Source organism: Microcaecilia unicolor, chromosome 4 (genome assembly GCF_901765095.1).
Source record: "Microcaecilia unicolor chromosome 4, aMicUni1.1, whole genome shotgun sequence".
NCBI classification, from domain to species: domain Eukaryota; kingdom Metazoa; phylum Chordata; class Amphibia; order Gymnophiona; family Siphonopidae; genus Microcaecilia; species Microcaecilia unicolor.
In genome coordinates, this window is record NC_044034.1 from 342,287,307 (window position 1) to 342,408,694 (window position 121,388).

Genomic DNA, 121,388 nt, shown 5'->3' on the forward strand with positions numbered 1-121,388 from the left:
CCACAGTGGGTACAAGGCTTTTTTTATTTAGGAGACGGTAGCAGCGCCTGCGCTAACCTGGCCGTAACCAGGCAGCGCACGTGGCTGCCCGATTACCACCGGGTAAGCCCCTGTGCTAAACAAAAATACAAATGCTTTTTTAGCGCTAGAAATGGCACTTGGTGGGGGAAGTACTACTGCCAGGCTCCCGCGGTATTCCGTTAGGAGTGACAAATTGGCACACGGCAAGTCCAAGGCTCTCCTAATTTTCTTCCCTGAGTTAACCGGACACCGGTCTGAATATTGGCCTGTACCCTGTTAACTTCTGGGTAAGTACATATACCACTACCACTCTCCAGGCCGCATACTGCTGTTTCTTCTGCGCTTCGTCTGCGCTTACTGGGTATTGCTACAGTTCCCAATTGTGGATCGCCTTGCTGAGAACTGTTCGTACCACTCTGGTCCATCTCAGCATCTGGATTACCACGGTCCATCTTGGTCTCTCTTCCCTTTCACTTTTCCTTCTTACCCTGTTCCTTCTCCTCTATCTAATGCAATTGTAATTGATTCACCTGTGCATTGTAAGACACTTTGAGTCTGCTTCATGTGGAAAAAAGTGGGGTAAAAATGTTCATAAATAAATAAATGACTCTCGGATATTCAATGCCGAGAGTCATCGCAGACTGAGTTTTACCCCCTTTGTGTTTGCTTTTATGTAACACTGCCTTGTTATGGTTAGTGAAAGATTAGTTAAGCAAATATCGAAAACTAAACCTTTGAAAGTTGAAGACACTCTTGGAATATATCCTTAGGAACCTCTGCTTATCTGACCTTCTTCCTGTTCCATGCTTGGCTTTGTTGAGTTTCCTGGTTTCTGGATTCATGCCTGGATGTCATTGCATGCCCAGTCCGCTTTTCCCAGCTCATTAGCTTCTCCAGGTAGACCATCTGCCACTAACTGGACATGCCATAACTAGGGCTGTACCGAATATTCATATTTGATTTGATTGTGCCCCAAATACATTATTAATTGTATTTGGCCAAAAAGTGATTTGAATTCGAATAAAAATAATCCGGGTCTCTACTGAAATAAACACTTGATCTCTGATTTCACATTGCTTCTTTTACTATTTGTTATATTAAAGCTTAATGGGAGATGGGAGTAACTAGTGAGGTAATTAAATTTGCTGATGACACAAAGTTATTCAAAGTCGTTAAATCGCGAGAGGATTGTGAAAAATTACAAGAGGACCTTACGAGACTGGGAGACTGGGCGTCTACATGGCAGATGACATTTAATGTGAGCAAGTGCAAAGTGATGGAACCGGAATTATAGCTACATCATGCAAGGTTCCACGTTAGGAGTCACGGACCAAGAAAGGGATCTAGGTGTCGTCGTTGATGATACGTTGAAACCTTCTGCTCAGTGTGTTGCTGCGGCTAAGAAAGCAAATAGAATGTTAAGTTTTATTAGGAAAGGAATGGAAAACAAACGTGAGCATGTTATAATGCCTTTGTATCGCTCCATGGTGCAACCGCACCGCGAATATTGTGCTCAATTCTGGTCGCCGCATCTCAAAAAAGATATAGTGGAATTAGAAAAGGTGCAGAGAAGGGCGACAAAAATTATAAAGGGGATGGGACGACTTCCCTATGAGGAAAGGCTAAAGCGGCTAGGGCTCTTCAGCTTGGAGAAAAGGCGGCTGAGGGGAGATATGATAGAGGTCTATAAAATAATGAGTGGAGTGAATGGGTAGATGTGAAGCATCTGTTCACGCTTTCCAAAAATACTAGGACTAGGGGGCATGCGATGAAGCTACAATGTAGTAAATTTAAAACGAATCAGAGAAAATGTTTCTTCACTCAACGTGTCATTAAACTCTGGAATTCGTTGCCAGAGAATGTGGTAAAGGCGGTTAGCTTAGTGGAGTTTAAAAAAAGGTTTGGAAGGGGGGGGGAAGGGGCTCACCTGGGCTATCAGAGCACGTCTAGTTGGGAGAGGGAGGGTAAGGGGCGGGTGGGGAAGGGGGGGAAGGGGTTGGGGGGGTGGCAGTAATTGTTAAAAAGTTAGATGACTGTTTGTATTGTTACAGTTCCTGATGCTTGTTTTAACATTGGAATTTTGGTCTTTTTGTTGCTGGATTTGTATTCATTGATTTGTCATCAATAAAAATTGTTGAAACATAAAAAAAGGTTTGGACGGCTTCCTAAAGGAAAAGTCTATAGACCGTTATTAAATGGACTTAGGGAAAATCCACTATTTCTCAGATAAGCAGTATAAAATGTTTTGTACATTTTGGGGATCTTGCCGGGTATTTGTGACCTGGATTGGCCACTGTTGGAAACAGGATGCTGGGCTCGATGGACCTTTGGTCTGTCCCAGTATGGCAACACTTATGTACTTGGGATTCTGAATGGAATGTTACTACTCTTTGGGGTTCTACATGGAATGTTGCTATACTTTGACATTCTGCATGGAATCTTGTTATTCTTTAGACTTCTAGAATCTTGCTACTCTTTGGGGTTCTACATAGAATGTTGCTACTATTTAGGTTTCTGCCAGGTATTTGTGACCTGGATTGGCCACTGTTGGAAACAGGATGCTGGGCTTGATGGGCCTTTGGTCTTTCCCAGTATGGCAATACTTATGTACTTATGTACCATTATTCGTATTCAGCCAAATAATATTTTTAATTATTTCTATTCACTCAAATAGTAAAATATGCTACTCGGTACAGCTCTAGTCTTAACTCATGGCAAACAGCCTGTCAACCAAGTTAAATTCGACCTTTTGAAAGGAAATAGGAAAAATTAAAATAAATTATGGTTAATTCTAGCAACCACTGAGATGACTCAGACATTATCCTTCACTAGGGAACAATGAAGGTTTGCAAAGTAGAAATATGGACACTCATATGTATCATCTGGGATCCACATATCTCCAAATTTCTTTATGTTGAAATTTAGTTAATTAATCTATCAAATTGTGGTTAAATTGTGTTGCAGAATTTCGGGCTTATCAAAGTTCTTTTGCATATTCCAGCCAGGGCTGGCCCAAGGGTATCAGATGCCCTAGGCAAACCTTCAGCAGTGTGCCTTCTCCACAGAGGTTACCTAAAGTCTTCCACTCTCCCTTCATATTTCTCCATCTCCCTTTCCCCTCTTAACCCCCATCATCTGTTGATTAGTATCTCCCTTGCCCCCTAACCCCCCTAGTTGTCTAGCATCTCCCCATCCCCTCTATCCCCCCCCTAGTTGGCCAGCACAGCATCTCCCCTTTCCCTCTAATTCCCCCTCCCAGTTGGCCAGCATCTCCTCCTTCCAACTCCCTCCACCCCCCAGTGGCTCAGTGGACCAGCATCTCCCGTTTCTCTCTAAGCCCCTCCCCACACAGTTAGCCAGTATCTTCTCCCTTCCAGGCTACTGCCACCCCTACCTTCTCCTGTACCGGCCCTGAGATAAAAAAAAAAAGTGCAGGCCTCATTAGTCTGCCTCAGAAGGGGGTAGGACAAGGCAGTGCTACAGTGCTTAAGCATGCACCTGGGCTTACAGGGCCCACACAGTACTATACCTTCCATGGGCTAGTGTGGGAACAGGTGGGGATTCAGCGATGGCAATCCATGCTAGGAAAAAGCTCTCGCATGTAGCAGAGCTGCACCACTGCCCCCCAAATACTGCCAGCTGAAGCAGGTCCAGCCCCGAGTTCAGATGATTTCTGTAATGGCATTGTGTTTAAGGATTCCTTCTGACAACTCTCCTATGCAAATCATTGTTGTGTAAGCCATGCTGTACTGTGGACAACTAAACTTTTCTATAAGTCATTTAGTGATCTGAGGATGTTTTGCAGTTCCAGGCAGTTCTATCAGAGATTTTTCTTAGTTTTTAGATCTTGCCTCATTTTCAACAGTTCCATGTAACTTCCATTTATTAATGATTCTGGCAGTTTACATTATAGCTAAATTCACTCTTAGAACGCAAAAAAAAAAAAGATGTAAAAAAAAATCTTATAATTTACAGTGGAACTCTGAAGGTCCTGGTACTTCACTCCCCCCCCCCCCCCCCCCCCCCCCCCCAGCACAACTCCAGCCATACCCCTTCCCCCTCCCAGTACAGCCCTAGTTCCTATTCTCCCTTTCATGTAATGAATGCTACAGAATTGGTCTCCCTTCCCATGCTGCCAGGATGATGTAATCCTTGCCTCCTCTCCTCCTTCCCCCTCAATTAACAATACTAACACATATTATTTTGTATTAGTGTAGGCTAAACAGAATAGCATGTGCTGAAATTAAACCAAAATGCACATTATTCTATGAAACACGAAGGTGTTACTTCTCATGATAACATTTCTGTAAAGCAAATAGCAATATATTTTGGCTCACAGCTCTCTCATGATCTCGTACTGCAATTCTGGGAGAAAAAAAAGTTTGTGATAAAAGATTCTAGCCAGAGAAATCCCATTAGCAATCTGTACACGCTATCACAGATCTGAGAGAAGTTCCCTCCCCCTTTCCCCCAGCCTCTAGTGTAGGCCTTACCTTGGAAGGATGTGGACCAAGGAAGTTAGATTGAGACAGTCCAGAGAACGGGCTACTAACATGGCACTCTGTCTCCACGCTTCCCTGAAGAGACTGTTCAGTGCTGACCCAGAAGCTTTGCTTTCAGCACACTAGGAAGTTGCATCGGGGGGGGGGGGGGGGGTCAGGAGTTGGCACGTCTTCTAGGTTGGCAGTGTGGCAATCAATGACTGAAGGAGGAGATGAGGTAAATGCTGGGTGGGGGTGAGGGGCAGGGCAGTGTTAAACATGCCGGCCATTTAAACAAATTTCCTGCGTTAAAATATTAACACGTTAATTGCATTATTAACGCGCTAATTGCCACCCCTACTTCTCAGTATCTTTTTTTTTTTTTTTTTACTGGATTGAAGCCTAGATATGACTATTTTGAGAGAATTTTCTTCTTCTTTTTTTCACTCCTTGATGTGGACTATAGTACCTATTTTATTCTTTGTTTCTTGCTTGTAATATTGCATACTTTTCTTTAATTATAAAGTGGAAGAAATGGAAAATGACTGGTCAAACTTAACATTCTTTAAGAATTTTTTTAGGTAGAATTAATGATGCCTGAACCCTTAGGGTGGTGGACTTTGGTCCTGGGGAACTCACTGAGTTCAATTCCCACTTCAGGCACAGGCAGCTCCTTGTGACTCTGGGCAAAGTCACTTAACCCTCCATTGCCCCATGTAAGCCGCATTGAGCCTGCCATTAATGGGAAAGTGCAGGGGAAAGTGCAGAGTACAAAGGTAACAAAAATAGATACTATTGGAGATTCTACATGGAATGTTGCTACTATTGGAGATTCTACATGGAATGTTGCTAGTGGAATAGCAACATTCCATGTAGAATCACAAATAGTAGCAACAGTGGAGGAGTGGCCTAGTGGTTAGGGTGGTGGACTTTGGTCCTGGGGAACTGAGGAACTGAGTTTGATTCCCACTTCAGGCACAGGCAGCACCTTGTGACTCTGGGCAAGTCACTTAACCCTCCATTGCCCCATGTAAGCCGCATTGAGCCTGCCATGAGTGGGAAAGCGCAGGGTACAAATGTAACAAAAATAAAATAGATACAATAAGGCCTCCAGACTATTAGCCCACAAGTTGAAAAAATGGGCAATGAGTACTCATATTCCTTCTATTATAGATACAGCGGATAATGTTGGCACAATGGTAGAGAGCATACAGTCATCTTTTTTAGATTTTTATAAGACCCTGTATCAAGCAGAGGGGGACGTAGATCCACAAGAAACCCAAGCTTATCTTGAGCAGACGGCGCTTCCTAAACTATCAGACCTAGAAGCTGAAGCCCTATCAGCACCAATCACTTCAAAGGAGGTGGCGTGGGCTATAGGAGACCTGCCTACTGGCAAGGCCCCAGGACCAGATGGGTTCACAAATAAGTTTTATCAATGCTATAGTAAATTGTTGGTGCCCCTACTGGTACGAGCCTTTAATGAAATTGAACATCAGTCTGAGTTACCCTACACGTGGAGGCTGGCAGAGGTGGTAGTATTACACAAACCTGGGAAAAGATTCGCAACGGTGTGGCTCTTATCGTCCGATCTTGCTTTTGGGATCCGATTATAAGATATTTACTAAAATACTAGCGAAAAGATTGCAAAAATTTCTGCCAAGATTGGTACATGGGGACCAGGTGGGCTTCATCACGGGACGGCAAACGTTTGACAATATCAGAAGGGCGCTCCACTTGATCCGTGAAGCAGGTAGCACTCGGCAGCCCACATTATTTTTGTCTTTAGACGTATTCTCGGCATGCCTAGTACTGGATTTGGGGGGGGGGGTGGGGTGTTAAAAAATGACCGGCCCCGGGTGTCAACTACCCTAGGTACGCCACGGCATACCCCCAATCCTCCCACTCTGTCAGACTGTCAAAGTAATGCTTTGATGTTTCTCTCATATATACTATCTGCTACCACATTTGCTTATTTCCGATCTGAGGAAGAAGGGCAACCTTCGAAAGCTAATCAAGAAATGTATTAAGTTATGTCCAATAAAAAAGGTATCATCTTATTTTCTTTTCCATGTTTTATTTTGTTTGATTTCTATTGATAACCTTTAAGAGTGGACTAACACGGCTACCACACCTCTCTACTCATGATAGGCACAAAACTGTAGAAAACCCTTTAGGGCATGATCTGACTCTGTCTAGGCGTTCATCATGGGTCGCCCAAGGCGCAAGTGAAAGGGGGGGGGGAGGAGAGGGAGGAAGGTTGCAACTCCTACGCGTCTTACACCTCGGCTTGTGTTCTGTGAAAAGCTTTGAATTCCTGAAGAAAGAGCGGAAGTCACCTACACACACTTAGCAAACAAGCAGGGATTGGTCAGGTGATGGTGGCTGTGTTTCCCTGCCCTAAGGCCCCGCCCACCTGTGCAGAGCTCGGCTTTTCCTGTAAGTCTTTTGACTACTTCTTGACTTCAGAAATCTCATCTTACAGAGGTGGAGAGCAGAGGGCGAGAGTCAAGTCTCTCTGATGATGTCTTACTGCTTCTGGAGTCTGCTTTCCGCCTGCCTTGTATTGCCAGGTGAGTGGGAGCGATGATTTCTGACCTTTCAGAGCTCTTTTTGGTAGATAGTGGGTTTTGCCAGATTCTAAGTTCTGCCTTTTATTTCCGCGCGGGGGGGGGGGGGGGGGGGGGGAGTAAAGACATGCTTAACTCGTTTCATATTCTCACGTGGAAAGAAGGGGAACGTCAAGACTTTCCTAAACTATTTCACCGGCCGAATTAATGATTCTCTAAGGAATGGGTTTATCATTACAGTTCAGTAGTACATATTATATAGTGTGACTTGATCTTGTATAATTTGAGTCTAACTTGTGCAACTAAATGAAAGAACTTTGCCTCATCTGAACAACCTAAATTGCAATGCGTTTTCCAAGCTTGACGATCGAGTTTTAAAACAAAGGTGATTGTTTTATTCAGCAGAAAGAGAAGGTCGCCTTGTTCCTTTTTTTTCTTAATCATCATTGTGTATGTGTATAATACACTTCTCAGTTCGGACTGCATGGTATTTTTGTGAGACAAGGGAATGAGATTTCTTCTTCTCTGTTATCAATAGAAATCAAACAAAATAAAACATGGAAAAGAAAATAAGACGATACCTTTTTTATTGGACATAACTTAATACATTTATTGATTAGCTTTCGAAGGTTGCCCTTCTTCCTCAGATCTCTGGAACACCTTCTCAGTGTTTTGCTGACGGCTCTCTGGTGAACAGGTGGGAAAAAAGCCAAGGGCCAGGCTTTTAGACTTTATACTGCTTCATATTGCAATAAACACACTGGTGCTGTTTGTCATTCTTGAAAATGGGATGCCAGCCATAAAGTGATATTTAATTCTTGCAATCAGTGAATGGCGGGAGCTTTCGGAAGGTAGTATAGCGTAGGGAAATCTTTGTGAGAAAGATAGTGATACCGGCGCATTTGCAGGCGCCTGTGCTTTTGTCACCACGGATTTTGAAGTAAGTGGAAGAGCAAGGATCGCGTGCTTAGGGCCCTTCTGCAACTTTGCTGTCAGCGCCTACTCTTCCCTGCCTCTGTGGCCTCTCCTGCCCATATGGTTTCACTGTTAGGTTAGCTGTAATGGATGCTCTGTAGATGTTTGCAGCACAGAGCTACTATGAATTGTGTAGGAGAGGTGCCAGTTGCAGAATGAGAATGTTAGAGAAGCTTTGGGCACAAACCACCCAGTCAGCTGTCCTGCTGCTGTCAGTGGGGATTAAACCATAGAATGTGAAGAGGCAAAAGGGGAAGTGGGAGAGAGTGTACAGGTTATACCTATGAGGTGCCAGTAAATGCAGTGCAAAGACTTAAGGATCAGGCCCATAAACTCATCACCCAAGATTTGAGTAACTGATCACAATCTGCTTCCCCCAAAGAAAGATACTGTAAAAAAAAAAAACAACAACAACAAATGGACAGCCTGATCTCAAATATTAAACACTAGTAAAAAAAAGGCCCATTTCTGGAGCCAATGAAACGGGCGCTAGCAAGGCTTTCCTGTGGCCCCCCTCCCCACCCGTCGTTGATGTGGGTGAATTGCTCCGCCTCCGCCCTCAACGTCATAACGTTTGACGCGAGGGCGGTGAATTGCTCCGCCTCCGCCCTCAACGTCATAACGTTTGACGCGAGGGCGGGGCCCAAAGACTGTGATTTTCGAGGCTTCGGAGCTTCGAACATATGAACCTTGGCTTCAGTGACGTCAGCAGCCAATAGAACGTTGAGGGTGAGTTTTATATATATAGATCTGGTATTACCTCAGTAACTTAAAACACTAAAAACTCCAGTAATATACCAGAAACCTTACTTTTTATTATTACAGCACTTTGTTTTTACAAATCAGTTGACATAAGTCAACATTATGTCAGATGAGTCAACATGATGTCAGACTAGTAAAAAAGGCCCGTTTCGTAAACAAATGAAACGGGCGCTAGCAAGGCTATAGAGAGAGTGAGAGTGTGTATATGTATGTGTGTCTCTGTGTGTGTGACACAGAGAAAGTGTGTGTGTGTGTCTCTGTGTGAAAGAGTGTGTGCACAGGTAGGGTGAAAATGAAGAGAGAGCAGTGAAATTTTACATAGGACAGCTGAACCATTTGAGGCGTGTTTGTGTGTCTGTGTGAGAGAGTGTGTATATGTGCGTGGGTGTGTGAGATAGAGACAGTGTAAGTGTGTGTGTGTGCGTCTGTGTGAAAGAGAGTGTGAAAGGGTAGGGTCAAAATGAAGAGACAGCATTATAATTGTACATAGCACAGCACAAACATTTGAGGCAGTTCTTGCCTTATCTCCCCTGTCGCCCCCTCCATACCCAACGATTTGTTCCTTGTCTTCCATCCCCTCTGTGTCCCGTCTGTATGTGTGTGAGAGAGACAGAGAGGTGCTAGCAGTGCCTGTGATAGTGGCAGGTCAGTTGCTCATTATAGCCAGTTAAGAGTGAGAGTGTGTGTGTATGTGCTGGTTTTTTTCCTTCCCTCCTATGCCCACCGTGTCCGTTGTTTGTATGGAGAGCAGAGATCTATATGGTCCTTTTAGCGTTGCTGTTGATGTCGCATAGCAACTGTGTGCTGCTGGTTTTCATTGTTCTGCGATGTGTCTTATGTCACGTTCCGTCGCTTAGTAACGGGTTCGCGATGCGATTGGTTGAGTGTCATTGGTCCGCCCTCGACGTCATGACGTCTGATGCGGGGGGTGGGGCCAACACTCATGGGTGAATTCCTGGTTTCACCACCATGCATTTAGAATGTTGGGACTTGTGGAGGCTTCAGAATGTTGGAGGTGCGTTTTATTTAGAGAGATGACTTATGTCAACTGATTTGTAAAAACAAAGTGTTGTAATAAGTAAGGTTTTTGGTATATTACTGGAGTTTTTAGTGTGTTAAGATATTAGAACAACTCCGGTATAAATTTGTTATCCCCTATCAGTAGAATTGGTGTCATTACCTCAGTAACACCAACATAGTTTCACTTCACTGACAGGCACATGATGAAGTAATACAAAAACGTAAGAAAAAAAAAAAAAAGAGGAAGTAAATCTAGGACCCTGTGGTAAATTTCCCATAACATAATGGCATTGACAAGACTCAAATAGTCATCACCCTAGCTCTAAAAAAGGAGCACTTCAAATATCACAATGAATCTTAGAAGAAAATGTGATAGAAAGATACAGAAATATTTTTCATCTGTTTGGGTGCCACAGGCATGATCTAAAAGAATTTCCAAACACAGCTGGATAAGTTGCCTATACGTGTGGAGTGGAGGAGTGGCCTAGTGTTTAGAGCACTGGTCTTGCAATCCAGAGGTGGCCGGTTCAAATCCCACTGCTGCTCCTTGTGATCTTGGGCAAGTCACTTAACCCTCCATTGCCTCAGGTACAAACTTAGATTGTGAGTCCTCCTGGGACAGAGAAATATCCAGAGTACCTGAATGTAACTCACCTTGAGCTACTACTGAAAAAGGTGTGAGCAAAATCCAAATAAATTATTTGAAATTCTGTTGCTATTATTTGAGATTCTACATGGAATGTTAATGTTGCTTTTCCTGTAGCAACATTCCATGTAGAAGCCTGCCCTTGCAGGCTTGCAGGACGTCAGACTCACAGAAACAGAAGCCTGCGCGGCCGCATTGCTGATCTGCAAGGGCAGGCTTCTACATGGAATGTTGCTAGTGGAGGAGTAGCCTAGTAGTTAGTGCAGTGCAACATCGAACGTTGCTACTATTTGAGATTCTACATAGAATGTTGCTATTATTGGTGATTCTACATGGAATGTTGCTGAGTGGCCTAGTGGTTAGAGCACCGGTCTTGCAATCCAGAGGTGGCTGGTTCAAATCCCACTGCTGCTCCTTGTGATCTTGGGCAAGTCACTTAACCCTCCATTGCCTCAGGTACAAACTTAGATTGTGAGCCCTCCTGGGACAGACACATATCCAGAGTACCTGAATGTAACTCACCTTGAGCTACTACTGAAAAAGGTGTGAGCAAAATCTAAATAATATAAATAAATGTTACATCTTATGAACTCCAGAAAGAAGCTGTCTTTTGACACAAGGAAAGTACTGTGGTGAGCGTTAGCAGTAAGTTTGAGAGAATGAGATAAGACTCCATATACATGGCTTAAGTGTGAGGTTCATTACTGTCATGGTAGGTGCAAAACTAATTAATTTGGACATATTGCTCCTGAAAGAATCACGGAACACCAGGTCACTGCCTACTGGTAATATAGAACCCGCTGAAATGTTCCAGATCTCTATATAGAAACTACACAACAACAAAATACTACACTTTCAAATGTGTATGTTGCGTGTGTGATAAAACAGAAATATGCAGATATAGGTTGAACTGGAAATCTCAATATGCTAGACAGTATATAAAAGTGTTACATTGGAGAAATAAAAACATATATTTCTTTCTTGTACTCTTCTGAAATTTTTTGCCCTATGGTCTCTCTCTCCTCCCTTCTCAGACACTGACCTTACCCTCAACTCTTTCTTTCATTTTATTTTTTGTGCCATCTCTCTGCATTCAGATTTAACCCTCCAGTCCTCAATCTCTTGTTTCTTTTGTTATTTTCATTTTTGTTTTTCTACCAGCCAGCCCATCTCCTCCTTTCATCCCTTTACCAGCTCATACTCCCATTCTTAATTTCTCCCTAGCCCTTCTGTGCCATTGTCTGATGCTCCTTCCTAGGCTTTTATTCCCCCCGTCTTTTTTTACCCACTTTCTAGTACACAATTTCTACCGTTTATACTTACTCCCTCCCCAGCCCTCATCTACTTTTCTTTGTCATCTCTTCACTAGCCCCAGTTCCTTCCATATTGCTCATTCTCCTTCCCTAACTCCAATCCCCACTTTCTTTCTTATCTCCTACTTGGTGGTTGGGAGGCGGGGCTGGTGGTTGGGAGGCGGGGATAGTGCTGGACAGACTTGTACGGTCTGTGCCAGAGCCGGTGGTTGGGAGGCAGGGCTGGTGGTTGGGAGGTGAGGATAGTGCTGGGCACACTTATAAGGTCTGTGCCAGAGCTGGTAGTGGGAGGCGGGGCTTGTGGTTGGGAGGCGGGGATAGTGCTGGGCAGACTTATACGGTCTGTGCCCTGAAGAGCACAGGTACAAATCAAAGTAGGGTATACACAAAAAGCAGCAAATATGAGTTATCTTGTTGGGCAGACTGGATGGACCGTGCAGGTCTTTTTCTGCCGTCATCTACTATGTTACTATGTTATGTTACTTAGCTGCCTATAATCCCCTCAGTGCCTCCCCAGCTCAATTTCTACTCTGTCACAGATCTCTTTCCTGTTTCTTATCCTCTCCAAAGATTCCCCCTTCCCTTTCCATTGCCTTTCAAACTCTCCCTTCTTTTTACAGTTGACCTCTCCATGTCTGCTTCTGTATTATCAAACTGTTTCTTCACATCGTTCTCCTTCCTATTTCCCCTGCTCCACGTTTTTCCTTAATACTGCTCTCCTGTCTAACGCTCCCCTTCTTAGTTTTCCTATTTTTCTCTTCCCCTATTCCTCCCCTCCTCCATTTGCTGTAATTTTTCTCTCTTTCCAAGTCTGTCTTTACATAGCCACCAAAACTTCCTGGCTCCCAGTGGTAAGGCATATGCAAACAAACTAAAAGATGGATGCCGATAATAAATATGTACTAGTAGTAAAAATACATACTCATATTTTGGTAATGAGAAATGTATATTAATATCTAGTATACATTTCCAGGGTAGGCATCCCAAGAGACGGGAATAGCAGTGCTCCATGCTGCCTGCTCTCTGGTTCTCTTAAGCAGTGACAAGGGAACAATTACTATATCGTGGGGAATTTTTGCAATTAATTTACATAATTTTCAAAATGTTAAATTCAGAGAAAAATAAAGAAAAAATACATTGTAAAAAAAAAACAGTATTTCTCTCAATGCATTGCACAGGCTGCCAGTTCAACCAAGCAGTTGTTCAGAATAGTAAACAGCCTACTGCAACCCCCACAACAGAACCAGCTTGCCCAGTCTAAACTGAACTGCAATGATTTTGCTGCATACTTTGCCAACAAAATGAAAAGTCTCCGCCAGGATTTACAGGCAGTCCCACCCAGTCCTCAACCAGTCAACCAGGGTTGCACAAACTCACCCCCCCCCCCCCCACCCGACAGAGATAGATGGGACAGTTTTTTAACCCAAAGACAAAGGAGAGCCTTGACAAAATCCTAAGAGACCTTCGACCAACTACCTGCTCCCTCGACCCCTGCCCATCAAAGATAGTGCAGCAGGCAAGTATGGGCCTTATAGAGGGTGCCACAAAAGTTGTGAATGCCTCTCTTTCTAATGGGCAACTACCAACAGCATTAAAAAGGGCAGTGGTTCGCCCTCTGCTAAAGAAAAACAACCTTGACTAGGACAAACTTGAAAGTTACAGGCCAGTATCCAACATCCCATTTCTAGGGAAACTCATAGAACAAACAGTCTGTGTTCAACTTAATGATTGGCTAGAAGAGAGAAACTGGCTAGATCCATGTCAATCTGGATTTAGACCCGGTTATGGAACAGAAACGGTCCTCATATCCCTACTAGAAGATCTTTACAGAAACCAAGACAAGGGATTTGCCTCGATGTTAGTACTGCTAGATTTCTCAGCAGCTTTTGACACTGTGGATCATGATATCATGCTAGCACGACTGACAGAAACAGGTATCAGTGGAACAGTACTTGCCTGGTTCAGATCCTATCTATCACACAGGCAACAATCCATAATGTTTGGCAGCAACTCATCACCACCATGGACACTGACCTGCGGGGTACCACAAGGATCGATACTGTCACCTATTCTGTTCAATATCTACCTCAAGCCACTAGCTGAGCTGATTCGGTCAATGGACACTCAGTTCTACATCTATGCAGATGATGTGCAGCTACTCATACCCATTGAACATGACTTACCTACAGCCTTGAATACATTGATTACCTGTCTAACATCAATTCAAGATTGGGCTAAACACAACAAACTTTGCCTGAACCCAAGTAAAACCAAGCTTTTCTGGGTCCCTAACACAAGTGGATAAATACCTGACATCAAAATCCCTTTTGGGAAGTACAAACTCCCCCTCAAATGACAACTCAGGAACCTTGGAATACAGTTAGAGTCAACACTTACTCTGATTCCCCAAATCCAAGCAACCTTCGCTGCTTCTACTATTTGTGACTGCTACGCTGCCTCTCTTCTTACATGAAGAAGGTAAATCTTACCTCAGTTGTGCATGCCATGATAACATAAAGACTGGATTACTACAATGCTCTATGCAATGGTCTGATTACAAAGGGCCTGCTCCAGTTGATTCAGAATGCAGCAGCAAGACTCGTAGAAGGTTGCAAGCGACGTGACCACATCACACCATTTTTGCAAAAACTTAATTGGCTACCAGTACAATACAGGGCTAAATTTAAAACTCTATGTCTGATCTTCAAGACCCTGAAAAGGAATGGCCCTGAGTACCTGAAGAATAGGATGATCCTTCGCACACCGCTAAGGATACTAAGGTCCTCCCAAGGACTATCACTAATTACACCCTCTTCAAAAGACATTACACGATGTGATACCCACAAGCGAGCCTTCTCCGGAGTAGCTCCCACACTCTGGAATGCACTGCCTGAAAGGCTCTGCTTAACAGAAGACTCTCTCTACTTTAGGAAGCAGGTGAAAGCTTGGCTCTTCAACCAAGCCTTTAATGGAAGAAGTAACTAACTTGCTAGTCTCACTCACACACACAAGGTGTGATACAGGCTGCACATACTGCAGCAGGAAATGTTTATCTAGTCCTACCCTAGCTGAGATAATATTTAACCATCTCTCTGACCTCATATGCAACTTTCTTTAAATCAGTCACCTTACTTTCTAACTCTTTTCTCTTACCTGTCTATATGTTCCATCTTTGCTTTACCCTTCACTATCAATTAAAATGATAGTGAGGTTGCAAAAGAGACTGTAGTAGATCAGGTGTCCTTAAATAAAAATAAAAATCAGACAAAAGATTGCAAATTAATACTGTCAAGCACTAAGCATGATGTAAATAGGAACAACAAACATAGTTTGAAATGTCTATATGCGAATGCCAGGAGCCTAAGAAATAAGATGGGAGAGTTAGAATATATTGCACTAAATGAAAAATTAGATATAATAGGCATTTCTGAGACCGGTGAAAGGAGGATAACCAGTGGGACACTGTCATACCGGGGTACAAATTATATCGTAGTGATAGGATGGTAAAGTACTGAGTTTTAAGTACCTATCAAGGTGCAGTAAAGATAACACACAATTTCACCTAGTCCTGAATTATTAGGACACCTAACAGCCTAGGCACTATAAAGCAAAAGAGAGACGTGCAACCCTACCAATGGAAAAGGCTCCCCCACACAAACTTATGTCCCGATGATCAGAAGCCCTGCGCTGTTCCAAGCAGTGCTCTAAAATTAGTGCCGTAACAGTGCAGGGCAGTAACGCCCCTATGATCAGAGCTAATAGCATGAAAATTTAGGCACGCTATTACCGCTGATCATAGGGTAAAAGTGCGGGAGGATAGTGCCTGTGCATTTGTGTTCAGGTGCAATCCTCCCATACTTGTTTGACAGGTCTAGGCTATCAAAAGCCCGGAACTGTCAAACGCAGGAGATGGAGCTCTGTAGGACCCCCGGACCACCCTATCGCTGAGGCCCTGGTGGTCTAATGCCACCTGCAGAAAGCGACAAGGGGGGGGGGGGTTGGAGGTCCGGTGAACCTCCAGGCCTCCCTGCCCCAAGGGCATGGGGGTCTGGAGATCTGGTGGACCTCCAGCACCCCTACCCCCACCCAAAAAAAATCCCTTATGGCCCAGCGGGCTACAAATCCAATCCCCCGCCCTGGTGGTGTAGCAGGCCTGCCCGCCCTCGTACCTTAGCGATGGAGGAGGGAGTAGCACTCTGTGGTCCTCCAGGGCTCCCTCCAAAATGGTGGCATGATGCACTGGGCGGGGCTTCCCTACCATATAAGGGAGTTCCTTATATGGTAAGGAAGCACCGTGCAGCGCATCCCAGGATGCACTGGCAGGGCGCTGCCATTTTGGAGGCAGCCCTGGAAAAGGAGGGAGTGCTACTTTCTCCTCCATTGTGGAGGTATAGGGGTGGGTGGGCTCACTAGACCACCAAGGTGGGTGGGGGATGGCCACTGGGCCATCAGGGATTTTTTTGGGGGGTGTTAGGGGGGTTCCTTGTGCCCTTGTGTTGGGGGGTCAGGGGGCTGGAGTTCCCGTATTCTCTGATCATAAGGGTCGAATACCACAGAGCTCATTTACATCTAATTTAAATGAGCTCTGTGCTATTGCCTGGTGCAGGCGCCATTAGTTGCACCAGACTCCTCTGATCATAGGTGCGAAGGTAAACGTGGGTGCTGTTCAGGTGCTAGTGGCCTCTAGCGCCCACATTTACCGGGGGTCATCAGGTCATGAGGAACTGAAGTCAGTCAGGGAGTTGATGAAAGAAGCAGGCAGCAAAGCTGGTCTGGCAGACACTCGCTTTCTCTAGATGGTCGATCAACAGCAGGTAGTCCCAGTCAGTCAGCAAGTAAGTTCTCCACAGCCAGGCAAAAACATGTAAACAGGTGATGCCACAGATTAACGAGCCTTCATCATGTGGCTGACTCAGGCCAACTGCTAGCAGCTCTCGCATGAATTGCCCCAGATAACAGCCCTTTCCTCTGGTGTGTTGCCATGCTGACTAGAATAAGAAAGTCTGACGTTTTCCAGTGTTGTGTTTTTGGAGGACCAAACAACTGATTTCTTCTGACCATGAAGTCCCCCAGCTTTATTTATTTATTGCACTTGTATCCCACATTTTCCCACCTATTTGCAGGCTCAATGTGGCTTACAAAGACCTGTTATGGCATCGCCATACCAGGGTAAAGGGTACAATTGGTGTTACAAAGAAATCAAGACAAACACGAGGGTCTGGTCAAGCAGTTATCGAAAGAGACATTCTGAGTAAAGGTGTGTAGGTGTTGTGTTACGGTTAGTTAAGGGTTATCGTGGTAGGCCTTGTTGACGAGAGAGGTTTTCAGAGATTTGCGGAAATTTATTACTTCGTTGATCATTTTCAGGTGAGTTGACGTATCAGCAGTGTGCCTGAGGTCTGCGAACAGACCTCTGCATAGGAACTGACACTGGTCTAAGTCTGTTACAAGAAAGTCAGTCAGGTTCATAGTGCTACATAGCCAAATCCCAATGCAAACTAGACACCTGCCCAAACAACCTCATGAAATCAGCCCCTCAACAATTCATAATAGACCTAACTAACCACATGAATTTCATGCTACAAAACGGACTTTTCCCAAAAGAAAAAGGAAATATTCTACTCACCCCAATACCCAAAGACACAAAGAAAAACACAAGCGAAATAACAAACTACAGACCAGTAGCATCTATACCATTAATAACTAAAATAACCGAAGGGATGGTTACCAAACAACTCACAAACTACCTCAACAAGTTCTCCATACTACATGACTCCCAATCAGGATTCCGGTCAAATCATAGCACAGAAACAGTGTTAATTACCCTAATGACCAAATTCAAACAAATGATTGCAACCGGCACCAATATACTCCTGCTACAATTTGACATGTCAAGTGCCTTTGACATGGTAGACCACGAAATCCTATTACACATTCTCGAATACTTTGGCATCGGAGGTAATGTTCTAAACTGGTTCAAGGGGTTCTTAACCTCACGTTCATATCAAGTCACATCAAACTCAACTACGTCAGCTGCATGGACACCTGATTGTGGAGTACCGCAAGGATCCCCCCTCTCACCAACTATTTTCAATCTAATGATGACCCCCCTGGCAAAACTTTTATCTAACCATAACCTTAATCCACATATATATGCCGATGATGTAACGATATATATTCCATTCAAAAAAGACATCAATGAAATCTCTAACGAAATCAGCCAAAGTCTACATGTCATGAACACCTGGGCAGATGCATTCCAACTGAAACTGAATACAGAAAAAACTAAATGCCTCATACTTACCTCCCAATACAACACAAATAAATTTACCACCATCAACACACCTAAACTAATTCTGCCAATCTCAGAAACTTTAAAAATCCTTGGAGTCACTATCGACCGCCACCTAACTCTTGAGACTCATGCGAACAACACAACAAAAAAAATGTTCTACTCCATGTGGAAACTGAAAAGAATTAAACCATTCTTTCCAAGATCTGTCTTCCGCAGTCTAGTGCAATCACTCGTACTCAGTCACCTGGACTATTGCAACTCATTATACGCAGGATGCAAGGAACAAATACTGAAGAAACTTCAAACAGCCCAGAATACAGCAGCCAGACTAATCTTCGGAAAACCGAAATACGAAAGTGCAAAACCCTTACGGGAGAAACTACACTGGCTACCACTCAAGGAACGCATCACTTTTAAAGTATGCACCTTAGTCCACAAAATCATTCACGGTGAAGCCCCTGCATACATGTCCGACCTAATTGACCTGCCACCCAGAAACACTAAAAGATCGTCCCAAACCTTCCTCAATCTCCATTTCCCTAAGTGCAAAGGCATAAAATACAAAGTACTGCACGGATCGACTTTCGCATACATGAGCACACAATTCTGGAATACACTACACGCAGCCTGAAAACGATCTACGAACTGACCGACTTCCGCAAACTACTAAAGACTTATCTGTTTGAGAAAATCTACGGCAAGGATCAAAACACATGAAGCCCATACAATCTCATAGACACGCACCAATACACTCTCTGAAATCTCTTCTCCCGCGCTCTCACCACTCTTAAACCCTACCCACAGATAAAATTGTCAGACCTCCCTGTTCCCTCGATACTGTTTTGTCCCCCTCTCAACTCACCACTGTTATATTCCACTGTTCTATCCCTTAATAATATCCTGAATTTACTCTGTCTTATATAACTCTTCACAATGTAACTCATAACTGTACTGCAACCAATTGCACTTCCATCATTTACAATGTATTGTAAGCCACACTGAGCCCGCAAATAGGTGGGAAAATGTGGGATACAAATGCAAATAAATAAATAGTGCCTTATGCAGGGCCTATTTTGTCCCTACAATACCAATTGATTATTAGCGTCCAATTATCTGCACTAATCAACTTGTTTCTCAATTAAACTGCATGTGCACGTTGGGTCTGTGCCCAAATTTGCGCACGCAATTCTGAGCGCCATATATAGAATTGGGACAAAAATAGGCAGAAGGGATCGCAATGGAGCATGCATTTGGCTTTGCCCCCCCCTCCATCCAACAATTCCAGATGAGGGTGGTGCAGTACTTAATACAGGTAGCAGGAAACGGGCAGTGATGGTGGCAAAAAAGACCATTCTTGTGGATTGGTTAGAAGCAAAGGGGCCGCGGATCCAAACATGGCGGGCCCAGATGATTTTCCTTCTAAGAATGGAGAGATTAAACTGCAAAGACCGACCAAGTCAAGAACTCGATCAATTTTTGACAAGATGGACCCCATTTTTGAGGACTCTATCCCCGGCTGCACGAAGCCAACTGTTGAATATGTAGCCAAATTCATAACTAATGGTTAACTCTGTATGTATAAGATAGTTTGAAGGGAGAAGAGGGGGGAAGAGGGGAGGGTGGGGGGGAGGAGAGGGTGGGAAGGGAATAAAAATGGAACTGATGATGGAATCAATACGGAATTGTATATGTTCTGATTGTCATCAATAAAAATGATTTAAACATAATACAGGTAGCAGGGATGCAGATGTCAATGAAACCTAAGATGCGTTTGTTAGGTGATTTGCTCTCAATAAATCACCTGCCAATAAATGGGTACATTGTTTGTTAGGATGGAAGGCACACTTGCCAGCTAGGAAGTGTATTTTGATGTGCTGGAGAGCAGCCTCTCCACCTTTCTTGATGCAGTTGTTTATTAGATTCTTGGTATTTCGCCTTTGTGATGCAACCAAAGCGGTTTACATATTACATACAGGTACTTTCTCTGTCCCTAGTGGGCTCACAATCTTGATACATATTTTCAAAGCACTTAGCCTTCCAAAGTTCCATAGAAACCTATGAAACTTTGGAAGGCTAAGTGCTTTGAAAATATGCTATGTGATTCAATGGTGATGAAAAAGCAAGGATTGAGGCTATGTACACCAAAATGCTGGGATTCTCCTGAAAGTATGGGGCAGTTATCTTGACGCCTTACCCCTCTGGGCATATAGTACTGCAGTCAGCATATGAGAAACTGCATGATGGATAGATTTCCTGAGTGTGAAGAGCACATGGAACTTGCCGGAGTACTGTGCATGCATAGGCGCCCGGTATAAGAGGCTTGGAGAGGCTAAGCCTCCCCCCTGCTGCAGCAGAATGGATCAGCTGTGGAGTCCAACTGCTCTGAGGGGATTAAATTGTTGATTTACCTCCATCCTCACAGCAGGAGCTGCAGTGAAAGCCCTCTAACAGTTGTAGAAATTGGTTTATGATTTGTTTACCTTACTGCTGGGAAAGCAGGGGGGGGGGGGGGGTTGGCTGGAGGTGTCCTGGGTTGCCAGGGAGATATTTAACGAGGATGACTTCCTGACCTGCACTGAGGACAGATAGCAGCAGAACGGATACTGGGCCAGCATGATCAGAAAAAGTCACCAGACAACAAAGGTAGAAAAGATCATTTTATTTTCATTATAGTGTTTGGAATATGTCCACTTTGAGAATCAGGTGCTCAACATTAAAAGTTTATATTTATTTACTTATTTATGGCATTTTATCCCACATTAAACATGAATTAGGGTGTTTTGTGGCTCTACATGAGAATTGTGATGATATGATCCCTTGTTTCATATTGTTGACGGTCTGCATTTTCCGTATGGGTGGTATATTGGTGTATTAGGTTCTGCCCAGTGTAATATTTATGGTACAGTAAGGTTCTGAGTGTGTTTTTTGGACAAAGTTGTGCATAGTGTTTTGCAGTTGAGCGATTGTGGTTAGAATATGCTTTGAGCAACCACTTTATTCTTTGACATATGATACATATCTAATATCTAAGTTTAATAAAAGGTATTAATTGTGACTTATTTTTATTTATTTTTTCTGCGTGTTATCACAATTATGGATTTAAGCCCCACCAAACAGTTGGGCCACCGACCGCCTATGTGTGCATGTACTAGAGTGGGGAGGGGTGCGGGGAGCGAGAGAAGAGTTGATAGCAACCAGAGGACTTACAATTGAAGTCTATACCTGAGAAATATTGAGGGTTAAGTGACTTGTCCAAGGCCACAAGGTGCCACAGTGGGATTTGAACCTGACTTCCCTAGTTCTCACTGCTATATAGTTGAATTCAGTATGGTATATAAAAGAATTATAGGTATGTCCTTAGGACTAGGGATTTAACTGAATACAAGATCCTGTTAACGTCTTGCCTCTTATTTATTTATTTAATACATTTATATCCCACATTTTCCCACCAATTGCAGGCTCAATGTGGCTTACAAGTATCTGTAGAAAAGGCTACAGTGCATTTGGTACATTTTTACAGTTTAAAAATAAGATATTTAGCAACATTTGAAACAAACGATATGTGAAAGATAATAATATAATTAGTGTCCATTAAATCTTTGATTAGACTAGAAGTTAATTTGGATTATGTTGAGCCTAGAGAATAAGCCTTTTTGAACAGTACAGTTTTCAATAGTTTTCTGAATTTTTAAGTAGGTCTGGGTACATTTGGCTGATTTGGGTAGAGCATTCCACAATTGCGTGCCTATAAATGTGAAGTTGGAAGCGTGAATGGATTTGTACTTGAGGCCATTACAGTCTGGGTAACGTAGATTCAAGTAGGATCGTGAGAGATTGGATCTATTTCTAGGTGGTAAGTCAACCAGTTCAACCATATATTCTGGAACTTCCCCTTAAATTATCCTGTGAATTAAGGTGCAGATCTTAAAGGCAACTCGTTCTTTAATGGGAAGCCAGTGTAAGTTCTTCGCGAAGGGGCTTGGCTGATTCAAATTTAGATTTTCCAAAGATCAGTCTTGCCGCAGTGTTCTGAGCAGTCTGTAATTTATTGAGTAGGTGTTCCTTGCAGCCTGCATATATAGCGTTGCAGCAGGGGCGTATCTGCGTGGGGCCACAGGGGTCTGGGCCCCCGCAGATTTCGCCCTGGACCTCCCTACCGCCGTCAACCCTCCCCCGCCTACCGCCGTCACCTACCCCCGCCGAGGTCCGCTTCCTGCTGCCGGTGCCTTTAAAAATAAGTGTGACGTCAGACTCCGTCCGAAACTGGAAGGGATGCAGCTTTAAACAGTACGAGGAAGAAGAACTTAAAACAAGACCTCGGCTGGGCTGACGGGGGTTGGGGTCCCCCGCCAGCTGAAGTAATATTTTTAAAGGTACCGACAGCAGGAAGCGGACGGCGGTAGGGGGGGAGGGTTGACGGTGGTAGGGGGGTGGCAGCGGCCGGGGGGGGGCTATAATGTGCCCCCTCTAGCCCCTGCCCCCCCTACCACCGAACCTCAGATATGCCCCTGCGTTGCAGTAGTCCATCTGGCTTAAAACCATAGATTGTATCAAATTGCGGAAGACATCACGGGAAAAAAAAGGTTTAATTCACTTAAGTCTCCACATTGAATAAAACATTTTCTTCGTGGTGTGAGTTATTTGGGACTCCAGTGTTAAGTGTCAGTCAATTGTAATCCCTAATAATTTCAGACTGTCCGAGATAGGTAGAGAAACGTTGGGGTATTTAAAGTAGTAGGCTTGTATTTGTTTATGTTGAGACGATAATATAAGACAGTGAGTCTTACTGTTATTACTCAGTAATATTACCATGGTGGCAATGTTTTTGAATGAAAAAGTTAAGTCTCTTGAGTTCCATACTTTGTGGAGTATTCCAGATACCTGTACCAAAGGTTGAGTACCAAATATTAAGTCTGTCATTTGGAAAATATTTACTGAACTTTTTTATTCCTTACAGTATCTGGGAAAGTGCCCAATCCACGCAATGTAAGAATGGAGTCGATAAATTTGAAGAATATCCTGAAATGGGATCCACCCATATCACACTTAGAGAATATAACATATACAGTAGAATACACAAAGTAAGTTTGGGATTTACAGTATAAGAGATTGAAAGTGTTTATCTTATAATATCCTTCATCTCACTTATCCATGTCCTCTCTTATTTCCCAATATATTGGCTTGCTTTTTCCTACAACTCCCTCTTAACTCTCTGTCTTATTCAGCCGTCCAAATTCACAATAAATTATCCTTTTTCAGCTGCAACCTATTTGATCTAGAACAGTGTTTCTCAAGTCTCTTCCTGGAGCATAGAAGCTGCCTCAGTGGGTGCTTGAGCACCCTTAATATTGAATAAATTCCTTGACTCCATTGGGCTCCTATGTCCTGGAAGTTGGCTCCTATGTCTTTGAGTACCCCTTTCCAGTCAGGTTTTCAGGATATCCACAATAAAGAAGCATGAAAGAAATTTGCATATAATGGAGGCAGTGTATGCAAATCAAGTTCATGCATATTCATTGTGGATATCCTGAATACCTGACCGGGAAGGGGTACTCAAAGACATAGGAGCCAACTTCCAGAAGATCTTTTCGGGCTGCATTTTGATTAAACATTTAATTGCTATTAATGCAATTAAAGGTATGAGGTCACCCCCCCCCCCCCAACTGCAGCTTCTTGTGACTCTGGGCAAGTCACTTAACCCTCCGTTGCCCAAAGTCACAAGGACCTGCAGGTGGTAAAAAAAAAACAAAAACAAACCTTTAATCATGCGATTAATCACAATTACAAATTTTAATCGAAATGCAGCCCAAAAAAGATTAAAGAATAAAAAGTAATGAACAGATGAGAAATACAAACTGAAAAATTACTAATTAAAGAATCGAAACCAGCATGCAGAATAGGTATAAACAGCCTTATAGTTTTCACAGCCTACTTCAGAAAAACAAGCTTACTTATCATCTCTCCTAATGGTTGTAAGTATTAACAAAAGTGAGGATGATTACGGGCCGAAATCTTTGGTAGCAGAGTAAGCAGGTAGAAATCAGATCACATGGTCCAGCCAGTGAGCTCATTCGCTAATGTCTGGTTCCAGTTTTCTTGAGTATTACATGTGGAAACTATGAGAGTGAGTCTCCATTTATAGACTACTACTACTACTACTTAACATTTCTAAAGCGCTACTAGGGTTACGCAGCGCCGTACAGTTTAACAAAGAAGGACAGTCCCTGCTCAAAGGAGCTTACAATCTAAAGTACGAAATGTCAAGCTGGGTAGTCTAGATTTCCTGAGTAGAGGTAAAAGGTTAGGTGCTGAAGGCGACATTGAAGAGGTGGGCTTTGAGCAAGGATTTGAAGATGGGCAGGGAGGGGGCTTGGCGTATGGGCTCAGGGAGCTTATTCCAAGCATAGGGTGAGGCGAGGCAGAAAGGGTGGAGCCTGGAGTTGGCGGTGGTGGAGAAGGGTGCTGAAAGGAGGGATTTGTCCTTTGAGCGGAGGTTTCGGGTAGGAACGTAAGGGGAGATGAGGGTAGAGAGGTAATGAGGGGCTGCAGATCAAGTGCATTTGTAGGTTAGTAGTAGAAGCTTGAAGTGTATGCGGTACCTGATCGGAAGCCAGTGAAGTGACTTGAGGAGAGGGGTGATATGAGCATATCGGTCCAGACGGAAGATAAGACGCGCAGCAGAGTTCTGAACGGATTGAAGGGGGGATTGATGGCTAAGTGGGAGGCCAGTGAGGAGTAGGTTGCAGTAGTCAAGGCGAGAGGTAATGAGAGAGTGGACGAGAGTTCGGGTGGTGTGCTCAGAGAGGAAAGGGCGAATTTTGCTGATGTTATAGAGAAAAAAGTGACAGGTCTTGGCTATCTGCTGGATATGCGCAGAGAAGGAGAGGGAGGAGTCGAAGATGACTCCGAGGTTGCGGGCAGATGAGACGGGGAGGATGAGGGTGTTATCAACTGAGATAGAGAGTGGCGGGAGAATCAGTATGTATGTGTTAAATTGGTTATCTTGAGAAGAAAAATGTAATGTGTGTTTCTTTTTCTGTTTCCTTTTTCATTTTTTCAGTCATTTTGATTCAGTACCCCCATACAGATCAACTTGCCTGAATATTAACAAGCTTGAGTGTGATTTTTCATCGCTGTCTTTTTTCGGTTCCTATTTTGTGCGTGTGAGGGCTGAGGTCCAGAACAGTACCTCAGACTGGGTGGAAATCCACTTCACTCCTGCTTCACAAAGTAAGCTTTTATGTTTTCTTGCTAAAAGAAATTCTCCGTGATAAAAACATATAAAAAGGTTAACAAAGAAAACATTTTTAAAAATGAGCTGATGCCTCTGTTGCACTAACTCAGTACATTTCTTGACTAGCTTTAGAGAGCAGGTCAGAAGAGAAGGTGTTTCCTGCAAGGTAGTCAAGAAATATATTGAATTAGTTCAATAAAAAGGCATCAGATTATGTTTTCTTGATTTTTGTTAGCCTTCATTTATGTTCATGCAAGTGGCCTAACATGGCAACTATGGGCCTGATATTCAAAGGATTTATGTTTCTAACTGAGATCTGTGCTTATAAATTGGCCTTTGAAAATTGATGAAGGCTGAGTGCATAACTTTATACTCCCAATTTCACTAAACTCCTAAATTTAAGAGCATAAAAGAAGCTGTGGCAGCCATTTTGAATAGGTTGCCACACTGGGCAGAAGTGAGTGCCCCATTAGACCACCAGAGACGATTGGGGTGGCCTATAGGGGTGGGTGGCTTTGGCCTGCATTAATTTTTCTTCAGGGGGGATTGGGATGGGTGGGAGGAAAGATTGGAAGTGGGGTTGGGGGTGGGATCGGAATCTGGCCAGAAATTCTTATGGTAGTCCCTGCCTATATTCAGCCAGGACATGAAGGTCTTCTGAAGAAGTGTCTTATATGGGTCATGGCTGAATGTTGGCTGGGACCTGCATAAGCTCCAGCAGCTTCCATAGCAGGAATTAACCCAGATATTCAGTGCCGGTTGCCCAGACATGGTCTGGCGTTGAATATCCAGGGCTAATTCTGCTCACAGCAATCAGCTGAATATCGAAATATGAATTAGGGGTTCTTGCACCACAGATTCAATTTATTGTGTACCTTTTTCAGTGGATAAAATATCTCTGTCATTTAGGAGTTGTCACAGAAGAGACAAAAACAGAGTAGAGGGGAATGTAAGAACATAAGTGTTGCTCTTCTGGGACATACCAAGGTCCATCAAGCCCAGTATCCTGTTTCCAGCAGTGGCCAATCCAGGTCACAAGTACTAGCAAGAGCCCAGAACAGTAAAATAGATTATCCTAGAATAAGCTGTGGATTTTCCCAAGTCCATCTTAATAATGGCTTATGGACTTTTCTTTTAGGAAGTTATCAAAACTTTTTTTTAAAACCCTGCTAAGCTAACTGCTTTTACCACATTCTCTGGCAACAAATTTCTAGAATGCAATTACACGTTGAGTGAGGAAATGTTTTTTTTTTTTCTGGTTTGTTTTAAATTTACTACTTAGTAGCTTCATTACGTGTCCCCTAGTCCTAGTATTTTTGGAAAGAGTAAACAAACGATTCATGTCTACCCATCCACTCTACTCATTATTTTATAGACCTCTTTCATATCTCCCCTCAGCTGTCTCTTCTCCAAGCTGAAAAGCCCTATCCACTTTAGCCTTTCCTCATTAGGATGTCATCTGTATAATTATACTACAGCAAGATGCCCACCGGAAGGGTGGAAGGCCAGATTTTAGGACTCAGGCTGTAAAATACCAGCTAGGTTTAAAAATCTATGACTGGCTGAGCAAGGACTTGCTCTTCCTGCAAGTTCATAGAATCTGAAAAAAAAAAGCAGATGGAAAAAAATGAGACAGAGGTATACAAAGTTCATGAGAAAGGTATGAGAGGTATTGCAGCCGGAAGATGTGAAACTGTTATCTCAACGTTTCCCAAAACATGTTGATAATTAGCAGTAGCTGAGAACGGAAGGAGGTGGGCACATCAGATAGCAGATCGCATGGGAAAGTATGATCTCAGGAAGTTGAGACATATAAGGAGCTAGGTTCCTCACCATTCACTTCTATGGAGAGGATAGAGTATAAAAGGTGTGAGATTTTGACTTAGTTTGAGAGTCCTCTCCAGACGGCGAAGCCCTGTGCGGTTGAAAGCAGAATTTGATGTCTGTATTTGTACCAACTTGAAGACTTGTCTTTGGGTAAGAAATAAAATGTATTTATTTATTTAAACCTATCTCTGTCTTTATTTCTCTTGATTCTATCTTCTCTGTACCTTACATCTAGCCTACAAGGCAGATCACATACAAGTGACACTCAGTCTTTGGAGAAACTTAGACAGATTTTTAATAGGCTTTATGTGGGAGCACAAATGGCCCAGAATATACCTAGATCCAGAGAAACAGAAAGCAGTAGTTATGGGAATTAGTTTTCAATTACAGCTCCTAATGCCACCCCAGAACAGACCCCCTTATGATTGGGTGACAATGGAGGTTAGAGAAACTATACAGAACCTGATATATGAAATAAGTACCTTTAGTCCCCCGTGTGAAGGAGTCAGAAAGAGGTCTATAAGGAGGGGCGATTAAAAACAGTGGTGACCCCGACGTGATTCGAACACGCAGCCTTCTGTACAGTTTCTTTGACGTTCCTGTATCGGGGGAATTTCCTTTACTTTAGGAGAACAGCACGCTTTAAGATTGCTCTCCCTTAAAATCCTTCTGGTTTCTCTGTTCTTATAATCACTCTTCCAAATTGACAGACAGCCCCCACCTTTTCACATCTGCTATGGCCTTCACTCTGTGTGTGCGACACATACTTTTGACCTTGTGCTGAAACAGTTATCCACGAGATTTTTTTTTAATGTCTCCGGACTGTCCCTTTTACTCTATTCCTTTTCATTCTTTCCGTTGGACTTCCTACAACTTTCTTTCCTTTTCAGCTGAAAACAGTAATTACGGTGTTCAGCTTTGTAGCTGTTTACCGTCGTCCAACTGCTGTTTTCCTCTTATCTAATCAGTTCCTTCAGTCTTCTGAACTATGCTTTCTCTCTAACCACTCAGCCCACACCCCCCCTTCTTGTCCACACTTTTTCTTTCCTTAAGTCCAATCTGAATCCCTTCCTCCACAACATTTTGTTCTTGTCCCCCTTTTTCTGCCACAATAATCCTCCCTGCCCTCCTCTCTGATGCCCTACCGACTCCTACACTATATGTCTGTGGTCCGTGTAAAATTTATAAGGCTGTGGCCCGCACGGTACCAATTGGGGTAACTTAATACCTTACATACACCTTTTTGGCTTCTTGTGCAAACCAGAAATCATTTTTTTTGATTTCCTATAAAGCTATTTTTTTTCCTTCTCAGTCCGGAACAAAGCTTATTATATTAATATCCTTATCCAGGCTTCTGAAACTGCCATTTCTTTCTGTGGCTTTTAAAGGTTTTCCCTAACAAGTGCTGTAGTTCACTATCTCAAGGACATGAGAATCTGGGAAGCTTGCCCACTTTAGCTGCCTTATCAGTCCAGCACTGCTTTGGCAGAACAGGCTAGGCAGTTCAGTTTTAAAAGCTAAGAAAGTGATTTTTTTTTTTCTCCCCTCCTTTTCCGTTCGTTTTTGTCCCTGTTCTATGCTGAAGTGGTACAACAGTCATTTACACACATCCCATCCCCTTTATCATTTTTGTTGCCCTTCTCTGTACCTTTTCTAATTCCACTATATCTTTTTTGAGATGTTGTGACGAGAATTGCAAACAGTATTCAAGGTGTGGTCACACCATGTAGCAATACAAAGGCATTATAAAATTCTCATTTTTGTTTTCCATTCCTTTCCTAATAAAAGATACCAAGAAAAAAACAAATGAAATCACTGACTACCGTCCAGTTGCATCTATCCCGTTGGTAGTCAAACTGATGGAAAGCATGGTAACCAAACAACTTACAGATTATATAAACAAATTCTCAATATTACATGAATTGCAGTCAGGTTTTCTCCCCTTCCACAACACTGAAACAGTACTACTCACTCTCCTAACCAAATTCAAGCAGGACATAGCAATGGGCAAAAACATCCTTCTCCTCCAATTCGACATGTCTGGTGCATTCGACATGGTAAACCACAATATATTAATAAGATTACTAGACAAGTTCAGGATTGTTGGAAACATAATTAGCTGGATCAAGGGCTTCCTAACCACAAGAAGATATCAAGTAAAATCAAACTCAAACATATCATCACCGTGGAAAGCAGATGGTGAAGTACCACAAGGATCACCACTATCACCAATTCTCTTCAACCTAATGATGACCCCACTAGCCAAGTCCCTATCCAGCCAAGGCCTCAACCCTTTCATCTACACAGACGATGTCACAATATATATTCCTTACAAAAACAGAAATCACCAACGAAATCAAGCTCAGCTTGAACATCATGGACTCATTGGCAAATGCATTTCAACTAAAACTCAATAAAGAAAAAACACACTGTCTTATCCTCTTATCCCAACACAGCGCGGACAACCCCACAAGTATCGACACCCCAGATTACACCCTCCCAATCTCAGACAGCCTGAAAATCCTCGGCGTTACATTGGACCGCAACTTAACACTAGAGAGTCAAGTGACATCCACAACAAAGAAAATGTTCTACTCAATGTGGAACCTCAAACGCGTGAAACAATTCTTCCCAAGGGAAACTTTTTGCAACCTGATACAATCAATGGTACTGAGCCACCTAGACTACTGCAATGGAATTAATGCGGGATGCAAAGAACAAACCTTAAAGAAACTTCAGACCGCTCAAAACACGGCAGCCAGGATTATATTTGGTAAAATGCAATTTGAAAGCACAAACCCCTCCACGAAAAACTACACTGGCTCCCAATCAAAGAAGGCATTGCTTTCAAAATCTGCACCCTAGTCCACAAAATTATCTACTGTGAAGCACCGGGATACATGATAGACTTGATCGACTTACCGCATCCGAATTAGCATGAACCTATCTAAATCTGCACTACTCAAGCTGTAAAGGTCTTAAATACAAATCAACTTACGCATCCAGTTTCTCCTACTTAAGCACACAACTGTGGAACGCACTACCAAAAGCCTTGAAAACGACGTATGACCATCTAAACTTCCATAAAACACTAAAAACCAACCTGTTTAAAAAGGCATACCCTACTGATCCAACTTAAATGCCTGATCTCCGCAACACAACAAAACTAAAGAACGTAATGGACGTGACACAACTCTTCCACTTTACGATTCCCTAATGTGGCTGTGCCACATGAACTTTATCTTACCACAACATCATTGTGTATTTGTTCACACCGGAGTCTGCAGACGCCTCTCCGGTACTATGTAAGCCACATTGAACCTACAAATAGGTGGGAAAATGTGGGATAGAAATGTAACAAATAAATAAATAATTCCTAACATTCTGTTTGCTTTTCTAGCCGCCGCTGCACACTGAGCAAAGGGTTTCAGCGTATCATCAACGATGACACCTAAATCCTTTTCCTGGGTGGTGACTCCTAATGTGGAACCTTGCATCACATAGCTATAGTTTGGGTTCCTCTTTCCCACATGTATCACTTTGCACTTGCACACATTAAATGTTATCTGCCATTTGGTTGCCCAGTCTCCCAGTCTCGTAAGGTCCTCTTGCAATTTTTCACAATCCTCTTGCGATTTAACAACTTTGAATAACTTTGTGTCATCAGCAAATTTAATTACCTCGCTAGTTATTCCAATCTCTAGATCATTTATAAATATGTTAAAAAACAGCAATCCCAGCAGAGATTTATCCTGCTCCATTGAGAATATTGACCATTTAACCCTACTTTCTGCTTTCTATGTTTTAACCAGTTTTTAATCCATAATATAATACTATCTTCTATTCCATAACTCTCTGATTTCCTCTAGAGTCTTTCATGAGGTACTTCGTCAAATGCTTTTTGAAAATCCAGATACACAATATCGACTGACTCACCTTTATCCATATGTTTATTTATTCCTTCAAAGAAATGGAGTAGATTGGTGAGACAAGATTTCCCTTCACTAAATCCATATTGATTAACCCTTTGGATCTTTGTAAGTCTATGTGCTTTGAAATGAGCTGGTCTGCTGTCAGGATGCCCTGTCTCCCTTGTTTTAGTGATATCTTTTAAAGATACCTTGTTCCAAACCATGTATTTTTGAGCGACTGTTGTCCTTCCTCTAGTTCTTAGTTTAAAAGCTGTTGTATCTCTTTTTTTTTAATGTTGATGCCAGCATCCTGGTTGTACTCTGCTTAAGGCAAAGCCCATCTTTCCGGAATAGGCTCGCCCTTCCCCAGAATGTTGCCCAGTTCCTAACAAATCTAAAACTGAACTCCCTGCACATCGCCTCATCCACGCATTGAGACTCTGGAGCTCTGCCTGTATCTTGGCTCCTGCATATGGAACAGGGAGCACTTCTGAAGAATGCTACCCTGGAGGATATTGGATTTGAACTTTCTACCTGAGAGCCTAAATTTGGCTTCCAGAACCTCTCTCCCACATTTTCCTATGTCATTGGTACCCACATGTACCAAGACAGCAGGCTCCTCCCCAGCACTGTCTAAAATCTTATCTAGATGCTGTGTGAGGTTTGCCACCATCACACCAGGCAGGTAAGTGATCAAGTGATCCTCACGTCCACCAGCCGTCCAACTATCTGCATGCCTAATGATCAAATCTCCAACTACAACGGACATCCTAATCTTTCCCTCCTGGGCAGAAGCCCCGGGAGACACATCCTCAGTGTGAGAGGATATTGCATCCCCTGGAGGGCAGGTCTTGGCTACAGGATCACTTTCTGCCTCTCCACAATGATGCTTTCCCTTCAGAATACCTTTCCAGAGGCTGCCAGACTAGAGGTGAGACTTCTTTGCTATATCCCTGTACGTCTCCTCTATAAACCTCTCTGTCTGCCTCAGCTCCTCCGCTAGTCTAGCCTCCAGAGATTGGACTCATTCCCTGAATTTGAGGAGCTCTTTGCATCAAGTACACACATATGACTTCTTACCAACTGGGAGATAATCAATCATATGACACTCAGTGCAAAAGACTAGATAGTCCCCATCTCTCTGCTGGCTGCTGCCTGCATTTTATTATTGATGATTTCTTAATTAAGTTGCTAATGGAGTGGGAATATGTAAACTACAGTCCCATAAGATTGCTAGTTATATGCTAGGCTATGCTAATATTTATATATTATTATTATGTTATTAGAAGGTTCCCCCTTCTATGGATTTAATTACATGTTTTTTTTTTTTTTATTATTTGTTTATTAATTTCAGTATAATTAACAAGCATAACTTGTTTATGAAATACAGCCAAAGAGATTATGCCATATAATTAGTTAAACAAAGGGGAAAAAAATAATTAGCTTCCTCAGACCACAATTCAAAAATGGAGGAACAAAAGAATAGAGAAGATTACAAGTAGAAATAGATATTAAGGAAATATTCGCTGCATACTCCCAATCAAAATTACTTATTAGATGTTATTTAAGTTGCTTTAAATCCAAAAAAGATTTTAACTGATCTGGTGAATAGAAAACATACTTATTTAAACCCAACTTAACATTACATTTGCATGGATAGGCAAGAAAAAAAGAAACCCCCTATCTCCAATGTCCTTTTTCTCATTGCCAGGAAAAGTTTTCTTTTTTGCTGGGTTTGCTTTGTAACGTCCGGGTATATCCATATCCTTTCTCCTCCAAAAGGGGCAATGGAATTTTTGAAGTAGTTTCTCATAATGGCATTCAAGTCCTGCTCAAATACCAGAGAAACTATGAGGGTCGCCCTATCAGTACATTTATCTAAAGTTTGTTCTAATAGAGCAGATATGTCCAAATTGCCATTTGTTTGCGGCAAGTTCTGTTTTTCCCCAGTCTTCTCCATAGGATTCCCAATATAGTAAATTTTATTTACTGGCGGCAAACTTTCAAGGGGAAACTTTAAAATCTCATTTAGATATCTTCTAAAGAGATCAGAAGGAGAATTTCCTAGGAGTTTTGGGAAATTAAGCAATCGTAGATTCAGTCTTCTATTGTAGTTCTCAATCTGTTCAATTCTGCGCCGAACATCTCCACTATCTCTTATTACTGCATTCTTAAATTCGTGTAGCAAATCTATTACATGTTTTAATTAATTAAATTACATGTTACAACACAGACTCTTCCCCAAGAACAAAGGAAATATATTACTTACACCGATACCCAAAGACTTAAAGAAAAAAACTAAATGACACATCCAACTATCGACCAGTAGCATCCATCCCCATGATAGTTAAAATAATGGAAAGCATGGTAACCAACCAACTTACTAACTACCTAAACAAATTCACAATACTGCACGAATCACAGTCAGGATTTCGATCCAACCATAGTACTGAAACAGTGCTAACCACCCTCATAACCAAATTCAAACAATTGATTGCAACCGGGAACAATGTACTGCTCCTACAATTTGACATGTCCAGTGCATTCGACATGGTTAACCACCAAATACTCTCGAACATCCTAGACTACTTCGGGATTGGAGGAAACGTACTAAGTTTGTTTCAAGGCTTCTTAACAACAAGAACATATCAAGTAATTTCAAACTCAAAAACGTCGACACCATGGAAACCGGAATGCGGAGTACCACAAGGATCACCGCTCTCACCAACCCTCTTCAACTTAATGATGACACCTTTAGCCAAATCGCTATCCAATCAAGGACTCAACCCATACATCTATGCAGACGATGTCACGATATACATCCCGTTCAAACACAATATAACCGAAATCACAAATGAAATCAAACACAGCCTCCAAATAATGAACTCATGGACGGATGCATTCCAACTAAAGCTAAACGCAGAAAAGACACAATGTCTCATCCTATCCTCACAATATAACACAAACAAACCCATTACTATAAATACCCCAGACTACACTCTTCCGGTCTCAGGCAGTCTGAAAATTCTGGGAGTCACAATTGACCGAAATCTCACGCTCAAAGACCATGCGAAAAATACTGCAAAGAAAATGTTCTACGCAATGTGGAAACTTAAAAGGATCAAACCTTTCTTCCCAAGGGAAGTATTCCGCAGCCTGGTACAATCAATGGTACTAAGCCATCTAGACTACTGCAATGCTATCTATGCCGGATGCAAAGAACAAATCATTAAGAAGCTTCAAACTGCACAAAACACAGCAGCCAGACTCATATTTGGGAAAGCGAAATACAAAAGCGCCAAACCCCTAAGAGAAAAACTGCACTAGCTCCCATTAAAAGAACGAATTGCGTTCAAAGTTTGCACCCTGGTCCACAAAATCATTCACGGGGAAGCCCCAGCCTACATGTCAGACCTTATAGACTTGCCTACTAGGAACACAAAAACATCAGCACACTCATTCCTCAATCTCCACTATCCCAACTGTAAAGGACTAAAATATAAAACCACATACTTAACCAGTTTCTCCTACATTTGCATGCAACTATGGAACGCACTACCGAAGGCCATAAAAACAATGCAAGACCTCACTATCTTCCGAAGGCTACTGAAAACGGAACTGTTCAAGAAGGCATACCAATTACACCTATCCTCAAAACTAAATAATAAGATAGCACATGAACTAGAATAATCAAACTTTTTACCACTTGAATAAGTAACCTCTCCGTTAATAATGATCAAACACTATCACTTTAATCCTTATGTCAAATAAGGTCTATCTATAGTCGATGACCTAATGTATGTTACAATTCTATCTATCACTCAGGAACTTATATGCTATACCATAACGTATTCTTCTTTACCATGTATGTATGCACCTTAATGCAATGCCTTTGTAACTCTGCTACCCGGAAATGGCAACTGCCATTACGGCAAATGTAAGCCACATTGAGCCTGCAAATCGGTGGGAAAATGTGGGATACAAATGCTACAAATAAATAAAATAATTAGACTGTGTTTCTAAGATCTAATTCCTGGCTGATAGAGATGCCCTAATTACATTTTTAGCCTCCTAATTGGAAAACAAACTCAGGAAAGGGGGTGGGAAAGTACTAGGGAAAGATGTTGCTTTCCCAGTGTTTATCCAATAAACATTCTAAATTCTTTCATTGGGGATGGTTTGATTTTAGGTTTTAATTGATAAATCCCATTCATTCTATGGAAAAATAGTGACTCTTTTATTCATGGGATCTCCCTTTCATTCCTAAAAGAACTGAGATAGGTACAGGAGTAGAGGAAATGCAGATTTTTGTTTTGATAAATGTTGGTGCTGTACACTGTCGTCCCCTCATACCACTACACCAAACCAATCCCAGTTTCATTATGCACTTAAGGAAGATGCCTGTCTATTGAGAAGAAAATATTTGCCACACTTTGGTAGTCTCAACTCTGATGGAGTGGAGGAGTGGCCTAGTGGTTAGGGTGGTGGACTTTGGTCCTGAGGAACTGAGTTCGATTCCCACTTCAGGCACAGGCAGCTCCTTGTGACTCTGGGCAAGTCACTTAACCCTCCATTGCCCCTGGTACAAATAAGTACCTGTATATACTATGTAAACCCCGCAGAAAGGCAGCATATCAAGTCCCAGTTCCCTTTCCCTATTTCAGATTCTACATGGAATGTTGCTACTATTTGAGATTCTACATGGAATGTTAATGTTGCTATTCCACTAGCAACATTCCATGTAGAAGCCCGCCCTTGCAGCCGCGCAGGCTTCTGTTTCTGTGAGTCTGACGTCCTGCACATACGTGCAGGACGTCAGACTCACAGAAACAGAAGCCTGCGCGGCTGCAAGGGCAGGCTTCTACACGGAATGTTGCTAGTGGAGGAGTGGCCTAGTGGTTAGTGTGGTGGACTTTGGTCCTGGGGAACTGGGTTCAATTCCCACTTCAGGCACAGGCAGCTCCTTGTGACTCTGGGCAAGTCACTTAACCCTCCATTGCCCCAGGTACAAATAAGTACCTGTATATAATATGTAAGCTGCATTGAGCCTGCTGTGAGTGGGAAAGTGCTGGGTACAAATGTAAGAAAAATAAATAAAATAAAAATGTAGGGGAAGGTGACTTACTCTTACAAAGGTCATCCAAGAAATCTCTATTCGAGTTGTACTTGCTTCTGTCCCTGACTCCTGCATAATATGCTTCACAGCTTTACATATGTGCCATTTTCGAAAGGTTCCTATTTCATTTTCCTGACAGCATTGCCACCCAGATTTCTTCTCAAAAGATTCCACAATTCTTTTTCCTTACCATGGCAGGCCATGCTGCCATTAGAAAAAGTAAAAATTGAACATCAGAGGAACAAGGGAGAAATCTGCATTCCCTTAACCTAGGGTGCCCTGGAAAGGGTGGGAGGTATATTGTTAACTGAGACTCAAAATCGGGCCTTCTCATGTGTGGGACCAGATCTGTGGAACTGGGTATTGGGAGAGGTCTGGTATCGTAAAGATCTTAGAAGCTTGTGAAATAACTGCAAAAACTATTTGAAACTTAGTTTGAAGTTGGGGGGGGGGGGTTGTGAGTGGGGGAGGTCCTATGTATTGGGGTTTCTGGATAGAGGTATTCCTTCTGTATGACTTGATTGATTTTATACTTTACTTTGTAAAGCTTTTTGAGGTTCATTGACTTAACGGTGTACAAAATGCCCAAAGAAACTAAAATCATCTTCTCCAATCCCTCCCCACTCAAAGAGGAAAATCATGGATACTAACATATGAATTATGCTTTTATGACCTAACTTTCTCTTTACTGAAGTCCCTAACAGCATAAGTAAGGAGGAGTGGCCTAGTGGTTAGGGTGGTGGACTTTGGTCCTGGGGAACTGAGGAACTGAGTTCGATTCCCGGCACAGGCAGCTCCTTGTGACTCTGGGCAAGTCACTTAACCCTCCATTGCCCCATGTAAGCCGCATTGAGCCTGCCATGAGTGGGAAAGTGCGGGGTACAAATGTAACAAAAATAAAATGGATACTATTGGAGATTCCACATGGAATGTTGCTACTATTGGAGATTCTACATGGAATGTTGCTACTATTGGAGATTCTACATGGAATGAATGTTGCTACTATTGGAGATTCTACATGGAATGTTGCTATTCCACTAGCAACATTCCATGTAGAAGGCTGCGTAGGCTTCTGTTTCTGTGAGTCTGACGTCCTGCACGTAAGTGCAGGACGTCAGACTCACAGAAGCAGAAGCCTGCGCGGCCACATTGGTGAAATAGCAACATTCCATGTAGAATCTCCAATAGAAGCAACAGTGGAGGAGTGGCCTAGTGGTTAGGGTGGTGGACTTTGGTCCTGGGGAACTGAGGAACTGAGTTCGATTCCTGGCACAGGCAGCTCCTTGTGACTCTGGGCAAGTCACTTAACCCTCCATTGCCCCATGTAAGCTGCATTGAGCCTGCCATGAGTGGGAAAGCGCAGGGTAAAAATGTAACAAAAAAAAAAGTAAGGTAGATCCACCTTACCCCATCAAATAATGACAAAAGTACTAGCAGAAAGTACATAAATAGTATACACAGATTAGTCTTCTTTGGTTCCAGTAATGCTAAAGAGAATCTTTTTGCATTATAGCAGATCATGTTTATTTTAACATCTGGATTAGAAAGTTAGAGCCTCACATGCTAATGTGTTTTAACCATTTAATATACATTAATTCAAGTTAAGTGCATAGTTAGTAAATAGGTTCCACTGAGAACAGTAGGGCTTTGCCTTATTTAATATGTGTTATAGTGCATTAACACTTGTTAACTGGTTAATGCACCTTAGTGAATGAAGTGCTTGACTTTCAAAGTGCACTAAAGATGTTGAAAGTGGAAAGGGCAGGTAGTGACTAGGATAGCTACAAATTCATGAATTTCATTTTTGTTCCTTTTTTTTCCACGTTCAGCCATCATTGGACCACCTCGTGTGACTGTGACATCTCGAAAAGGCTTTCTTGATGTGAACTTTAGCGGTCCCACGCAGGAGTATGAACAGATGTCCTTGCAGGAACGTTATAGTCCCAGCTGGGCTTACAAAGTGCTGTACTGGAGAAAAGATGAGCACATCCCACAGGTAATGTCTGCTGAAATGATCCTTACTCCGTATTTTAGGCTTTTCTATCTTTCAGAATTCTTTCACTATTTAGGGCAGAAATCTTCACTATTTTTCCAGTGAATCAAGATCATTGTTTGACAAAGTGAACAGCACGCTAGGCGTGGGGGGATTCCCCTTCCAACGACACTCCCCATCTAACGTGATACGTAGCTAAAACAAAGTCAATCTCTTTTTTTCCTATGCCCCCCCCCCCACACACATTCTCTAACTTGACCCCTAACCCATCTCCCCTTCCCAAAATGTTCTCCCCCAGCTCCTGTCCATTACACACTCTTCTACAACTGAATCCAAACCCCTCTCGATTCCACCCACGTCAGATTTCTCCATTCTGTCTGTACCCTCTTGCAGACCCTTACTCTAGTTTAATTCCCCCCTCCCCCAAATATGTTCTGCAGAAATTTGTTGGCCTCTGGAACAGCTATTCTGTTTTCTTCCTGCATCACATAAATCTTTAGTGACTTTTGAACTGCACGGTACCCTGATTCCTTCACTACTCTTTCAGTCTCCTGAGAAAAGTGTGGAAATTTGGAGAGTACACGATTCAAACTTAGAGCTATATGGCACAGGGAGAAAAACAGAACAGCTGTTATGGATGTAGTGCCTCCATCAAGTCTTGGGACAGAAGACGTAGACAAACATGGTTTAATAGGACAGAGTCGGCATGGGTTCAGCCAAGGGTTGTCTCACCAATTTGCTTCGTTTCTTTGAAGGTGTGAATAAACATGTGGATAAAGGTGAGTCGGTTGATGTAGTGTAATTTAGATTTTCAGAAAGCTTTTGATAAAGTTCCTCACAAGAGACTCATGAGTCATGGGATAGGAGGCAAGGTTCTGGTGTGGATTAGGATTTGGTTATTGGATAGAAAACAGAGATAGTGTTAAATGGTCATTTCTCTCAATGGAGGAGGGTGAACAGTGGAGTGCCGCAGGGATATGTACTGGGACCGGTGCTATTTAACATATTTATAAATGATACGGAAATTGGAATGAGTTAGTGAGATGATTACATTTGAAGATGATACAAAACTATTCAAGGTTGTTACTCGTGCGGTCTATAAAATCATTAACTTCTCATTATTGAATTCAATTCAAACTATCTTTGGAGCAGACTGGTTGGAAACTCCCGCTTAGAATTTGTCTTTCCAGATTCCCCATGCTGCTCTGAAAGTAGTTTGAATTGAATTCAATAATGAGACGTTAATGATTGATCTTCTTAGATGTCAGTGGCGAAATATTGGAAGGTGCAAATCTGATCTCCTGAAAACGCTAATGGCAAAACACTGGACCGTGTAGAGATCATCTGAGAACCGGGATCAATGTTTTGGCTTGTTTCAAGGTTGAGATTTTCTTTATTGAAGATGGGGTTTGGATTGTGAGTGTCTGCAGCAGTGTTTTGGATATAGCAGTGATTTTAGTCACAGTGAATTTTTCATGGCATGGTGGATTGCTGCTTGAATTTAGTTTTATCTTGAACATATCCAATCCTAATATTAGATTGATAGAAGAGACTCTTTAGTTCAAGTAGGAATTTTCATTTTGAGGATTCTTCAAGCAGTGGTATTTTTGATATAACTTTGTGGCTGCAGCCTCATGATTTTTAATGGATTAAGTGGGGACATTTATTTCTAGACATGTTTTTTTTTCAAGCACTTTTTTTGCTTTATGGATAATTTTTGATTATTTGGTGGTCTCTTCATAACATCTATGCAACAGCTGAAGCATTTAAGAGCTCCTCAGTCAGATAAGTGGCATTTACTTGCGTATATATAAATTTAAACCATGGTTGGTGCAATGATTGAATGAGGGGTCATCAGCTTCTCAAGCGCTTATGAGCTATATCAGCTGAGACCACTATTGAAAACTGAGCACCTATATTTTACATTATTTTTAAGTATTAATACTTTGTGAGATATTTAGGACATGCTTTATATTATACATATATATATATATATATTTGTTTTTGTTTTTGTTTTTTAATGATTTAGTCTCTTGATTAGATATCACCAGCCTTGCTAATAGGAAGAGATAATAATACTTATATTCCTCATTTATAAGATTATAATTTTGGTTTATTCCCGCAGTTACACCAGCCATAGACTTGGCATAAATGCAGCTGGGACATGTTAACTACAGTATTCTATAAGTTACATGTGTCAGTGGTGTAGCCACAGGGAGGGCCTAGGTGGCCTGGGCCCCCAAATTGGATTCGGGCCCCACCCATGATCTGCTGGTTTGGCTGGCGGGGGTCCACAAGCCCCTCCAGCAGAAGCCTTCCTCCAGTGCTGTTCGTTGCCGTGCTGCCTGCCCTGCTTCCCCCTCCCCCACGCACATGCTCGGTTTTAGTGAAATTGAGCCATGCACAAGGGTTCATGCATGCTCAATTTCATTTAAAACTGAGCATGTGCCGGTGTCATATCTGCTGGGGTAACTTTTGCAAAAATTTGACGACTTGGGGGTGGGAGGGGAGGGGTGGATAATTAGAGATGAACGGGATAAAGGGTCAGAATCCAAGTACGTATGTCCAAGGCTTATAATGAAAAGGTTGGATATGTAGGGAAAGGATTAGGTAGGGATGGAAGAAGGACAAGTGTAAGTGGGATGGTGGAAGAGGGAGGGAGGGGGGAAAAGTAGTAGGGAAAATATAAGGTTGAACATTACTAGTTTTAATATGTACATAGTTGGGCACTACTGATTTGTGAATGGTACGATACAGAAGGTGAAATATTTGTTCAATAAAAACTGTTTAAAGTAAATACACTGGTGGGAAGTAAAATGTTAAAATGTTAAAAAGTCTCCATATCCTCCCCGAGCCAAGATGGCTGAAAGGGGCATGCATGAGCAGTGGCAGGTTAAGCTGGTGTTAAGGTGCAGGCCCGCTGTAGCGGTAATGCAGTGAGAGTAAATCTTGCATAAAGTTATAATATGGTTAAATGTTATGGAGTTAATATGGATCTGTATGTTTGCAGATATGTTGATTTGAAATATATTAATATAACTTTGTCTCAGCTAGGCTGAAAGATTGTAAAGAGGAAGGGGATGGGGGAGGGGGGCCCCCCATCATCAGTTGACCGGAGCTCTCCTAGTAGAAGTTGCGAAGGGAGAGGTCAAAGACGATAAAGGGGGGAGGAATAAAGGGTAGGGGGGGAAGTTTGGGAGGAGGGAGGGGGGAGGAGAAGGGGGAAAAGGGAATTAAAGAAAGAAGGGGATTGGATGTACGGGGAAAGTTCCAGAGATATTTGGGGTTAAAACGGGGAGGCTCGGGTGGAGCTGGGCACTGGAGTCTCCCAATTTATCAAAGCAGTTTGATAACACTAGGAATAACTTTACACTGGAAAAGGGGGTGCTCGAACTAGATTTATAACATGGAATGTAGGGGGCATCACTTCCCCAATTAAGAGTTCAAAGATTCTACAGGCCTTAAAGAGGCATCATGCAGATGTGGCTTGTATTCAGGAGACGAGACTATCTCAAGAGGAATTGCAAAAGCTGAAGAGAACCTGGGTGGGTGAGGTACACGGAGCAGCGGCTGAGGGAAGGAAAGGAGGGGTTGCAATCTTAATCCGAAAGGGGGTAGTGGCAAGAACTCATTTGGTGAGCAGCGACCCAGGGGGGAGATACGTGATAGTGCGCCTTTGGTTACAGCATGTGGAGTACTTAGTAATGGCGCTATATGGCCCAAATCTGTATGATAGATCTTTTTATGATCACCTTGTTCAGCTGTGCCTCCCACATGGGTCTCTGCCACTGCTAGTGATGGGTGATTTCAATTTAGTGGCTGACCCTGGTTTGGACTGCTCATCTCCTAGGAGGGCGATCAAAGGAGGCCCAGAGGTGAGGGCATTGTCACAGTTTATTCAGTCGCTTGGAGTGGTAGATTCTTGGCGCACATTACATCCAGAAGTGCGAGAGTATACTCACCTGTCTAGGGCTCATGGGACTCTCTCACGTCTGGATTACATGTTGGTGGACCGCAGGGTGTTCCCCTCTGTGATAAAGGTAGAGATAGGTCCGGAGGAGATTTCGGATCATTCCTTGGTATGGCTAGATCTAGAGGATAAGGACCTGGGGGATGGGGGAAGAAGGTGGAGATTTCCTTCGTATTTAGCAACAGACCAAAAATTTAAACTATATTTGCAGAAGAGTTGGGAGGAATATTCACAATTTAATAAAGAACATAGGGATAATCCCCAATTGTTCTGGCAAGCAGCGAAGGCGGTCCTGAGGGGGGCGGTGATTGCGTTTACTGCAAAGCGGGAAAAGAAAATTAATGGGGCAATTATACATCTAGAACGCAGACTGGGGAAAGCCAGACGGCGATTTGTGGCGGTTCCATCGAGTTATAACAAGGAGCAGATGAGAGTAACTCAAGTAACTTTAAATTCATTATTACATGAGAGAGCGTTGAGAGCCCTGACGGTTGGGAAATTCCGTTTCCAGAGATATGGGAATAAATCAGGTGCCATGTTAGCAAGAGTAGTTAAAGCCTGGGGTGGGCCTAGAGCGATAGTGGCTGTGAAAGATAAATTTGGGAATATTCAGAATGGGAGGGAAGGAGTAAAAAAGGTATTCCAACAATTCTATAGTGACCAATATAAAAATATGTCCCCGTGGTCACGTGATGCACGGCTAGAGGGTGGCTGTCGTCGTGCTGAGCTCCCCCCCTGCCTGAGATAGAACAGCGATAAAACGCATCGGCGAAATTGGTGATTCACCTGAAATTCAAGCGAAGTCCTGAGCTAATATCAGTGCAAATAAAACGCGACTCAGAAAAAGCGGATGGCAGCGAAATCGGGGAAAAAAGAGGGGACGAGAAGCCGGATCGTTGAATCCAAGATGGCGGACGCAAGGAGCGGGAGTCCTCCGACGGTGAGCTCCGCGTGGGCTGCAGAGGTAGCGGCAGAAGTATCTTTAATGCTGGAGGCTTCTGTAGATTTAAAACTGCAAAGAATCACAGAACAACTACAGGGAATAGACGACAAGTTGGGTGGAATTCAGACGGAGTTTGCCCAGTACAAACAGAGACTATCAGATGTGGAAGATTATGTGCAGAGACAGGAACAAGCAGATAAGACCCTGAAACAAAAAGTGGAACGCTTGGAGGCTAAATTAGAGGACCTCGAAAACAGGGCACGGAGGAGCAATATTAGAATGATAGGTTTGCCAGAAAATATCAAAGAAGCAGACCTGAGATCTGTATTGGAATCCTGGCTTCCTGCTGCACTTAATTTAACATTGGTAACAGGCCCGCTACGCGTGGAACGCGCCCACAGGCTAGGCCCTCTGCGAAGAGAGGATCAGAGACCCAGAGTGGTGATCTTTAAAGTGCTCAATTTTGCGCATAAGCAGGAGATATTTCGAGCGCTCAGGAAAGTAGAGCAGCTGAAATACGAAAATTGTGTGGTGCGCTGTTTCCAGGATTATTCCATGGCGGTTTCTCAGCAGAGGAGGGCATATCGAGACGTGTGCCAACTTTTGTTCACGAAAAAGATTCAATTTGCTTTACTTTATCCTGCCAGGCTGAAGGTTTGGTACAGAGGATCCCAACAGTTTTTCAACACGGTGGAGGAGGCGCTGAAATTTGCGCAGCAGGCTGTGAGAGCGGAGGGACCGGCATGAGTGATCCAGCCTGGTAGACCAAAACTTTCGAAACTTAACGAGAGTGCAGGATCTTGCTGCCTGATAACTATCTAAAGCTCGATATTCCTAAGAGAGCATTTGAAGAGTCCCATAACATATAATGTGATTTAATACAATGTTATTTAGATTATCTTTTGGGGCCTTCAAGATAAGAGTTAGATAAAGGATTGTTTTGTTCATATGAATACCTGAGCTACACTTGAGTGGGAAGATAGTAGGGACATGAACAGTGTGATTGCTAAGGGAACATATATAGGTGGGAGGGGGAACTCGCGTGACTGGGCTTCTCTTTAGGAGCCATGAAGGGTCTGACAGGGGATAGACAAGGGGGGGGGGAGAGGGAGGGAGGGGTTGAAGAGATATCCGGGAAGAATAAGGGGGGAAAATGTCTGGAATGGATGGTCGAGAGGAGGAGGCCTAAGGGCTGGGAGGTCTCCTCTTTTGATATTTGGGGAAACTAACCTTGCTATTCAAATGTATGATTACTGGATCTATGAGTTCACTTAAAATAGTCTCGTGGAATGTGGGGGGGGTTTCCTCCCCTATTAAACGAACTAAAGTGCTGCAGGAGTTACAGAGACAGAGGGCTGATGTGGCTTTGCTTCAGGAGACACATCTCTCCTCTGGAGAACATGCTAAATTTAAGAGGGGATGGGTGGGATCTTTGGTGGAGGCCCCGGCGGTGGGTCGGAAGGCAGGGGTGCTGATTCTCTTTCGAAAAGGCATTCCGCTTCGGATCGGATCCGTCTGGGCTGACCCGGAGGGCAGGTGGGTATTGACTAAAGTAGAAATTAATGGCTGCCCGTTGGTCTTCTGCAATGTTTATGCCCCTAATGTGTTTAATGAAAAATTTTTGCAGGATTTGATTAAGAGGCTGTCTCCGCATGCAGAAGGAGGATTGATAGTGGGGGGGGACTTCAATTTGGTATGTGACCCTCTCATGGATCGCTCCACCCTAACTTGCCAGGGTCCGGGAGGGAGTCGTAAAGCGCTGTCCTCCTTATGTAAAGCCCTAGCATTAGTAGATGTCTGGAGGGTATTACATTCATCTGAAAGGGACTACACCCATCTTTCCAGGGCACATGGTTCTCAGTCCCGCCTAGACTATTTGCTTGTCTCACACTCCTTGTTTTCTCAGGTGCATAAGGCAGAGATTGGTCCCTATGCAGTCTCGGATCACGCTCTGATATGGTTAAAATTGACGAATCACTTGAAGGGTCGGGGCAATTGGATGTGGAGATACCCCCTGGAGTTGGTGAGAGATTTGAGATTTCATAAACACCTATTAAATAGATGGGAGGATTATATTTATCACAATGGAGCCCATGTAAACCAGCCGGCTTTGTTCTGGGAAACAGCAAAGGCGGTGTTAAGGGGAGATATCATTTCCTACTCAACGCATAAAAAGAGAATGCGAGATAGAGAAATTGTTAGACTGGGAGGTTTGGTTCAGAGGTTGCGGAGAATATATGGGCACTCCCCCACGGTTGCAAATAGAATGGCGTTATTGGAGGCGCAGAAAGAACTCAATGAGTTATTACATCAACGGGCGACCAAGACCCAGTTGTATTATAAATATCGCCTGTTCCAATATGGTAATAAGGCAGGAAGTATGTTAGCTAGAATGGTTCGTAGGAAGGAAGGGATCAACCGGGTCTCGCAGTTAAAAACAGGAGGTGGGAAGATGGTGAGAGAAGCTAGAGATATTGCGGACACTTTTGGTAAGTTTTATGAGGCGCTATATGCATCGGACCGAGACGTAGTGTTAGACAGCACTCTGTATTTGGACAATTTAGATTTACCTAGCCTCTCTGAGCGGCAGAGAGAAGAATTGAATGCACCAATTATAGAGGGAGAGCTGATGTTGGCATTACAGCAAAGTGCCTCTCATAAGGCTCCTGGACCTGATGGTTACAGAGTGGAATTTTATAAACAGTTTTACGATCAGGTCCAGGGGCCTTTATTGAATTTGTTTAACTCAATGGTGTCTAGGCAGACGCTCCCTGCTACATTTCGAGAAGCTCAAATTGTTGTGATACCTAAAGAGGGGAAAAATGTGATGGATCCGGGATCTTATAGACCCATTTCTTTGATCAATGCAGACGCAAAATTATATGCTAAGATTCTAGCCAATCGCTTAGCACTGGTTTTACCATCCCTGGTTGAGGAGTCCCAGGTGGGCTTTGTGCGGGGAAGGACAGCAGTGAAAAATGTTCGATCTTTATTGACATCTTTAGAAGTTGTAGCCAAAAGCCGCCTTCCGTCGCTCTTAGTGAGTTTCGATGCGGAAAAGGCGTTTGACCGGGTCAGTTGGTCACATTTATTTGCGGTACTACGTGCTTATGGTTTTGAGGGTTTTTTCCTGGAAGCGGTCAAGGTCCTATATTCGGAGCCGAGTGCTTATGTATGGGTAAATGAGGAGCGCTCGAGATCCTTCCGGATCTATAGAGGAACGAGACAGGGATGTCCCCTGTCTCCTCTTTTGTTTGTTTTATCCTTGGATCCTCTTCTCCGAGAAATACTACAACACCCGGAGATTAGAGGTGTACAGATAGGGAATTCTGAGTTCTTGCTTTCTGCCTTTGCAGATGATTTACTAGTACATCTCACAGAGCCGCACTCTTCTTTACCAGCTCTCCTGGAATTATTTACGGAGTTTGGAGATTTTGCAGGGTTCCGTCTTAATTACAGTAAATCACTGGCACTGCCCTCGGTGGAAGGTCTAAAGAAAACGTGGGGAGAGAGATTTCCTCTTCGATGGGCACCGGGATCTTTCAAATATCTTGGTCTACATATCTCGATGAAAGTCTCAGAGCTGTATAGTTTGAATGTTTCTAGACTGTTGGGGAACACGACGGAGAGATTACGTGCTTGGCGGTCGTTGCCTCTGTCTCTTAGTGGACGGATTCAATTATTCAGAATGGTAGAGTTTCCTAGATGGCTGTATTTATTGCATATGTTGCCCCTCTATTTGAAAACAAAAGATGTGAATTTGCTGACCAAAGTGATCAGATGCTTCTGCTGGGGAGGTAGAAAAGCAAAATTGCCAATACATATATTGCAGGGGACTTGGAGGGAGGGAGGCCTGGGGCTCCCGGATCTAAGGAGGTATAATTGGGCCTGTCTTTTGCGTCATCTTGGAGATTGGTTTTTGGCGCGAGATGATTATACTTGGAGAAGGTTGGAAAGCCAATATTATGCACCGTGTCACTTTCATTTTCTCTTGCAGGCTCCTAGTAAATCGCTTCCTCCTGATCTACGTTCTAGTATACTTGTGTTCCCTTTACGGATGCTTTGGAGAGATATGATGCGGATGTATGGCCTGAATAGGTGTGTATCAGATCTGCTCCCTATTCAGGGTAATCTGTTGTTTCGGCCGGGCTTGGAGAACGCGGTTTTTCGGACCTGGTCGAGACATGGGATAAATCGGTTGGAACATGTATTAAATCGACAAGGCCGCATGTTAAACCTAGGAGCACTGGGGCTGGGATATGATATGGGCGGTACTTTTGCCTATGCCCAGTTAAAACACTATGTGGAATCATTGGAGATGGAAGCCTTGAGCGCTGGACACTGTCGCTTATTGAGACAGTTTTTCCATTCGGTACAAAGTGAACGACTATCTATTTCTGGGTTACATAGGGTTTTGGGGACACTTTTGGCGCCCAGGGATCGGGAGAACATTCGTCAGAGATGGGCAGGAGACTTGGAAAGACCACATCTTTCTTTAGATTTCAATGTTTTGACGGCCAGGATACGGAGCTTAACGGGGAATGCAGGGCTTAGAGAATGCCAATATCGCATTCTTCATAGGGCCTATCTAACGAAGGCTCAGGTATTCAAGATGGGAGGAGTTTCTACACCTCTATGTGGGAAGTGTGGGAGGGCTCCGGGATCTTTCTTTCACTATTTATGGAGCTGCTATAAAGTGAGACACTTTTGGGATTCTATTGCCCAATACCTGGCGGATCTTTTGGACTTGAGAATCATGTGCTCTCCGATGGGAATCTTGTTAGATAAATATGAAGCTTTTCTGTTGCAGAGGGGGTCAGCCCGTCAAATGGTTCGGAAGGCCTTTTTGATTGGTAAAAGACTAATAATGAGTCAGTGGATGGCGGAGACCCCCCCGGACTTCTGGCACTGGCGCAACAAGTTACACGAATTTGTATTGTTTGAGAGAAGAGGGGTGGGGAGCTCCCCTGGGAGGTTGAAGCGGTTTTTGGATGTTTGGGGACCATATATTAATACTCTGTCTCCTAAAGGACGCAGTCTAATGGTGAACTCACTTTAGATGTATCTTGAAATTGGATCATCCTTCATGGTAATAAGTTAAAATCTGGAAATCTCTCAACAAGGGGTGGGAAGTAGAGGGAGGGGGGAGGAAGGGATCTTTGTAGTTGTTTCACTATATCACAACAGTTTTTGGTAATAACATGCTCCTCATAACGTTTAAAAAGTGGTGGAGATTGGTGTGAGATGGGGGAACATATGAGTTTTGAACATATTATTTTGGAATGTGGATATGGGAGAAGGGAAGGCTGTGCTAACACATCAATGAAAGTTATTATTTGTATATTGGCCATGGTGAACACTGTTGATAAAGCATGGCTAGGGGGGAGGGAGGGGGACAGGGGGGGGGAAAAGTTGGAAAAATGTGATGACTGTAAGTAGTGGGGTAGCTCCCCTGTTTTGTTATGATTTTAAAATTGTAATGTTATAACACTGTTAAGGTATTGAGTCGGATTTGTATTTCTTCAAGTCATCAATAAAAACCGTTGAAACATAAAAAAAAAAAAAAAAAAAAAAAATATGTCCCCGCCATCATTGGAGTCGGTGACAGAATATTTGAGAAGGGCTAGAATGACGACACTGAAAGCAGAAGAGGTGGAGGGCCTGAATAGGCCTATCACAGGAAAGGAACTGCAAGATATAATTAAGTCTCTCCCTGCGAATTCAGCTCCAGGCCCGGATGGCTTCTCGAGTGAATTCTACAAAATCCTAGGCCCACACATAGTAGGCCCCATGCACTCAAATTTTGAGGAGGTAGTGGCCCAGGGGCAGTTCCCGGCCTATGCAAATGAAGCATTGATAACCTTGCTATTGAAACCAGGAAAACCAGAGAATCAGGCTGGTTCTTTTAGGCCCATTTCTTTAATTAATGTCGACACAAAAATCTTAGCTAAACTATTAGCAAATAGATTGCAGGCGTGTTTGCCTAGTCTTATTGGTCAGGAACAAGTAGGTTTTATTCGTAATAGGCATTCAGGAATCAATGTGAGACGGCTACTGTTGGCTCAGGCCCAGATTCAGCGTTCAGGCGGTGAGGCGATGCTGGTTAGCCTGGACGCTGAAAAAGCCTTTGATAAAGTGGGATGGGACTATATGTTTGCGGTGTTGAGGCACGTAGGTGTGAGGGGTTGGTTTTATGGGGCCATCCAGTCACTATACTCCAATCCTCGAGCGGCAGTGTTGGTGAATGGGTCTAGAACACAACAATTTTCTATTGCGAGGGGGACTAGGCAGGGATGCCCCCTCTCTCCGCTTCTCTTTGTGCTATCTATTGAACCCCTGATTAAAACTATACAACAGGGAGAGGAGGTACCAGGGGTGGTGGTTGGTGGAGAGAAAGTAAAAGTGTTAGCCTTCGCGGATGATCTATTGATAATATCAGAATCCCCGAGGGTGGCATTACCAGCGCTGCTCGAGGAGATAGAAGGGTTCAGTATACTGTCAGGGTTTAAAATCAACCGGGAAAAATCACGCATAATGAGGTTACCTGTGCGACTGGATGGCCCCGGCCTAGACGATTTCTCTCTACAGAGAGCAAAGACAGAGATGAAATATTTGGGTGTCTTAATCCCTAACACATTAAGTGATTTGTATGAGATAAATATCCAAAAATTAATGAAAGACACAGCAAGAAAACTTGAGCAGTGGCGGGGCCTTCCTATTTCTCTGTCAGGGCGTATAGCATTGTACAACATGATGATTATTCCCTGCTGGTCATATATGTTTCAAACTTTGCCCCTACACCTCACTAATAGGGATGAGAAACGAGTGAATGGAATGTTGAGGAAATTTTTGTGGAGGGGGAAAAAATCGAGATTCCCACTGGAAAGTATGTATGTCCCGAAGGAATATGGTGGAATGGGCTTGCAGAGTGTGAGACACTTGGGGATTGCTTGTGCAATGAGACATGTTACAGACTGGTTCCGTAACTCTGCGGATTTCTCAGCCACCACAATGGAACTACGGCTGTTTGCACCCACAAACTTCAGTAGTTGCCTGCATGGGAGTGGAGGGGCCTCTCCACTACTACACATCTCAAATATACTGCCGCAGGCACGCAGAGCATGGAGCTGGATTTGTAGACTACATCAATTTTCCTCAAGAGTTACTCCATTGCTTCCAATCTGCGGGAACCCTGAGTTTCAACCTGGTTTGATATATAAAATTTTTGAACAATGGAAGACGCAAGGTGTGGTCTATATTTTCCAGATCCTAACGCGAGAAGGAAAGCTGCAATCATTTCAGAAGCTGCAAGAGCGTGGCCTTCTCCGCCCTAAAGACTATTTCCATTATTGGCAGTTGCGTCACTACATGAGGAGCTTGTCTTGGGAGGCCTTGGCGGAGGACGTACAGGAGGAATTACCAATGGCATTTTCGTTGGGAGCACAGCAAAAGGTTCCATTGAGGTTTCACCTCCGACATATCAAAGACACAGCTGCAGAGCCCGATTTTACTCAATATGCGGAGGCTTGGAGCAGAGACTTGGAGGCAGTCATCTCAGCTGAACTACTTAAAGAACATGTGTTGGCCCTTAACAGAGGGTCGCCTTCAGCAGACTACTGGGAATTACAATACCGCTTTGTGTTCCGGATGCACATGCCGCCTTGGCAGGCGTTTCATGTGGGGATTTCCCCTGATGGAGCATGCCCTAAGTGTCATTTTGTTGGAGCGACTTTAGGGCATATGTATTGGACTTGCCCAGCAGTGAAAAATTTTTGGATAACCTTACTAAGTCGGGTTTCTTCTTTGTGGAGAACTAGATGGTCACGCTCTCCGATGTTGTTATTCGGGAAGCCTTGTTTACAGGTTCCCCGGCCGAGAGGGCTCACACTATTTGTTCAGCGAGCCATACTGATTGCAAAAAAGACTATTCTAGTGGACTGGTTATCTTCAAGAGGCCCCTCACTCCAGTCTTGGCGAATGCGGATGGTGCAACTACTGCGTTCAGAGAGAATGATGATAAAAGATGGAAATGCGACGGAGTTGGATAAATTCTGCTCGAGATGGGGCCCGTTTTTGGACTCTATGCCCCCATCAGCTAAAAGTACCCTCTTGAACATTTGACTGGCTCATGGAGCTCCGGACATTCTTTCCCAGGATACTTACTGAGTTTCAGGGAGGGGAGGGTGGGATTGAGTTGATAAGGATGTACCGTTCTGGGGGGTCCTGGGGGGACATCAGAGTCAAGTCCCCTGGGGATTCCCCGATCGGGATTGTGCCTTCGGCATCAGCTGGAATCTCAAGGGAGGGAAGGGAGAAAACTAAAAATTGATGATGATGTTTGGTGATAGAATAACAGTGAAGTAATTATGTTATTGTCCAATCTGCTACTTACCTGTTGATGTGGATTACTTTGTTTTCTTTTTATGTCAATAAAAATGATTGAATATAAAATGTTAAAAAGTTGGAGTATAAACAGAGGGAGGGGGTGGGGGGGATAAAACGATAAAAGTTTGATGACTGTAAGTAGCAAATTGTCTTAATTGTTTACTTTTTCATAATTGAGTTTCTGTATATTCAGAATGTGGAATGTGAATTTTGTCATCAATAAAAACGTTGAAACTCAAAACTGAGCATGTGCACCGGTGAGGGAAGCAGGGCAGCGCAGTGGCACTGCAGGGAGGATTCTGCTGGCGAGGCTTGGGGACCTCCACCAGCCAGGTATGTGGAATTGCGGTGGGGGTGGAAAGCAGCAGGAAGGCGGAGCAAAATGTGTCTCCCCCCCCAAAAAAAATTGAGATCTAGCTTACATGCCTGACATGTGTAAGTGGAAGCCTTGAACGCACGTGATAGTACCACGACACTACTCCTGGAACCCTAGGTGGCCATTTTCTAGATGGAGCCACTAGGGTCAGGAACGAGTGAAGATCGCTGCTGCCTGAGCTACCCCAGTGGACCACTAGGGATGATAAGGTAGGCTCTGGGAGGGGGGAAAACTATAAGTGGGTAGGTGAGGGGGAGTTTGGGAATGGGTATGATCTGAGCAGAGAGGTTTGGGAGAGGGTCTGTTCTCACTGGGGGAGTTTGGGGCAGGGGCGTAGCTACGGGTGGGCCCATTCCCACCCATTCTTGGCTCAGGCCCACCCAGTCCTAATCTGCGAGCCAATCGCAGCTCTGCTGTTATTTTTTTTCTTACCCGCAGCGGCGAACGGGTGGCCCTAAAAGCAGCAAGCAACCAGGCTCGTCGACTCCGTCCTTCCTTCGCTTCCTGCCCTCTCAGCGACCCGCCCGCTCGAAAGGAAATGACATCAGATGAAGGCGGGACGCACGCAGAGAGGGCAGGAAGCGAAGGAAGGACGGAGTCGACGAGCCTGGTTGCTTGCTGCTTTTAGGGCCGCCCGATCGCCGCTGCGACTTGGGGAGTGGAGTGGAAGTGAGCCAGCAGCCTATCTATTCCACTCCCCCGTGCAGCCGTCGCCGTTCAGGCAAGTTAAACAAAGCAGGCAAACCTGTGAGCTGCTGCAAGCTGCATCCACGTTGTCGTTGTTTGAGACAGACAGATGGGAGATGCTGTGAAGGGTGAGAGAGATGCTGGATAGAATGGGGAAGGGGATGGATAGAAACAGGATGGGCAGGGGAGAGAGGAGAATTGCTGGACAACAGGGATTGCTAGAGGGGACAGGGGAGAGAGGAAATTTGCTGAAGATGGATGGAGGAGAAGGCAGGGGAATGGAGAGTTGCTGGACATGGAGTGGAGGGCAGGGGAAGGAGGAGAATTGCTGGGCATGCATGGATGGAGGGGAAAGGGGAGAGGGAATTTGCTGGAGATGGATGGAGGAGAAGGCAGGGGAATGGAGAGTTGCTGGACATGGCGGAGGGCAGGGGAAGGAGGAGAATTGCTGGGCATGGATGGAGGGGAAAGGGGAGAGAGGAAATTTGCTGGAGTTGGATGGAGGAGAAGGCAGGGGAATGGAGAGTTGCTGGACATGGAGCGGAGGGCAGGGGAAGGAGGAGAATTGCTGGACATGCATGGATGGAGGGAAAAGGGGAGAGAAGAAATTTGCTGGATATGGGTGGATGGAGGAGAGGGCAGGAGAGAATGGAGAGTTGCTGGACATGGATGGATGGAGGGGAGGGCAGGGGAAAGGAAAGAGGATACTTGCTGAACATTGATGGATACATGGAGGGGGCAGGGGACAGAGGACATTTGCTGGATATGGGTGGATGGAGGAGAGGGCAGGGGAGAATGGAGAGTTGCTGGACATGGATGGATGGAGGGGAGGGCAGGGGAAAGGAAAGAGGAGACTTGCTGAACATGGATGGATGAATGGAGGGGGCAGGGGACAGAGGACATTTGCTGGATATGGGTGGATGGAGGAGAGGGCAGGGGAGAATGGAGAGTTGCTGGATGGAGGGAGGGGAAAGAAGTCAGGGAGGAGAGGAGAAATGCTGGACGTGGATGGAGTGAAGGGCAGGGAAGAGAGGAAAAATGTTGGACAAGGATGGAGGGAAGGAAAGACAAAGGAAGGAGATGCTCATGGATGGAGGAGAGGGAAGACAGAGGAAGTAGATGCACATGGATGGAGGGGAGTGAGGAGAAATGCTGGACATGGATGGAGGGAAAACTGCTGAGTTGAGGAAGGATAGGGAAAGGGGTACAGATGGTAGACAGGACACATAAGGACACAAGAGGATGGTGGACATGGTGAGAGAAAAAAATATCAGATGGAAAGAAGACACTGCATGAAACAGAAGACACTGGGACCAAAGCGAATAGATCAGACAACAAAGGTAGAAAAAAGTATTTTATTCAGAATTTATTAATTGGAATATGTCAGCTTTTGGAAATGTACATCTGTGATATTTTGCATGTAAGTTTCAATTTTTCTGGTATTGCTGCATGCTAAGTCTAACTTCTTGAGTTAACTTTCCAGTTCAGTATTTTGCCTTCATATTTTTTGATTTCTAGTTCCTTGTGTCATGTCCGTTGTGTCTTGTGTTGTTCATGTGTGATCAAGGTGCAGTATTCTGATAGCGTGTAGTATTTGCAGCTTTTTTTTTTCACGAGGTAGTGTATTGGTGTTTTAGAGCCTAGTGTAATTACAGTTCTGCCTTTTCAAGCATAAGGTTGTAGCTCGTCCTGTCCTTGGAATTAGTGCTGTTATGGTTTAGTAAGGATATGAGTGTGTTTTTGCACAAGTTTGTGTATAGCATTTTGCAGTGGAGCGATTGTGGGATAATGTAATTATATTTAAAAATATCAATTTTTCCATTAAGTATGTATGTGGTTATACTGATGCAGGGCAGCTTTTGGGCAGACTACTTAGAAATCCATCATCAAGTGAATTCTAAGGCATTATTTTGTAGGATCCCAAGAGACACTGCTCATACTTATATAGACAGTGCGTGCCCACCCATATTAGCTCTGGGCCCACCCAAAATCTCAGGTCTGGCTACGCCACTGGTTTGGGGTCAGATCGTGTTGTGGGTGTACTCCTCAACCTCCCATCTACTCCCCATCTTCAGCCATAGCCCGGAAGCTACGCAGGTACTGGCCGATGTTCAGTGCTGGCACCCGCATAGCTTAGCAGTCAGTTAGGACCAGTGTGTTTTTTCTAGCGAAAAAAGTGCCGGTACTCAAATACTAGGCCAGTCTTCAGGGGTGGGGTGATCACTGAAGGACCCACCCCACAATAGCCAGGCCCCCTGCAACCAGTCACAGAATCTACGACAAGGCAGAATTTGTGTGTACAGCCTGAGCTCTTTCATTAAAACTTGGAGACCATGGGTCAATGTTAGCAAACAATGGAAAAGGTGCCGGTACTCAGTGTCCCCTCAAAAAAAAAAGCCCTGGTTAGGACTGCTATTTATGCAGTCCGATATTCGGCAGTACAGCCCAGTTAACTGCTGCTTAGTATCAGTGGTGAGCCGTAGGCAGAGTTTCTCCTGCCTGCTTAAATTGCTGTGAATATTTCGGAAATGTCCTGCAAGCGTACTCTCTCTCCAGGGACTGGCATCCTGTAGAACTGCTCTGGCATACTCATCACTCCTCTAAGGGTCTAATTTCAGCCTTATATAATCTATATATAATCTTATATAACCTACCCATCCATTTACTACCCATCCATCCTTCTATTATGTTATACTTAATTTCCTACTTTACATAACAAAATTCTGTGTTACCTATTTCTATGTAAGCCGCATTGAGCCTGCTTTTAGTGGGAAAGTGCGGGATACAAATTTAATAAATAAATAAATATTACAACCATCAACTTTTCAGAAGCTCTGATATATGGATACTTGAGAACATGACCTTAATATTACGTGAACTTCATCAGAATGGGAAAGTATCTTGCACAATAATTATAAGATGTGCATCTCGGTGCAACTTAAATAACATAATTGTAAGGTCTTGTTGAACGTCAGTGGGCACCGCAGCATTCATATTTCACTTCATGTTAATATTTCTGCTTTGTGATTGATCTCATGGTTTTCCATACAGTGTACAATACTTGTTTTATGTTATGCTTTTTTGTTGGGGGGGGGGGGGGGTTAGACAAGGGGATTCTGCTTGGAACTGTTGTTGTGTCTTTGTATTGACACTGGTTTTACTGTGGGCTACTTGCTTATTTTTATATCTTTGTGACCCTTTGCTGGAAAAACTTCAATAAAAATCTAAATAGAAAAAAATTGCTTTGAATATTAACCGGATTGTTGACCTGCACAAGCCAACCGTGGAAAAATTGTAAAGCACACCTTTCTTTGTTTCTGAGTACAGATCTGTCAGTCACAAAGCTGTGTGCTCTTTGGATGATTTTTTTGTTTTTTTAACAACTCCACTTCTGCAGTGGTAATTTTTTGCTGATTCACACAATCTCTTTTCTCTCTGAAAGCCTCAGAGAAATTGGTGCAGCACCCTGACCCTTTGCTATTTGTTCTAGCCCAGCTGCTGACACCACTCATGTGATTTGAATAAATTAGGCAGAGATCGACTCGATTGGCTGCTTGTCAAAGAGGTTCAACATGATTGGCTAAAGTGCCTTGTGCTTCTTTCTCATCCCCCACCCTCTTCCAGAGTGATTCCACTTTGTTCTCTTAAAAAATGTGGAAGGAATGAGTGGAGCTTCATTCAAAATAACAATCCCACCCATTCAGTTTGACAATGGCAGAATTAACCAAAACTTCCATGTTCCCTACCATTCGTACAAAAGAAGTGCACATCCCCAACTCTACTTTTGATTTCCACTGCATGCAAATCTCTTTCAGGACTAGTCATTGTGGATATCCTGAAAATCCAACTGGCTGAGATGCCTCCAGGACCAGGTTTGGGAACTACGGTTCTAGGTCATTTATAAATAAGTTAAACAACACAAGTCCCAGCCCCTAGAGTACTGTATTACTGGCCCTTTTCCCCGGGGATTACTGACCTTTTATACTTACTGTTTCCTATATCTTTTGGCCAATTTCCAATCCATAAAAGGGCATTGCCTATCCCATGACGTTTTAATTTCCTAAGGTGTCTCTCATGAGGAAGTTCAGAAAATCCAAATACTCTATCTCAACTGGCTCACCATTATACATTTCATTTTTATACCTTCAAAAAAAATTAAATAATTTGGTAAAGCAAGACTTGCCTTTGCTGAACCCATTCTGACTCATACCCATTAAACTGTTTGTCTATATAGTCGGTAATTTTCTCTTTTTAGTATAGCATGAACCATTTTGTCCAGCATTGTCATCAGTCTCACCAGCCTATAGTTTTCTGGATCATCCCTAGATGAAATAATCATAAATTTATTTTATATTGACCACCCTCCAGTCCTGAGGTGTCATGACAGTTTTAAACCATCGAGTTCAAACATGAAATGACTAACTTTTCAGGACTCTGTAGTGAATATTATCTGGTCCTTGCTCTTTAGTTTCCAGAAGATGTACTAGAAGATCAAATTAACTCTTTGACTGATGTGCTTTGGGTTGCTGCAGATCTTCACCATCAAAGAACATCTTCAGTTAAGATGAAGGCAAAAGATTATCCTGCCTGAGCACATCTTTTGCCCCTTAGTCATCCAGTGGTCCAACTGAATCCCTTAGGAGCTTTCTGCATCAGATGCATTTGAAAAGAAGCTTTTAATATTATTTATTGGCTATACAGCAAACTTGTTTTCAAAGTCTTTCTTGGTCTGCTTTTACTCATCTAACTTGGCAGTGCATGTGCTCATCTCTATTTTCCTAATTAGAATCAGCTTTCCATTTTCTGATGTACATTAGGCTTTCACTGTCTCTTCCACCTCACTACTAAAGAATGCTGACCATCATTTGGCCTTCTTTTTACCTTTTTAATGTGTGGGATATATTTTATCTGGGCTTCCAAAATGATCTTTTTGAATAATGTCCATGCGTCAAACAAAATTTGACCATGGTGACCATTCTTTTTCCTTATTTTATCATAGTCTCGATGTTAAAAAATTAAGTGCTTCAGCAATAGTGTTTGTTTGATTTTTGTCATCTTTTTTCCAGTGATAACAAATTTAATTGCATTTGATTTGCTACTGCTTAGCAGCCCCACCACCGTTAACCCTTGCACCAGTAACATGACAGCAGATAAAAACCAAATGGCCCACCCAGTCTGCCTGTCCTCTGTAACCACTAACTCTTCCTTTTCCTAAGGGATCCCACGTGCCTGTCCCATGCTTTCTTAAATTCTGACACTGTCCTCCACAACCTCCACTGGGAGGCCATTCCAAGAGTCCACCACCCTTTCCATGAACGAATACTTCCCTTTATGCAGATAAAGACTCGAACGGTCCATCCAGTCTGCCCAATAGTAAGAACTAGATCTAAAATAGCTTCTCCTCTGGCCTACATCTTATGTTTTTTTCCCCCTGATATTTCAGGTTGCAGTAGCAGCCACTACCCAGAACGTAGAAACACTGTCTGACCTGGATCCGTGGACAACGTATTGCCTCCAAGTTCAAGCAGTTGTTGATGACTATAACCAAACTGGGCGTCTCAGTGATGTGCACTGTGAGAAGACGACAGACAATGGTAATCTATTTAATGTGACTGTTGTTAGGCCAACATGCTAGCGCTTGACCATTTGACTTCAGAATATATTAAGATCTGTATTCAGAAGTGTTATGCCATAAAGACAAAGATCTATGGTGAGAGAGACAATAAGGTGAACTAATTAGCAGTTGATTGATAAAAAAACAAGTGGGGAAAACATACAGAGCAAAGCTTACATAATTATTTCCATCCTGTCTTTGTTTAACTGTGTTGTCTCTGTGTATTTGTGACCTGGAAGGGAGAAGGGTTGGATGAGTTGAACAGAGCGGTATCCAAGTATTCTACTGGTTTGGAAAGAAATAAGGTTTGATAATATAGCTAATCCTTAGCTGCCTGTCACCGTCAACAGATTTGGCTTTTCTAGTTTAACCACAGAATGCTACATTCCCAAGGCCACAGATATTCCCATTCTTCTTTTTTATTTTGCCAAAAATGGACGTGCGTCAAAATCAAAATTGAAGCGCGTCCATTTTGGGTCTGAGACCTTACCGCCAGCCGTTGACCTAGCGGTAAAGTCTCGCACAGTAACTAGGCGGTAATGACCTACGCGCGTCAAATGCCACTTGGCGCAAGTCCGAAAATAAAATTTATTTTTCTGGCACGCGTAACGGATACACGCCAAAAATGAAATTACCGCAAGAGCCACGCGGTAGCCGGGCGGTAACTCCATTTTGGCGCACGTTGGGCATGCGTAGATACACTTGTGCGGCTTAGTTAAAGGGCCCCTAAAAGTGTTTTGTATGTAACAACTATTAAGAAAGCTATATGATTCAGTCACCAGGTTTCACATTTAGAATTTGCAACAAAGAAAATAAAATATGTTTCAGAATCACTAAGAGCTGATCCAGCAGGGAGAGATATGTGGCAGCAGTTGGGGTGGGAGGGAACATGGAATTATTTTATTTCCAATTCATCCTTTGTATGTGTGGGAGTCTCTGTTTTGTTGGTGTTTGTGTCTGTGCTTTCTATATCTGTGTTTTGTGTGTGCCTACGCACTTGTATTATGCATTTGCGTGTATCTGCGTGTTGGCTACGTGTGTGTCTGTGAGAAGGGAGAGGAAATTTGAAAGAAGAAATTCCCTAACTGCTGTGTTTCAGTGTATCAGAGTTTCTATACTGCTTTCTCCCATAGCAATGTATGGAGCCATTTCTTTGGGGAGGATGTTATTTTTCCGGAATCTTTAGTCCAGTCTAGCCCGCTTTTTAACTCAACCTGTTTTTTTCATCAGTATTTCCCACATTCCACATTTGGTCCTTATGTTTTTTGGCCGATAGACAGGCAGATATTCTCTACCCCTTATGCATACTTTCTTCATCATCTGTCATCAAGAGACCATCATCTATAGCCTCTATTTACTGCATCCCACCCTACTCTGACAATGAAGATCACACACTTGCCATTCAGATCTCATCAAGGCGTTATCGTAGGGAGTGTCCAAAGCATCTTCTGTGTATTTAACATACGCTCCAATAGATAATGTCAAGTATTGAAACAATCTGATCTCACGGGGGGGGGGGGGGGGGGGGGGGGGGGGCAAGAGAGATTCTCCCAGCCTCTTTCACCTGGTGCAGAGCTATTTCTAATATTGCCTATTGACCTATTAAGTGTCGCAGTACATCTTGGTTCAGCTTTCTGCTGAAGGTCTATAAATGATACACCCGCAATTAATCGGCAGTTACCTGTCTGAGGATCAGGAGCCTAAGCTGTGAATGCAATCCAGGTCTTTTATGTGGCAGTATGACATCCAAGGAACAGGAAGAGACTGAGGGGGGAGATTCACAGCAACAAGACCCTCTGCGAGGACCTGCAAACAGCACAAAAAGACGATCAGAGGTCCTGAAAGAATTTGTAATTCGCAGATACTGCAACAGAGTCCTGCGCACATCCAAAAGGTGCAACTGCCCAAATGAACCTGGAAACTCCTCCTCAACAAAGGAGGGAAGAAAAACAGGCTGGAAAAAAACTGAGTGTGGAGCACAGATTTTTTTTTTTTTAGCGACCAATGCTTAACACTAACAACATGCAAATTATATTCCCGCTGTTAGTGTTGAGCATTGGTTGATAAAAAGGCTCATACCTTCCTGGTGCGTGGTGGTGGCGGCTTGAAGTAGGAAGGCGACAGTGTAAATGCGCAGGGGAGAGATAAAGCTGCTGCTGTTGCTGCTGCCACCACCTGAGGAGAAGTTAGGAAGCAAGCACGGCTGTAAAGGTCGCCAGGGCCGTGCCGATGCGGTAAGCGGGGTAAGCGCCGCAGGGGGGCACCGCCGCTGCGTGCTTACCTTGCCCCTCCCGCTCCCATGTAAGAACTGCCCGCCCTCTTCTCCCCCCCCCCCCCCCCCCAAGATCCCTTTCCTTTTTTTTTTTCTTTTAAATTTACCTTCCTCCGGCAGCGCAGCATCAGTGAAGGAGGCGGCGCTCCCGGTCCCGACGTCTCTAGCCCTTCCATTGGTTCGCTCAGTGTCCCGCCTTCTTCTGATGTCATCCTTGACGTCAGAAGAAGGCGGAACACTGAGCGAACCAATGGAAGGCTAGAGACATCGGGACTGGGAGCGCCGCCTCCTTCACTGACGCTGCGCTGAGGAAGGTAAATTTTAAAAGAAAAAAAAAAGGAAAGGGATCTTGGGTGGGGGGAGAAGAGGGCGGGCAGTTCCTACATGGGAGCAGGAGGGCAGGGGAGAGAGGAGCATAGATGGGAGGGCAGGGTTCATGGAAGGGAGAGAGGGGAATTGCTTGATCGGGATGAATGGCGGGGGCAGGGGACAGATGGGCATGGATGGGTGGGAGGGTAGGGCTCAGGGAGAGAGGGGAATCGCTGCCTTGGAGCCAGGCAGGTGTGGGGGGGGGGCGGCGCCAACTGGTAGTCTGCAGGGGGGCGCCAGAGACCCTTGGCACGGCCCTGAAGGTCGCCCTGCCCTAACAACTAAAACCTTCCAACAGCTATCAGTAGATTTTAGTGTTAGGACAGGGAGTTTCCATGCGCTGTTCTAAGCATTGCATGGAATTGCTAATGAGCTCATTAGCATAAGACTTTTGGTCACTGCTTCGATGCACAGTAAAGCAGTGGCTGAAAGCCTCTGTGCATTAGCAGCAAAAAAAATGTTTCATTTTTGGTACTAAATGGTTTTTGAAAGTGTGTTTTTTTTTTTGTTTTTTTTTAGAGGGGGGAGGAGGGGGTTTTATTTGGGGAATTATTTGGGTAATGTAGCTCTACGGTGCAGGACGTCCACGTCTTAGGAACACTTGTCCCGAATCATGGGGTAGGCACCGGGTCTGGCGGTCACGCGGGAGGCTATAAGAAAACAAGCCTCCTACAAAGTAATATGTTAAGGCATTTGCCAGATCATATGGAGTGTCACCCAGAGGTGGCCAAGAGGATGCTCTCTCTTGGGGCATCTGTCTCAAAGTTATAGATTTAATAGAAGAGGTGGATGTTAAGACAATTACCACATACTTACCGGTTATTTCGGGAGGGGTGGGAGGGAAATGGGGGGAAGTTTAGTCGAAGATAAGTTTTATGGTTGTCACGTTCTAGAACATTTAGACATATATTATGTTATTTTAGTTTAAGAGGGAAGGACGTGATATGGAGGTTGTATTGTTAACGAACAATGGAACCAAAAGAGAGAGATGGGGGGGGGGGGGGAGGGAGAGGGATACATGTTAATAGTTTGATGACGGTATGTAGTTCATTGATTTAATTGATAACTTTAATATAATTGTGATTCTGTATATCTAGACTGTAAATATATGTATTTTGAATTGTCATCAATAAAAAAGTGTTGAAATAAAAAAAAAGTTTCATTTAGACTGGCTAAAACCAGTCTAAATCAGTGGCGCAGCCAAGGGTGGGCCTGGGTGGGCCCAGGCCCATCCACTTTGGGTTCAGGTCCACCTAGTAGCAGAACACCTATGATGTGGCTGGCAGAGATTCCCAAGCCCCACCAGCTGAAAACTCCCAACAACTTTCCCTCCTGCCTATCTTGAAAAAATAGTGAGCAGTGACTAATACATACTACTTGCACCAGCCCCATAGCCTTCCCTCTGATGTATTCCCACCTATGCGGAAACAGGAAGTTGCGTCAGTGGGAATGCTGTGGGGCCTACATGAGCAGTGTTTATTAGTTGCTGCTGGTGAAAATCTGCTATTTAAAAGGTATGTGGGAAAGGGAGGATGCTTGAGAGACCGTATGGCATGCAGGTGATAGAAGGAGAGACCAAATCACCTGTGGGATGGGGTGGAGTTCTTCTGCCCACCCATCTTGGGCCCAGGTCCACCCAAAATTGGGTGTCTGGCTACGCCCCTGGTCTAAATGAAACATTGCAAGCCCGGTTTGCTTTGAGCATTGGGCCCTGAGTCAGGAACAGAACCCATGTTTCTTGGATGAAGCGTTCAGGTTTTTATCTGCTGTCATCTACTTTGTTACTATGGGGCTCATTTTCGAAAGAGAAAAACGTCCAAAAAGTGTCATAAAGCCACCATTTGGACGTTCTTCTTCTCAAAACGTCCAAATCGGTATTTTTGAAACCTGTTTTGCAGATGTTTATCTATGCAATTCGTCTGCAGTGCATCCAAATCACAAGGGAGCAGGTTGGGGTGTTTCGAAGGCAGGATAAGGGCGTGCCTAATACTTGGACATTTTACTGCCATAATGGAACAAAACAAAAACGACCATGAGTAAAACGAAGACTTTTTGTTCTAGACCTGTTTTCAGAACGAATAAAGCACGAAAAGGTGTCCTAAATGACTTAGATAGCCACTGGAGGGAATCAGGGTTGACCCCTCCAATACCCCCAAGTGGTCACTGAGCCCTCCAAAAATGCAAATAAAAATATGACTTACCAGCCTCTATGTGAGAGGAAATCCGCCAAAAAACGGAGAACTCAAACGCCCCACGATAGAAACAAGTGTGTGAAAAAAAAGTGGGAGAGCGACCAAGGATACCAGAAACTGGAAGATGTTCGTTAGTAAACAACTTTATTAATAATTTGAAGACTCGACACAACGTCGTGTTTCGGCCGTCAGGCCTGCATCAGGAGTCTGCTTTGCACAGTGCTGCGGAGCAATAATAATGACAAACCTTTGGAGATCACACAGCAAACTCTAAGGCAAAGTATTGCTGAGTAACATTGAAGATGATCCTTCAGGTGTGACGTAGTAGTCTTTAGAAAGAAAGTTTGAAAAAAGGAGGCATCACAAGCAGCGTGTGCAGTGCTTCTGACGGTCCCTCCTTTTTTTCAAACTTTTTTTTAAAAACAGTCTTTCTAAAGACTACTACGTCACACCTGAAGGATCATCTTCAATGTTACTCAGCAATACTTTGCCTTAGAGTCTGCTGTGTGATCTCCAAAGGTTTGTCAATATTATTGCTCCGCAGCACTGTGCAAAGCAGACTCCTGATGCAGGCCTGACGGCAGAAACACAACGTTGTGTCGAGTCTTCAAATTATTAATAAAGTTGTTTTCTAACGAACATCTTCCAGTTTCTAGTATCCTTGGTCGCTCTCCCACTTTTTTTACACACATTACCAGCCTCTTTGACAGCCTCAGATGTTAGTCAAGTCTATCAGAGCAGGGTGCAAGTCTCTAGAGTAGTGTAGTGGTCGGTGCAATGCACTGTGGAGTGGGGGACTCAGGTCCCTATCTCCCTGTACCTGTCACACTCGTGGTGGAAACTGTGACCCATCCCAAATTCACCAAAACCTTATTGTTCCCAGATATAGGTGCCCCCTTCATCCATAAGGGCTATTGCAGTGGGAGACATTGTGTTTTGGGTGGGTTTTGGAGGGCTCAGGGGATAAAATAAGGGAGAAAAGGTGAGATGGTGGGAGCATTTTTATGAAGTGCACCAGAAGTGCTCTCTAGGGTGCCCCATTGCTCTCCTGGGATGTCTGGGGGACCAGTCTACTAAAAATGCTGGCTCCTCCTACATCCCAATGGTATGAATCTCTACGTTTTGCACTTACTCACTTTTTTTTTTTATTTTTCTTCGAAAATAGACCAAAAAAAAACCAAAATGTCCAAAGCACGAAACCTTGTTTGAAACAGTATTTTCGAAAAAAAAAAAAAAAAGATAAGACTTTTTCTTTTTTTGAAAATGACCTTTTTTTCCTATTCGGATTTTGGATGGTTTGTGTAAAATGTCCAAAATCAGACTTAGATGTCCTATCAAAAATGCCTCTCCACGAAACACTAGCTACTAGAGCATGAAGCTAGGCTCTGCTTTCCTATTTTGAAATGTAACAAATAATAATTTGCTTTTTCAACATAAGAAGGAGTTTTTTTACTAAGCCGCGGTAGCATTTTTAGCTCGAAGTAGAAATCAGCTGGCGGTCAACGCCGAGATGCCCATATGAAAATAATGGGTGTATTGGCGTTTAGCAACAGCTGATTTTTACCACGAGCTAAAAACGCTACCTCTGCTTAGTAAAAGACCTCCTAAGTTTGGCAAAAGTAGTATATATGAAAATCACATGTACTTACAAATATATTTAGCTTTATATGACATTTGTGAAAAATGTAGACCTTAAAGCCCACTGATAGATTACTACCAGGTTCAAAGCCTGACCCCCACCTGTTTTTACACCTCATACTCGGAGCTAGGAGCATTAAAGAGAATTCACCTTGTGCCTTTTGGTGCTTGATAACACGATATGGTGGCAAGAACTGACAAGTAGAGAATGACACAGGGATAAAATTTGTCCCTGCCCCTTCCCCGTGGGTTCTGTCTCTGTCCCGTCCCCGCAGGTTCTGTCCCCGTCCCCATGGGCTCTGTTCTCATCTGCAGAAGCCTCGAACACATGATTTTATATTTAAATCTTTCTATTAAAGTATAAAAAGGAACAATAAACTGTGTAACTGTTGTGTTTAAATTACAAATAGAAAAAAAATATTGTCTGCATCAATCAAACATAAATGACAGTCCAGTTCGTTAACAGGCTTCAAAGTAGAAAGTGACATGGGGACAAAGTTTGTCCCCATCCTCACGGGCTTCCTCATCCCCGCCCCGTGGGCTCTGTCCCTGTCCCCATCCTCACGGTTACTGCGGGTCCCCTTGTCATTCTCTATTAATGAGAACACCAATTCAACAGAGATCTGGTAGTGCTGTGGAAATTCCCATATGCTACCTTGCTGCGGTTCCGCTGGCATCGGCCTCTTCGCTGTACTACACCCGCCTATGAGGCAGGGGCGTATCTGAACTGCGGCGGTAGGGGGGGCCAGAGCCAGAGTGAGGGGGCACATTATAGCCCCCCCCCCCCGCTGCCGCCGCTGCCATTGCCGATCCCCCTCCCCCAGCCGCTGCCATTGCCAACCCTCCCCCTCCGTTGCTCGCCTACCTTCGCTGGCGGGGGACCCCAACCCCCGCCAGCCGAGGTCCGCGTCCTCCTGCCGCTGCCGGCTGCCTTTAAAGAATTCCGTCAGCTGGCGGGGGACCCCCAACCCCCGCCAGCCAAGCCGAGGTCCTTTCATTTTTCCACTGAAGCTGGCGCCGACGAAAGTTTCTTTTGAGTCTGACGTCGCTGCACGTTGTACGTGCAGGACGTCAGACTCAGAAACAGAATGAAGCTATGAGGAAACAGTAAGTTACGTCAAGAGGCGGGCTGAAGTAGACTATGGGAATTACTTCTACCTCCGCATTTTGGAACAGAAAAGAACTAAGGTAAACTTGGGGAAGAGCGTTGAGGAGGGAAGGGGAGAGTGCCACCCCTGGAGACTGCAGCCTGAGGCCCCCGCCTCAATTGGCCTAATGGTAGGGCCTCCACTGCCCAGCAGGAGATCTTTTTAAGAGTTCTGTAAAGAGAGGGGCTTCACTGGAGCTAGAGTTTCACCAACAACCCCACCTCGCGGTCCTTACAAAAGAGAACGAAGGAGAATGTGCACATGAAGATTTCATGGTGCTCTTGTCTTAAACTCGTTCCAGTCTCTCAAGGCATTGTTGGTTTGGTGCAAATATGGGAAGAAGGAAGGTTTTATAAAAAGTAAAGGGAGAAAAATATATACAGAGTGAGTTGAAGACTGAATAATGCAGTAATTGTTATATTTTGCAGGTAAAACTCCAGAGTGGGTAATTATTATCACATTCCTGGTATCCATGGCTGTCACACTGGGACTGGTCACTTCAAGTTTCCTTGCCATACTGTACATTTACAGGACAACAAAATATGTCTTTTTCCCAGCAAGTTCACTTCCACAGCACCTGAAGGAGGTTTGTCTTGCCTTCGCAGAGAAGCTAAGAAAACTTGGGTTGCTTTCCTACTGTACAAAATATAAGACTGGGTTTTCTCATTCTCTCCCTTGCAGCAGTTTCCAAAAAAAAAAAAAATTTTTTCTTTGCCTTTGCTTTTGTGTTCCCTCACTCAATTCTGTCTTAACTGGTCTATCCTTCTCTTCACCATCCAAATTCTTCAAAACTCATCTGCTGGATTACTGTTTCATGACCCTTGATTCATCCACATGTTACCCTTCCTGCAGAATTTTTACTAATTGTTTACTTTCTGTGGTCTTGTTCCCATCTATTCATCTCTCCTCCCCCTGTTGTCGAGGGTACACAATGAAGTTTCTTAGTAGTACATTTTTTAAAAACTGGGAAATTATGTCTTAATTCAACGTCTTTATCTGCCGTCATCTTCTATGTTACTATACTATGTTACTATGGGGCTTATTTTCAAAGCACTTAGCCTCCCAAAGTTCCATAGAAACGTATGGAACTTTGGGAGGCTAAGTGCTTTGAAAATATGCCTCTATGTATACTATACATGGCTTATATTCTGCAATATCTCCAAGCAGGTTCATTGTGGAGTACAGAATAAGAAGCACCTCAAAAGGATGGAATTACATAGCAGTGGCGTACCAAGGTGGGGGCGGTCCGCCCCGGGTGCACGCCGCTGGGGGGGGGGGTGCCGCGCGCCGGTCAGCATCGTTGGTTTCCATGCTCCCTCTGCCCCGGAACAGGTTACTTCCTGTTCTGGGGCAGAGGGAGCATGGAAACCAACGATGCTGACCGGCGCGCGGCACCCCCCAGCGGCGTGCACCCGGGGGCGATTCTTTTGCCAGGGTGGGGGGGTGTCCCTTCGTTGGGGGGGTGTTGCGCTGCACGGGGTGGGGGCGCTGCACCTGGGGGGGCGGGGCGCATCAGCGATCCGCCCCAGGTGTCAGCGCCCCTTAGAACGCCACTGTTACATAGTATAAACAAAGATCAAAATAAAGTTATAAGCAGACCACAGATCAGTCCATATCTGTGTCAAAAAACATATAGGTCCTTCAGACTTTTCCTTAAAAAAAAAAAAGATGATTAGGAGGATTTTTTTATAATTTGGTAACTCATTCCAAACCTCAACGGCCAGATATTAAAAGAGGAATCTAAATATTTTTGTAGTTGTACACCTCTGCAACTCAGTGAGCTATTTGAGAAACCCTTCTGACATTTAATAATACACATTCTCTGAGGACAAGCAGGCCATATTCTCAATATGAGTAAAGTCGTCCATGTTTTCCGGTGCGGAGCTTAAACAGCTAAAAGTTTTTTTGAGCAAGTGCTTTATTACCCACCGCGAGAGCGCGGGACCATCAGTCTCTTCTCATCTGCAGTGAGGAGAGAACACGATTCCCTTATAGTTTTGGTTCATTTTTACCCACTTTTAGGTTTTCTTTATTTTTGTACTTTGTTAAGCCTACTGGGTTTTGACCTGCAAGAGATTTATAAACCATACATGCAATCTTAAAGTTTATATGAGAAGAGACTGGAAGGCAATGAAGCTTCTTAAGAAGAGAAGATACTCTTGTCAAATTATTTCTTCTTAAAAATTAGTCTAGCTGCCATATTTTGAAGCAACTGTAATCTTCTCAATAGCTTCTCAGCAATTCTCCCTTATAAAGAATTGCAGTAATCTAGGTAGAGTAACAGTACTGCCTAAGCAATACTTCTAAAACTCTGTATACTGTGGGATGAGTGAATAGCTCTCAACTGTCTAAGTCTGAAATTAAACTTCTTAGGAAGGGCATTAATCTGATGCCCCAAGGTTAATTTTGAATCTAGTAGAACACCAAGAACCTTAGATTTATTTTCAATTTTCAAAATCTCCCCTGTGGCAAGCTACAAAGATTTGAGGCAGTGAATCAAATCCCTAAACCATAAAACCTTAGTCTTCTGTCTATTAAATTTTTAAAAATTCTTACGAGACCACGAATCAACCAGAGAAATATTCTTAATCAACATATCTCTAAAACTGTCAGAAGTGTCCAATGTAGGACAAAGAAGGAAAATATCAGCGTAAGACATGATTAAAATATGTAGAGAAGTCAAAATCTCGCCTAGCGGTTTCATATAAACATTAAATAATAAGGGGGAGAGAGGTGACCCCTGTAGGATGCCACGACTAGGCGACCAGGATGCTAAAACAGTCCCATTCTTCTGAACTTTATATGATCTCTTCCTCAGAAATTCCTCAAGCCATTTAATCACCTTACCAGAAACACCTAATTCACTAAGGGGGGGTCCTTTCACTTAGGTGCACTGAAAAATGGCCTGCGGTAGTGTAGGCACGTGTTTTGGGCGCGCACAGTTCCATTTTTGAACGTGCCTGCAAAAAATGCCTTTTTACAACTTTTTGCCGAAAATGAACGTGTGGCAAAATCCAAATTGGCGCACGTCCATTTTGGGTCTGAGACCTTACCGCCAGCCATTGACCTAGCAGTAAAGTCTCACGTGGTAACTGGGTGGTAATGACCTACTCGTGTGCGTAGCGGGCGCATGCCAGAAAATAAAAATTATTTTTCGGACGCGCACCAAAAATGAAATCACCGCAAGAGCCACACAGTAGCTGGGCGGTAACTCCATTTTGGAGCGCGTTGGGCACGCATAGATGCTTACAGCTTAGTAAAAGGGCCCCTAAGCCCTGTAAAAGCATCAGTGAGGCTGCTGATATATCAGACTGTAGGAGAGTTACTTGCCCACCCCTACTCCTTAATCTCAGTAGTCAAAATCAGTAATTATAATACTATGCAATGGGTGAAATCCATGTTAAGAATAATGTATGGTCCATCCAGTCTACCCAACAAGATAAACTCATTGTATGTGATACGTTATATGTATCCTGTCCTTGATTTGTCCTTGCCATCTTTGTTTCTGTAAATTGTTGAGGGTTATGTTTGTTCTTCTTTTTGTAACCCTTTAAAAGTTCAATAAAAACTATTGTGACAAAAAAAATAGGTATTGGATAATCCCCCTCAACAACTCCCCTTCAACTGTTTCCCCTTTCCCAAATACTCCCTCTTCCCCTCAATAACTCAATGTGATAGTAACATGTGTCACAATTGAGGCATATCTCTGTAAGGATCCAATTGTATTAGGATAGACCATATCTCTCTATATTAAAGGCAACACCAACGTTCTATGAAGCCTCCAGCCGGAAGTGTGAAGGGGGAGAGATATCCGGTTTCCCCATGAGTGTCTGCCCTGCCCTCTCTGTAACACAAACAGTCAGTGAAGGAAAACACAGCAAAGCAGTGAAGGACTCGGAGGGGGGGAGGGGAGAGAGGGCAGAGGGCAGGGACACGCACACTCCCACATGCACACAGAAGAAAACCTTGCTAGCCCCCGTTTCATTTGCATCAGAAACGGGGCTTTTTTACTAGTGTTAAATAAAGCAGCAGCCTACTTCACAATGCTTATAATGTAATACTGGCATGTTAACATATTAAATTAGGAAGGCAATAATATTTTCACCATACATAGCCCTCTCTAGGTTAGAGTATGATGTCCAGTTTTGGGCCCCTGTATTTCAACAAGTTATGAAAAATGTGAAAAAAAAGTACCAAAAAGACCCCAAATTAAAGGGAGCTTGGATCCTTGAGGAGATGCTTTCTTAGTTTGAGCTATTTTCGCTTAGGGGACCTTTTACTAAGCCGCGTAGGCGTCTATGAGCGTCAGTTTTGAACTACAGCCCAGCTACCACGTGGCCTGGGCAGTAATTTCAATTTTTATGCGCGCCCACTAAGCGCGCCAGAAATTTTCCAGCGTGCAGCACTAACTGGGCAGGACTCGCCACTGTACATGCATAAACCATTACCGCCCGGTTAACGCGTGAGACCTTACCACTAGCTCAATGGGTGGCGGTAAGGTCTCAGGCCCAAAATGGACGCGCGCCAATTTTTATTTTGCCGCATGTCCATTTTCGGCCTTTTTTTGCAGGTGCACTGAGAAATGGACCCGCGCACGTCCAGTACACACATTTACACCAGCGCAGGCCGTTTTTCAGCGCACCTTAGTAAAAGAACCCCTAAAAATTAGACTCCTGGTCAAGCTGTTCTTCCCTGCTTTGCAGTTAGTCTTCTGGGGGATGTGTGGGCCCGGTGGCTTCTCTCCTGACTCCTTCAAGGTATGCGTACAGGTGAATGAGAACATTTTGTGTTGGGTTTCCTTGTCTCATCTGTAGCATGAGAGCAGGTTCTGCTTTCCAACAGACATACGAGCTTGAACATGAAGACAAATTCTTGTTTTTCTTCTTTCACAGTATCTGAGCAAACCCTTCTATAGCTCACCGTTTCTTTCACCGGGAACTGGAAAGGAGGAAGGAAAAGATGAATGCTGTAATACGTGCATCGTGGTTATAGACGAACCTGAAACCTGCTGCAGCCGGGACCATGCAGAATCAAGTGACAATACAGCAGAGCTGCTTCAGAGCTCCCAAAGACATCTGTCTGAAGATGAAAGTTTGCACGGAGACAATGAATATTCTTTATTCCATGATCTGAACAACAGTAGTGGAAATGCTACTGGAAAGGAAGCATAAAAAGAACTGCGAAATAGAACTCTTAACGAGAGGTGCTTATAAATAAAAATGAACAAACACCTAAACAGAGCATGTTGAAGAAAAGTGTTACCAGGAGCACAGATTTGTTTTTTTTTCCTAAATGCACTACACTTATTTTAATTTTATATTTTTCTTCTGTGAAGTTTATTTCATCTTTCAAGATTTGCGTTGCTTGTTGCTGCAGTGTGTAATTTTTTATATATATATACTTTGTTATATTTAACTACACAAGCAAAAGAATCACTAAGGGCTCCTCAAAGCAGCGCAACCGATTAGCGTGCGCTGAATGAGAAGAAGGCCATGGAAATTGAATGGGCTCCTTCGCATTCAGCACACCGCTAATCGGTAGCGCTGCTTTGTAAAAGGAGCCCATACTTTGCAAGCATGAAGTAATTAGTCAAAAGCCCTTTTATGCATGTAAAAACAGCATTTTAATGGTTTATAAACATTTCCTTCTAAATACTTTAAATTCATTTATTTCAAGCACTTACTGAAACCTAAATTGCATATGCACTTATGGAAACAGTTTAATTATGTTTAAAAATCTCTCACAAGGCAGTATTCCACAGCTTAGTTTTAGCTGGACCAGACCCAATTCTGCTATAAAAGACAAATCCATCAACACAATACTTCTGTTATGTGCTAAGTTATAATTGTTTTCGAATATCTTTCATCTTTAAACATAAGAGTTTTTATTAATAAAACAGGTAAATGCCTTTTGAAGTTGTCTTTTATTTTTATATGTACTGCAATTCATAACTTCAAGAGTTATGGGGGTTATTCTAGATTCCGCTTTAACAGTGAACCAGTTTCTAGTTTAAAAGCTGCTGTATCTCCTTTTTAAATGTCGATGCCAGCAGCTTGGTCCCATCCTGGTTAAGGTGGAGCCCATCATTTCAGAATAGGCTCCCTCTTCCCCAGAATGTTGCCCAGTTCCTAACAAATATAAAAACCTCCTCGCACCATCGCCTCATCCACGTGTTGAGACTCCTGAAGAGTTATGCTAGCCCTTGCTCTCAGTGAAATACAGGCCAATGGCTCATAATAAGAGCTAGGCTTCTTAAAATCAGAATCATCTCTGATACAAAAGAGAGCTAGCCTGTAAAAATCAGAGATCACCTTTGACACAGTTACATTTCACTGTGGCAAGTGCTGAAATTAGGTAATTGAGAACTGGCAAGGGTGGGGGCAATCTACTCTATAAACAATCCTGAGATTGGCACCTGCAAGACGTCATAAGCAAGGGTTGCTATGGTTACATAGAGATAGTACTGGGTCAGCTGCACCCCGGGTGAGAACATCCAAAGGGGGGGCTACAGGAAGGTTTGGGAACATGTGAAGTCATTCTGATCAACTGATAAGGGCTAGGAGCCCTGTTGAGACAGCTGGGGTCCATTGAAATGAATAGGGCCAAAATTGTATATAAGCAGCAGTTTGAGGAGTATTAATTCAGATGAGACGACAAGAAGAAGGAGACAAGAGGAGAAGAAGACCAGAGAAGGAAGACTCCAGAAGGCTAGAGAGAGAGGACGTGCCATGATATGCTGCCCCATTATGTGAATGCTTGACTCACCTGTATTACCATTGGTAAGATTGTAATAAACTATCTTATTATATCTACTACATACTGGGTTCCTTTCTAATTACAAGGGTCTATACTGCCTTGACGGTGTAAGCCTGTCATGAGCAGATTCAAGGTTGGGAAAGCTAGATATTTGGAGGGCATATGTAACTTTGCCCAGAGAGAGATGAGACGGCCCACTGCTTCCGCTGCTTGATTAGCAAAGGCAGATTCAGAGAAAACAAACACTCCGGAGCTCTGACTGCCTCTTGGGCCCTCCATGTTGAAATGGGGAGCACTTCTGAAAATGCTACCATAGAGGTTCTGGATTTGAGCCTTCTACCTGAAAGTCTACATTTGGCTTCCAGAACCTCCCTCCCACATTTTTCTGTGTCATTGGTACCCACATGTACCAAGACAGCTGGCTCCTCCCCAGCACTATCTAAAATCCTATCTAGGTGACGCATGAGGTCCACAACCTTCGCACCAGGCGATACTTACATCCACCTGCCACCCAGCTATCTACATGCTTCATAATTGAATCACCAACTATAACAGCCATCCTACCCCTTCCCTCCTGGGCAGAAGCCCTGGGAGACACATCCTTGTTGTGAGAAGATATTGCATCCCCTAGTGGGCTGGTCCTGGCTACAGGATTACCACCAGGGTGATGCTCTCGTTTTAGGGAACCTCCCTCCAATGCAGCACAGGGGCTACCAGACTGGAGATGGGACTTCTCTACAATGACCCTGTAGGCCTCTTCTATGTACCTCTCTGTCTTCCTCAGCTCCTCCAAGTCTGCTACTCTAGCCTCAAGAAAATGGACTAATTCTCTGAGAGCTAGCAGCTCTTTGCATCGAACACACACATATAACCTGTCACCAACTGGGAGACAATCATACACGTAACACTCAATGCAAAAGACTGGATAGCACCCCTCTTGCTGCTGGACTAGTGTCTGCGTCTTGGTATTATAGAGTTTTTAATTAAAACTTCTTAGGGTACTAAGGAAATCAAATTAATATAAAGGGCCTTAAGATTATATGGTATGTGTAATTTAGTTTTGCTTCTCAGAAACTAATTAAATGTAATTAAAACTCTAAGGAAAACTCTCCTCTTGTCCTAATTAGAATTGACTATAAATAAAGAGTTGAGCTAGGTGTAAGTGGGAGCTGGGGAGGGGGTGTCCGTTAATGCTGTGGCAGAAAATTCAAGTTTTAAAACTATGGGGAAAAGGGTATGGAGACTAGTTAAAGTTTGCTTCTTTTTTTTGTTGTTTCTTTTAATTCTGTGTTTATCAATAATGTATAATTATACTACAGCAAGAGACCCTCACTGGATCCACCGGAAGGGTGGAAGGCCAGATTTTAGGACTCAGGCTGTAAAAATACCAGCTAGGGTTAAAAATCTATGACTGGCTGCGCAAGGACTTGCTTTTCCTGTAAGTTAATATGTGTCCCCGCTTGGGATCCATCCACTGGAATAGTGGTGGGTCAATTTACATACCTTAAATAGCTAAAACAACTGAAAAAGTACTGACTAGGCCAAACAACAAGAAAGTGATTTAATATTTGAGAATCTGCAAAAAGCAGGTCTGAACAATGAGTCCTGACACAAACTGGTACAACTGTCACTTTAAATCAGATGAACAAAATGGAGTCTATTAGTTTTGTATAGAAGGCTACAGAGGTTATACAGAGTTCTTAAGATGGTGTGAAAAGTATTGCGACACAGACAGATGTGGAACTGTTATCTCAACGCTTCCCAAAACATGCTGATAAGACTGTGTGGGAAAGTATCATCTCAGAAATTGAGAGCTAGGTATCTCACCATAGACTTCTATGGAGAGGTTTGTGTATAAAAGAGGGGACAAATTGCCATAGCTTTGGAATCCTCCCCAACGCTTCTGTCAGACGGCAGGGCTCTGTCCGGTTGTACCCAGAATCTGTCTGCTGAATGTACCTGATTAAAGTCTGATGTGCAAATAAAATCCTTATTCCAAATGATGATTTGTGGGCTTAACTTAATGATGAAAGGCTGTAAGTATAAATGCTTCTGCTGTATCAGGCTATCACTCGCTGCATTATATAACTTGTAACCTAAATCCAGTTTGTCATAAGGCTGGTATCTGTTTCTTGCCAGTGCTGAGAGGCGGACTAATGCGGGTCTCTTAGGTCTAACGTCTCTCTCAGTGGCAACTCCTCTTAGAACTTCACAACCCCCTGATTGCCCCAGTTCTAGGGCTATTCAGAGATGGAGTCAGATTAAGGTCATTTAAGCCTTCTTGGGGGGGCTCGGGACCCCTTAATTCTGAACATTGGTGACCCAGCGTTCGATTTGAACACGCCATTAGAATTTTTGTCAAAGTGGGGATTGATTCTAGCTCTTGACTAAAATTCTGTTGTTTTATCTTCCAATTGATTGCTTTTGTATCTTTCTATCACCTTTTTCCTGTTTCCCTGCTGTTCTACTGTTATCCCTATCATGGACACTGCCCACTTCAGGGGCATTAATGTTCTGTCCATTCTCACCCCCACTTTAAATACTCCTTTATTCTTCTGTCTTTTTACTTTCTTCCCTGAATGTTTTCATGCCCTGCGCTGCACTAACACACCTGCTTCTCTGCCCTTTTCTATGCTGATCTCTTTCCCTAATTTTTAATCTACTGGGGATGATTCTTTGTGTTCTAACTTTCACTTCTATATTCTGTTCTGTTCTTTCTCACCCTCTTTTCTTTCTCCTATCCTGTCCATCTCTTTGATTTGCGAGATGTGCGCAAGACTGTGCTTGTTGTGTGAATGGTGCATTACACCGAATCCAGGCGACTGCGATTTGGGGTTTGCTGTAAGTTTATTTCAATGTTCAAAATCTTTGGATTGGTCTTTATGCTAGCATTCTCGCTTAACAATCCTCAGAGATTGCGCATTTTCTGTTTCCCATCCCATCTTGTGTTCTGTCTTAATCCCCCCCTTTTTCAAATCCCTGTTCCCTTGTTCTCACTATGTATTCTGTTCTTCCTCCTTCTGTCGACCTTACTTTTCTTCCCCTATCCCTCTTCCTGTTCTCCTTCATCCTAACTTCCTCTGCCTACCTCTTCCTATTAATCCCCTGGGTCTAATCCTGCTCTGTTCTTTTCTGTATGCTCCCGGATCGGGGGAATTTTCTTTACCCTAGGAGAACAGCACGTTTTCAGATGGCTCCCTTCTAAAATCCTTCTGGCTTCTCTGTTCCTATACCTGACAGCCCCCACCTTTCTACATCTGCTATTGCCTTTACTCTGTGTGTGCGACACATACTTTTGATCTTGTGCTGAAACAGTTATCCTCGAGATTTTTTTTTTTATTATTGCCTCGGGACTGTCCCTCCTACTTCCTATAATTTTCTTTTCTTTTCAGCTGCAAACACTGCTTACCGCCGTCTAACTGCTGCTTTCCCCTTATCTCTCTAAGTCTTATCTGCGGTTGTTTTAAACTTCTCTGTCTCTCATGATAACTGCACGAATTGTATATTCCTTCAGTTCTTTGCCATCCGTATCCACACCTTTGTGCACTACACTTCCCAGCATACCCTATTCTATTCTTTCAGTCCTCTGCACTATGCTTTCCCTCTAACAGCCCTTCTTCCTGTACTTTTCTCGGCTCTTTTTCATAGTGCAGCATTAGAACCTTTGATTTCCGTTTCTCCTCATGGATATGTAGTTTCTATCTCATGCTCCTGTGTTATCTTTTCCGCTGTTACATACATTTCCTGATTCTGTATCTCTTATCTCCCCTTTTTTGTGGTCTGCGGGTCCGCTCTTTTTCCTTTTACATCTTTGTGTGTGTCTTTGCACTCCGTCTGACTTGGATTTTTGTGTGGACTATACTGTTCCGTCTTTGTTTTTCTTAGTTCTTATCTCTGTATGCCGTTGTCTAAATCTGGCTTGGCTTTTTCACTTTGAAGCGCATTTCCTGCCCGTTATTATTTACTGCGTAGTTCACCTAATTGTCCTTTTTTACTGCTGCTCAGCCATTTCTTTTTCCCTTAAGTCCAATCTGATTTCCCTCCTCCACAACATTTTGTTCTTCTCCCACTTTCTCTGCCATAATAATCCTCCCTGCCCTCTTCTCTGATGCTTTGCCGACTCCTAAAATTTATAAGGATGTGGCCCGCACGATACCAATTGGGGTAACTTAACACCTTACATACACCTTTTTGGCTTCTGGTGCAAACTAGAAATCATTTTTTTTGATTCCCTATAAAACTATTCTTTTTCCTTCTCAGTCCCATGTGGTGTGCGTTTTAATTTTCTTTCTAATTTTCTTTCTGGAACAAAACTTACTACATTACTAGTAATTGTCATATTTCATATATACTCCCTCTTGGGCTTCGAATCTGCCTTTATAAATCCATTTAAATTTGCCCGAAGAGCTGAAATTCTAAACCCTTTTTTCCCTCACATATCCTTATCCAGGCTTCCGAAACTGCCATTTCTTTCTGTAACTTTTAAAAAGTTTTCCCTAACAAGCGCTGTAGTTCATTACCTCAAGGACATGAGAATCTGGGAAGCTTGCCCACTTTAGCTGCCTTATCAGTCCAGCACTGCTTTGGCAGACGAGGCTCTGCAGATCACTTTTAAAGCTCAGAAAGTGATTTTTTTTTTTTTCCTCTCCCACCTTTTCCGTTCGTTTTTTTCCCTGTTCTATGCTGAAGTGGTACAAATTAAATAGTCATTTACACAGGTATTCTTTTTAACCTCTCACTGTCTATCCTCTGTCAACTGCATTGCTCCTAAATCCATTTAACTAACTCCCTCTCATGTCTTTTTCATGCTGCCAAGTTCGTTATACGTGCACCTCTGAGCACGTAAGAATGTACGGATGTATTCTTTTTCTTTCACTTTTAAGATTATGACACTGCACCTTAGTCTTACTCTGCATTCTCCCTTTATTAGGACGTTGTCTCCCACTCCCCAAAAATTTATGCTCATACTGCTTTGACTTTTGTGCGTTGCCCTCTCTTTCAGCTCACCACCCTTAAACAATAGATACTCTAATGCTTTCTCACTCTGTCTCTGAGTCATGATTTTAAACCCGAGATAGGTTTCTTTATTTTTACGCTGCTAGTGACAGCCTGATAGACTTCATTGTGCTACACCATGTGCTTACAAAGTGTTAAAAAGATATCTTTCCTTCAAACATACATTACTTGACTTTCCCCTTTAAAAACCAGCTTTCTCCTTCTTTGTCCTAGTGTGGCTTTCTGTAATTACGTTACAATGCTTCTTTAATCTGTTTTTGGTATTATGCTGATAAATCATTTACGTGGCCCCCCATGATTTATGCTTCATGATCCTGGTTTTTGCACTTTAAATGGTATTACTCAATTCCTACAGATGTTACTTTCTTTTGCCCTGTACAGATATATGTCTTAATGTTCCACTATAATGTCACATTTACCTTAGTATGATTAGTACACATGTATTTCTTGCTGAATGCTTAACTGGTAGTATTTTAGGAAGACTGTTGCATAGTTTGGTTATATTGTTGAGAAGCAACTGTTTTTGTTACATCTAAATGCTATTATATTGTGCCTGTGTTCTATAACACAGGGGTCTAGCGTGATTTCCAGAGCATGCTAGCTACAGACTCTTTCTTGTACAAATATTTGTGCTCAAATTTTCATAACTTTTACTTCTATGATGGCAGTGCTGGTCCGCTGCCCATCTATAATCTTTAACACTAAGCTACGTATGTCAAAACTGTCCTACAAGTTTAAGTATTTCTCAGTCTTTTTCAGCTTTGTTCGTCTTGCATGACTGAGTTTGTACTGCTTGCCCTAGCTTCCTTCCTGTTCCGCTCTACCACCTCCAAGTTTTCCTTTCATAGTTTGCTGTGTGGCAGCCTTAGTATTCACGGTAAAGTTAAGGTGCCTTACCAGAAGAGCTTACATGTTTTTTTCCTTTAAAATAATTTCTTTGCTTGCTACTTCTGGATTAGGCTTCAGAGATTCTCTTTAGGAACAGGCTATATTTCTTATTTCTTTTTTCTTTTTTCCTTTATTTATTTCTTAATTTTTATTTATTTAATTTCCTTCTACTAGTGTCATGCTATAACTTTGATACTGATGTCTGGGACTCACATCCATCGAAGGTGCCCCTTCAATGGATGACGGTATCTCATTTATTAGATTTTGAGCAGACTTCCATTCCATTTTTCGGAGTGGCCTGCGGTTTCGGCACTATTGCCCACCTATGAGTTACTTGTATAGATGACCGCGGGGTTAATAAAGAGACGTCTAACGACTTTCGTTGCGATTGTGTACAGGTTGACTCGGGTAATTTAAAAATGTTTAGAAATGGTTAGTTGTATACGCGGGAGAGCCTAACCTATAAAATTTTTTATTTCACTACGTGCGTTGTAGCCACTTAAGGTTCATTGGGGTGATTATGTTGTAGCTAATCAGCGGGACCCTGTGGACCGCTGCTCCTCAACTCAGAGGACCTTATTCGCAGGTTTTTTCTGGGTTCATTTTGGGAGTGTTTGCAATGTCCCTTTTTGGGGGCTCTATCATGGTGTTGGAGCCCATGGCCAATAATTACCAGTGTAGTTTTTGGCAGGCAAGTTGTAGCTGTCTTTAGAAGCACACTCTGGGGAGTAGTATTTATTAATTTGGGATAGAGTAGTATAAATATATAATAGCTGACACTACGTATTTATTTACTTTTGTACTGTCTCTCTAGGCATATTTCTGTTTACAGTTTTTGTCTTGCTTTCTCCTAATGTCACTTGCGGTCAAAGCGTTGAGCTTTCCGCTAATTAGTAATTTTTATTTTGGGTCTCTATGTTGGAGTACATTAGTAGATGCGTGAGTATGAATGTGTTATGTCTCTGTATGTTCTACTATCAGGATAATCATCGCCTGTTTTTGTAAACTGTTAACACATTATCATTTCTAGGTTTCCCTGCTATCTTTGAAGCTGCTTTTTGAATCACTAACCTTGTACCAGGTTCTAGGTCTGGTCAATATATATATTACTAATCTAGTTCATTTTTCTATAGGAAATTACAGGTTTGAAATTTATTTGTAGACCACTTGCTCACTAGGTCCCGTTATTATACATATTGGATGATGTTGTTCACTACCCGTTATATCATATCTTCCTCTCCGCACTCAACACCAGATACTGGTGATCTGACATCTATTCAGATCTCTGGTAAGGACTTTCCTTCCGAAACCAACCTATTTTTACGGTTGACCTCCCTATACCGAGAGTTCGGAAGGGCGTAGTGATCCCGCCAACTGTTCTCTTTCTCAATTGATTTTCTACGCTGGAAATTACATTGCATGAATTGTGAGTATCTTTTCATTTATTGTATGTGTTACTATTAAGCTTGCCGTTGTATACTCTCATGGCATGTTGGATTAGCCCTAATTTAAATATTTTATTTTACCAAATTTAGGATTAAGACTTTGTATGTGTATGAGTGTGATTTTCCTTTCCTTTTCTGTCTGTATGCTGTGACTTGTGATTGGCTACTGGAATATTTATTTTCATATTTTTTGTTTTGAAACCCTAAACAATTTCTTAATCGTACACATAGATATCTTGCTTCCTCTTCTGAGCTTTAAGTTTTCTACGTATCAAGATTAAGTTACAGTTTTAATTTTATGTCTGTATGTTCCTGTGTGTCCTGTGATAAATAGCATATATTAAACCAGCTATTTATTAGGGAATCATTTCTTTAGTTTTAAATTAGTGCTTTAAGGTTACTCTGAGAGATTGCCTATCAACTGCAGTGGTAGTAAATCTCAAGAGTGTTTTTTTCCCAGGATAGTATATTGTTTCATTTAAACGATATTTGTTTGATTTGTGACATGATATTAAATACCTGATTGTTTTTGATTTCTGGTAAATTGCTTTCACTAGAAATACGAGCACTTTTTAGTTTTAATTTGTATGTGTATGTGTTCTTTGAAACTTGCATAATTATTCCAGATATTTACTATGAAAAGGTTCTATATTATGTGCCATCTAAAACACTGTTTCTTTGTAACGTTGTTTAAAATAAAATAACTAGTGCTGATGTTCACTTCTTGGCTCTCTAATTTTTCTTTTCACGTCTTATCTACTACTTTCAAAATTCCTTCCCTGCCTCTTAAAGTTTTATTGTATAGAGATTAACCCTTATAGTTCTTATTTTCTCTAAAGTTCATCTTTACAAATGCTTTGAACTCAGTATATGATACAGGAATTCATTACGTGTTTCAAATTTTTAATAACCAGATGGATTTTTCTATGATTCTGTGTTATCCTTGCTAATCTTTGTTTAGAATTCAATTTAGAATGTGGGATTATATGAACATATCATACTAATCTTTCTTTCTGATCAATTTATGCATTTATTGCATTAATAAAAATTGTTATTATATCCTTGATTTTTTTGCTGTCATAATTTAGGGCCCAAAATTGTGAAAGCATAGAAATGATCAAATTAAAAGTTAATATAATTCTTATTTTCCAAATTGGCTGTGAACTATTACAGAGAACTATAGGTTATTGTCCTTCTCATTTGACCTATTTAAACCTTGTAAAGGTCACGTGAGAAGGCTTCATAGAAATATATAGTTTTTACATTTCTGATTTTGGCTCTTCTCTATCTTTTAAAATATCATGTTAAGGGCTGCATTTTCCTGGAACAGACTCTGACCACAATGTTTCCTCAGACTCTGCCGACTTCCTGTGCCAGCCACATGTAATATACAGAGAACAATTTTTTATTATTATTCCTACTGGTAATTTCTGATATTATATATTATATATTGACACTATGCTCCACCTACTGATGCGCAAAGAAACTAACTATTGCATTCTATAATCTATTCTTTTTAATGGTCCTATGCTGAGATTTGACCACTTGATATTACTTCTTATATCACCTCTATTTATTAAGTCCTGTAGGATGAGTGAAGACGGCATATTCAATTCCTGATCTACCGCCTCTATTCCAGTTTGATACTTCTGCTACAACTGACCTCTGGCAAGAAAAAAAGTGCCACCTCCTCCAATGAGAATTTTCTTTTGTTCAAATGATGTCCTTAATTTAGACCTTCTTGGTTATGCTCTCAAATATTTTGTTGTATTGAATATTTTTGCAGGCTTCTCATCTTTTTCAGAACCTACATGTCACTTTACGTATGAGCTCTCTATTACAACAGACAACGACCGTGATTCCAGAATATACTTCCATCACCTGGACTATTTATGAGTTTTAAATTTCTGCACATTAGTCTTCTGCTTTGATTATGACTATTTCCTAAGCTACCCTTCTTTCTGAATCATCTAACTCGTAAGTCCTGCTGGCCTCCTGCAGCTGAGGGCTCAACCCTTGGTGAATGGTAGTCATCGTAGGTGAAGATTCCATATCTATTGGCGATAAATGACGACGCATTGCCCTCCATATATCAATAATTGAACATTTACCATCATCTCTAAATTTTAATTGTTTTTTGTAATCTTCTCTTTTGTTCCATATACTTTACCATTGTTATTAAGATATACGTGTTTACTCAGCCGCAGAACCAGATGTTACCAGCCTAACCATCTCAAGACCGACCACTTCCTTCAACAGGCCAGCCTGAAAACCCAGCCCTGTTAGATCTTCCAGATCTCCGTCCAGATTCTTCAGCGCTTCCACCGCCTCAACCATGATCGATGAAAGAGAATTTAGAACTGATACTTAATTTGAGAATTACTGTTGCTGTTTATGGACATTATAGATTCATATTTTGTTTTATTTTTAGTTTAGCAGTAATCCTGTCTAGATATTGAAAAGGTTTTATTTCTATTTTCCTATTATTTCCTTTATTGTTCTAATTGTTTTTCTAAGAGTTTCCCTGTTATTTCTGTTTAGGTAATTTAAAATTGAAGTTGATCTTGCTCAGATACAAGGGTAACATCAAACCCTAGTACGGGCTAAGATATCATAATGTAGATGTAAACTCTGTTAGTATCAACCAGCTATGCAATTGTTTAACTCTGGTGTAGGCTTACTTACGTTGCATGTCTTTCTGTAGGTTTGACTAAGCTCCAAGTGGGGTAATGGATATATAAATTGCTTCCCATACTTCCAGGTCATTATGCATATGTCAAGATCCATGCATGACCTCTGGTGATATGAATTTTTCTAGGTTTGACTCTTTTTGCTGTATGAGGCAACCTCATGCTTACTATCCACTTATTAGTGCTCATGGTTGGATGCCAATGATGAGTACTGGTAAGGTCCAGGAATCCCGACCTATTTAAGGATTCTGAATACCTACAAACCTTAACCAGCCTGCAATCTGAATACTAGCCATATATTTGTTGAGCCCATAACAATGCTTAATCGAAACCACTGTTCCTTCTCAAGACCACTGAGATAGATACCCGTATAGATGAACTCATGGTTTTGTCCCATTCATAAAACCTCTCTCACTACAAGTTTGAGTACACCTCAAGAGGGGTAACATCAAGATTAAGGCCCAAGGGGTTGGGTAATATAAAGGGAATTCCATATGCCCAGAAATATACCACCTAAAAATGAAGTTTTCTGTCTGGCATAATATCTGCTAGCAACCCATAAGAGCAAAACTCCCCCTCTCGTTTAATAGCTTGCCACCTTCTGGAATAGATGATGACACGCTTGACGAGTTTTATGTCACCCCTCTCCAGAGGGGGTGACAAGTGGGGAATGTATAATTATACTACAGCAAGAGACCCTCACTGGATCCACCGGAAGGGTGGAAGGCCAGATTTTAGGACTCAGGCTGTAAAAATACCAGCTAGGGTTAAAAATCTATGACTGGCTGCGCAAGGACTTGCTTTTCCTGTAAGTTAATATGTGTCCCCGCTTGGGATCCATCCACTGGAATAGTGGTGGGTCAATTTACATACCTTAAATAGCTAAAACAACTGAAAAAGTACTGACTAGGCCAAACAACAAGAAAGTGATTTAATATTTGAGAATCTGCAAAAAGCAGGTCTGAACAATGAGTCCTGACACAAACTGGTACAACTGTCACTTTAAATCAGATGAACAAAATGGAGTCTATTAGTTTTGTATAGAAGGCTACAGAGGTTATACAGAGTTCTTAAGATGGTGTGAAAAGTATTGCGACACAGACAGATGTGGAACTGTTATCTCAACGCTTCCCAAAACATGCTGATAAGACTGTGTGGGAAAGTATCATCTCAGAAATTGAGAGCTAGGTATCTCACCATAGACTTCTATGGAGAGGTTTGTGTATAAAAGAGGGGACAAATTGCCATAGCTTTGGAATCCTCCCCAACGCTTCTGTCAGACGGCAGGGCTCTGTCCGGTTGTACCCAGAATCTGTCTGCTGAATGTACCTGATTAAAGTCTGATGTGCAAATAAAATCCTTATTCCAAATGATGATTTGTGGGCTTAACTTAATGATGAAAGGCTGTAAGTATAAATGCTTCTGCTGTATCAGGCTATCACTCGCTGCATTATATAACTTGTAACCTAAATCCAGTTTGTCATAAGGCTGGTATCTGTTTCTTGCCAGTGCTGAGAGGCGGACTAATGCGGGTCTCTTAGGTCTAACGTCTCTCTCAGTGGCAACTCCTCTTAGAACTTCACAACCCCCTGATTGCCCCAGTTCTAGGGCTATTCAGAGATGGAGTCAGATTAAGGTCATTTAAGCCTTCTTGGGGGGGCTCGGGACCCCTTAATTCTGAACAATAACCAACAATTCCTCTTTTAAACCCAATCTTTACGTTACCAAGCACAGAACAAAATAATATCACTTACCCAGAGAAATGTCCTCTTCTCTCAGAACTTCTCAGAAATAAATTTAAGTGGGACCTTTCCTCTCTATATAGTTTGGATTCTAAGGGGACTGCTTCAAACATACCCTTTGAAGCTAACCCAGTAATCAGATTGCTCTTAGTAACCTTTGCAACCATTCTGCTTCCTCACACCTTAGGCTGTTAAGTTTCTACTTTTAGAGAAAGTTTCAGTTTAAAACTATGGGGAAAAGGGTTGTACACTATGGAAACTATTAATAATGCTTCTCTGTTTTTCATTATTTAATTTTTTTTCTAAGACTGAATTAGGCCCTTCACTTTTAGTTCCAAACTTCCTTTCAAAAAAATATTTTAACCCCCCAAACATTCAGGTCAATATTCAAAGTGATTTAACCATCTAGAAATGGCTTCTTAACTGGTTAGTGCTCCTGAAAATGTCTGCTTAGCACTTATCTCAAAACTAGCTATTTTAGGGGCATTCTGGGGGTGGAGTCAGCACTTGGCTCATTAAGTGCCGATATTCAGTGCTTAACTGGCCAAGGTAACCGCATAAAAGTCAGTCCTATCTTTATGCAGTGCCCCATAGCTGGTTAAGTGCTTAATATTGCACTTAAGTGGCTATGATTTAGCTGGTTCTGCAAACCCACAAATTCAATGCTAATGCACAGATGTGGCCTGGCATTGAATTTCTGGGCACAATGCTGGCGGCGGTCAGCAAAATGCTGAGCACCACAAGCTGAGTATCAACCCCTTTATAAATAAACTATTGCCATCAAAAATATTGTTGCCTGCCCATTGCAGTATCACTTGTGTTTTTTTCCCCTTTTTCTGTGGAAACTCCCATTTGAAGGTACTGGACGTGCTACTCCCCTCCTCTGTTGAAGAGGGGGGGGGAGGGCTTCGCTAGACCACCAGGGAGCATGGGGGTTGGAGCGGCAGCCCACTTGGGCCACTAGGGCTTATTTTTTTTGAGTGTTGGAGGGGTTAGGGGGCTTAAGATCCACCAGATCACCAGCCTCCATGCCCTCATGTTGGGGTGGTGTCATGCTGCCGGAGATCCACTGGACCTCCTGCCCCCTGTGTAGCTTTCTGGGGGGGGGGAGGCAGATGGCAGGGTCTGGGGGTGCCATGGACCTCCTCGTTTGACAGGTCCGGGCTTTTGACAGCCCAGACTTGTCAAACTAGTGCGGGAGGTTTGCGCTCGGGCATAATCCTCCCACACTTTCCCCCTATGATCAGAGATAATAGTGTGCTTAAATTTGCATGCTATTATCTCTGATCATAGGGGCTGTATAGTCCTGCACTGTTCCTGTGCTATTTTTTAGAGTTCTGTTTGGAACAGCACGGGGCTTCAAGCCTCTCTTAAAATGTCTGGAGCTGCACAAATGGAAGAGTGTGCCTGGGATCTCCCCTCCCCCTCAGTGAACCCCCCCCCCCCAAAGTATACCCCCAAGATACCTAAAGAATTAAGCCCAATCTCCACCCCTTGTTGTTCAGGGGTCTTGGGACAGGAACTAGCCCTACTGTTGGGTTCAAATGGTGCCTGTGACTCCTAGCGGTAGTACTGACCTCAATAAACTGATCATTAATGAAAGGGATCAGACAACAGAAGTGAGTGGGGGAGGAAGGGGCCTCAGAGTGCCGGGGTTGTTGAGTCTCCTTTTCAGTGCCGGATGGGTCCCTTTGGCCGGTGCTTCGGTCGTTGCATGGGATTGGCTATTCATCGTCGGCTGGAGAACCTCCTTGGGTATGTGTGGTGGTGTCCACGATGTAAACCAGATTTTAGAGCACTACAGATTTACATCGTGGACACTATCGCGCATGTTTGGGGGGGTTTTTTGGCCGATGGTGGGTGGCTGGTCCCGTGTGGCGACCGGGGTGTCGGCAGGGGGGATTCATTTGGTGCTGAGGGGGAGATTTGGTGGCCTTGGTGCTTTGGGGCTTTTTCCTCCTTTGTTCACTGCTCACAGTGGAAGGAGGAGGGGAGGGCATTTGGGACTTGTTCCGCGCTGGTGGATCGCACGTTCCTTCTTGCTCAGTGGTGGAGTTGTTGGTTTGGTATTGTATCTGGTTTGTGGTAGCCATGTTAGTCCACTTTTAAAGGTAATCAATAAAAATAGAACATGGAAAAGAAGGTGGGATGATGCATTTTTTTATTGGACATAACTTAATACATTTTTTGATGAAGAAGGGCTGCCTTCGAAAGCTAATCAGGAAATGTGTTGTTATGTCCAATGGAAGGAGGTGTCATCTTGCTTTCTTTTCCATGTTTTATTTTGTTTTATATCTATTGACTTCATAGGAGGAAGCAAAACCGAGCTTCTCATTTTCCCCCCCAAACCCACCTCCCCGCTCCCCCCGTTTTCTATTTCTGTTGATGGCTCTCTCATTCTCCCTGTCTCCTCAGCTCGAAACCTTGGGGTCATCTTTGACTCTTCTCTCTTCTTCTCTGCTCATATCCAGCAGACCGCCAAAACCTGTCGTTTCTTTCTTTACAACATCCGCAAAATCCGCCCCTTTGTTTCCGAGCACTCTACCAAAACCCTCATCCACACCCTTGTCACCTCTCGTTTAGACTACTGCAATCTGCTTCTTGCTGGCCTCCCACTTAGTCACCTCTCCCCTCTCCAGTCGGTTCAAAACTCTGCTGCCCGTCTCATCTTCCGCCAGGGTCGCTTTACTCATACTACCCCTCTCCTCAAGACCCTTCACTGGCTCCCTATCCGTTTTCGCATCCTGTTCAAACTTCTTCTACTAACCTATAAATGTATTCACTCTGCTGCTCCCCAGTATCTCTCCACACTCATCCTTCCCTACACCCCTTCCCGTGCACTCCGCTCCATGGATAAATCCTTCTTATCTGTTCCCTTCTCCACTACTGCCAACTCCAGACTTCGCGCCTTCTGTCTCGCTGCACCCTACTCCTGGAATAAACTTCCTGAGCCCCTACGTCTTGCCCCATCCTTGGCCACCTTTAAATCTAGACTGAAAGCCCACCTCTTTAACATTGCTTTTGACTCGTAACCACTTGTAACCACTCGCCTCCACCTACCCTCCTCTCTTCCTTCCCGTTCTCATTAATCGATTTGATTTGCTTACTTTATTTATTTTTTGTCTATTAGATTGTAAGCTCTTTGAGCAGGGACTGTCTTTCTTCTATGTTTGTGCAGCGCTGCGTATGCCTTGTAGCGCTATAGAAATGCTAAATAGTAGTAGTAGTAGTAGTAGTAAGATGCAGGTATATGACTCTACAGTGTTTGCTTAATGCTGTGCTATCTCAAGAAATAGAACCTATTTCCGAGAAAATGCTTATTTTGCACACCAATCCTCGGTAAAGTCAGTTGATGCATCCCAAATCTGTCTTTGTGGGAAAAGGGTTAAATTTATGCCTGTGCCTTGAAGACCAGGAGACACAAATAGCCTGAGGGCCCTTGGGGTAGGATTCTCCAGATGGACTACCCTGAGATGAAGTATCTTCTATTCAAGTACTATAACATTTAAATAAATAAATAATGAACTATTTTTTTTAATTGAATCTGCTGTTCTATAGGAAGCCAGGGTAACTACTACTACTACTACTACTTAACATTTCTAGAGCGCTACTAGGGTTACGCAGCGCTGTACAATTTAACAAAGAGAGACAGTCCCTGCTCAAAGAGCTTACAATCTAATGGACAAGTGAACGGTCGGTCCGATAGGGGCAGTCAAATTGGGGCAGTCTGGATTCACTGAACGGTAAGGGTTAGGTGCCGAACGCAGCATTGAAGAGGTGGGCTTTAAGCAAAGACTTGAAGACGGGCAGGGAGGGGGCTTGGCGTAAGGGCTCAGGAAGGTTGTTCCAAGCATAGGGTGAGGCGAGACAGAATGAGCGGAGCCTGGAGTTGGCGATGGTGAAGAAGGGTACCGAGAGGAGGGATTTATCCTGTGAACGGAGGTTACGGGCGGGAACGTAAGGGGAGATGAGGGTAGAAAGATAGTGAGGGGCAGCAGACCGAGTGCATTTGTAGGTAACGCATAGTAAACACATATTCAGATTAAACGTCCTTTTCACTTCACTAATTTAGCTGCTATATTCTGGAGTAATTGTAAGACATGAACAAAATCTTGGGCAAGCCCCGAAAATACATTACAGTCATCAGTATGGGTGGTGACTAATGCATACACGAGAGTCAATGAGTTTCTTCTCTCCAATTAATTTTGCATGTGACAAAATTACCACAAAGCAGAAAACACAGATTTCATAACATGCAAAAAGCTGGCATTATGTGTGGCTAGACTGTCATCTAATTGAGGTAAATTCATCAGCCTCAGGGAAAACCTAGGTAGTCTCTGTCTGTTAATGCATAAAAGATCTGGTTTACAGGGATGAAGTCTGAGTTTATCATGTGTTCTAGAAAAAGCTGCAATGTACGACTCTTGGCTAAAGGCCATCATTGTAATGGCTGGGTTAAAGCAAGTGGAGAGATAGCAGCAAAACCCCTGAACTGCTGTGCATCAAAGCTCCGTATGCCAAAAAATTGAACATAGAATCTTCAATCTGTCCAAAATTCCGCCGCACGTCTTATCTACCGCGTGAACCGATACTCTCATATCACCCCTCTCCTTAAGTCGCTTCACTGGCTCCCGATCCACTACCGTATACAGTTCAAGCTTCTCCTTTTGACCTTCAAGTGCACTCAATCTGCTGCCCCCCCATTACCTCTCTACCCTCCTCTCTCCGTATGTTCCCACCCGTAACCTCCGCTCTCAGGACAAATCACTCCTATCTGTACCCTTCTCCACCACCGCTAACTCCAGACTCCGCCCCTTCTGCCTCGCAGCACCTTATGCCTGGAACAGACTTCCTGAGCCCATACGCCATGCGCCCTCCCTGCCCATCTTCAAGTCCTTACTCAAGGCCCATCTCTTCTCCCTTGCTTTTGGTGCCTAACCACCTTCCCCATTCCTGTTACCTACACTGACTACGTAGTCTGTTACCGTTAGATTGTAAGCTCTCTTGAGCAGGGACTGTCCCTCCCCGTGTTTAAACTTGTACAGCGCTGCGTAACCCTGGCAGCGCTATAGAAATGCTAAGTAGTAGTAGTAGTAGCAGGATTCTGATTTAGCTGGAGGTCCAAAGGAAAAGCAGGAAACAGTAGAGCAAAAATGCATTCAAAGATTTGTGCCAGTTAAAATCACTCAAAACAAGCTCTACGAGTTAACAAAAAAAAAAAGAATTTCAATGTGTAATAATATGCACACACTACATTTGGCTGCATAGATAGCTAATACAGTGGAGAAGAAGTTGTACTGTGCAACATATGGATTAACACTCGCAACAAAATGTCTTTCAAAACTTAAAATGACAAACCAACGATGCTACTTCACCTTTGGAACATTTTATTTAAAAAAAATGAGACACAGTTGCTGTATTCATTGATCTAGGTAGCTGGCATTCAGATTTTCAGCCCCGAGCACCACCCCCACCTTTCAAATCTTCCCACTTCATTTCACCATAAAGTACACATGGCCCCAAAACACAGTTTAAACCTGGCCACAGCTTTATTCTGAACAGATCAATGAGCCCGAGCCAAGCAGAAAATATCCATACAAAAATTAACCCATAACCCAACATGTCCACCTGCCATATTAATAGCAAAATGTTTACATGCCTACTGAACTATCCAGTACCCACCGGAGTAGCTCAAAGGACCCTACCATTTGTAGCTCATGTGATGTTACTATCTGTGAAGTACCAGAGCCCCCCCCCCCCCCCAAGCTCAGTTCCTGCCAAGACCATTACATTGTAAAATAACGTATCCTAGCCCCTGTAGCAACCATACAGCTTTCCACCCATACAGAATCCTTGGCTCAGGCACTCAACACAGGCCTAGATGCAAAGCACCTGACACCCCCCCCCCCCCCAAAAAAAAAAAAGTATAAAGCAGATCATTTCGGAACAATTCCTGTCCAACATCCGATAGATGGACCCCCCCATCTTTCAAAAACAACCCCCCACACTCCAAATCCACCCAATCGGGCCACACCTGATATCCCCCATGTTCCCCCACCCACTAACTTATCATTTACTGTTGACTAGGACATGGGACTGTTACAAGATATGATTTACTTGGGGGAAAGAGCTCTAGAGCACTCGCTACTGTTTATAATTTAAGAGCAGGCGCTGTATTTATAAGTTTTAGGATATTAATTTCTCCACCAATCACCAAAGGTGATAATTGCAATAAATTAAATAAATTAAGTATATATCTCTGAAATGCAGTATTCTATACTGCAAGATTTGAAAGCATGTACTCAAAGCACAAAGAGACTATACTTTTAGCTTCAGGAAAGGTTTATTTTAAAATACAATTGCACACAAGAGGTAGGTTTTTAAAAGGATCTTAGAACAGAGAATTTGTGCATAAAATAGAACAAAGTAGCAGGTAGGTTAACTTACAAGTCCTTGTTACAAGCATGCTGTGGTCCAGCTGATTGATGAGCACATGATCAGGAGCAAGGCATCAGCAGACCCCAAAGAGAGCAGCAGGTCCCAAGAGGAGGCAGGTTCCAAGAGAGCGAGCTGGGCTGTTTCCAGGCCTTTTATAATGTTAGCAGAGAAGCATGGTGTGTGCATGTCCTGGATATTTTGCAAGGCATTATGGTTAATGTAGTCTGTTCACATGACCACATTATAAGTCCTTCTTTCTGCAGATGTCCTGGCGTCCATTTGTCTGATAGATGATGGGAGGGGCAGGTATACCTCTGATGACAGGCAAATGTTCTGTTTATGCGTTTCCTCTGAGTTCTTTGTTTTCAATGGGGTATTCAGGTACCCACCTTAGTCAAGCTTTTGCTAGGTGGGAGGGCAGAGGAAGCTACTGTATATATCTCTCTTTTGTCTTTGTTAAGTGTTTGTAATTGACTAGCCCTGCCACCAGAAATTCCCAAGGAAAAGGGGAAAGAAGGCATTGAAATGCAGCTTCAATACATCTCCTAAAAGCTGCATTCTTTATATTGATAATTCTGACAATTGGCTTATACCATAACAGGACCACCTCCTCTGATTCTTGCAAGATAGCCATGGATGATGGCAGAACACAATAACAAAACATCGGGCAATAGCTCTAGTTTTCTGAAAAAGGATAAACATCCTATTGCTGTCATAGCTGGAGTTGCAAAATGGCATTCTCTGAACAGTGTGGTTAGACTATATAAAGGGTGCACCTGATAATTCACTTCTACAAAATAAATAAATGCATAAAATAAAATAAATCCATAGCTCCTGAACATAGGTATTGGTAAGGGGATGATCAAAGGCAAACGTGAGCACTAGAGGCCATAAGCGCAGGACTAGTGCCTGCATTTGCCTGTGCCCCAGGATCACAGCCGGCGAGTGCATGTAATAATGAGCTTGCCAGCTCTGAACGCTAATAGCATGCAAATGCCTGCTAAACAGGGACATTAGTATTCCTCCCCAATGGTCAGTGGGGTAGCGCGCCAAACAAGGGAGCAGCTCCTGCTGCAAACCCTTTTCCAGCTCAGAGCTGGTGTTAGGGTTTTCTAGGGCATTGGGGAGGATTGGGGAGACCCTGTCCCGAATGCATTTGCATGCTCACAGTCCCTCCCCCAACACAAGGGGCTGACCTCCGATGCAAGTGATTACCCCTGATGACCCCACACCCCACAAACAGAAGCCCCCCTTAGCCGCACCCTCCCTCCATTTCTCCCACCTAGCTTGGTGGTCTAGTGCCCCTGCAAAGACCCCCTCAACCCCCCCCCCCCATACCTGGAAGCAGGAGGAGGGAGTAAGCACTCCTCCTGCAAGCATTGCCTCAATATGGTGTCATCCTGCCCTGTTCAGTGCATCCTAGGATACACTGGGCAGGGCTTCAGTACCATATAAAGGAGCTTCTCCCTTATATGGTATTGAAGCCCCACCCAGTGCATCTCAGGATGCAACAGGCAGGGCAGGGCACCGTCATTTTGAGGTGGCGCTTGTAGGAGGAGGCGGGAGTGCTTACTCCCTCTTCCTGCTTCAAGGGGAAGTGAGGGGAGCTTGGGGGCACTGAACCACCAGGCTAAGGTGGGAGAAAGGGAAGAAGGGTGTGGCTAAGGGGGAGCTTCTGTTTGTGGGGCAGGGGGTGGTCGGGGGTTATCCTTTGTGTCAGGGGTCAGCTCCTTATGTCGGAGGAGGGGGGTTCAGAGTCCAGGCTTTGTTTTTTTTTTTACAACCCAGACCTGTCATACAACTTACGGGGGAGGATTGTGCCTTGAGCGGAATCCCAGCCACAATCCTTCCAAAGAAGTATAGTGATGATCAAAGCTAATAGCACGCATAAATATGCATGCTATTGGCTTTGACCATAGGGGCGTTATTGCCCCCGCGCTGTTCCTGCTCCAATTTTACAACGCTGACCAGAACAGCACGGGGTTTTTGATCATCGGCCCCTGGGTGCCTTAGTGACCTGTCTAAACCTACTTTTCTCAATAGCAGTTATATATCTCCCTCAGAAGATACAAGTAGACTTTCCTTGTTTTTCTGTCCAATGCTCCTTACTCTAGCTTCATGTCAAAGTTTGACTCTTTCTATTTAAAAAAAATAAACGGATAAATGTGTAGAGAAACACAACAGGACATGCATAGAGGAAACAAGGCTAAGAGAAATTCTTAGCCATAAACACATGGGGGTTAAAATTCAAAATTATTTAAGTGGGTCTTCTGCCTAGTTATATTGCTTGAGGCCACCTATCCATTGATATTCAGCTGCACTTAACTGGGTAATGCTGCTGAGTATCCGCGCTAACCAGCCATTTTGGAATCAGGCCGGAGATGAGCAGGTGTCCTCCAACTGTGGGCCAGATGCACTAAACTAAACGAGCCATTAACGAGCAAGTAGTAAACTGCGGCATGCACAAAAGGCTTCTCCAAGACATTTTCCAACCACGGTAGCAGCTAACAAAAACGGAATGCAAATGATCCAAAGGCTATTATAATGAGATGCACTACCGTTTTCCGATTCCTCTTATCGTGGACAACCTAACGGGAGGTCTGCACCTCTCTTTGGCTAGGGCTGCTGTGAACGGGACCCATAGAGACCAGTGGGAAAGCGCCTAACACCCATCTAAAAAAAAAAAAAAAAAAGGAACAAGTTGCATGTCCCAAGTGCTCGTGAGGGACTCTTTAATGTTTTTTTTAAGTTATGGCACCTGGTTACCTCAGACGGCCGCTCGCGCCTCGGCCTCTGACAGGAGCCACGTCAGTCCAGCCTTTCTTGTGCCGGTCAGCATTTTGTCCACGTGTCTGCGATGTCTTGGGACCCCGAGGAGGTGAACAAGCTTACCGAGAACACTTACATAAGTGCGAGGGAGCGGATTGGGGAGGGAAATGGCCGCCTAACCTTGCGCCGCTGACAGCAGCCCGGGACCAGTCACGCGGCGGCTGAGGTGCCACAGTCCCATCTGCAGCAGCGCCGGGGACTATGAAATAACCCCTCTGTCTGTGCTAGAGACCCGCACGTGTCTGAGCGGCATTGCAGACTTTTGGGTTTTGTTTTGTTGAGGTTTTTTTTTTTACTTGGCAAACTTTTGTTTTTGTTTCCATGTAGTTTAAGCGGCTTATGCATTCCCTTCTGTAACTTATCCTATATAATAATTCTCACCACCAACGTTCTAATGTGTCTGCCTGTGTCCGTGGCGCCTTCGGAGTTGCTGAGCTAGCCTCCGTAGCCAGGCTGACGTCACTCACAGCTGATTCCCAGGCAGGGGGAGGAGTAGGGAAACATGCGGAGCAAGTGGCAGGAAGTGGCGCATCAAACAACGACCCTCCTCTCCCCTACTCCCCCTCCAGCCCCCCATGTCCTGCGACCCTCCTCTCCCCTGCCCCCCTGCAGCCAACCATGTCCAGCGACATTACTCTCCCCCTGCCCCCCCCAGCCACCCATGTCCAACGACCCTGCTCTCTCACCTGCCCCCCCTTCATCCACTCAGGTTGTGTAAACAATTCTTCGGGGCAGGCAGGAAAGATCCCCGGTCCTGCCTGCCCGGCTCTGGTGCTGGCGCTCCCCTGATGCCGGATCGCTGTTCAAAATGGCCGCTAATACTTACAAGGGTGGCCTCCAAGACTTCAGCAGAAGTCTCATGAGTCCGCCATTGGAAGTCTTGGCGGCTATTTTGAACAGCAATCCAGCAGCGGGGGAGCGTCAGCACCAGAGCCGGGCAGGCAGGACCGGGGATCTTTCCTGCCTGCCCCGAAGAATTGGTTACACAACCTGGGTGGATGAAGGAGGGGCAGGTGAGACAGCAGGGTCGTTGGACATGGGTGGCTGGAGGGGGGGCAGGGGGAGAGTAGGGTTGCTGGACATGGGTGGCTGCAGGGGGGCAGGGGAGAGGAGGTGGGGTGGAAGGGGGGACCTCAGACCATAAAGGGAGGGGGAGGGGGCACTCACTCTCTGTCTCTCACATACACTCTCTATGACACACTCTCTGTCTATCACACTCTACATCTCTCACACATACTCTCTCTTCAAACATACACTCGGAGGAAAACCTTGCTAGCGCCCGTTTATTTTCTGACAGAAACGGGCCTTTTTTTACTAGTTTATTTATATTCTCTGGCAGGGCCGTGCCTAGGGTCGTTGGTACCCCCCTGCAGACTATCAGTTGGCGCCCCCCCCCCCCCCGTGTGGCATCTCCTTTCTCTCAATGCGCCCCTCCCCCGCCGCTTGCTGAGCAACAAGAGATAGATTCCCCGCTTCACTTACCTGGGTGTAGAGCTCGCAGGTGGACATGTCTAGGCGCTGATGGGGAGGGAGGGAGGAGAGCCGAGCCCGAGCGCTGCTTGCGGGAAGGCAGCAGCGCATGCACATAGGCGCCGACGTGCCAACGCGGTACGGTTTATTTTTTTAATTTTGAAATAGAACTCGACCGGCAGTGGCGCCCTTGAAGGCAGGTGCCCCCCTGCGGTGCTTACCCCGCTTACTGGGTTGGCACGGCCCTGTTCTCTGGCATAAGAGGGTGTAAGATCTTTAACATTGCTTTTGACTCATAACCACTTGTAACCACTCGCCTCCACCTCCTCTCCTCTTTCCTGTACACATTAATTGATTTGCTTACTTTATTTTTTGTCTATTAGATTGTAAGCTCTTTGAGCAGGGACTGTCTTTCTTCTATGTTTGTGCAGCGCTGCGTATGCCTTGTAGCGCTATAGAAATGCTAAATAGTAGTAGTAGTAGTTTTAGCTGGACGGGAGTTTAAAAATGTTGTTTTCAATGGTGGTGTGAATTCAACATTTTTTTCCTTCCGATTTTTCACAGCAGCCCCAACGAGAGGTGCAGACCCCCCCCTGGTACCGCTGCCCCTCCCTGTCCCTTTCGACCCCCATGCTATTCTAGGTTCAGTTTTGCCCTACAGCGCTGCCAGACCACAATGGTTCTAAGTACGTAAGGTATGGGAATTTCCCAGTCTATGGGGAAAAAAAAAATACGTCCACCCTCCACTGGCAGTAATATCCTTTTCTTTCCTCCCCTCATGCTGCCAGAAATACATTCCGGGGGGTGGGGGGGACTCGGGGAGGCTTTAGAACAGAAGGACGGTGACGTCGGCGCGTGACCATTGTGGAGCGGTGGTGGGCGAAGTTGTTTATAGGCTTCTCGGCATTTGAGATCCTTTTCCAGGAAAGGGGCGGGGTAAGAGATTGCGATGGCGCGGCACAGGGCGCTCGCGCGTTGGAACGTTGTAGTAGTAGCTGGGGGAGAGCGCGCGGAAGGATGTCAGCTGCGGCGGGCTGGATCGGGGCCTGCTTTCCTTCGCTGCTGTTCCTCAGCTTGTGTGCACGCGCCTGGACAGGTGAGACTCGCCGCTGTTTTTGCTTTTTTTGTTAATGATGTTCTCGATTGACCTGGGCTGCTTTAAGGGCCGTCACTCGGCCTGTTGCATTCTGATATTTGCAGCATCCGTTGTTACAAATACCACAGTACAGCGGGATGTAAATGCTTCAGCAGCTACAGTGTGCGTTCAGCAGGAAATGTTTTCTTCATATACGTCTACATAGATCAGAAGGCTGGCGGCATGAGACGTTACTTCTATTTTGTACTGTTTTTTTTTTTTTTAATTTGGTCTCTTTGTTTTGGTTTTCAAAAACCGAGAGGATGGGGTACGCTGAATGCGGAGAAGCCGATGGGCATTGAATGGGTTTCTTCGTATTTAAGGCAGGCTTATTTGTAGCGGCTTGCTTGCCTTATAAAAGCTAGAAACAGAGAAAAATGATGGCTTATAATAAAAGACTGTATGGCTATGCACTATGCAGCCTGTCTAGCCATGCCATCTCAGTTCTTATGCACTTGTTCCTTACTTTTTTGAATTCAAATGCAGTCTTTGTCTCGTTCACAGAGGCTGTTCCGTGAATTGACCACCCTTTCCAGGAAGAAGTATTTTTCCTTAGGTTCAGAGTCTGTCCGCTTTCACCATCATCTTAGGACCCCTCATTCTCAAATTGAAATTTTACTTGAACTCCTTACGTCTTTTTAAGCAATCGTAGAGCCAGATTAGGTCTAACATTTCCTTAAAAGAAGTTGCGATTGTAGCTTTTTGAGACTGAGCTCAATTTTAAAGTGATTCTCCAAATGTAGGAGGTTGATTTATTTGTGGTGGGGTTGAAAATGAAGACAAAATTCAAAAAAGCCATGGAATAAACACAGGACTTCCCTATATAGAATTAAATAACATTTTTAAAGAATAAAAAAAGGGGGGCCACAATGGGGAGAGAATACATGGGCCTCAGTTGCCACCCGCAAGACGGGGGGGGGGGGGAAGGGGTGATAACCTACACAGGTACAACTTTGGCAGCCTTTCTGGGTGGGGTGGACTGGATAGGCCATGCCACGGGCGTAGCCAGACTTCGGCGGGAGGGGGGGTCCAGAGCCCGTGAGGGGGCACATTTTACCCCCCCCCTTTTGACCCCCTGGTGCCGCTGCCCCTCCCCTGTTCCTTTCGACCCCCCTCCCGCTGCCGCCAATCCTCCCCCGCCAGGTACCTTTGCTGGCAGGGGTCCTCAACCCCCGCCAGCCGAAGTCCCCTTCAGCTCCGGTCTCCGAGTCTGGCGCGTTCGCTGATCTGGATTCTGTTTCTGTGAGTCCTGACGTCGTGCAGGACTCAGGTAAGAAACAGAGTCCAGATCAGCAACGCACCGGACTCGGAGACTGGTGCTGAAGAGGACTTCGGCTGGTGGGGGTTGGGGACCCCCACCAGCAAAGGTACCTGATGGGGGGGGGGGTCGAATGTGGTGGGGGAGGTTTGGTGGCGGGAGGGAGGGGGTGAAAGCATGGGGGCCAGGGCTGAATCTGCGGGGGCCCAAGCCCCTATGGCCCCACCTAGCTACGCCCCTTGTCCATGCTAATCTTTATCTGCCATCATTTTACTATGGTGAGTCACCAAAAGATATATAGACATAATAATCACTGTTTACTAAGGTGCATTAGTGTTAACATTTTTTTTTATTGAGTTTACAGGTTAGCGCATGCACTAACCATATAGGTGCCTGTAGGGATACTGTAGGCACGTACATGGTTAATCAGCATTAAAAATGTTAACTTGCTTATAATGCTGCTTAGTAAACAGGGCCCTAAATGTGTTGGAGCGTAATTTTTATAAGTAAAATTTGGCAGAAAGTGTAACTGCTCTGAGATGCTGTGCATGTAGAAGCCAGCTCTGTGGGTGCTGTGGACCCCAACTATTGGGTAAGCTCCTTTATTGTGTCCAGGGAAGGGTAATTTGTTATGTTGGTACCCCTAATTGTTTTGAAATGTTGGTGCCTTTGGCTGTGCATGAATAACTTTGACAGTAAGTAAAGAGTTGAATCTATTTTAATTGTGGTTCTTTTCAAGGAAGATTGATGAATTTTAATATAGTCAGTGTTGTGGCTAACCCAAATGCAAAAGTCATAGAGCATGTAAGAATTCATCAATCTCATAATCAGAATTATTTGTAGAAAAGGTTTAAGGACTTGTCAGTCTTTGGTCTGTCTGATTTGGCAATTTGGATATCCAGTTAATAGAGATGCCACCTCCCAGGCAATACACCAAACCTTCCTCCTTCCCCTGGCTGCAAATTCTGGCAAGGTATGAAGTTAAAGCGGTGAAGGTGACACATATGATGGACTCTAGTAGATTAAAACATAAGTTTTTTTTCAAAAGTATATCCAATGGACTTGACACGAATCGAATCGTGTATCGGCTACAAAGGCCTGCCTCAGCAGTCCCTTCAGTGTAGAAATGTTTAACTCTTTAGAGCATCTAAGATCAACAAACCTTAATTCAGTTGTATAATCGCCAAAGCGAATGGCACAATGCACAAGTTTCAACAAGGCAACTTGGGAGTTTAGAAACTTCAGTTTTACCATTTGAGAGGGAGGAAGTTTGCAGGCAGATATGGCTGTTTATCTTCAGAAATTCCCCAGCCCCTCCACCATCTGTAGGGTGAAACTGTGAGTTATATTTATTGGATGGAGCAGCTTCACTGTATGCCTAACTGGGAAAAAAAAATCCAGGGTCCCTTGAAGAGTTTCAACTGACATGAAGTTATACCCACTTTGGGGAGGTGGGGTTAGGGATTCAGGAGGTTCTTGCTATACTCAAAGCTTTTTTTGAGGTTTCTGTATTGTTTGGGGTTTCTCTCCTTGTTTTTGTATTCTGTACTTTGCTATATGATGTTATATTTAATTAGGTCATTTTGACAGTGTTTAATAAAAACCTCATTAAAAAAAAAGCCCCCCCCCCCCCCCCAGTGCAGCTAGCATGTTTGGATCCCTTCCTCCCCCTGGTGTCGGTGTTCCTGGGAGTGGGGAATCCTGCACCCACCCTCCCTACTTGTACAGCAGCATTACTATTGTGATGTGTTTTGTTTTTTTTGGACTGGGGGGGTGGCAACTTGCTAAAAAAAAAAAGGTAGTCGAATTAGTCTCTCTCGCAGATTTGCAATTGCTGCTGTGTTTCTTTTGGCTTCCTGTGTAAATATTGCTGTATACAGAGAGAGAGAGTAGTTGCACAATGACTGTTTACGCAGACCACTGTCTTTTGTGCCTATTAACAATTTATAATCAAGACGTTATTTGAACATCACCTTAGAACTTGGTTCTCTGGATTGGAGGTAAAGCGCTTTTATTTTATTAGGAATTTCTGTACACGTGTCAAAACAAGTGGAAAAAGCAATTGTATGATAAAGCAATAGGAAAAAAATACCATTTGCTGTTCAAAGTCCACATCAAATGAGGAGCAGAAGATAAGTGGAATAAAATCTGGGAAAAAAAAAAAAAGCCCGTACCTTTATAACATGCCTACTACGTAGGTAGTCAAAGATGAATACATCTAATCATTAACTCCCATATATGTTATCTTTTTATATATTGATATCTAACAGCAGAAAGAAAATGTAAGTTTTTGCTCAGTAATAACTCTCCCAAGTGAGCATGACCAAATATATCATTTACTGAACATTGAGACATGAAATAGTTAACATGGGAAATTAAGAAAAATGTAGCACCAGTAGAAAGCAATTTTGACTTATTTGACATCTTTTTAATTTATCTGAAAGCGTCCCATATGTAGATATAAATATCATGAAATCAAAACTGAATATCATTTCAATTCCCTCTGCAGCTCCTTGTGACTCTGGGCAAGTCACTTAATCCCCCAGGTTCAGCATACTACTTAAGATTGTGAGCCCAAACAGCGATGGATAACAAAAATCAGACTGGTGGCTGAGATGGAAAAACTGACAGATTGCAGAATGGGGAGTTTCGATCAAGAAGCGGAAGAATGGGTGCTTTTAGAATGTATACTGGGTGTAGAATGAAAGCTGTAATTAGGAGGGTCAAGAAGCGGGGGGGGGGGGGGTAATTGGGGAGAATGGGAAAGGGGTAGGGAAGTGGGTTTACAGGGGGGAAAGGAGGGCGCATATGGATACAAGGATGGCGGGAGGGGCGGTTGGGGACTTAAAATAGAGAGTGGTTGTACTAGAACAGTGAATTATATAATTTCTTAAAGTTTATTGTTACTGGTAACTTGAAAAATATGTACTGTAACATGGCAGGTTCAGAGGAAGGTTGAAGAAGTTTCTTTGCCTTTAGACCATGGATCTGATGTTCCTCTGTATGGAAACTCATGTCATTCACTTTCTGACCCCTTGGAGAAAGGCGAGCATCCTCCTGAGGAGAGTGATGATACCATGGCTAGGCTGTTCTGGAAAGAACTGCCATTCCTCATTACCAAGGCTCTGGAAGTGCTTAACATCTCTTCCTTAACCCCTTAGTTTGGAGGTTACTTCCCACCCTATGATGTCATACACAAATACGTCCTAAAGCATTTCATATCATGCTGTGATGCAGATGCTTATCTTGGCGCAGTGGGAATCCCCTGATGCTAGATTGAAGGTGGCTAGAGCTGGATTGAGCTATGTCTCGGCTTTATCATCTCCCTGTTCAGGAATTAGAGTTCTTATGTTCACCTAAGGGTGGACTCTGTGGTCACCACTGTGACGCTGTTGAGGGGCGAAATGGTTCTTCAGGATGTCCAGGACTGAAAGCTAGAATTCTCTCTCATGCTCTTCCTTTGAGGTGGTGGCATGTTTACAGGCTACAGTTTGTCTTCTATGCTGCCAACATTTGCTTGCGTTGGGTTCAAAACATGACTATAGCTGAGGACTTGGTACAGTTCCTACCTTCCCTTGAGGCCAATTTGTCCTATCTGATAGATTTGTATATGATCTACTTCAGGTCTCTGCTAAGGAAATGTCCTTGACAGTCACAGCAAGGTGTTGGCTTTGGTTCAGGCATTGGGCGGTGGACACAGCCTTGAAGTCCGGGCTTGCATGCCTCCCATTTCATGGAAAACCTCTCTTTGGTGAGGATTTAGAGAAGATTGTTAAGGATTTAGGGGAATCTAAGGGCCAGTATTTACCAAAGGATAAGTCTAAAGCTCCATTGCATTCTTTTGTCTTGTTCCAGGTTTAGAGACACAAGACATCACAGGCCATGGAAGTCCAGCTTCTTTCAGAGCCCATGCACTGAACAGAAACATCAAATGGGGACAGATGGCCCTCGTCATCTAATTCCAGAGTGGTCCCAGCAGCCTGGGCTGCCCAGTGACAGGTTGCAGGCCCACTCCTTGGGGGTCCTCATAGGAGGACATCTCTCCTTGTTCCTTGAGGAATGGGCCAAGATGACTTCAGATCAGTGATTTTGGATGTAGTCAGAGATGGCTGCAAATTGGAGTTTTACTCGTCTGCTCACTATTTTATTTTTCTTGGATTCCCCATTCAAGGCTTCCGTCAAAGTTCTGGTGGTCAGGAACATGTTGAAAGATCTCAGTCTGTGCTTCCTGCAAACAGGGGCCAGGTCGCTATTCCTTCTGTCTCATTGTTCCCAAGAAAAGCAGGTCCTTCCATCCAGTGTTTGACCTCAAGCATGTTGAGCAGAGCTCTCAAGGTCAGGCACTTCCATATGGAAGTTTGCGGTCTGTAATTGCATCATTTCAGCCTGGGGGGGTTCTTACCTCTCTTGATCTCAAAGAGGCATATTTCCACATTCTAACTTTGCCTCCTCATCAGCACTTTCTTCGTTTCTCTATGCTTGGGGAACATTTTTAGTGTTTTGGTCAGTGCTCTATGGGCTAGTAATAGCCTTAAGAACCTTCTCCAAGGTGATGGTGGTAGTTGCGTCCTTTTTGTATTTTGAGAGGGATGTGCCAGAAATCCGTCTGGACAATTGGCTGAATAGGGCGTCTTCCTTTCAAGAAAGCATGTGGGTGACAGCCAGAGTGGTCAGTCTTCAGTTGCTAAGTTGGGTGGTCAACTTCAAGATCATCTGACCCCCTCCCCCCAAATACCTTGAGATAATTTTCAATACTTGGGCAGGGAGGGTTTTCCTCCCGGAGTCACAACAGCAAAAGATTGTGTCTCAAATGTCTGATCTACTCCAGCTCCCTGCCCCTTGGGCACCATGACGTCCACTCTGGATTTCTTTCCTGGGCGAGGTTCCATATGCACCTACTTCAGTTATCACTTCCTCTTGGGTACTAGACCTCTACATCCGCTAACTATCATCTCAAGCTTCCTAAAATTCAGCATCCATTGGTGGTGCCACTCAGAGGAGAGGCATCTCCCTGGCAGTGCTGGACTGGGTAATAGTGACCAGAGACAGCAGTCTCTTTGGATGGGGAGCCCGCTGTCTGGGCCAAACTGCCCAGGGTCTCTCTCAGGTAGAAGCATCATGGCCAATAAACCGCTTGGAATTGAGCGCCATCAGGAATGCCCTATAAGCGTTTTCTGCCCTCTTGAAGGGCAAGGCTTTTTGTGTCCTTTCTGACAATGCAATTGTGGTGGCCTTTGTCAACAGACAAGGAGACAGAGTTCTCCCCTAGTACAGGAGGTGCAGCTTCTCTGTCAGTGGGCAGAGATCCATCTCTCCTTACATTCAGAGCAGCGCACATAGCAAGCATGCAGAATATTTAAGTGGATTACCTTAGCAGCAGTCTCTTAATTTCAGGAGAGTTGGAGCTCTCTGAGGAAATGTTTTTTTCTAATATCTCCCAAGTGGGGACTTCCCATCCTGGACCTGATGACCACAAAGAACAATGCCAAAGCTCTTAAGTTCTTCAGCAGATAGGAGTTTGGCTCTGAGGCCATAGATGCCCTTCTCCAGCCATGGCCAACCAATTCGGTTTTCTGTGTCTTCCCTTTGTGGTCAGTCGTAGGCAAAGTACTCAAGAGGATCTCTCGCCGTCAGGACCCAGTGATTCTAGTAGCACTAGATTGGTATGCAGACACAATCTGACTGCAGATTGCTATGTGGCTTGACAAATCCATTTCCTTAGAGTACATTTTGGCTGGGAGAGCTCCACCATTGGGTCATAGGACACATTCCCCCAGTGGGCAGGCTACTTCCTTTGCAGAGTTGTAGGCTATTTCTGTTGATGAAATCTGCAGATGTGCAACTTGGTCCTCCTCAGCACACATTTTCTGAAGCATTACAATGTGGGTGTGTTAGCCAGGAGGGATGTGACCTTCAGTGCTTCGATCTTTTTGGCAAAGATTGCCATGTCCCACCCAACTTGAGGTTCTGATTTGTATTTTTTTTTTTATATCCCACAACGCAAGTCTCTGGATTGATCTTTGGGAAGTAATGGAATGAAAAATTAGTTCTTAACCTGATAATTTTCTTTCCTAGGCCTGTTTCACTCATGTAGACTTTTGGATTGGATTTTGTTTGTTTGCAGATGCAGTGTAGCAGTTAAAAAAAAAAAAAAAAAAAAAAAAGGAAAGATTTTGGAGGTTCAACAGATATGAAACCTATGAACTGTATCTCAGTCTAGTACTGAGGGCAGCACCCTCTACTGCACTTTGTGTGCTCTGTTGTTTCCTGTTCCAGTTTTTCCATGTTTCGTTGTTTCACGATTATTTTTGTCAGAGGCAGGAGATTTTAACTCTGGTGTTGTGCTTTGTTATCGACAGTACTGAAGGGGAAGCTGCTGTACAAGATCCTTTTATGACAGAGCTCTTTCATTCTATCTCCACTTGCTGGTAGATGGATATCCTATATAATAATTCTCACCTCCAACAGGATGTGCTTGGGACCGTGCCTGCCGGAAGTGGTCTGCTAGGCAGGCACGCACTGACCTCAGTGACATCAGTGACAGACAATTTGGCAAAGCAAAACAATCTGAGTGCTGGCCATTAGGACACAGGGTTGATAGGAGAGTTTTAAAAGACTGAAGGAACCGAAAGTGTTAAACTGGAGAAGGGGGGGGGGGGAGTTGTGAATGACTGAAAGACATGCAAATTTGGGACAGGAAAACAATCTCAATGCTGGCCATTAGCACACAGGGTACATAGGAGAGTTTTAAGACTGAAGGAACCAAAAGTGTTGGGGGGGGGGGGGGGGGCAAGTTCTGAATGAATGAAAGAAATGAAAATTTACGAGAGGAACACAATCTGAATGCTGGGCATTTGTACACAGGGTAGATAGGACACTTTTTTTTTTTTAAATGAAGGACGTGAAAGTATTACATCTTGGGGGAGGGGTGAGGAGGAAAGCGGTGGGGTATCCGGATACTGGGCGTTAGGGCCACGGGGGTACATAGACTTTTGAAAGCTTTAAGGAACCCAAAGTGTGGGAAGGAGGAGGAAAAGGAGGGGAGGGAAGGGAACGGGGTGAGGGGCATTAGGAACAGGGGAGGGGGCCCTGTGACACACTCTCATTCTCACACACACACTGTCACACACCCGCACATTCACTCTGGCTCTCTCTCTCTCTCTCTCTCTCTGTCAAACATACACACTCCCAGAAAAACCTTGCTAGCGCCCGTTTTATTCGTTCCAGAAACGGGCCTTTTTTTACTAGTAACCCATAAGTCTCTGAATTGATTTGGGACTAAAGGAAAGAAAATGATCAGATAAGAACTAATTTTTCTTTTTCTTACTTTCTGATCTGTACTATATCTAATACAGTGTGTTCTGTGTAGGAAGTCAGTTTTGTGCAAAGATGGTAGTATTGTAGATAATAGCTGAGTTGAATTCTCTATTCTAAAAACTCTTTAAAAAAAAAAAAAAAAAAAAAAAAGCCAAATCCAGAAGCTGGATGAAATTCTCCCTATTCGTAATGCCCTTTTCTTCATCATGGAAGAATTTTGTAAATGTAGTTTGCCAAAAATACACTGATCTTATATATATACATATTCTGTGTGAAATATCTGTACAAATAGAGGCCTAAAATGGAACATGCCCAAAATAGATAGATAAAGGTCAAACTACTTATGCCACAACCCCAGCAATTCTGTGATGCTCTCTATGAATTAGTCATCTAAACCCACTAGCACCAATCAATCCCTGTAACCTACCCTCATTATGAAACATTACAGTCTTAGTGTCATTCTATACACAAGGATTTATCCCCACAGTGAAACTGTATGACCTAAAAGCTGATGTAGTAAACTGTGCCGATGTGGGCATCAGTATTAATGTACGTTACTTAGCTTCCACATACATCAGTTCAAAATATATGTAAAATAAGAAATTAATGGAAAACAGACGAAGCAGATACGTACGTGGAAAACAATATTTAGGTAATAAATATAGATAAATTAGCAAGCCCGACCCAGGCCATGTTTTGCCCAACTGGGCTGCATCAGGGGCTAATGAATATCTGTATGATCATATAATCCCCACTTGAATATCTATTTGTTGCACTCGCAATTGAAACGCACACCTTGACAGATGACACTTCACGAAAAAGAATCGTTCAAAAGCCGTGAGTCGACAAATGCCACCATAAAATTGTGTTTTCCACGTATGTGTCTGCTTCGTCTGTTTTCCATCTTGGAGTTTGCAGATCGATTACCCTGTTGTTTTCATAAATAAGAAATTAATTGCATACGTACGCAAATCAGATCATTACCTAGAATAAATGGTAAAATGAAGGGCATTGAAACTTGCCACAGACTCATTACAATGAGAAACTTAACTACATTTCACTATAAATATAAAAGAAGTAACTTGTTGGTGAGGGTTTTTTTTCTGTCCATACACATGTGTGGTTGGATGCACAATGTACAGAGCAGGAGTAAGGGGCCTTGAAAGTGGAGCCAGGCCACAGTACCAGAAGTGAGAGCCCTGTGGGAAGTAAAGTTTCAGGGAGCCTTGGCCAAATGAAGAAGCTGAAGCCTTTCCCTCTTCCCCACCTGGTAGTTAATGTATGCAGGTTTAATCAAACATATAAAGGCAAGTGACTGTACTCACTTGCAAATGCGCAGTACAGACTTCCCTTTTTGTCCCGCCCTTGCGTCAAGATGTCATGACGTCAGAGGGCGGAACAGAGAGGGAAATGGAGTCAAATTGCCGCTGCTGCTGCCGTCTGGAAAGGAACATCGCGTGAAACAACCTTCACCCTCCCCCCCATCCCCGCAGCTCCCACCCCTGTCCTTATCGGGCCCCCTGCACTGACCTTTCAGCGCCTCTCACCTCCGTGTTCCAATTTTTCCCAAACATCTGACCAAAATGTTACAAGAGTTGGACATTCCAACAGTAGGTGTGTGAGGGTTCCAGTTTTGTTTTTACAGGACCAACACAAATCACAACTAGAGGACCCAGACAGTTTACTCTTTCTAGGTGTCCAGAGGGCCCTGTGACTAAAGTTTAACATGCTTTAACGGACATTAGTGTACGCTAATGCCACATGGGCCATACATAGAAAATAGGACATAATAATCTATATATATAAAGGCACTTTGAAGCCTCAAGCCGGAAACTTGAGGCGCCCGAGATATCCGGTTTGGCCTGCAGGCTCCAGTCACTGTAGCTCCGCCCTCGCGTCAAAACACGATGATGTTGAGGGCGGGGCGGCCCTCGCGTCAAAACGCGATGACGTTGAGGGCCCTCGCAACCACGTCACTGAGGGACGAACAGAGGAAGAGGAGAGGTGTGCAACTCGGAACGGAGGCACGGAGGGGGTGTCTGCAACTCGGGAGGGAGGACGGGGGGGGGGGGATTACCCTGCTAGCGCCCGTTTCATTTTTTCCAGAAACGGGCATTTCTTACTAGTAATAATAATAAAACCTTCTTGCCTTTTTTTTTTTTTCAACCAAGTATCCCCGTGCTCCAATCAGCAGAGATTCTGAAATGGACATTTTATTAAACAATGGGATAAGGAGTTTTGAATACAAGAAGAACAAAAAAAACAAAAATCCCAATGTATACGAAATTTCCATTAGTTCTATTTTACATTCCGTCATCTAATTTTACAAGATTTCTCCCTTCCCCCCTCCCCTTTCATACGTCAACAATCTTAAGTGGGGAACATAAAATGCATTCATAATAAAATCCAACTTAACAGAAATGGTTAATAACAAATGAGTAGTGATAACTAATACAAACATGCACAGGATTGCGAAAGTAAAAACAGTCTGCCCCTATTAGAATAAAACTTTATCCTTCCTCTAATGATCCATATGCACAAATAAACATGTGGGTCTTTAAATCCTTCTTGAACTGAGTAATTTCTTGGACACAACAAAGTTTCCATGGGCAATGCATTCCACAAGTTGGGGCTTTTAACATAGAATATAGAAGGTCTATATTCTTCCAGGTAAATGTGACACTGTTTGTTACCACACACTAAGCTTTAGTAAAAGGGCCCCCAAAACAGAGTTTGTTCCTCAAAATCAAAGAAACGACAGAAATAAGTTTGGGATAAGTTGCAAGGGATTTTTGGGTTTCAGGACTCTTTTCTACCAAAGTATGTCATCTGGATGTCTATTTGCAGAGAGAGATAAACTGCTTTTTGACTTCTTGGTCTCTATTGCGTTGAAATTTAATAATATCGCATTGGAAAGACAACTCTCCAGTCAATGTCATTCTTTGGTGGAATTGGGTTTTATTGTACAAGAAATATGAGCAGCTTTCAGCGACTGCTATCCCTGGGTCTCACTATGGTTCTCAGAAATGGAAACTCATCAGCTGTCTAGTTGTATTGCCTAATGTTTGATCTCAGCTTCCTGTATAGCATTGTTTTGTATAAATTGTTGTTTTTTTTTCCTTTCTCTCTTTTGTTTGTTGTATTATTGAAAACCTCAATAAAAACATTTAAAAAGAAAAAAAGAAACGACAGAAATTTGGTAGGCATGAATATGCCATAGTACAGTTCAGGGGTGTAGTCAGACCTCGCCGGGAGGGGTGGGGGCCAGAGCCCGAAGTGGGGGGGCACTAGCTGCCGCCCCCTCCCGAGCCGCTGCCGCCACATTGGACGCCCCTGCTGGCCTGCCGACGACCCCCTTGAACCCCCCTCCCCCACCGTCGCCACCCGCCCCGCCGCCACATCAGATACCTTGTTTGCTGGCGGGGGTTTGTGATGGAGAATAATGGTTTCTTGTCTTATAGCTATGCAGATGACATCACCGTACTCTAGTTCGGAGATTGATACCCTTAAAGTTAGACAAATGGATGCTTTACCACAAGCTAAAAGTCAATAGAGACAAGACCAAATTTCTGCTAATCGATGATAAACCAAAATTTATTCCTAAATCTATCTGTATCAGTCATGCAGTACTCTAAATGGGGTCTCATCAGAGACTTATACAGGGGCACTATCACCTCTTCTTTTTTTTTTTTTTTTCCCTGCTGATCATTTCTCTCCTTATGCAGACAAGCATCCTTCTGGCTTAGACCGTCGATTTTCTACCTGTTTGGCCATCTTAAGGTCATCCAACACAATCACCCAAGTCTCACTCTTCTTTCGTACACAGAAGCACTTCACCCCCTATATTGTACCGTTTCCCTGGATTCTTGTAATCCAAGTGCATGACCCTGCATTTCTTAGCAATAAATCTTAGTTGTCTATTATCGGACCATTCTTCAGGCTTTGCCAGATCCTTCTTCATGCTATCCACTCCCTCTGGGTACCCACCCTATTACAGAGTTTGGTATCATCCGCAAACAGACAAACCTTACCTGACAGCCCTTCCGCAATGTGCATTCATTCACAGACATTTTACTTTTTTATTTTAAACTTTTTTTTTAAGATTTACTTTATTTATTAACTTTATCATGTTACCCAAGATCCTTCTATAATACTAAATGTTTATTTCTTACATATCTCCATTATTCATGATATATTGTAAGCCACATTGAGCCTGCAAAAAGGTGGGAAAATGTGGGATACAAATGCAATAAATAAATAAAATATACACTTCACCACGTGTTTGTGCCTTTTGGAAATAGGGTATACAGGTTCATATACTTTTATCGTATTTATTTATAGTAATTTATCATGTGCTGTCTTAGTAATAGTGTTGTTAGAAGGACAGTTCTGGATTTCATTCTCTATCAAAGAGATACTGGTTTGGTAAGCCATACAGATTTCCACACAGATAATTTTGGTTTGTGGTCACTTTGTAAACACACATGCATTTTATACATTTTACACTTATTTGTTACACAAAAATGATATATGATTCATCTCTTTTTGATTACACTTTTGTTCTATATGGTTTAACATTTTGATTATTTTTGCACATCAAGTGAATGCAATCATGTTTATAATCTTCTTGATTATATTTGTATATTAATGTATATCATTGTTGCATATGACATTACCCTTTTTTTATATGCATGGACACTGGTAAATTTGACGACTTTTTGATTATTCTTTGACTAGTAAAAAAGCCCCGTTTCTGATGCAAATGAAACGGGGGCTAGCAATGTTTTCTTCTGTGTGCATGTGGGAGTGTGTGTGTCCCTGCCCTCTGGCCTCTCTCCCCTCCCCCCTCTGAGTCCTTCACTGTTACAGAGCCAGCGATTTGATTTCGTGCTCTGCTGTTTTCCTTCACTGACTGTGTTAGAGAGGGCGGGGCAGACATTCATAGGGAAACCGGATATCTCGCCCCCTTCACACTTCCGGCTGGAGGCTTCATAGAACGTTGGTTTTGCCTTTTATATAGAGAGATTATTGTATTTAATTTTTAATAATCTATTGTAGTAATGTTTTTTTTTGCCAGACTCCTGAGGTAGGCATTTTTCTGCTCTGAAACACAGCCCGTGTTGTGTCGCTTGCATTAAAGATTTCAACATTGTTCCAGTCTTGATGGCTGTTTTGTGCTTTTTTTTTTTTTTTTTTTTTTGCTGTTTTGGTTTGTGTACTTTTTGTACCTTCTCTTTTGCAACTCTCTCTCCCATTGCTATTTCCTCTTCAGCTGTCGTGCACGGCCTGGGCTCTGGCATCACAGCTCGGTTCCTCAGCAGTTCTGCACTTGCCTTTTTTCATTTTATCTGCTTGTCCATTAGTCCCATCTGTGGCATTCGTGTTGCAAAGAAACAGATGAGCACGCAAAACTAAAAACCATAAGCACATTTTTATTTTATTAGATAAAAATATAAACCTTTTGTTTCTTTCCTAATTCAGATTCTAATACCCGGCACTACAGCATCTGCTGATCCCAGTCAGTGAGTTTATATTTCTAGAGCTGCTTCTTTTAGCCCCAGCAATGAATCAGGAGAAGCCAGAGTTATAATAAATATTTTAGAAGTATCTTTTTTTTTTTTTTTTTTTCTTTCCTAAGTAACTGAGGAATTTCTTTTAACTCATGAATGGGTTTGTATGATTTATTGAAAATCTATAATTTAAATATAATTGCAAGTAAGGTTGGATGTAAAGTCGTTCTGTTTCCCAATCTCATAGAATGTCTCCTGTTTTCCTTCCATGAAAAGAATTCAGTTTACTAAGGGCCCTGTTTACTAAGCTGCGCTAACTTTTTAGCGCATGCTAATGATAGACACCCATTATATTCCTACTAGTAAAATAGGCCCGTTTCTGACACAAATGAAACGGGCGCTAGCAAGGTTTTCCTCGGAGTGTGTATGTTTGAGAGAGTATGTGTGAGATTGACTGTGTGTGAGAGAGAGAGAGTGAATGTGCGAGTGTGTGTGTGTGACAGAGAGAGAGTGAGACTGCTGGGTGCGAGTGTGTCTCCTCTGTCCCCCCTCCAGCCACCCAGCGATTCTACTTTTTCCCTTGCCCCCCTCCAGCCACCCAGCGATGCTCTTCTCTCCCCTGCCCACCTCCAGCCACCCAGCGAGTCTCCTCTGTTCCCTTGCCCCCTCTCCAGCCACCCAGCGATTCTCCTTCCCCTTACAGCACTACAACACCCAAATCTCTGCCCCTCCGCCAATCGCCCAACCTCCGCTGCCGTGCACAGCTCAGCATGCACGCTCACTGAACGGTAGAGCCAATCGCCGCCGTGCGCCCGCCCACCCACCTGTGGTTGGTCAGTGCTGCGTGTGACGAACCCGGAAGTACGCTGACATCACTTCAGGAGATGGATACAGCTTTAGAGAGAGCACGAATGCTTCAAGGCTTCACTTTCTCAGCTTCAGAACGTTGGAGGTGCATTTTATTATATAGGATGGGTGTGTCTAGCGTTAGTGTGTTCTATAAAGTTTGCTCACCTACAGCGCAGCTTAGTAAATAGGGCCCTAAGATTACAGCAAAGAATTCCAAACATGCAGCTACAAAATCCCCGCAAAAATATTGTTCCCCTAATGTCTGGGTGTTTTCCTCAGCTCAAGAGCCATAAAATCAAAACTAAGGATAATGTAAGAATCTTACCTTTTAGTTTACTGAATTCTTTTCCTGCATTTTGCTAATTTTTAATCGTGTATGTTAACTATCCCAATCAAAACTGTGGCTGATATGGGCTATGCTTTTAAATACATTTTTGGGGCTAAGCTGTGCTGTACTTGGATATTATGAACCAAAATAGTCTACATTAGATAACATAAGTGACTAGTGGTGTATGTCCTGTTTTGTTTTTGTTTTTTCACTTTCTTAGCATCTTTTTTTTTTTTTTTTTAACCTTTTCCCTATACATTACTAACTTGCTCTTTCCTCCTTGCCTTCTTCCATTCTCTCCACCCCTACCATACACATTTCTCCTGTTTTTTTTGTTTTTTTTCTTGTTTCAGATCAAGGGAACCCGGCGAGACCTAAGAATGTTCAAGTCCATGTAGTGAATTCAAACTTTACTTTAAAATGGGACTGGGATGGTAAATGTAATGTGAAAGACTGCAATCTGACCTTTTCTGCTTATTATCACTTGTAAGTTTATTGCCCTTTCATCGTAAAAACAAAATGGTGAGAAATTAATTGAATAATAATCCACTGCTTACTAATATATTGATAGTCTCAAAAACCACACCGGCCGTGAAAAAGTGTCGATATAAGGTAAGGGGAAAAGTCTCAACAAACTGTGGCATAAACACAGTAGTTAATTGCAAACAGTAAAAAGTCATCATTGACAAAAAAAACCCCATTTTGTCTTATTTTTTTTTCTTTTTCATATTGAATTCACTAATCAAACAAAAGCAGTATTATTATTATTATTATTTATTGCACTTGTATCCCACATTTTCCCACCTATTTGCAGGCTCAATGTGGCTTACAAAGACCTGTTATGGCATCGCCATTCCAGGGTAAAAGATACAATTGGTGTTACGAAGAGACCAAGGAGGACAAAAAAGAGTTAAGCAAACAGTTATAGAAAGAAGACATTCAGAATAAGGGTGGAGTGGTGATGTGTTATAGTTAAGCTGTGGATTATCGTGGTAGGCCTTGTTGAAGAGAGAGGTTTCCAGAGCTTTGCGAAAGTTGGTTATTTCGTTGATTGTTTTCAAGTTAGTTGGTAGTGCATTCCACAGCTGTGTGCTCATGTAGGAGAAGCTGGTCGCATGTGTTAGTCTGTATTTTAATCCTTTACAGCTGGGGAAGTGTAGATTAAGAAATGTGCGGGCAGATATTTTAGCATTTCTGGGTGGCAGGTCCACGAGGTCAAGAAGAACTTTCCATATCAGACGTCCTTATGCATCAATGTCCTTAAGAATCAAATAGACGAATTTATGAGGACTTATCTTTATAAGTCCGCATTGAGCCTGCCATGAGTGGGAAAATGCGGGGTACAAATGTAACAAAAAAAAAAAAAAATATATATATATATATCGTAGACTCCAGCTTGTGTGATAATTCACGTGTGGTCCCAACGGTCCCGTTTCGCATTGCTTCCTCAGGGAACCACACCGCAGAGCGTCAAAGTTTGAAATTGCTGGAAACGGAACAAAACATACGTTTTTGATGCACAAGCAGCAAAAAAATTTTTTTTTTTTAGATAATAACAAATAGACACAATGTACTAGTTCTAACATTTGAACGCTGGAGAGCACACTTTCCTCTAACCGCTCACATCCACGGGGCAGGAAAATGCGGACTTTAAACCTACATTTGTCCAATCCAAAGCTGACACGTCATTCGCAATTGAATGCACACTGGCCTATCAGCGGCTATCTAAGTGAGCTGCCACAGACGTCTGTCAAAAAAGCTGCTGGCGTCTTACCTTAAAACCGGTGACAAAAATCAACTAAATACATTAAATAGATGTGAGCGGGGAGAGGGAAGTGTGCTCTCTAGCGTTCAGATGTTAGAACCTAGTACATTGTGTCTATTTGATATAATCTAAAAAAACAAAATTTTTTTGTTGCTTGTGCATCAAAAACATATGTTCTGTTTCCAGCAATTTCAAACTTTGACGCTCTGCAGTGTGGTTCCCCGAGGAAGCAATGCGAAACGGGACCGTTGGGACCGCACGTGAATTATCACACAAGCTGGAGTCTACGATATAAAGATAAGTCCTCATAAATTCGTCTATTTGATTCTTAAGGGCATTGATGCATAAGGATGTTTGATATAGAAAGTTCTTCTTTTTTTTATTTACTGTTTTTGTTTGATTTAGTGAATTCAATATAAAAAAGAAAAAAGACAAAATGTTTTTTTTTGTCAATGATGACTTTTTACTGTGTGCAATTAACTATTGTGTTTATACCACAGTTTGTTGAGACTTTCCCCTTATCTTTTATAGACACTTTTTCCCACTGCAGGTGTGGTTTTTTGAGAAATTAATTGAAACAAATGATGTGATCTGTTCCTTTCTATAAGTCGCTTTATTTAGAATTCCTGTAGCATTAATTGAATTTTGCTGTGATTTGTGTCTTGTTTTGGGGCTAAGTATATTGTGTTTTTAGGGTCTTTTCACCACCTCCCCCAGATTACCTGCCAAACCCAATTTGGAGAGACAAAAGACCCATCTAGATTATAGGCTTGAAATATCAACTAATGAGATTCCAATGTATTTCCTCATATAGTACAATAAGATAGAAATGGCCAATCCACAGATCTAGCTTCTCTAGATTCTATTCCTTTAATTTACTATTGATGTCATGATAAAGGCAGCTGTAATTTATTTTGTCCAGTCACATAGTCAGCATGTGTTCTGTTTTGGCACTTTTCAATTTGTATAAAATGCTTAGAAGTGGTTCAGTCATTCCATCCAAAGGTGCAATAAGTTTCAGCATTGTCGTTGTGTACCATTTGGACCCACTTGGGAAGGAAGGTTGATTGTGGTCCAGTTTGGTACACTACTAAAAAGATAGGCAGCAGTTAGTTTGTACTATTAACGATTCTCTTAAGCTTGCTCATTCTGTGATGATTTTATTCATTGTTTTTTGACCAAATAGTTTCCTCAGGACTGTTCCCTTGCAACTCCAAGTCAGTCAGAACCTGGTCTGGGGTCTGGTGCTGTGATCCCTCATTTGAAACTACCCAGGGATTTTTATCCCTTATTTTATATTCCCCCCCCCCCCCCCCCCCCCCAACATACCTTTTCTGATCTTTACAGTGATGGCTGTAGACTAGGAACCAGACCCTCAGTATTCTTTCCAGAGCCCTGTTGCAGTATTCCATGATTCTAACCACTAGGTGTCACCCTTATGCAATATTTGATTCCCTCAGGCTGTAGATGTTGCATCTGGGACATTCCCAGCCCCAGCCAACCTGGGGAGTGGGAAGTAAAAGACGTGTGTCCGAGGGTTGAACCTGCAAAAGTCACCTGAGCCAGTGGGTTTGCACGTCCCATGTTTTCTTGAACTTGACACAGTTTTTGTCTGCATCTTTCTCATCCCTAAAGCCATTTCATGTGACCACCATGCTTTTCCATGAAGAAATATTTTCTGCTGTTGCTCTCGTGTCTGCTTCTTGGAGCCTCATACGGTGACTTCCTGAAGAGCATTCTTTTCTATAAAAAAAAGGTTTATATTTTATATGTGTGTGTGCATTTTTATTTGAGAACATTTAAAAGAAATAGAAAATCTAATCCATGCATTATTTTCATTTGTTATGTTGCGTACATTGGTAAATGAAAATCATATTCCTTGTCAGACCAGTCCAGACTAATGGGTGATCTCTATCAACAAGTGGATGGAGACAGAAGAGGAGTTTTTGTGATTTGACCTTAAAGGGTATTGTGCAGCCTAGAATGTTCAGTATCTGCTCTGTCTCCAGGCAGATCGTGGTTGAACCGTGCAGCTGCTCTATGGTGCCTTTCAGCCAGCTCCTGCCCCAGGCCCAGCTGGGTGTCAGTTGTGCAGGTGTTTCCTCTTGGAGGACATTATCTCCTTTACTGTCTACACTAGATGGGTCACAGTAGGCTCTGGTAGACTAAGATCTGTGACACAGAAACACTCATCCTCTCAACTTTTGCCCCTGTCAAATTCTTTTCCTGCGTTGCATCATCATGATGCTGAAAAAGATGTACTGTGGTGGAACCAGAGGCGATGAAAGTAGCGCAACCCAAGAAACATCCCCCAAATAATGACAGATTGGTGAAAAGCAGGTAATTCTTACTGCTCGGAGACTCCATTATCAGAGGCATTAACTTAGGAATACAGTTCAGGGGTTCCAACCTAGTGAAATGTCTTCCTGTATCTTCAGCTACAAGGTGTACAGACCAAATACTGAAAGTGATCCTAGAAGAGAGCAAGGCTTCAAACACTGATGTTGTAATTCGTCTGGGGACAAATGACCTAGCCAACAATAAATAGCAAGTCTACAGCACAGAGAGCATTCCAGAAGCTTGGGGAGGGGACTGAAGTCTTTGGTTCGGACTGTGGCTTTTTCTGAAGTAATTCTTACATGGGGGAAGGGAGAGGGAAAACTTCGCAAAACAGTGGAATTCAATTAGTGGCTTGAGACTTGGTGTAAAGAAGAAGGCTTTAGATAGATAGGAGCATGGGGTAATACGTGGAAAAATAACAGGCTGTACTGTAATGATGGGCTACATCTTTCTGTGATGGGAAAAAGGATCGTTGGGGAGAAATTCAGACAGTATGTTTCTAGACATTTAAACTAGAGGGTGGGGGTGACAAAAGGAAACAAGGGAATTCAGAAAGTCACCCCCAGAAGAAACATGATGGCAGAGGGAAAGGTCATGTAAATATAGAAAACGACCTAAACTCACAAAGCACATGGAAAGCAATGAGCACAAATGCTCATAGTCTAAGTAAAAAGGTTCAAGACTTGCATGCCCTGATGTTTGAAGAAAACTTGGATGTTGTTGCTATTACAGAGACGTGGTTCAACGATTCCAATGAATGGGATGTGACCATACTGGGCTATAATCTTTTTAGGCAGTATAGAGAGGGCCAAAGAGGTGGAGGAGTGGCGCTGTATGTGAGAGACAGTATCAGAGCGGCTGAAATGCGGGGTACCTGGGGAAAGGAAGAAGCTTTATGGATCGTCCTGGAAAGAGAAGACGAAACTTGTATCCACACGGGGGTTATCTACAGACCTCCAGCACAAACGGAGAAGTTAGACAAGGATCTGATAGAAGATATTCAAAAGATTGGTATGAAAGGGGAGGTGCTACTTTTGGGAGATTTCAATTTGTCTGACGTGGATTGGAATGTCCTGTCTGCAGAATCGGAAAGAAGTAGGGAGATTATGGATGCCTGTCAAAGTGCCTTGCTCAGACAAATGGTGACAGAACCCATGAGGGAAGGGTCAGTGCTGGATCTAGTGCTCACGAATGGAGGAAGTGTTTCCAGTGTCCACCTATGTAATAGTGATCATCACACAATATGGTTTGATATAAGGGAAAGGTGCAGTTCGGGACGCACGAAACTCAAAGTACTGGATTTCGGATGTACTGATTTTGATAAAATGGGGGAATATCTGACAGGGGCGTATCTGGACTCTGGCGGTAGGGGGGGCCAGAGCCAGAGGGAGGGGGCACATTTTAGCCCCCCCCTGCCATTTCCGGACCCCCCCCCGCCACTGCCAGACCCCCCCCCTCACCACCAATGACACTCTCCACCCCCTCCCGCCACCGCCAACCCTCCCCCGCTGCTGTCACTTACCTTTGCTGGCGGGGGACCCCAACCCCCCGCCAGCCGAGGTCCTCTCTTCCATGCAGGCTGCAAGTTGCAATGCTTCCTGTTCTTCTGAGTCTGACGTCCTGCACGTACAACGCGCAGGACGTCAGACTGAGTTCCAAATTCTGAAGGCTGCTATAAATAAGGCAACTGATCTTTATGCGAGGAAAGTAAACAAAAACAAGAGAAGCAGGAAGCCTATATGGTTCTCCAAACAAGTAGCTGAAAAAATAAGAGCAAAAGAGGCTTTGTTAAGAAATACAAAAGAACGTAACGAGAGGATCACGGAAAAGATTATTGGATTAAACTCAAAGAAGTGAAGAGGGAAATACGCTAGCGGAAGAAAAAATTGCCTTGAGGGTGGAATGAGATGGCTTCCCACACTGGAAGCAGAAGTTGTGGGGGTGGGAAAGGGTCAGTAATGGTAGTGGGAGGGATGTGATCAGAGGCAGCTATGGAGGACAGCTCCAGGAGCGCCAGGACCAGCATCAGCATAGAAGTCCCGAGGAATAGCAATATTGCATCAGTAGGTGAGGAGAGGGAGAGACTAATGGTGGGGAATAAATGGAGGAGAAGCAAGAAAATGACTGATCAGGGACTGCCTAGAGGGGGGAGGGAAACTGCTGGAGCCAGGCTGGAAGGAGAGAAAAGAGAGGCTGATAGAGATTGACTGGGAAAGAGGGAGAGAGACAAACTGTGGAGGGAACTGGCTTGAGGAGGGGAGGTGAGAGAGAGAGACTGGTGGAGACAGGAAAAGGATGGGAGATGGAGGTGTTCTAAACCTAGGATGGGAGACGGAGGTGTTCCCATCTAACAAGGCTGAACACAGCTCTTGCCACTGGCTTACCAGAGAAACCTCAACTGCTGCACCAGGCCAGTCACCAAACATCTACTCACAACTCCATCTTTATTGCACCTGGAGTACCTTATAGCTCAGGTAGAAGCTGCGTTTATGCAATCAAACAAAATTCATATTAAACGTAGGTTGAAGCTATTTTCCTCAACCTATTTCCAGACAAAATTTAAAATAACAGCTACATGCAAAATTTCTGGTTGAGTATTTGGGTGCGTTGCTGGCCACCAAAAAAAGAGCTGGTAGAGGGGGGTTGTATTGTCTGTTATGGGCATGCATAGCCCAATGCTCACCCTTTCTACAATGTCCTGAACAGAAAATATTGGGAGGGCTTGGATACTAAATTTTATATTAATAGCTAACTTCAAGAACCAGGGGCATGAGCCTCTGTGCAAAAATATACTTTCTTTTCCAGTTAAACTTCAAAGACGAATGGTAAAAATTTAGAACTGTGCATTGTATACTTTTCAACTACTAAATTATTTCTGAGTAGCATCTTTATACCTAAAAATGGTAAGCTTCTGAAACAGTTGTTTTGCTGATCCCTTTCCAGTAGTAAGCATTTATAAGAGTTCTTTGGGTTAACCTTACAGTTCAACAAATTATTTCTTGCTCAAGGGTCAAAAGAAAACCTTCAAGAGATTGGCAAAAGCTGTCTGGATGTCTCCGTGTCTCTGCTACCATATGTGATTTCTCTTTGGCAAAGCTGGATTTTTTAAAAAAGTATAAAGTGCGTGTAAAAGCTGAAGAGGGAGAGAGAAGCTCTGAGTGGTCCAGTGCTATCAAGTTTGTGCTGTATGAAATTGGTAAGATAGTTATAGTTTGATTTTTGAATATCTGCAATTTTAAGTTCCAGCTTTACCACCTTTGTTGCAGGGTTAAATATCGCTTTTGTGTGTGTTGGAAATTCACATGTTTGCATTTCAGTCCTTGTACAGTTGCTTTCCTTCCGTAGGATATTCCACTGTGGAGAAAATTCAGGAGAGTCGGCAAGTATCAGCTGGTCAAATGTTCAGGATGCTAGGCCACATGGCTTCAACAATACACGTTACTCCATAGCATGTCTCCATTTGAGGCAAGCTCAGTGGTCCTTATCCATCCAGTAGCCTTGGCCTACAAGAAATCTCCAGGATGTCGTCATATGTCGCCAGTCCTCTACAAGTCTCTGACTTGGTGAATGAACCAATCCATTCTGGCAAAAGAAATGCTTTCCAAATTCCTCTGACTTATGAAACTCTAAATACACATTACATTACGTTAAAGTCATAACACACTACAGAACCTGATTTTTCACAGACGTAGGCCATGTCAGTTTCCATGCAGAGGCTTGTTACTATCGGGGGTGTAGCTAGGTGGGACCAGGGGGCATGGGCCCCCGCAGATTTAGCCCTGGCCCCCTGCTTTCACCCCCTCCCCCACCGCTGCCGTCAGGTACCTTTGCTGGCGGGGGTCCCCAACCCCCGCCAGCTGAAGTCCTCTTCAGCGCCGGTCTCAGAGTCCGGCGTGTTGCTGATTTGGATTCTGTTTCTATGAGTCCTGACGTTCTGCACGTTACGTCGGACTCATAGAAACAGAATCCAGATCAGCAAACGCTCCAGACTCGGAGACCGGCGCTGAAGGTGACTTCGGCTGGCGGGGGTCGGGGACCCCCATCAGCAAAGGTACCTGGCAGGGGAGAGCTGGAGGCGGCGGGTAAGGGATGGGGTGGGGGTGGGGGAGCTAAAATGTGCCGGTTGCCGGTAGAGCAGTGTCTCCAGCCCTCCCTGAACCTGGGGGGGGGGGGGGACCGGAGGTCCACCGGACCTCCAGCCCCCGTTGCTCGGGCCTCAGGGTAGGGTGTTTGACAGATTTGGGCTTTTGATAGCCCAGACCTGTCAAACAAGTGCGGGAGGATAATTCACCCGCACTTCTACCCGATGATGAGAGATAATTGAGCTGCTTAAGAGCGCTGTTTGGAACAGCGCGGGGCTTTGATCATCTGCCTGTCAGTGGAGAGCCTGTCTGTAAACCTCAGCCACCTCCTTGTTCTTGGTTCTCCTTACTAACAAAATACATCACAATCTCAATCTGTTTGTGTCTGTTTTTATTAGATTGTAAGGCTTCAAGAATGATGTGTTGGCAAAATTATGTTTATACCTATTTTGCTATACAAATAATAATTATGTTTGCTGGGAAAAGAGGGGAATTGGAAAAGGAGTGTGTAAAAAAAAAAAAAAATGCTTTGTCCTTCCTAGCTCTAAGAGGATAATTTTCAAATAATTTTACATGGATGCCTAGATAAACTCCTCCACTAAAATTTGCTCTCCCTCTCAACAGATGAAACTGCTTAAACAGTGTAGATACTTTTAGCCATGTTGCAAAGAATTGGAGGAAGAGCAGGGCTAGAGGGAAATTCATGGGAACTTTAAAAATTGCCTTCTGCCTAATTGACCCTGCAACTAAAGGTTTACCTGTCAATTAAATGAAATTATTTCCTTCTGCTTTTTTAGCTGAAATTGGTCCTCCAGAAGTTCAAGTGAAAGCTGAATATAAATTAATAAGGATTAATATTTCTGCTCCTGGAAGCTCCGATAAAACACAAATGTGGGACGCATCAGATTTTAACTACCGGGTAGAATTCTGGAAAAACAACTCCACTGAACAGGTACAGCCCATTCCAGGATTAAGGGGAAATCCAGATGGAGGGAGAGAGAGAGGTGTTCTTGCCCATAATATGGACCTGATCCCTATCAGGTCCTTGATCCTTTGTCTAGTCTTTCAGGCTCCGATGCTCAAAACTCCGGTGCCGTTCCAAATAGCACCGTAAAAATACCGCTGGATCAGTGCAGAACAACTCCCTAATGCTCAATGCTAATGAGACGCAAATAACACATTGGTGTCTGTTTTGTACGGCCTAGATATAAGCGTTTTTGTATTTTGGTTTTTTTTTTTTGGCTTGGATGCTTTAAATTTAGACACAGGAAACACACGCCAATTTGTGCTTTTGCTTTGGTCTGCTGTTCCCACAACCAGTTCTTAAGGGCTTGCATGGACTTCCTTCTACTTCCAAAAGCAATTAAAACTAGCAGATTTTGCAGAAAGAATCATGAGAAATCCTCTCTTCCAACACCCTAACGCCTGCTCCGAGCTGGTGGGTGTTTTTTTGCAGTGGTAAGGCAGTTTTGTTTCAGGTGCTGTTTTCTGAGCATTGGGGAAGAATACAAAATGACCTCATTTGCATGTGCTTGCCTGGTGTTCTTGTTGTTTCCCGTGCTAGACCCCTCTGAGCATTCTGCATTGGTAAGTGCGGGGCACCGGTACAGCGCTAATGGCCTCTAGTACCTTCATTTGTGAGCATTGGGGCCTCACTTTCTCATACACATACAGCCAGCCCTGGTCCTTACCAACTTACAAGCAGCGTTTGCCCCCCCCCCCCCCCACCACACAGGAAGCAACTGTTCCCTTCCCATTAGCCAGCTTAATAC

At 43.5% G+C, this 121,388-nt stretch overlaps 2 protein-coding genes across 2 annotated transcripts in view; both read left to right on the forward strand.

The window, feature by feature from the left end:
* The first annotated feature begins 6,918 nt into the window (after positions 1–6,918).
* IL10RB (interleukin 10 receptor subunit beta) lies at positions 6,919–71,711 on the forward strand. The gene is made up of 7 exons (XM_030202158.1): positions 6,919–7,075; positions 23,041–23,164; positions 25,144–25,313; positions 38,001–38,167; positions 57,969–58,119; positions 66,187–66,344; positions 70,651–71,711. Exons 1-7 carry the CDS (start codon positions 7,024–7,026, stop codon positions 70,927–70,929), a joined length of 1,101 nt encoding a protein of 366 aa, XP_030058018.1. The 5' UTR covers positions 6,919–7,023; the 3' UTR covers positions 70,930–71,711.
* Positions 71,712–95,981: 24,270 nt separating this feature from the next.
* IFNAR1 (interferon alpha and beta receptor subunit 1) overlaps positions 95,982–121,388 on the forward strand; it is a 60,886-nt gene continuing 35,479 nt past the window's right edge. Inside the window, exons 1-5 of the mRNA XM_030202159.1 lie at positions 95,982–96,128; positions 111,783–111,915; positions 118,543–118,730; positions 120,414–120,568; positions 120,977–121,004. Coding sequence (XP_030058019.1) covers positions 96,050–96,128; positions 111,783–111,915; positions 118,543–118,730; positions 120,414–120,568; positions 120,977–121,004 — 583 coding nt within the window. The 5' untranslated portion in view covers positions 95,982–96,049. The remainder of the gene's footprint in view (positions 96,129–111,782; positions 111,916–118,542; positions 118,731–120,413; positions 120,569–120,976; positions 121,005–121,388) is intronic.

What these genes read in the sequence shown, in the direction of transcription:
- IL10RB (XM_030202158.1), top strand. Translation starts at nt 7,024, where the DNA reads ATGATGTCTTACTGCTTCTGGAGTCTGCTTTCCGCCTGCCTTGTATTG. An exon ending in CTTCACTCCTGCTTCACAAA is followed by an intron (nt 25,314 to 38,000) that starts GTAAGCTTTTAT and finishes TTCCACGTTCAG; the next exon opens with CCATCATTGGACCACCTCGT. An exon ending in TTCCACAGCACCTGAAGGAG is followed by an intron (nt 66,345 to 70,650) that starts GTTTGTCTTGCC and finishes CTTCTTTCACAG; the next exon opens with TATCTGAGCAAACCCTTCTA.